Source organism: Metopolophium dirhodum, chromosome 1, assembly GCF_019925205.1.
Source record: "Metopolophium dirhodum isolate CAU chromosome 1, ASM1992520v1, whole genome shotgun sequence".
Taxonomy (NCBI): domain Eukaryota; kingdom Metazoa; phylum Arthropoda; class Insecta; order Hemiptera; family Aphididae; genus Metopolophium; species Metopolophium dirhodum.
Window position 1 is genome coordinate 13,507,676 of NC_083560.1, and position 130,420 is coordinate 13,638,095.

The 130,420-nt window shown below is 37.1% G+C and overlaps 11 protein-coding genes across 11 annotated transcripts; 2 read left to right on the plus strand and 9 right to left on the minus strand.

Annotated features, from left to right (window-relative positions):
- Positions 1-7,456: 7,456 nt before the first annotated feature.
- On the minus strand, positions 7,457-8,161 carry LOC132932509 (ATP-dependent DNA helicase PIF1-like). The gene has a single exon (XM_060998899.1). The coding sequence runs from the start codon at positions 8,159-8,161 to the stop codon at positions 7,457-7,459; it is 705 nt and encodes a 234-aa protein (XP_060854882.1).
- A 136-nt stretch (positions 8,162-8,297) lies between these two features.
- On the minus strand, positions 8,298-15,785 carry LOC132932515 (uncharacterized). The gene is made up of 6 exons (XM_060998905.1): positions 15,384-15,785; positions 14,708-15,321; positions 13,836-14,089; positions 11,559-12,723; positions 8,436-9,596; positions 8,298-8,382 (listed from the first exon to the last, which is right to left on the minus strand). Exons 1-6 carry the CDS (start codon positions 15,783-15,785, stop codon positions 8,298-8,300), a joined length of 3,681 nt encoding a protein of 1,226 aa, XP_060854888.1.
- Positions 15,786-30,410: 14,625 nt separating this feature from the next.
- LOC132932526 (ATP-dependent DNA helicase PIF1-like) lies at positions 30,411-31,229 on the minus strand. Its single transcript, XM_060998916.1, has one exon. It carries the CDS (start codon positions 31,227-31,229, stop codon positions 30,411-30,413), a length of 819 nt encoding a protein of 272 aa, XP_060854899.1.
- Positions 31,230-31,365: 136 nt separating this feature from the next.
- On the minus strand, positions 31,366-38,853 carry LOC132932537 (uncharacterized). The gene is made up of 6 exons (XM_060998926.1): positions 38,452-38,853; positions 37,776-38,389; positions 36,904-37,157; positions 34,627-35,791; positions 31,504-32,664; positions 31,366-31,450 (listed from the first exon to the last, which is right to left on the minus strand). Exons 1-6 carry the CDS (start codon positions 38,851-38,853, stop codon positions 31,366-31,368), a joined length of 3,681 nt encoding a protein of 1,226 aa, XP_060854909.1.
- An 11,685-nt stretch (positions 38,854-50,538) lies between these two features.
- On the minus strand, positions 50,539-57,150 carry LOC132932547 (uncharacterized). Its single transcript, XM_060998937.1, has 6 exons — positions 57,089-57,150; positions 56,849-57,020; positions 54,117-54,428; positions 53,442-54,055; positions 52,584-52,837; positions 50,539-51,707 (listed from the first exon to the last, which is right to left on the minus strand). Exons 1-6 carry the CDS (start codon positions 57,148-57,150, stop codon positions 50,539-50,541), a joined length of 2,583 nt encoding a protein of 860 aa, XP_060854920.1.
- Positions 57,151-60,138: 2,988 nt separating this feature from the next.
- On the minus strand, positions 60,139-61,794 carry LOC132935030 (uncharacterized). The gene is made up of 4 exons (XM_061001464.1): positions 61,068-61,794; positions 60,706-60,828; positions 60,451-60,647; positions 60,139-60,345 (listed from the first exon to the last, which is right to left on the minus strand). Exons 1-4 carry the CDS (start codon positions 61,101-61,103, stop codon positions 60,189-60,191), a joined length of 513 nt encoding a protein of 170 aa, XP_060857447.1. The 5' UTR covers positions 61,104-61,794; the 3' UTR covers positions 60,139-60,188.
- A 3,575-nt stretch (positions 61,795-65,369) lies between these two features.
- LOC132932555 (uncharacterized) lies at positions 65,370-66,377 on the plus strand. Its single transcript, XM_060998944.1, has one exon. It carries the CDS (start codon positions 65,370-65,372, stop codon positions 66,375-66,377), a length of 1,008 nt encoding a protein of 335 aa, XP_060854927.1.
- Positions 66,378-67,067: 690 nt separating this feature from the next.
- Positions 67,068-81,469, plus strand: LOC132932565 (uncharacterized). The gene is made up of 8 exons (XM_060998951.1): positions 67,068-67,341; positions 67,441-68,359; positions 79,699-79,766; positions 79,880-79,960; positions 80,068-80,142; positions 80,498-80,587; positions 80,689-80,727; positions 81,450-81,469. The coding sequence occupies exons 1-8, from the start codon at positions 67,068-67,070 to the stop codon at positions 81,467-81,469; spliced, it is 1,566 nt and encodes a 521-aa protein (XP_060854934.1).
- A 2,385-nt stretch (positions 81,470-83,854) lies between these two features.
- On the minus strand, positions 83,855-84,889 carry LOC132932577 (ATP-dependent DNA helicase PIF1-like). Its single transcript, XM_060998959.1, has one exon. The coding sequence runs from the start codon at positions 84,887-84,889 to the stop codon at positions 83,855-83,857; it is 1,035 nt and encodes a 344-aa protein (XP_060854942.1).
- Positions 84,890-88,065: 3,176 nt separating this feature from the next.
- LOC132933955 (uncharacterized) lies at positions 88,066-88,502 on the minus strand. The gene has a single exon (XM_061000230.1). The coding sequence runs from the start codon at positions 88,417-88,419 to the stop codon at positions 88,066-88,068; it is 354 nt and encodes a 117-aa protein (XP_060856213.1). The 5' UTR covers positions 88,420-88,502.
- Positions 88,503-88,751: 249 nt separating this feature from the next.
- LOC132932586 (uncharacterized) lies at positions 88,752-96,834 on the minus strand. Its single transcript, XM_060998966.1, has 6 exons — positions 96,773-96,834; positions 96,508-96,688; positions 92,442-92,861; positions 91,766-92,379; positions 90,886-91,139; positions 88,752-89,233 (listed from the first exon to the last, which is right to left on the minus strand). The coding sequence occupies exons 1-6, from the start codon at positions 96,832-96,834 to the stop codon at positions 88,752-88,754; spliced, it is 2,013 nt and encodes a 670-aa protein (XP_060854949.1).
- Positions 96,835-130,420: the final 33,586 nt, after the last annotated feature.

Genomic DNA, 130,420 nt, shown 5'->3' on the forward strand with positions numbered 1-130,420 from the left:
CCTATAAACGTAACGGGGAACGCGAATAAGTCGCGAACGGGAGGTGAGACGTTTCCGAAACGGTTAAAACTCGACTTTTCGAAAAAATTATCGAAAAACGCGGGCGACGGCGGCACTCCTATCGCACGTCGTCTCAGCAGCGGCGGGACGTGACGGGATGAAGTACGGCCACGCGCGGCCTCAAAATTTAACGGGGAATGCGAATAAGGTCCGAGCGGGGCCGCCCGGAGACCCCCGGGGGGGTAAAACTCAAAACGTGAAGAAATTTTGAAAATCTTGAAAAAAATCGCGAAAAGTGATAAGGCGGAAGTGATATTGCTCCGCCGCCGCGTCCCGACCGTCCCATTGGCGGGTTCTCTATTTTCCCTCCATTATCCTCTATGCTGGTACGGGAAAACGCCATAGGAGGCGCCACATGGGTCTTCGTTTTATACTATAAGACTAGCTCTTCGAGCGTCGCTGGGCCCAGACCCCCCGGTGTTGGTTAAGAGTGTTTTCGATGTCGGAAGCCGCAGTGGTCTTGTGGTCTGGTCGTCAACCGAAGCCGACGCGGTGTATGGGTGATACAGAGGTCTAGTGATGGGGATCTGTGAAAAAATTAAGAGATAAGGATTTTAGATTTTGATAAGAAAAGTGGATTTGTGATAAGGATGATGGATTTTTAATGAAAATTAGTGATGAGGATTTTGGTTTTATGATAAGGATGGTGGATTAGTGATAAGGATTTTGGATTACTGGTAAGGATAAGGAGCCACCGTCTTTTTTTGAGTGTCTAGCAGGTCAGTCACCTCGAATGAAGTTCGCCGTAGTAATAAGGGTAGGCTATCCGACTTTGTCGGATAGCGGACAATGTGCGACGGGCAGGTCACGTCGTCAGGTATGCAATCCGACTGCGTCGAATCGCGGACAACGTTCATTACTGTCACCGAAAACGGAAAAATTAATTACGTGAAAAAAAATTCAAAACATTTCGGACTTCTATGCAAGTGATATAACCTCTGACTTTTTAGGGTGTCTAGCGACCTGCTGAGTCAACTCAGTGGTCCGAGTAGGCAATCCGACTTCGTCGGATAGCAGACAATATGCGACAGCCGGGTCACGTCGTCAGGTATGCAATCCGACTGCGTCGGATAGCGGACAGCGTTCTTTACTGTGAAAAAAATTTTAAAACATTTCGGGGGTCCATGAAAATCATATAGCTTACGTTTTTTCAAGGGTGTCTAGCAGGTCAGTCACCTCGAATGACGTTCGCTGTAGTAATAAGGATAGGCTATCCGACAATGTGTGACGACTGGGTTACGTCGTCAGGTATGCAATCCGACTGCGTCGAATCGCGGACAGCGTTCATTACTGTCTCCGAAAACGGAAAATTAAGTAATAATGTACGTGAAAAAAAATTCAAAACATTTCGGGCTTCTATGCAAATCATATAGCCACCGTCTTTTAAGGGTGTCTAGCAGGTCAGGCACCTCAGTGGTCCGAGTAGGCAATCCGACTTCGTCGGATAGCAGACAATGTGCGACGGCCGGGTCACGTCGTCAGGTATGCAATCCGACTGCGTCGAATCGCGGACAGCGTTCATAACTGTCGCCGAAAACACGAAATTAAATAATAAATTTCGTGAAAAAAAATTCAAAACATTTCGGGCTTCTATGCAAATCATATAGCCAACATCATTTTTTGAGTGTCTAGGTGGTCAGTCACCTCGAATGACGTTCACCGTAATAATAAGGGTAGGGTGTCTAGCAGGTCAGTCACCTCAGGGGTCCGAGTAGGCAATCCGACTTCGTCGGATAGCAGAAAATATGCGACGGCCGGGTCACGTCGTCAGGTATGCAATCCGACTGCGTCGAATCGCGGACAGCGTTCATTACTGTCGCCGAAAACGCGAAATTAAGTAATAAATTACGTGAAAAAAATTGTAAAACATTTCGGGCGTCCATGCAAGTCATATAGCCGTCGTATTCTTTTGAGTGTCTAGCAGGTCAGTCACCTCGAATGACGTTCGCCGTAGTAATAAGGGTAGGCTATCCGACAATGTGCGACGACTGGGTTACGTCGACAGGTATGCAATCCGACTGCGTCGAATCGCGGACAGCGTTCATTACTGTCTCCGAAAACAGAAAATTAAGTAATAATGTACGTAAAATAAAATTCAAAACATTTCGGGCTTCTATGCAAATCTTATAGTAACCGTCTTTTTAGGGTGTCTAGCAGGTCAGTCACCTCAGTGGTCCGGATAATTATATATATGCAGTATAATGTTATACTATGTATACTATGTATATATGTAAATAAACTTTAGGTATATAATAAGCAAACCCATATAATGTTACAAATTACAATAACCAATACGATCTACAAAAACATTAAAAATTTCCATGCGTAATATATATTGGAAATATTATGTGAATTTCCAGCGGCCACGTTAATAATTTCTGTCGTCATAAGCTTAGTAGTAGAGTAGAGCAATATAGAAGCGAAACTCGATCAGCGGATCAGGGTTCTGTTTCCCATACGAACCTCCGAAAAACACGGAAACGTTTCCGCGCACCAACATGATGTTTGACCCAAGGTCTCCCGTATCGTGTAATGGGGGGATACGTAACGCGGGGTCGGCTTGTTAAAAGTCACGCCTACAACTTACTGTAAGTCATTCGCTGATAGCGAGAGGATCGACGATAAACGGTCGGTGATAAGGCCTACCACTTTGGCGGTATTCTGTCAAAGGCGGGAATGTTTGAAAACCATGTTTGCGTGTGTATTAATGAATTTGAGTGATGATCCTGTGGCATTATTATGACTATATGAAAATTTTTTGCAAAAATGAAAAAAAGAATGATGGTCAAAAGTGTAAGGTGTAATGCTGTGTTCGAATGAATAATAAAAATATAAAATATCGATATAATATGTCAATTCAATAAATCAGCCGTGCGATATCGTCACCCGCATGGGTTACCTGCCTTGACTCTTGTTATTGTCGCCGCTCTAAGACTGCGCCGACGACCCGACGTCCGACTATAACCGTTATTAAACATCCGACAGCCGTGAATAACAGAAAACACGTGAGTATACAATTTAGTATTAATTTAATTTGTTGCTTTTTAAAACGTTGACCGCAGATCGTAGGTATTAATCAATCAATGTAATGTAACACATGCTTTCCGTTCAACGAATTTAATATTTTATCATACCATCGACTTAATAATACCGACAGATCACTTATTGTTTGTTTTACTATACACTTTCTTTATTGCTTTTTATTTGTCAACTTCAGAATGAGTAACAAAGTCTAAAACATTAACGGCAATTGCCAAGCGTACATCAGGGCCTTGTTTTTTTAACACGTTCAACGCGGATCGTATATAATAATTTATTAATTTAAATAATAAAATAATAATATAAATTTGCGAAGAAAATCGAGCCTTAGTTTTGTCTGCAACACATGCTTTCTGTGAAACTAAATATTTTTTCTATTTTTTGTTTTTGTTTTTAACACGGTCACCGCCGATCGTATTTATCAATTAATTCGAACGCTGGCTTAGTTTTAGTGTGCACCATATGCATTTCGTTAGACGAATTGAATATTTTATAATGCCACAAACATAATAATGCAGACCAATCAATTGTTCTTTTCAACTGTCTTATTAAATTTAGAATGAGCGTCGTCAACATAAGTAACAGCTGCACCGTCTATGTCAACCACGGGCAAGACTGCGCTCAGCGTAAGTATAAATTTGTATAAGATCATTGGTTAATATATTATATATTATCTACCCGTTTCAGAATGTTATAACTATTATGTATATTATGTATATAATTGTAATTTATATTGTAGCCAAGCCCAGAGGTGGCCCGTTGAAAGGGGGCGGTGGTGGTGGTGATGGCGATGGCGGTGGCGGTGGAGGTCGCGACCGAAGTAAGCATACATTTGTATAAGATTATTGGTTAATGCTGAGTGTTTACTTTCCATATTCCTTAATAACAGTCTTAATATTATGTATATAATTGTAATTTATAATTTAGCCAAGCCCAGAAGTGGCCCGACTAAAAGAGGCGGTGGTGGTGGTGGTGGTGATAGCGGTGAGGGTCGCCACCGACGTAAGCATAAATTTGTATAAGACTATTGGTTAATATATATATATTGTATACAATTAGAAACGATTAAAATGATATCTACCCGTTTCAGAATGTTATAACTGTGGTAAACAGGGACATTTGTCCCGGGATTGCGGTGAGTGTTTACTTTACATATTCCTTAATAACAGTCTTAATATTACGTATATAATTGTAATTTATATTGTAGCCAAGTCCAGAGGTGGCCCGTCCAAAAGGGGCGGTGGCGGTGGCGATGGCGGTGGCAGGGGTCGTGATGGTGGTAGGCGGAGGGGTGGTGATGGTGGTAGGCGGCGGCCGTCGTCAAGCGTAAGGATATATTAGTATATTTAAAAAGACATTCAAGTTTTCGAAATCAAAAAATCTAATTAAACAAATTTTTCAGGACCGTAGGCAGACGGAAAGTCGGAGGCCGCCGAACGTAATGATATATTAGTATATTTAAAATAATTATCAAGTTTTTGAAATTTATAAATCTAATTAAACAAATTATTTTCAGGAGGCCAGCAGTAGTCGACCAGCAGACGTAAGGATATATTAGTATATTAAAAAAAAGCTATTGAGTTTTTGAAATTTATAAATCTAATTAAACAAATTTTTCAGGACCTCAATCAGACCGCCGAAACTCCGCAGCCGCCAAACGTAAGGATATATCAGTATATATATAATATATTTAAGAAAACTTCAAGTTTTGTCTAATCAAACACATTATTTTCAGGAGCTCTACGTCACTGCAAGGGAGACGCCACCGAGCCCACCGCCAAACGTCGTAAGGATATATTTATATATTTAAGTGTTTGATATTGATAATTTTAATTGAACACATAATTTTCAGGAAATGAGTGATGTCTCCTCCATGGCTGGGGAAGAAGATGTAAGGATATAATATAAATACTTTAGTTTTTGAAATTAATAATTCTAATCAAACATATCATTTTCAGGTACCGATAGCAGACACCCAACGAAGAAGTGAGTTTTTAACAGGAACATTTTTTCTCAACAAAAATTTTTCTATGTTTATTCGTTATGTTTTTTTCAGATGATCAATAAAATAATGACATTTATGACAAAAACATGACTATATCATTTAAAATTATAATTTAATTTCCTTTTCCTCTCCTACTGGATATTTTTAAATTACTATGTGTGTACTTTGGGTACAGTATGAAGGATTTTTTTAAATTTCTATTAGTTACCAAAAACATAATATAGTTCATACTATTACAACACAATAAATTATATGTGTGGTGTGTGGATCAAATAAGAGTTATAAATAGTTATAATGGTTGTCAGGATGTCAGTGAAGTTAATGACATTAGGTAGGTATTGCATGGGATGTCTAAAGATTTGCATGTAACAAAATTAAAGATTTTAGAATCAATATACTACAATGAGTAAAACAAATACAACCTAAATTGTGTAAATATTTCCATTGTTAAAGTAATTTAATTTCATGTATAATAATAATATAAAAATAATTACACAACTATTGAATATTTGTACAATTACATTACTCCAATAAAATAAATAAATTAGCAGTGTACCAAGTCACTATATGTACAACTATTGATTGAATGGTACTTAAAAAAGTTAATAATATAATATGTGTTTTCGTCTCATCCGAGAATTACTTTTCATAGCAATTGATCCAGTGGCAAAATAAATTATATCAATTCACGGTGACCTAGTATGTAGTAGCACACTACATAATATTAAAGTTTTTAGTGAATAAAATAGTATCATCAATGGTGTTTTATTATGTAAAACAAATTATGTAAAAAATAATTAACAGCAATTTGCAGTGTTGTAGCGTGTACAAAATGTTGCATTACACATTATCTTATATAATAAATTATAAATTAAATATTGTTATTAAGATATCCAATTGTGTGTATAGTATCAATGGTTTTTTAAATTGTTATTTTAGTTATATTAGTTAGGTTAGGTTCTACTCATGTACCAAATAGGACAAAACTGTTGTGCTTATTAATTTACTGTATTTTAAAAAAATTGTTATTGAACAAATGGTGTTTAACACAAAACAAATACTCTTTTACTGAGCAAAACAATTAATACAATGTCAATTATATAAATATTGAAATAATTACATTTATATATAGTAAGTAAATAGTAATAAAATCTAATTATATAGAATCTAATAGTAATGAAACCTCAATCATGAGTAAAACAATTAATAAAAATATGTCAATACGTTAATACAATTAAGTAATGTCTCAACCATTAATACAATATAAATCAATCAAGTAGTTCAGCGAAATACAGTGTACAAAATATTAAAAATATTGTGAGTACAGTGAAATTGACTGATTAATGTCAATAGCATATATATGATTACATAAAAACAAAGGAGAACCATTAATACAATATAAATTAATACTACTTAAGAAAGAAATACAACAATAAAATGGTGTAATAAATATTGGGAACATAGTGAAATTAACTTATTAATGTTATTTATACATCATATAATATAGGTACATTAGAATCTTAATGTGTGAAATAAAATACAACATTTAAATTAAATTGTCTGTACTATCTGTACTATATCATACTATTCAATAGGATGTGGTACAATACAAATAACACAGACATTACATACATTGTTTGACATTAGTTACGAATTCACATTATAGTGAATTCGCATCCAGAGAGAACCACGAGGAGGTTGTCAATTTTTCTCTCCGTTTAGCCCGAAGGCAAGGTCCACGAAGTACCTCCACACAGACCACGTAGAACAGCGGTGTAACGTATTATGTTTGAACAATATGTCACACATGTTAGGTTTAAAGTCACCTAGACTATCATCATCATCTTTGAACATCGGGCGCATGTAGAACACAGACCACGTAGAACAGCGGTGTAACGTATTATGTTTGAAAAATATGTCACACATGTTAGGTTTAAAGTCACCTAGACTATCATCATCATCTTTGAACATCGGGCGCATGTAGAACACAGACCACGTAGAACAGCGTTGTAACGTATTATGTTTGAAAAATATGTCACACATGTTAGGTTTAAAGTCACCTAGACTATCATCATCATCTTTGACCATCGGGCGCATGTAGAACACATACCACGTAGAACAGCGGTGTAACGTATTATGTTTGAAAAATATGTTACACGTGTTAGGTTTAAAGTCACCTAGACTATCAGCAGGCGTTACCTAATTATAATATACTTACCATTGTCACCACTCGTTGCATTACAGAACTTCCCTGTACACTATGTTCTTGGTGACGAATCGGCCGCTGTCATCGGCGTAAATGCCGACTCTCACGGACTGTGCGTTTCTCACCCTCGAAAACGCTATGTACAGTTACCCGTGCGTGAACACAGGCGACGTCAGTAACAAACCTACACGGTCGAACGTCTGACCCTCCGACTTGTTGATGGTCATGGCGAACGACAATCTTACCGGGAATTGAAGGCGCCGCAGTAAGATGGGCAGGTCGTCCTCACCGCTGGACGTGAGCGGTATCTTGGGCACGACGATGTCGTCGTCCTGTGCTTCACCGCCCAAAATCCTAGCCTTGAAATTGTGACGCCGCAGTTCGGTGACCACCAACCTCGTCCCGTTGCACAGTCGTCTCCTCGGATCGAGATTTCTGAGCAACATCACGATGCACCCCACCTTCAACGTCAGCCGGTACGGCGGCAGGCCGTCCGGTTCCAAGCTGTTGAGGAACTCCGTGGGAAAATTGGCCACTTCGTCGGGATCGTCCGCCATCATGGTGTCGACGGCGGTGTAGCTCATCTGAGCACCGTCGACGCGCTCCAGCACGTCCCTGTTGACACCTCTACAGTCTTCGTTGGTGGGACACACAACGATTCTCCGAGCGAATTCGTCGACGTTGGCCAACGACATTTGCTGCGGGTACACGAAATCGATCAAATCATCAACGTCGCATACCATTTGCCGCGGGATTTGCACGGTGTTCGGAACGCCGTCGACCGCGGGCAGTCGGCCGTTGCCGAGCTCAAGCAACCAAGTCGCAAAATCCGCATCGTGGTCCGCGCGCATGTTCTGGACCAGATTGAAGCACTCCATGACGCGCCAAAGACCGTTTTCCTTGATCGACGACATGACGATCTCGGCTCTCGTCCCTCTCCGGACCACGGGCAATATCTGCCTGAAGTCACCGGCGAACAGCATGGTTTTACCGCCGAACGGTAATTCCGATGCCATGACGTCCCTGAGCAGGCGGTCCACCACCGTCAGTTGCAGTCCCGGCGACATTGGGGCTTCGTCCCAGACGATGAGCGCCGCGTTGCGTATCTTCTGCGCTCGCTCGGACTGCATGGTGACGCTGGACGTCGAGTCTTCGGTCAGCGTGCCGAAAGGCAGTCCGAACGTCGAGTGTACGGTCATGCCGCCGTCCATGAGCGACGCGGCGATACCGGTGAACGCCACGCTCAACACCTCCCGCTGCGGAGGTCGGTGCCGAAGCGCCCATATCAGGCATCCGTACAGCGTCGTTTTTCCGGTACCCCCGGGTCCGTCGACGAAGAAAGTTTTCGCCACCTCGCGTTGGTCGTCGACGGCCGCCATCACGCGGTCGTACACCGTTCGCTGTTCGGCGTTCAAGGCGTCTACTTGTGGGGCCCACCGTGCCGCCGCGTCTATTGCCCGGAACAGCGCGTCGTCCTGCAGCGGTTCCAGTAGACGGTGGTCGGCGAGGGGCAGACCGTAGTCGCCCGGCGATTTCCGGTGTACACGAAGTAGATCCTCGATGGCCGCCAGACACGCGGCACTCGCGCGGTCGACGTCTTGGAGACGGCGGTTGAAGTCCTCCATCATGTTTGCTTCGTTCGCCTCGTACAACGCCAGCGGGTTTGAGGGCTCGCAGAACACCAGTATAGTGACGAACAGATACCGCAGCTGCCGCGGTGTGTCCAACGTCGCCGATTCCGTCAAGCAATCCCGCCACGCTCGGTCGTCTTCCAATAATCCGAGTGCAACGGCAGCCGCCGTGAATGTTTCGTGAACGACCCCGTCCACCGTCCTTATGTCTTGAAAGGACTTCGGGCCTCTTCGGTTCAGAAGTAGCAATCTCAGGTGGAAACGGTCCCGGTCCAGTGGGTTTACTATGTACATCCGAGCCAACGTAACGTTTGCCATCCGAATCCGCCGCGGCAACCATTGGGTGACATTTCTTACGAGTACGTTTTCTTGATTACGTGGCATCTGCCAGGTGTAATGCGTCGGTATTTCTTGGTACAAGTATTGTCGAGCATTCACGTCTGTTGTGTTGAGCGCGAAGAACTGCGTGAGTTTCGTACTACGCACAGCTTGGTTCTGTAGCCGTTCTTCTGCTTGGCCCGGCGCAAAGTACACGTTCTGACGACCCTCCAGGTGGACAGGAAGTCTGACGACCGTGTGACTTTTGCCGTGCAATTTGTACAAAAACAACCGCCAGATGCCTTCCGGTGGGCTGACATATCTTGAGTTTACGTAACTGAAAATTAATATTGAAAAGATAACTAACAATGGCTCTATAGATGATACCGTCTGGTGTTGTGATTGGTATTATTATTATTATTATTATATAATTCAAGTAAATGTAATTTATTTTTTGTTCTGTAGACACAAAGCATTGCATTACAATGTGCATGTGACGAAGAATCCCTACAACCGTTGAACGATATATTATGATGTTTTAATAAATAAATGTCGTGAAATCAAATTGTTAATGTCAACTCGAGTAGCTAAATATAATCATAGTGGACGTATAGTGAATGTTATGAATTAATTTATATAAGTAAACAATTTAATCTATAATTTACAGAGTTGGTATTAGTATATTAGTAGTATATTAGGTGATCAAGGTGATAACAGTGTACACATAAAATATTCAAAATTTAAATTATTATTATTATTATTATTATATTATATTATATTTTAAAATTTGTATCAGGTGGAATACATTATAACTGTATAATATTATTTAAGAATGGCAAAGCTGTAGGAATGTTAATTTATGCCAACGAAAATAACAATCCATAAAAGCGTGTTTCACATTGCCGAGGTGTTGAAGTTTACAATTTGAGACAGTATATTATGTGATCACGGTTAAACTTAGATCAGGTTATAAACCAAAATTTATATCTATTAGGTATGTTAGTTAATTGGTGTACTTAATGTCATTGATGTTTAGTTCTGTATGCAATGTAATGTGTATAAACAACTTGAATGAAAAAGCATAAAATAACAAATTTAATGTAATAATAATAATACCTAAAGAACACACATTAAATGTTAAGTATATAATATAGCTAGTATACAATAGTAAAAAAAACTAAAAGTTATCGGTAAACGATTACAACTACCCTAAAAACCTAAAAAAATAGTGAGTAAAATAATTCATACACACTGGACACACTGCTAAAAATGACACATGCATAAAATATTGTTATATGCTAATAATGATGGAATGGTAATAATTTTCAATGTAATACCTATAATAAAAATCTATCAATAATAATGTACACCACCTATAGAACTCTCTGTATAGAAGTACATAACATAAGGTACAAACTACATATTAATTAATATATAATTATAAAAATCCTAAGACACTATTAAATCATTTATTAATTAACTATTTATTTAATGTATGTTTAATACTGTATGCAATAGAATGTTTATTGTACACAGCTTGAATGAAGACACATGAAAAAAAGGATTAAATGTAATATAAAATTATAAAATTAATATATAATATTATAAAAATCTGAAGACACTATTAAATCATTTATTAATTAACTATTTATTTAATTTATGTTTAATACTGTATGCAATAGAATGTTTATTATACACAGCTTGAATGAAGACACATGAAAAAAAGGATTAAATGTAATATAAAATTGTAAAAATCTTAGACACTATTGATGGGAATTATTAAAAATTAATAAATGATTTATTAAATTGATGTTTATTACTGTATGCAATAGAATGTTTATTATACACAGTTTGAATGAAAACACATGATATAACGCATTAAATGTAATAATAATAATAATAATAGTTTATAAATGTAGAAGTTCCTAAAGTTTTGCTCAACTGAATATTCTTATTAAAATGTAGAAATGATTTCATAAAAAAGAAAAGTTCTTTAATCATTAAAATTTTAGTTTTTAGCCAATGTCAAACCAAAGTAATTTTATTATTTCAAACTAAAACGTACATATTTAAAATTAAAAACAAAACAAGAGTAATACAAATTTTAAATTTAAGATTTTTATGTGAATTTTAAAAATTGTCCAATTTAATATTTAAAATTCCTGAACATAAAAAAGTAGTAAATAATTCCTACACAAAAAACACACTAAATAAACATATACAATATACTATTGTAATCATTATACCATGTATACATTATATCGTTTATTTAAAATTATAAAATTAAGTTAAGACTCACTTGGCAATCTCATCCTGGTCCTGAACTTCCAACGTCACACGGTCGTGTCCCTTGTATATATACTTGTAGATATACATGACACTCTTTATGGACGTGCATATCTCGACGTTGATGTGCGCGTCATACTTGGCCAGAAGGTAAGGGTTGTATGGCACTACACACTCGTTACCAACCTCACGACCTATCACAAGTACCACCCGGCCGTCATCCGGTCGGCGGTACTTTGGATATCCGCCGTCCGCAACGTACACAGTCTCCTCTGCGTACGCTTTCGGGAAATCTTTGGAGCATTTGTTGTCCACCATGCACGGACACTGTGGATTGACTGTTCCACACGGCCCGTGGATCATGTGAGACTTGACGCAGTCGTGTAGGCGCCTGTCGATTGCGGGGTCCGGCAAGAAGGCGCAAACCACGTCGTCCACGTCCTCGGCCGTGCGGAACTTACAGTCCTCCGCCAGGATTATCAGTATATGCGCATGGGGCAGACCACGTTTCTGAAACTCGATAGTGTACACGTAAGCGCCGACATTACCAAACACACGATTTACAGTTATGTCACCTATTAGCTCCTGTAGCTTCCTGTTGAACACTCTGGCCACCAGGTCCGGCCTGTCGCTTGCCGTGCTGTGGGCAGCCAGGTTTTCAGTGATCTCTGGCCACCTGGGATTGCACGTAAACGTTATGAACAGGTCGGGTTTCCCTTTGGTACGCACTACGGTTATGACGTCTTGATAATTCATCTTGTTGAATCGGTCGCTACCCGTGAACGTCGACGGCAATATGACCCTACGCCCGACCGCCATGGGATCGACGTGGAGCTGTTGGTTCACATGGTCCATGAGCCCTTGATACGCTTCGGCGAGGAGATCCCTCTGGTGCAAACGTATGTAGTTCAGATTATTCGACTCCATTCGAACATACTGGTCGCACACATACATCTGCAACAAGAACCGACCTTGATGTAATAAACTAAACAGTTCATGCCTTTGGTCGTTATTTCCCTGATATCTAACAGCCAAACGGTAGCACGCAAACTCTCTGATACTGTTGCGATTGCGGACATTGTTTCGTCGGTTGCCCTGTTGCAACATCCCGTTATGCCAACCGGCCTCGCCGTACGGGAAAAACAGCGGATACAACATCGGATCCGAGTGACACGACCCTTGTGAAATGTAACGAATGGTATATATTATTTAAAGTGAATTGCTAAATCAACGATTTGTAGTAGCTGGGGGTTAGAGGATGGAGTTGTGATTGTGTTGTGAGTATATAACCGCAAAAGAAAGGTTATTAAAATATTAACTCTGATCTCTTTGTATTCCAAGGATTTATAGTGTATATTTGTAAGTGATGTCTGTTATGAAGTCCAAACAAATCATGAAATTAAGCACCGAATTAATGTGACTATATTATGTTTGATTATTGATAAATTATATAGTACACTACATACAAATCATAACACGACTTATTACTTATAACTTACTTGACACTATATCAATCTATTTTACAATATGGGATAACTATATGGGGTGGTACCTCTGAAAACACACTAAAACCACCAATTGAATTTGATATACATAAATAAACGTGAATCTATAAGATACAACCTAAATATCAATTATTCAAAAAACAGTATTGGTCAGATATTTCTAGACTATTTAGGACCAACTTACTTCAATAATCTAGAAATTAATTTTAAGAGGTATCTAAGGTAACTAATTTGTTATCTCAATTACATAGTTTATAAGTTTCTCATTTTTGTTATAATTGTATCGAGTCTTTTTATAATTATATTATATTATTTTATTATTTTTTTGTTAAAAATTGTTATAATGTTTGATTTAAAACTGTTTGAATAAATAAATAAATAGTAAATTGTATATGCTGTGTAATCTCTCTAGCTAAATAGCTTGTTCAGTATCCTTATATTATTTTATTGATGATACACGTGATAAGTACTATATGTTGATCCCCGCTGTATTTAATGTATAATGATGTAATTTAGTAAAGTATTACTGCACAAGTGAACGGGTTAAGGTCGGTTTTGACCTAACGAATTAGTTATTAAGTAATTATATTTCAAAATAATGTCCAAAATGTAGTGTATACTTAATGTAAATTTAAAATCGCAGTGTCAGCTTTACTGTACAACAAAAACTATGATTATATTTGATGGTGTTGATATTAATGTGCAATAAATATAGTGAATATAAGTGAACAATTTGAGACAGCTGTGTAAAAAATTGTGTTTTTAGTAAATAATTATTAACTAACCCGCTGGTATGGTTTGCATCCTGTGTTGCGGGTTGATTGGATTCGTATCGTAAATGACCAGATTAATGTCTCTTGGCGGACGACCCCCTTCGCCTTCGAACACGGCCGCAACTTCGTTTGCGGTAGGCAGGTTGTTTCGCCCGTCGTCCCGGGCCGCATCTCGGACAAAATGCATCGTCACTGGCCTAGGTCGCACACCTGCGGGATCGGCGTCGGCTAGGTCTCTTTCTGCCAGCCACACCTCACGCATGTTCCTGGAACAAATATAGACATGTATATTTTTATACTAATACAGACTCCATTTAACTGCATTTAACTCTATAATTGTATAATTAACATAATACATAATAATAAATATATATATTATAAATGTGTGTGAAGTGTAGTAAGCTTAGGAGACCACATAGGTTAGGTAATAACAATAAAACCTATACTTCATATAAATCCAAGCATTAAATTAGTAATATATTTTGGTATAATTATGATATAATAATAAAAACGTCCCAGCCCTAAGTTATATTTAATGTTACCTATATCATTCATAAGTATATATAACTCTGTTGGTAGCAGAGTAAAATTATAATAAACACATAAAATACATATAGTATTTAATATAATTTAAGTAATAAAGTAAAATTTTTTGCTTTGTATACTATTTTGAATCAACATTAAGTAATAACTGCAGTATATTGGTAGCTGTGAGTGTCTAATATCAACGTAATATCTAGTTTAACAGTTAACATAGTTAGTTTATTGGTTACAGTTTTTTTGTTTTTTCTGTCTACTTTGAGAAAGGTATCTGTAAAAGAAATTTACTCTAAGGGGCAATTTATATTCCTAATGTTAATAAATACAATAAATTTATATCTTACTTAAAAGCCATTGCGTACGGATTTACGTCTCGCAGAAAACCGTCCAATAGTCCCATCACAACTACGGACAGTTCACGATGATTTCTCTGCAGAGCCATCCCAACGCGGCGGGCGTTGGCCTCTGCGGACTCGAGGAAATACAACTGACAGTAGTTGGAATCTACTCGGTCAACGGCCACGTCATTATTTATCCTCTGATAAGTTTGGCCTTGGATACACATCGTTCGCGGTCCACGCCCTCGCAAACGCCTGTCGTCTGTGCCACAGCTAAACGCAGCGAATGCCAGGGCGTTGTTGTACCGGCGAATGTCGTCTCGGAATCTACGACCATCCTGTGAATCTCCAATCAACAAACTCATTAGTAAAAAAGGGGCGGGCAACAACGCGTGTTGTCCTGCAGCGGTCACTTGACCGTTGTTACAGCAAGTGGAGAAGTGCATATTGGCACCCTGGCCCACAACCTCGCCTTCGAAGTGGCGGGCGTTACACTGTGTGCAGATTCTGTTTAACGCGCCCGCGTTGTGCTGCTCTGGAAGCGGGTGTGTCACGCCTGCCGGCCTGTCAATTATTGGCGCACGCCCTCGGGGTTGTTCACCCACGGCAAGTGGTCGGAACTGTAATTTAAATGATAAGTTTTATCTATGGTTTTTTTTATAAGTAAGACATATTTACTGACCTCTTCGTCGACGTCTGGCTGCAACTCGTCGAGCATGTCCACAAACTCCAGTTCCGCTTGCACTTCGTCCATCTGCACTTCTACCACTTCCACGTCCTCCCCTCCGTCCATCTGGACTTCTACCACTTCCACGTCATCCCCTCCGTCCATCTGGACCTCAACAAATTCCACGTCCTCCACCACTTCCATCTGGACCACCTCGTCCTCCACCACTTCCATCTGGACTTCCTCGTCCTCCACTTCCTCCACACCTTCCATCAGGACCTCGACAAATTCCATGTCCTCCACCACCTCCACTCCTTCCACATCATCTCCTACATCCACTGGGACACCAACGACTTCCACGTACTCCACACCCTCCACTGGGACGCCGACGATCTCCACGTCCTCCCTCTCTTCCATCTCGACGTCCCCAAGCACCTAAAAGTTCGGTTGAGTTTAGAGTAGGTACAATTGTATTGATAATTCTATATAATTATAATAATAACAACAATAATTATTGCTATATATGACAGTAAGCGTAGGTACCTATAATATGCAATAAGTGAATTTATATGAAATAAGGTTTATGTCACACAAATAAAAGCATACATGTTTTGGTTCAAATTTTTTTTTAAATAGTTACAAAATAATGTTTAGCTGAATGTGATCAAGTCACACCTATATACAAGCCCTGCCTAACCTTACCTTAATACAATCTTTTATGATAACATTGCAGTAGGTATATTGAACAGGTAGGTAATAGTAGGTATACTGAATTTTGTTATAGTGAAATAAATAAATTTAAACTTAAAATTAAAACTTTGGTTGAATGAAGTTTAAAAAGTGAGCTGTATATTGAACGCCATAACTATATCAAATATTGGCAATAAGGTTTATAGAATGTTTTTGCTGTTGTCATTTCATACTGGTAGTACAGTGTACCTACACACTTTATTTGAAATAAAATTAGTTATAAAATCATGTGATAATTATAAACCATCAGCACAGCAAGTAGGCTATTGGATTTGGTTTGCAGTCTAGTGAAGTATCAAACTGTAGCCACTGTGAAATACCGCCCACATGGGTAAATTGAAATAATAAACACATTTTAATGCACAAAAGTTGATGTAGTAGGTAACATTTAAAATAAAGTGAGATAATTGTAACTCAAACTACAGGATATTAAACCTAGGTCAGTAATAAGTAGTGAGTAGTAGTAGTAATAATATTAAGAACAGTGTGAGGAAACGTTTAAGTATTTTGTTTATTGGTTGTAAACACCCATAATAAAAGTGAAAATACAGTGAGTTAACTGGAAATTACACTACCCATTGCGTATGAGTAGATAATATACAGTTTAACATGACATTTTGAAATGAAAAAAGTCCAACTGAACAACATTATATAGGTAACCTAACCTAACCTAAACAATAAGATTGACCCAGTGTTTAATATGCAATGAAACAGCAATGTTGTTCGTAATTGTTTAAAGAATAAAAGCAATAACAAAAAAAGATTATAATTTTATACAGAATGCAAGTAGGCTATTGGATTTGGTTTGCAGTCTAGTAAAGTATCAAACTGTAGCCACTGTGAAATACCTACCACATGGGTGTATATAAATAATAAACACATGATAATGCACACCGTAGTAAAAGTTGATGTATTAGGTAATATTTAAAACTAAGTGAGATAATTGTAACTCACACTACCTACAATTGTGTATGAGTGGACAATGACTTACATTTTAAAAATGTATTGTACTCTTTAACAGTAAGTGTCATATGCAATAAGTGCATTTATATTAACTCACATGATAAGTTGAATATAAGGTTTATGTTACACTAATAGAAGCATACATGATATGATTCAAATTATTTTTGAAAGAGTCTTCAATGTGATAAAATTAAGTACACCTATCAAATAATACACAGGGTGCACAGTGTGTCAATATTAAGAAGTGTGTGAAGTATGTTGTTTATTGGTTGTGAATACCCAAAATAAAAGTTGAAATACAGTGAGTTAACTGTAACTTACACTACCCATTGTGTATGAGTAGATAATATACAGTTTAACATGACATTTTGATAGAAAAAAGTCCAATTGAACAACATTATATAATATAATTTAACACAGAATGTTAACCAACAACAATAAATGTACCTATTGTATTTGGTTTGCAGTCTAGTAAAGCATCAAACTGTAGCCGCTGTGAAATAATAAACACATGTGATATTTTAATGCACACCGTAGTAAAAGTTGATGAATTAAATAACGTTTGAAACAAAGTGAGATAATTGTAACTCACACTACCTACAATTGTGTATGAGATGGCAGTTTAACGTGACCTTTTACCACACATTAGTAGTAATATTACACTGTAGTGTATAGGGTGTACAGTGTACATATTTTATTTTAATCAAAGTTAAAGAAAGTATTGAAATAATCTTAACATTGCTAACAGATGTGACACATGTTCTTAAATGATAAAATACATATCCAGTAATGAGTCAAGTAATACTTTGTGTAGTAGTTGTATTAAGAAAATGTAAATTCATGTAAGAAAACGTCAAGCACTCTGTTTAGGTTAAGTCAATATACCCGTAATAATTTTAGTTAATGTATTAAAATAAGCTTTACCCAGTGTTTAATATCCAATTACAATGTTGAACAGCAGTAACGCAATTGAATAACGAAGTATACAAGTAGGTAGTGTTTAAGACACTATCTGAAAAACACTATATAAAGTCAATCCCATATTGTAAATGATCAAAATGTATATCAATGTGATATTATCATGACCTTTGTTACAGAACCGTAGTACATACCTATTTATTATGTTTAGTAGTATACTTGTATGTTGCTACAAAATAGTTGAATGTCATTGAGTTAAGTTATTAAATCAAGTTTGAAATACACAGTAGGTACCTACATTAAACTTATGGGAGTACACGGCAGTAATAGTGACAAAGTGTCGAGGTCCACCATAATAAAATTTATACCAAAGACGGCACTGCTGTGTGCAACAGACGGCGGCGATGTGCATTTCCTACAGGGTAGTCATAACCCGGAATAAAGTGCCTTGAACACACCTTGGAGGTGTGGTTCACAGCAAAACCCTGGGCCACCACAAATGCCACCCACTCAAGACGACGACGCACGTCGGTTGGAAATCTAAAGGTGACATATTATTGATTTTATTACATTGATATTCATTGACGTGTTTTGTGAAATCGTAAATACCCGTGTATTGAAACGCCGTTGATGTCGTCCACGATTCCGCATAGAATGCAGCGTTTGACCATATTGAATAGCCTAAAGACATCACGAACAGGTTATAGTAAATGTATCAGATTTATTTATATAAGTAAAAAGTAAAATATACTAAATAGTAAATAATATGAAAAACTCGTTCAAAAAAAAAAAATCGTTGTTATTGAATATAACGACGGTATCAGTCTGTTATCAGTGTTGATGTATTTTTAGAATTAATAGGTATACACCTTACATTGTAATGTACGTAAGAGAAAATAGGAAAATGTGAAAAATGACATACCCAGCTCGTCGTAGCACACCTAACTGTTTGCGTAAAAATATGCTAAAGCGACTAAAAACATGTCATAAAAAAAAATAGTCACCGCAATGGTAACGCACCGAAACGGCCAACGGGCTTACGTCGATCAGAGCAACTGATAATTGTCAATACGAATGCGGCTATAAAAAAGTTAAAAAGTACAATGAAACTGCGGTGTCAAAAACAAAAAAAGCGACGTGGTCAAAATAACGGAAAACCATGTGTGTGTAGGTAGTTAAACAGCACGCGCTACCGCGAATACACCTGTGTGCGGAAAAGGTAATCTGAATATTATAATGCCTATCTTGACTTGTACTCACCGGTATGAAAAGCGCCCAAAACAAAGCACACCAAAACACAGAGAAAAGCTCTAAACAACAAACTCTATCACTTTATAGTTACTTTTCTGTCTTCGTAAATGTGCGTTGCGAGAGCGCCGGTCACGAGATGACGTTGGATGACACGGACGCGCACCGCGTCGCTAAAGTTGTCCCCCGCACACCACCACACCACCGAGGACGAATGCGTATAATAATAATCTACTGGTCATACTGTAACAACTACGTGGTATTGCAGTGATATATTACACACACACACACACACACATACCCACAAACACACAATATACACATACTTATGCATATTAATTACGCAAAACAACCACAACAAATATTATAGTGTGTATATTCACGGACAACATTGTTGAAAGCACATACTGCTCGTAGGTAGCTATTGAATCAACTCGACCAACTATCTCGCTTTAAGCTGTAATATAAAAAAAAATTGTATTAATGACCTAAGCAATAAATACCGAAAAATACCTACCTATGTGAATTAATAAATCCATACTTCTAAATATATAATAATATAGTCCATCAATTACCAACTGACTTCCCTGTTAATCGATATATATATATATATATGTATAATATGTCATAATATAACGTATAGTCAATTATAATATAATAATAATTGTATATAAAGTCAACAGCACATATTATTGTGTAATAGCTTAAAAATACAAACTACCTACATACTGTATAGGTACATTTATAATATGTTGTCGTATTATACATCTGAGTTAATTTTACACGTAAATACACAGGCACACTAATGATTATCAATTATCATTCTTAATTACTATTCTATAATTACAAATTACCTTTCGTTGAGTGTGATAGCAAAAGGTAAATTACGAAAAAAAATTCCAAATTAACACGGCCGCCGCAAATAATCTTCAATCCAGGCGTCCGGCATCGAAACCACGACCCCCGGGTCATCCGCACCGACGCCTTACCTACCTACCTACCTACTGAGTTGATAACTGGTGTCGAATCTATGACTGTTAAGCCGTTTCAACGTCCCGGCGAATTACGAACGCGGTCCCAGCGTCCGCAGAGGGCTTTTGAGCCAGCGATCCCACCGCTTTGGGCAGCGGACGACCGGCTCCGCCACCCTCGGACGTCGAAATCGAACCCTCCGACGCACGTATTTATGCCTGTATATAGTATTACCCACTCGACGGCGGCGATATGGGCACTCGGCTCTCGGCGTCGTCCCGCGGCCTCGGAACTCGTCCCGGAGGAAGTACGGCCTTGATTTAGCGGGGAACGCGAATAAGGGGCAAACGGGGAGGGCAGACCCCTCGAAAAGGGCTAAAACTCGAATATTTTAAAAAAAACGCAAAAAACGCGCGCAACGGCGGCGGACGTAAAGCGCGTCGTTTCGGCCGCGGAGGGCAAAAAGGTACTCAAAATCTGACGGGGAACACGAATAAGTCATCAACGGGGAGGTCCGACGTCTTCAATAGGCGTAAAACTTGAATTTTGAAAAAAAAACGTAAAATGTTGGTTAAATACGAATATCACGATAAGGCGGAAGCGATAGCAAAAGTTAAATACCGAAAAAAAAAACGCGAAAAAAAGAATTCCGAATTAACACGGCCGCCGCAAATTGTTTTCAATCCCGGAGGCCGGCATCGAAACCACGACCCCCGGGTCATCAGCACCGACGCCTAACCTACCTACCTACCTACTGAGTTGACAACTGGTGTCGAATCTATGACTCTTAAGCCGTTTCAACGTCCCGGCGAATTACGAACGCGGATGCGAAGTCCGCAGAGGGCTTTTGAGCCGGCGATCCCACGGCTTCGGGCAGCGGACGACCGGCACCGCCACCCTCGGACGTCGAAAACGCGATATTCGCGAAAAAAATATAACCCTCCGACGCATGTATTTATGCCTGTATATAGTAATACCTACTCGACGGCGGCGATATCGGCACTCGACTCTCGGCGCCGTCCCGCGGCCCAGGGACTCGTACCGGAGAAAGTACGGTGGCGCGCGGCCTACAAATTTAGCGGGGAACGCGAATAAGGTCCGAACGGGGCCGCACTCGGGGGGTAACACTCGAAAATTTGCAAAAATTTTGAAAAAAATCGCGAAAAGTGATAAGAAGGAGTGATAACCCGTTTTCCCTCCATTATCCTCTAAGAGGGTTCGGAAATTCGCCACAGAACGCGCCCTCAGGTTTCTGTTTTATACTATAAGATTAGCTCTCCGAGCGTCGACCCCCCGGTGTTGGTTATGAGTGTTTTCGATGTCGGAAGCCGCAGTGGTCTTGTGGTCTGGTCGTCAACCGAAGCCGACGTGGTGTATGGGTGATACAGAGGTCTAAATTAAGTGATAAGGATTTTAGATTTTGATAAGAAAAGTGGATTTGTGATAAGGATGATGGATTTTTTATGAAAATTAGTGATAAGGATGGTGGATTAGTGATAAGGATTTTGGATTACTGATAAGGATTCTGGATTAATGATAAGAATAGTGGATTGTGAATGGTGGACAATGTGCAACGGCTGGGTAACTTCGTCAGGTATGCAATCCGACTGCGTCGAATCGCGGACAGCGTTCATTAATGTCACCGAAAATGCAAAATTAAATAATAAATTACGTGAAAAAAAATTCAAAACATTTCGGGCTTCTATGCAAGTCATATAGCCTCCGACTTTTTAGGGTGTCTAGTGACCTGCTGAGTCAACTCAGTGGTCCGAGTAGGCAATCCGACTTCGTCGGATAGCAGACAATATGCGATGGCCGGGTCACGTCGTCAGGTATGCAATCCGACTGCGTCGGATAGCGGACAGCGTTCTTTAGTGTGAAAAAAATTTTAAAACATTTCGGGGGTCCATGAAAATCATATAGCTTACGTTTTTTTAATGGGTGTCTAGCAGGACAGTCAACTCGAATGACGTTCGCTGTAGTAATAAGGGTAGGCTATCTGACAATGTGCGACGACTGGGTTACGTCGTCAAGTATGCAATCCGACTGTGTCGGATAGCGGACAGCGTTTATTACTGTCGCCGAAAACACAAAATTAAGTAATAAATTCAAAACATTTCTGGCGCATATATTCAAGCCTGTATATAGTAATAACGATTTGATGCCGCTAAATTAATTATTGTTGTTTATTTACTAAACGTACCTATACATAAGCAATATCAAACAGTATAGGCATATCATTATACAATTTAACTACCACAATTTAATTAAATACATAATAAGTTATATTTTGTCTATTAATATACATAATTTGACTAACCTAACAACTGAAATATTTTATTATACATTTAATATTTAACCACATAATCGTTTGACATGGGCTCAAAACCTACCCATATAGTATACCTAGTCATATCATAATACATTACCTCAACCAATTAACTCACTTGAACTGTAATATATTAAGCACAATATACTATACGTTTGTTATGTTACTATTGTCTATTCAAGTAATTAATTTATTATGTATTAAATAGTTTATTTCATATTATACTCATAATTAAACCTACCTATATAAGTTGTTTCAAATAGTTTATAGTCATATAATCATACAATTTAATAAAAGCAGTAGCTGTGTATATTTTTTATTTATTAATTTGATTTTATGCTAAAGATTGAAGAATTTCAAGAAATTAATTAAATACATTCATTTTTACTATGTTTATTTATATTGTATTATTTAAAATCTGTAGCATCGTTTGTATTTTACACCAAATTCGACTCACCTAAAAACTGTACATAAAATACATAAAATTGATAATTAGCAAATTATATTACCTCAAAACTGTAATATATTTAGTACTACCTTCATAGTATACATGTAGGTAAATTATATTACTATTGTCTAATTCAAGTATAAAAGAACCGTCCCATATATTCCATAAGTTCTATTTTGTTATTGTATTATTTAGAATCTGTTGCAGTATATTTTGTATGCTACACTAAATTTATTTACATATTTAATATCTAACCACATAATCGAGCCCAATAAATATAGCTCAATAAAATATGTAGTCAATAAAAGCAATAGCTGTGTATATCAATTTGTTATTTACCTTTAAATTAACTGTTTATTAATTTGATTTTGTGCTCTTTACAGGGTAAATAAACTCACTTGAACTGTAATATATTTAGCACAACATAGTATACATGTACATTATTTATGTTACTATTGTCTATTCGAGAAATTAATTTATTATGTATTAAATAGTTGATTTCATATAATTAAACCTACCTATATAAGTTGTTTCAAATAGTATATAGTCATATAATCATACAATTTAATTTCCAGACTTTAATTAAATACATACGTTTTTATTTTCTTTATTAATATTGTATTATTTAAAATCTGTATCTTCATTTGTATGCTACAACAAATTTGACTCACCTAAAATCTGTAATGAATGAAGTGGATACTACATAGTTTACATTTAGTTTAGTTATTATAAGATAATAAAAGCATTAGCTGTGTATATTTGTTATATTTTATTAATTTGATTTTATGCTAATGATTGAACCTATCAAACGATGCATAATAAATGTAGCTAATTATTTATCAAATAGTTTAATTGATCACTTAATACTCATAACTATACCTACATACATAAGTAATATCGAATAGTATAGCCATATCTTTATACAATTTAACTGCCAGAATTTAATTAAATACATTTAGATCTATTAGTTCATAATAATTATTGTATTATATAGTATCTGCAGCAGCTTTGTATCATACATAAAATTTATAATTAACAAACTATATTACCTCAAACAATCAACTGCCCTAAAAATTGTAATATATTTAGTACTACCTTCATAGTATACAATGTAGGTAAATTATATTACTATTGTCCAATTCAAGTATAAAAGAACCGTCCCATATATTCCATAAGTTATATTTTGTTATTGTATTAATATTATTTAGAATCTGTTGCAGTATATTTTGTATGCTACACTAAATTTATGATTACCAAATTTGACTCACCTAAAAACTGTAATATATTAAGTACCAACTGCATAGTATAGGTATTACATATTTAATATTTAACCACATAATCGAGCCCAATAAATATCGCTCAATAAAGGTAGACAATAAAAGCAATAGCTGTGTATATCAATTTGTTATTTACCTTTAAATTAACTGTTTATTAATTTGATTTTATGCTCTTTACTATGTAGTAGGTACATAATATATTGCAGTTTTTAGGTGAGTCAGAAATGGTAATCATTAATTTAAAGTTAAATTGTATAATGAATTGGCTATACTATTTGATATTACTTATGTAGGTAGGTATTGTGTATTTAATCATGAGCATAAAATCAAATTAATAAATAGATAATTAAAAGGTAAATAATAAATTACAGTTTTTACAAAAATTTAGTGTGGCATACAAAATATACCTACCCGTAGTATAGTCATATCGACCAATCGATCAATAATAATATATGTATTGTAATACACTCTGCGTTGAAGTATTCGAACGTTTCCGTCACATCCATCGTCGACTCTAGCTAGGATATTATTATATAATTCAACTAACCCAACCACCGTATCAACTCTTAACATTTAGGCGTTTATTTATTAAGTATACATGTACCTACAGTACCTTCTGTGGCTATATCGTGTATCAAATATATATGTATACCGATATGAGTAGCTCACGGCGTCACCGAGACCGAGTAGGCAAAAGTCTGTAAAACATAAAATCGAACGCTTCGACTCATATATATATTATATGTCTTCGCGAACGAAGTACAGCCGCAGGCGGTCAATACATTTAGCGGAGAACGCGATTAAGTCATCAACGTGGAGGTCCGACGTCTTCAATAGGCGTAGAACTCGAATTTTGAAAAAAAAACGTAAAATGTTGGTTAAATACGAATATCACGATAAGGCGGAAGCGATAGCGAAAGTTAAATACCGAAAAAAAAAAAACGCGAAAAAAACAATTCCGAATTAACACGGCCGCCGCAAATTAATTTCAATCCCGGTGGCCGGCATCGAAACCACGACCCCCGGGGTAATCCACACCGACGCCTTGCCTACCTACCTACCTACTGAGTTCATAACTGGTTTCGAATCTATGACTCTTAAGCCGTTTCAACGTCCTGGCGAATTACGAACGCGGATTCGACGTCCGCAGAGGGCTTTTGACAGGGCAATCCAACCGCTTTGGACAGCGGACGACCGGCTCCGCCACCCTCGGACGTCGAAAACGCGATATTCGCGAAAAAAATATAACCCTCCGACGCATGTTTTTATGCCTGTATATAGTAATACCTACTCGACGGCGGCGATATCGGCACTCGACTCTCGGCGCCGTCCCGCGGCCCCGGGAATCGTACCGGTGAAAGTACGGCCGCGCGCGGCCTACAAATTTAGCGGGGAACGCGAATAAGGGGCAAACGGGAAAGGCGGACGCCTCGAAAAGGGCTAAAACTCGAATTCTTGAAAACAAAGGCAAAAAACGCGCGCGACGGCGGCGGACGGTTTGCACGTAATCGCCACCGCGGCGGGCCCGCCGGGAAAAAAGTACGGCCGCGTGCGGTATGTAAATTTAGCGGGGAACGCGAATAAGGTCCGAACAGGGCCGCCCGGGGACCCCCGGGGGGGTAAAACTCGAAAATCTGCAAAAATGTTGAAAAAAATCGCGAAAAGTGATAAGAAGGAGTGATAACGCAGCGACGGCTCCGCCGCCGCCCGGAGACCCGTTTTCCCACCAAAATTCACTAAGTCAGTTCGGAAATTCGCCACAGGCTGCGCCCTCGGGTTTCTGTTTTATACTATAAGACTAGCTCTCCGAGCGTCGCTGGGGGAGACCCCCAGACCCCCCGTGGTTGGTGAGGAGTGTTGTCGATGTCGGATGCCGCAGTGGTCTTGTGGTCTGGTCGTCAACCGATGTCGGTTATGAGTGTTATGATAAGAACGGTGGATATTGATGAGAAAAGTGGATAAGTGATAAGGATTTTGGATTGCTGATAAGGATGTTGGATTAATGATAAGAATGGTGGATTTGTGAGAAGGATAGTGGAGAGCTAACCTAACCGGAGAGCTGTAAGTTTTTTACTGCCTTCAAAAACGCCAAATCAAGTAATAGAATTCAAATATTTCGGATAATCATATAGCCACCTCGATTTATTTGGGGTCTAGCGGGTCAGTCACCTACCTCGACGTTGGACTTATATGTCTCGGAAACAGGTATGCAACGTTAAAAACGTGAAACGTGAAAAAAATTGTAAAACATTTCGGGGGTCCATGATAATCATATAGCCGCCGTCTTTTTATGGGTGTCTAGCAGGTCAGTCACCTCGAATGACGTTCGCCGTAGTAATAAGGGTAGGCTATCCGACTTCGTCGGATAGCGGACAATGTGCGACGGCCGGTTCACGTCGTCAGGTATGCAATCCGACTGCGTCGAATCGCGGACAACGTTAATTACTGTCACCGAAAACGGAAAATTAAGTAATAAAATTCAAAACATTTCGGGCTTCTATGCAAATCATATAGCCACCGTCTTTTAAGGGTGTCTAGGAGGTCAGTCACCTCAGTGGTCCGAGTAGCAGACAATATGCGACGGCCGGGTCATGTCGTCAGGTATGCAATCCGACTGCGTCGGATATCGGACAGCTTTCTTTACTGTGAAAAAAAAAAGTAAAACATTTCGGGCTTTTATGCAAATCATATAGCCACCGTCTTTTTAGGGTGTCTAGCAGGTCAGTCACCTCAGTGGTGCAGGTAGACAATCCGACTTCGTCGGATAGCGGACAATGTGCAACGGCCGGGTCACGTTGTCAGGTATGCAATCCGACTGCGTCGAATCGCGGACAGCGTTCATTACTGTCACCGAAAACGCAAAATTAAGTAATAATTTACATGAAAAAAATTCAAAATATTTCGGGCGTCCGTGCAAATCATTTAGTCGCCGTATTTTTTTGGGTGTCTAGCAGGTCAGTCACTTCTAATGACGTTCGCCGTAGTAATAAGTAATTGTTGTCGTTATAAGTAATAGTCGGTATTTTGGCGGTATTTTGTCGAAGGCGGGAATTTTTGAAAATCATGTTTGCGTGTGTATCAATCAATATCGATATAATGTCAATTAATCAATTTGTTACCTGCATGGGTTACCTGCGTTGACAATTAACTGCGCCGACGTCCAACAAACCGTTCTTAAACATCCGACTGCCGTCCGACGGACAACACGTGAGTATATTTTGTATTATTAATTTAATTTTTTTTTTTAAAACGTTCACCGCAGATCGCAGGTATTTATCAATCAGTATAATGTAACACATGCTTTCCGTCAGAAAATTAAAATATTTAATGTTTAAACTTAGATTTTTTGTAAGCACCTGTCCACGCTTTCCGGCAACGTTGTTAAATATCTATACTGTGTCTACGTTGCACAGGTCGGGGAGACCAATATAGAAAAAACAAATATATTGCGCTGACATACTGTAAATGTTGCATCTTTTTTCTTTTTAGAATGAATTATATAAAGATTAACTTCAATGCGGTGGTGCGAACACTAAACATGAGCACCGCCGCCCCTGCACCGCCGGCCGAGACCGCCGTCGCCGCGCGCCACCCGCCGGCCGAGACCGCCGTCGCCGCACGCCATCGCCATCAACCGCCGCGAAAGGCACCCCCCAAACGCCGTAAGTACATAGGTGATAGGAAAATTTAAAAGTTTACTATTAATTAACGCCTACATCGTGTTTCAGGATGTTATAGATGCAATAAAATGGGGCACACTGTCCGGCAATGCCTCGGTGAGTGTATATCGCATTTTCATAATAAAATAAAAATTAAATTAATAACGTTTGTTATATTTATAGCCCCACAAACACCTAGGAGAGCACCAGCCACACAACGTGGAGGGTTGAGTTCCGTTAGGATAAGGCCGCCGCGGAGTCTGAGTGCAAGGTCGACACGCACTCAGACTCCCGGTCCCCAACCTATCGGAACATCAATCCCGATGGCATCAACCGTAAGTAATATTTTTAATCCTAATAGTGCTAAATAAATACAAAATTGTAAGATATGAATGCACACATGTGGTATTGGAGAGACCACAGTTAGTTGTGAATTTGAGAATACCTTTTAATGCCATGTTTAATTTGTTTATATAAATTGTAGACGTTGTATGAATCGATGGCTGGTGGCTCGTGTGATTCGGCGTTGCGGCAGCTGGAGGCGCTAATAATTTCAACACCGTAAGTAGTCAATTGGATAATTTTTTTGTAATGCCATTATCCTAACAATATTTTTTCCTCTAATATTTTTCAGATCTCATGAATAAAAACTTTTTTTTTTCACATGTCTTGTTTTTATTTCTTACCTTAATATAATAATCATGGTTAACACATTAGTTAATAGTAGTAATATTAGAGTATAATAATACGAGTAGCCTATGTGTTAGATGTACAATTTCTAGGGGTCTGATGTGATATGTTTACTTGTGTAATTATGTATTTGAATAGTTTGTGCCATTGGTAGATGTGTATCACAAAAATAGGTAGTGTAATACAAAGAACACCAACCAATACTGATGTGTCATTATAATACGGTGACGATACAAATAAAACTTTAGGCTATTAAATATAAGTCATGATTCGCCTTGCAATATTATTTTTATTCTTACATAGACGTTACAAATTATTTACAAATTACCAGTAATTCTAAGTGATGAGAGGTAAAATAGCTTATAGTGTAATAGGTAGGTAATAATAATAATAAGGTAGCTAGTAAAATATTGATGATACAATTAAAACGTTACCTATCACAGTAAAAATAATACAAACATAACAATACAGTCTACTTGAAACTAACTGATATTTGGACTATTATTTAAAATAATTCATACTGATATAAATCACAAAGTTCTTGACATAGGCGTTTAAATGTATTATATTATACAAACATTGTAATGACAATTGGTGGTCAAACACCAATAAAATATTGAATATAATTAACTATACATTACAAAGTAAAAACATATGTAAAAAGTTACTTAATATATTAATATATGTACAACAAATCAATAACAGATATTTAGATTGTTATTAAAAGTTATTCATACAGACATGAATAGCAAAGTTATAGAGAGCTAAATATAAAGCTAGAGTACTATAATAACAATTAGTGGTTGAATACCAAATTATCTTATATGGTACATTGGTACAAAGTAAAAAACAAATGTAAAAAGTTTCATAATAGCATAGTATAACAAATATAAATACAATCACAGTATAGGATTGTGAATGCAATTTCAACTATAATAATATTATATTAACAGATATTTAGATTAATATAAAAAGTTATTGCAAATTGTGTTTAAAATTTAATATTATATAAGTAAAAGTAAAAATTATATAAGTAAAAGTAAAAACAAATTTAAAAAGTTACTCATACAGACATCAATATCAAATCCATTGTATGATATTAATACTAACAAAACATATAAAAAGGTCAAATAATTTAAACTAACGTTAGAAAGTTACATAATATTATTTAAATGTTTTTTTACATTTCATTACATTGACCATGTATTTTGAAGTAGGTATAAATAAATAATTATTGATATAGCGTAAATTAATTATTGACAAATGTATGTGTGACTGTACAATATTATAAAATCCTAACAAACCGTTTGACATTAGTTACGAATACACCTTTGAGTATTCGCATCCAGAGAGACCACGTGGAGGTTGTCAAACTTTCTCTCCACATCACCTAGACTTGAACATCTGGTGTGACGCTAGACTTGATCATTGAGCGTCACCTAGACTTGATAATCTAGCGTCACCTAGACTTGATAATCTAGCATCACTCAGATTTGAACATCGAGCGTCACCTAGACTTGATCATCGAGCGTCACCTAGACTTGAACATCTGGTGTGACGCTAGACTTGATCATTGAGCGTCACCTAGACTTGATCATCGAGCGTCACCTAGACTTGATAATCTAGCGTCACCTAGACTTGATAATCTAGCATCACTCAGATTTGAACATCGAGCGTCACCTAGACTTGATCATCGAGCGTCACCTAGACTTGAACATCGAGTGTCACCTAGACTTTATCATTGAGCGTCACCTAGACTTACACTTACCATTGTCAACACATATTGCATTACAGAACTTCCCTGTACACAATGTTCTTTGTGACGAATCGGCCGCTATCATCGGCGTACATGCCAACTCTCACGGACTGTGCGTTTCTCACCCTCGAAAACGCTACGTACAGCTGCCCGTGCGTGAACACAGGCGACGTCAGTAGCAAACCTACCCTGTCGAACGTCTGACCCTGCGACTTGTTGATAGTCATAGCGAACGACAATCTCACCGGGAATTGAAGGCGCCGCAGTAAGATGGGCAGGTCGTCCTCACCGCTGGACGTGAGCGGTATCTTGGGCACGACGATGTCGTCGTCCTGTGCTTCACCGCCCAAAATCCTAGCCTTGAAATTGTGACGCCGCAGTTCGGTGACCACCAACCTCGTCCCGTTGCACAGTCGTCTCCTCGGATCGAGATTTCTGAGCAACATCACGATGCACCCCACCTTCAACGTCAGCCGGTACGGCGGCAGGCCGTCCGGTTCCAAGCTGTTGAGGAACTCCGTGGGAAAATTGGCCACTTCGTCGGGATCGTCCGCCATCATGGTGTCGACGGCGGTGTAGCTCATCTGAGCACCGTCGACGCGCTCCAGCACGTCCCTGTTGACACCTCTACAGTCTTCGTTGGTGGGACACACAACGATTCTCCGAGCGAATTCGTCGACGTTGGCCAACGACATTTGCTGCGGGTACACGAAATCGATCAAATCATCAACGTCGCATACCATTTGCCGCGGGATTTGCACGGTGTTCGGAACGCCGTCGACCGCGGGCAGTCGGCCGTTGCCGAGCTCAAGCAACCAAGTCGCAAAGTCCGCGTCGTGGTCCGCGCGCATGTTCTGGACCAGATTGAAGCACTCCATGACGCGCCAAAGACCGTTTTCCTTGATCGACGACATGACGATCTCGGCTCTCGTCCCTCTCCGGACCACGGGCAATATCTGCCTGAAGTCACCGGCGAACAGCATGGTTTTACCGCCGAACGGTAATTCCGATGCCATGACGTCCCTGAGCAGGCGGTCCACCACCGTCAGTTGCAGTCCCGGCGACATTGGGGCTTCGTCCCAGACGATGAGCGCCGCGTTGCGTATCTTCTGCGCTCGCTCGGACTGCATGGTGACGCTGGACGTCGAGTCTTCGGTCAGCGTGCCGAAAGGCAGTCCGAACGTCGAGTGTACGGTCATGCCGCCGTCCATGAGCGACGCGGCGATACCGGTGAACGCCACGCTCAACACCTCCCGCTGCGGAGGTCGGTGCCGAAGCGCCCATATCAGGCATCCGTACAGCGTCGTTTTTCCGGTACCCCCGGGTCCGTCGACGAAGAAAGTTTTCGCCACCTCGCGTTGGTCGTCGACGGCCGCCATCACGCGGTCGTACACCGTTCGCTGTTCGGCGTTCAAGGCGTCTACTTGTGGGGCCCACCGTGCCGCCGCGTCTATTGCCCGGAACAGCGCGTCGTCCTGCAGCGGTTCCAGTAGACGGTGGTCGGCGAGGGGCAGACCGTAGTCGCCCGGCGATTTCCGGTGTACACGAAGTAGATCCTCGATGGCCGCCAGACACGCGGCACTCGCGCGGTCGACGTCTTGGAGACGGCGGTTGAAGTCCTCCATCATGTTTGCTTCGTTCGCCTCGTACAACGCCAGCGGGTTTGAGGGCTCGCAGAACACCAGTATAGTGACGAACAGATACCGCAGCTGCCGCGGTGTGTCCAACGTCGCCGATTCCGTCAAGCAATCCCGCCACGCTCGGTCGTCTTCCAATAATCCGAGTGCAACGGCAGCCGCCGTGAATGTTTCGTGAACGACCCCGTCCACCGTCCTTATGTCTTGAAAGGACTTCGGGCCTCTTCGGTTCAGAAGTAGCAATCTCAGGTGGAAACGGTCCCGGTCCAGTGGGTTTACTATGTACATCCGAGCCAACGTAACGTTTGCCATCCGAATCCGCCGCGGCAACCATTGGGTGACATTTCTTACGAGTACGTTTTCTTGATTACGTGGCATCTGCCAGGTGTAATGCGTCGGTATTTCTTGGTACAAGTATTGTCGAGCATTCACGTCTGTTGTGTTGAGCGCGAAGAACTGCGTGAGTTTCGTACTACGCACAGCTTGGTTCTGTAGCCGTTCTTCTGCTTGGCCCGGCGCAAAGTACACGTTCTGACGACCCTCCAGGTGGACAGGAAGTCTGACGACCGTGTGACTTTTGCCGTGCAATTTGTACAAAAACAACCGCCAGATGCCTTCCGGTGGGCTGACATATCTTGAGTTTACGTAACTGAAAATTAATATTGAAAAGATAACTAACAATGGCTCTATAGATGATACCGTCTGGTGTTGTGATTGGTATTATTATTATTATTATTATATAATTCAAGTAAATGTAATTTATTTTTTGTTCTGTAGACACAAAGCATTGCATTACAATGTGCATGTGACGAAGAATCCCTACAACCGTTGAACGATATATTATGATGTTTTAATAAATAAATGTCGTGAAATCAAATTGTTAATGTCAACTCGAGTAGCTAAATATAATCATAGTGGACGTATAGTGAATGTTATGAATTAATTTATATAAGTAAACAATTTAATCTATAATTTACAGAGTTGGTATTAGTATATTAGTAGTATATTAGGTGATCAAGGTGATAACAGTGTACACATAAAATATTCAAAATTTAAATTATTATTATTATTATTATTATATTATATTATATTTTAAAATTTGTATCAGGTGGAATACATTATAACTGTATAATATTATTTAAGAATGGCAAAGCTGTAGGAATGTTAATTTATGCCAACGAAAATAACAATCCATAAAAGCGTGTTTCACATTGCCGAGGTGTTGAAGTTTACAATTTGAGACAGTATATTATGTGATCATGGTTAAACTTAGATCAGGTTATAAACCAAAATTTATATCTATTAGGTATGTTAGTTAATTGGTGTACTTAATGTCATTGATGTTTAGTTCTGTATGCAATGTAATGTGTATAAACAACTTGAATGAAAAAGCATAAAATAACAAATTTAATGTAATAATAATAATACCTAAAGAACACACATTAAATGTTAAGTATATAATATAGCTAGTATACAATAGTAAAAAAAACTAAAAGTTATCGGTAAACGATTACAACTACCCTAAAAACCTAAAAAAATAGTGAGTAAAATAATTCATACACACTGGACACACTGCTAAAAATGACACATGCATAAAATATTGTTATATGCTAATAATGATGGAATGGTAATAATTTTCAATGTAATACCTATAATAAAAATCTATCAATAATAATGTACACCACCTATAGAACTCTCTGTATAGAAGTACATAACATAAGGTACAAACTACATATTAATTAATATATAATTATAAAAATCCTAAGACACTATTAAATCATTTATTAATTAACTATTTATTTAATGTATGTTTAATACTGTATGCAATAGAATGTTTATTGTACACAGCTTGAATGAAGACACATGAAAAAAAGGATTAAATGTAATATAAAATTATAAAATTAATATATAATATTATAAAAATCTGAAGACACTATTAAATCATTTATTAATTAACTATTTATTTAATTTATGTTTAATACTGTATGCAATAGAATGTTTATTATACACAGCTTGAATGAAGACACATGAAAAAAAGGATTAAATGTAATATAAAATTGTAAAAATCTTAGACACTATTGATGGGAATTATTAAAAATTAATAAATGATTTATTAAATTGATGTTTATTACTGTATGCAATAGAATGTTTATTATACACAGTTTGAATGAAAACACATGATATAACGCATTAAATGTAATAATAATAATAATAATAGTTTATAAATGTAGAAGTTCCTAAAGTTTTGCTCAACTGAATATTCTTATTAAAATGTAGAAATGATTTCATAAAAAAGAAAAGTTCTTTAATCATTAAAATTTTAGTTTTTAGCCAATGTCAAACCAAAGTAATTTTATTATTTCAAACTAAAACGTACATATTTAAAATTAAAAACAAAACAAGAGTAATACAAATTTTAAATTTAAGATTTTTATGTGAATTTTAAAAATTGTCCAATTTAATATTTAAAATTCCTGAACATAAAAAAGTAGTAAATAATTCCTACACAAAAAACACACTAAATAAACATATACAATATACTATTGTAATCATTATACCATGTATACATTATATCGTTTATTTAAAATTATAAAATTAAGTTAAGACTCACTTGGCAATCTCATCCTGGTCCTGAACTTCCAACGTCACACGGTCGTGTCCCTTGTATATATACTTGTAGATATACATGACACTCTTTATGGACGTGCATATCTCGACGTTGATGTGCGCGTCATACTTGGCCAGAAGGTAAGGGTTGTATGGCACTACACACTCGTTACCAACCTCACGACCTATCACAAGTACCACCCGGCCGTCATCCGGTCGGCGGTACTTTGGATATCCGCCGTCCGCAACGTACACAGTCTCCTCTGCGTACGCTTTCGGGAAATCTTTGGAGCATTTGTTGTCCACCATGCACGGACACTGTGGATTGACTGTTCCACACGGCCCGTGGATCATGTGAGACTTGACGCAGTCGTGTAGGCGCCTGTCGATTGCGGGGTCCGGCAAGAAGGCGCAAACCACGTCGTCCACGTCCTCGGCCGTGCGGAACTTACAGTCCTCCGCCAGGATTATCAGTATATGCGCATGGGGCAGACCACGTTTCTGAAACTCGATAGTGTACACGTAAGCGCCGACATTACCAAACACACGATTTACAGTTATGTCACCTATTAGCTCCTGTAGCTTCCTGTTGAACACTCTGGCCACCAGGTCCGGCCTGTCGCTTGCCGTGCTGTGGGCAGCCAGGTTTTCAGTGATCTCTGGCCACCTGGGATTGCACGTAAACGTTATGAACAGGTCGGGTTTCCCTTTGGTACGCACTACGGTTATGACGTCTTGATAATTCATCTTGTTGAATCGGTCGCTACCCGTGAACGTCGACGGCAATATGACCCTACGCCCGACCGCCATGGGATCGACGTGGAGCTGTTGGTTCACATGGTCCATGAGCCCTTGATACGCTTCGGCGAGGAGATCCCTCTGGTGCAAACGTATGTAGTTCAGATTATTCGACTCCATTCGAACATACTGGTCGCACACATACATCTGCAACAAGAACCGACCTTGATGTAATAAACTAAACAGTTCATGCCTTTGGTCGTTATTTCCCTGATATCTAACAGCCAAACGGTAGCACGCAAACTCTCTGATACTGTTGCGATTGCGGACATTGTTTCGTCGGTTGCCCTGTTGCAACATCCCGTTATGCCAACCGGCCTCGCCGTACGGGAAAAACAGCGGATACAACATCGGATCCGAGTGACACGACCCTTGTGAAATGTAACGAATGGTATATATTATTTAAAGTGAATTGCTAAATCAACGATTTGTAGTAGCTGGGGGTTAGAGGATGGAGTTGTGATTGTGTTGTGAGTATATAACCGCAAAAGAAAGGTTATTAAAATATTAACTCTGATCTCTTTGTATTCCAAGGATTTATAGTGTATATTTGTAAGTGATGTCTGTTATGAAGTCCAAACAAATCATGAAATTAAGCACCGAATTAATGTGACTATATTATGTTTGATTATTGATAAATTATATAGTACACTACATACAAATCATAACACGACTTATTACTTATAACTTACTTGACACTATATCAATCTATTTTACAATATGGGATAACTATATGGGGTGGTACCTCTGAAAACACACTAAAACCACCAATTGAATTTGATATACATAAATAAACGTGAATCTATAAGATACAACCTAAATATCAATTATTCAAAAAACAGTATTGGTCAGATATTTCTAGACTATTTAGGACCAACTTACTTCAATAATCTAGAAATTAATTTTAAGAGGTATCTAAGGTAACTAATTTGTTATCTCAATTACATAGTTTATAAGTTTCTCATTTTTGTTATAATTGTATCGAGTCTTTTTATAATTATATTATATTATTTTATTATTTTTTTGTTAAAAATTGTTATAATGTTTGATTTAAAACTGTTTGAATAAATAAATAAATAGTAAATTGTATATGCTGTGTAATCTCTCTAGCTAAATAGCTTGTTCAGTATCCTTATATTATTTTATTGATGATACACGTGATAAGTACTATATGTTGATCCCCGCTGTATTTAATGTATAATGATGTAATTTAGTAAAGTATTACTGCACAAGTGAACGGGTTAAGGTCGGTTTTGACCTAACGAATTAGTTATTAAGTAATTATATTTCAAAATAATGTCCAAAATGTAGTGTATACTTAATGTAAATTTAAAATCGCAGTGTCAGCTTTACTGTACAACAAAAACTATGATTATATTTGATGGTGTTGATATTAATGTGCAATAAATATAGTGAATATAAGTGAACAATTTGAGACAGCTGTGTAAAAAATTGTGTTTTTAGTAAATAATTATTAACTAACCCGCTGGTATGGTTTGCATCCTGTGTTGCGGGTTGATTGGATTCGTATCGTAAATGACCAGATTAATGTCTCTTGGCGGACGACCCCCTTCGCCTTCGAACACGGCCGCAACTTCGTTTGCGGTAGGCAGGTTGTTTCGCCCGTCGTCCCGGGCCGCATCTCGGACAAAATGCATCGTCACTGGCCTAGGTCGCACACCTGCGGGATCGGCGTCGGCTAGGTCTCTTTCTGCCAGCCACACCTCACGCATGTTCCTGGAACAAATATAGACATGTATATTTTTATACTAATACAGACTCCATTTAACTGCATTTAACTCTATAATTGTATAATTAACATAATACATAATAATAAATATATATATTATAAATGTGTGTGAAGTGTAGTAAGCTTAGGAGACCACATAGGTTAGGTAATAACAATAAAACCTATACTTCATATAAATCCAAGCATTAAATTAGTAATATATTTTGGTATAATTATGATATAATAATAAAAACGTCCCAGCCCTAAGTTATATTTAATGTTACCTATATCATTCATAAGTATATATAACTCTGTTGGTAGCAGAGTAAAATTATAATAAACACATAAAATACATATAGTATTTAATATAATTTAAGTAATAAAGTAAAATTTTTTGCTTTGTATACTATTTTGAATCAACATTAAGTAATAACTGCAGTATATTGGTAGCTGTGAGTGTCTAATATCAACGTAATATCTAGTTTAACAGTTAACATAGTTAGTTTATTGGTTACAGTTTTTTTGTTTTTTCTGTCTACTTTGAGAAAGGTATCTGTAAAAGAAATTTACTCTAAGGGGCAATTTATATTCCTAATGTTAATAAATACAATAAATTTATATCTTACTTAAAAGCCATTGCGTACGGATTTACGTCTCGCAGAAAACCGTCCAATAGTCCCATCACAACTACGGACAGTTCACGATGATTTCTCTGCAGAGCCATCCCAACGCGGCGGGCGTTGGCCTCTGCGGACTCGAGGAAATACAACTGACAGTAGTTGGAATCTACTCGGTCAACGGCCACGTCATTATTTATCCTCTGATAAGTTTGGCCTTGGATACACATCGTTCGCGGTCCACGCCCTCGCAAACGCCTGTCGTCTGTGCCACAGCTAAACGCAGCGAATGCCAGGGCGTTGTTGTACCGGCGAATGTCGTCTCGGAATCTACGACCATCCTGTGAATCTCCAATCAACAAACTCATTAGTAAAAAAGGGGCGGGCAACAACGCGTGTTGTCCTGCAGCGGTCACTTGACCGTTGTTACAGCAAGTGGAGAAGTGCATATTGGCACCCTGGCCCACAACCTCGCCTTCGAAGTGGCGGGCGTTACACTGTGTGCAGATTCTGTTTAACGCGCCCGCGTTGTGCTGCTCTGGAAGCGGGTGTGTCACGCCTGCCGGCCTGTCAATTATTGGCGCACGCCCTCGGGGTTGTTCACCCACGGCAAGTGGTCGGAACTGTAATTTAAATGATAAGTTTTATCTATGGTTTTTTTTATAAGTAAGACATATTTACTGACCTCTTCGTCGACGTCTGGCTGCAACTCGTCGAGCATGTCCACAAACTCCAGTTCCGCTTGCACTTCGTCCATCTGCACTTCTACCACTTCCACGTCCTCCCCTCCGTCCATCTGGACTTCTACCACTTCCACGTCATCCCCTCCGTCCATCTGGACCTCAACAAATTCCACGTCCTCCACCACTTCCATCTGGACCACCTCGTCCTCCACCACTTCCATCTGGACTTCCTCGTCCTCCACTTCCTCCACACCTTCCATCAGGACCTCGACAAATTCCATGTCCTCCACCACCTCCACTCCTTCCACATCATCTCCTACATCCACTGGGACACCAACGACTTCCACGTACTCCACACCCTCCACTGGGACGCCGACGATCTCCACGTCCTCCCTCTCTTCCATCTCGACGTCCCCAAGCACCTAAAAGTTCGGTTGAGTTTAGAGTAGGTACAATTGTATTGATAATTCTATATAATTATAATAATAACAACAATAATTATTGCTATATATGACAGTAAGCGTAGGTACCTATAATATGCAATAAGTGAATTTATATGAAATAAGGTTTATGTCACACAAATAAAAGCATACATGTTTTGGTTCAAATTTTTTTTTAAATAGTTACAAAATAATGTTTAGCTGAATGTGATCAAGTCACACCTATATACAAGCCCTGCCTAACCTTACCTTAATACAATCTTTTATGATAACATTGCAGTAGGTATATTGAACAGGTAGGTAATAGTAGGTATACTGAATTTTGTTATAGTGAAATAAATAAATTTAAACTTAAAATTAAAACTTTGGTTGAATGAAGTTTAAAAAGTGAGCTGTATATTGAACGCCATAACTATATCAAATATTGGCAATAAGGTTTATAGAATGTTTTTGCTGTTGTCATTTCATACTGGTAGTACAGTGTACCTACACACTTTATTTGAAATAAAATTAGTTATAAAATCATGTGATAATTATAAACCATCAGCACAGCAAGTAGGCTATTGGATTTGGTTTGCAGTCTAGTGAAGTATCAAACTGTAGCCACTGTGAAATACCGCCCACATGGGTAAATTGAAATAATAAACACATTTTAATGCACAAAAGTTGATGTAGTAGGTAACATTTAAAATAAAGTGAGATAATTGTAACTCAAACTACAGGATATTAAACCTAGGTCAGTAATAAGTAGTGAGTAGTAGTAGTAATAATATTAAGAACAGTGTGAGGAAACGTTTAAGTATTTTGTTTATTGGTTGTAAACACCCATAATAAAAGTGAAAATACAGTGAGTTAACTGGAAATTACACTACCCATTGCGTATGAGTAGATAATATACAGTTTAACATGACATTTTGAAATGAAAAAAGTCCAACTGAACAACATTATATAGGTAACCTAACCTAACCTAAACAATAAGATTGACCCAGTGTTTAATATGCAATGAAACAGCAATGTTGTTCGTAATTGTTTAAAGAATAAAAGCAATAACAAAAAAAGATTATAATTTTATACAGAATGCAAGTAGGCTATTGGATTTGGTTTGCAGTCTAGTAAAGTATCAAACTGTAGCCACTGTGAAATACCTACCACATGGGTGTATATAAATAATAAACACATGATAATGCACACCGTAGTAAAAGTTGATGTATTAGGTAATATTTAAAACTAAGTGAGATAATTGTAACTCACACTACCTACAATTGTGTATGAGTGGACAATGACTTACATTTTAAAAATGTATTGTACTCTTTAACAGTAAGTGTCATATGCAATAAGTGCATTTATATTAACTCACATGATAAGTTGAATATAAGGTTTATGTTACACTAATAGAAGCATACATGATATGATTCAAATTATTTTTGAAAGAGTCTTCAATGTGATAAAATTAAGTACACCTATCAAATAATACACAGGGTGCACAGTGTGTCAATATTAAGAAGTGTGTGAAGTATGTTGTTTATTGGTTGTGAATACCCAAAATAAAAGTTGAAATACAGTGAGTTAACTGTAACTTACACTACCCATTGTGTATGAGTAGATAATATACAGTTTAACATGACATTTTGATAGAAAAAAGTCCAATTGAACAACATTATATAATATAATTTAACACAGAATGTTAACCAACAACAATAAATGTACCTATTGTATTTGGTTTGCAGTCTAGTAAAGCATCAAACTGTAGCCGCTGTGAAATAATAAACACATGTGATATTTTAATGCACACCGTAGTAAAAGTTGATGAATTAAATAACGTTTGAAACAAAGTGAGATAATTGTAACTCACACTACCTACAATTGTGTATGAGATGGCAGTTTAACGTGACCTTTTACCACACATTAGTAGTAATATTACACTGTAGTGTATAGGGTGTACAGTGTACATATTTTATTTTAATCAAAGTTAAAGAAAGTATTGAAATAATCTTAACATTGCTAACAGATGTGACACATGTTCTTAAATGATAAAATACATATCCAGTAATGAGTCAAGTAATACTTTGTGTAGTAGTTGTATTAAGAAAATGTAAATTCATGTAAGAAAACGTCAAGCACTCTGTTTAGGTTAAGTCAATATACCCGTAATAATTTTAGTTAATGTATTAAAATAAGCTTTACCCAGTGTTTAATATCCAATTACAATGTTGAACAGCAGTAACGCAATTGAATAACGAAGTATACAAGTAGGTAGTGTTTAAGACACTATCTGAAAAACACTATATAAAGTCAATCCCATATTGTAAATGATCAAAATGTATATCAATGTGATATTATCATGACCTTTGTTACAGAACCGTAGTACATACCTATTTATTATGTTTAGTAGTATACTTGTATGTTGCTACAAAATAGTTGAATGTCATTGAGTTAAGTTATTAAATCAAGTTTGAAATACACAGTAGGTACCTACATTAAACTTATGGGAGTACACGGCAGTAATAGTGACAAAGTGTCGAGGTCCACCATAATAAAATTTATACCAAAGACGGCACTGCTGTGTGCAACAGACGGCGGCGATGTGCATTTCCTACAGGGTAGTCATAACCCGGAATAAAGTGCCTTGAACACACCTTGGAGGTGTGGTTCACAGCAAAACCCTGGGCCACCACAAATGCCACCCACTCAAGACGACGACGCACGTCGGTTGGAAATCTAAAGGTGACATATTATTGATTTTATTACATTGATATTCATTGACGTGTTTTGTGAAATCGTAAATACCCGTGTATTGAAACGCCGTTGATGTCGTCCACGATTCCGCATAGAATGCAGCGTTTGACCATATTGAATAGCCTAAAGACATCACGAACAGGTTATAGTAAATGTATCAGATTTATTTATATAAGTAAAAAGTAAAATATACTAAATAGTAAATAATATGAAAAACTCGTTCAAAAAAAAAAAATCGTTGTTATTGAATATAACGACGGTATCAGTCTGTTATCAGTGTTGATGTATTTTTAGAATTAATAGGTATACACCTTACATTGTAATGTACGTAAGAGAAAATAGGAAAATGTGAAAAATGACATACCCAGCTCGTCGTAGCACACCTAACTGTTTGCGTAAAAATATGCTAAAGCGACTAAAAACATGTCATAAAAAAAAATAGTCACCGCAATGGTAACGCACCGAAACGGCCAACGGGCTTACGTCGATCAGAGCAACTGATAATTGTCAATACGAATGCGGCTATAAAAAAGTTAAAAAGTACAATGAAACTGCGGTGTCAAAAACAAAAAAAGCGACGTGGTCAAAATAACGGAAAACCATGTGTGTGTAGGTAGTTAAACAGCACGCGCTACCGCGAATACACCTGTGTGCGGAAAAGGTAATCTGAATATTATAATGCCTATCTTGACTTGTACTCACCGGTATGAAAAGCGCCCAAAACAAAGCACACCAAAACACAGAGAAAAGCTCTAAACAACAAACTCTATCACTTTATAGTTACTTTTCTGTCTTCGTAAATGTGCGTTGCGAGAGCGCCGGTCACGAGATGACGTTGGATGACACGGACGCGCACCGCGTCGCTAAAGTTGTCCCCCGCACACCACCACACCACCGAGGACGAATGCGTATAATAATAATCTACTGGTCATACTGTAACAACTACGTGGTATTGCAGTGATATATTACACACACACACACACACACATACCCACAAACACACAATATACACATACTTATGCATATTAATTACGCAAAACAACCACAACAAATATTATAGTGTGTATATTCACGGACAACATTGTTGAAAGCACATACTGCTCGTAGGTAGCTATTGAATCAACTCGACCAACTATCTCGCTTTAAGCTGTAATATAAAAAAAAATTGTATTAATGACCTAAGCAATAAATACCGAAAAATACCTACCTATGTGAATTAATAAATCCATACTTCTAAATATATAATAATATAGTCCATCAATTACCAACTGACTTCCCTGTTAATCGATATATATATATATATATGTATAATATGTCATAATATAACGTATAGTCAATTATAATATAATAATAATTGTATATAAAGTCAACAGCACATATTATTGTGTAATAGCTTAAAAATACAAACTACCTACATACTGTATAGGTACATTTATAATATGTTGTCGTATTATACATCTGAGTTAATTTTACACGTAAATACACAGGCACACTAATGATTATCAATTATCATTCTTAATTACTATTCTATAATTACAAATTACCTTTCGTTGAGTGTGATAGCAAAAGGTAAATTACGAAAAAAAATTCCAAATTAACACGGCCGCCGCAAATAATCTTCAATCCAGGCGTCCGGCATCGAAACCACGACCCCCGGGTCATCCGCACCGACGCCTTACCTACCTACCTACCTACTGAGTTGATAACTGGTGTCGAATCTATGACTGTTAAGCCGTTTCAACGTCCCGGCGAATTACGAACGCGGTCCCAGCGTCCGCAGAGGGCTTTTGAGCCAGCGATCCCACCGCTTTGGGCAGCGGACGACCGGCTCCGCCACCCTCGGACGTCGAAATCGAACCCTCCGACGCACGTATTTATGCCTGTATATAGTATTACCCACTCGACGGCGGCGATATGGGCACTCGGCTCTCGGCGTCGTCCCGCGGCCTCGGAACTCGTCCCGGAGGAAGTACGGCCTTGATTTAGCGGGGAACGCGAATAAGGGGCAAACGGGGAGGGCAGACCCCTCGAAAAGGGCTAAAACTCGAATATTTTAAAAAAAACGCAAAAAACGCGCGCAACGGCGGCGGACGTAAAGCGCGTCGTTTCGGCCGCGGAGGGCAAAAAGGTACTCAAAATCTGACGGGGAACACGAATAAGTCATCAACGGGGAGGTCCGACGTCTTCAATAGGCGTAAAACTTGAATTTTGAAAAAAAAACGTAAAATGTTGGTTAAATACGAATATCACGATAAGGCGGAAGCGATAGCAAAAGTTAAATACCGAAAAAAAAAACGCGAAAAAAAGAATTCCGAATTAACACGGCCGCCGCAAATTGTTTTCAATCCCGGAGGCCGGCATCGAAACCACGACCCCCGGGTCATCAGCACCGACGCCTAACCTACCTACCTACCTACTGAGTTGACAACTGGTGTCGAATCTATGACTCTTAAGCCGTTTCAACGTCCCGGCGAATTACGAACGCGGATGCGAAGTCCGCAGAGGGCTTTTGAGCCGGCGATCCCACGGCTTCGGGCAGCGGACGACCGGCACCGCCACCCTCGGACGTCGAAAACGCGATATTCGCGAAAAAAATATAACCCTCCGACGCATGTATTTATGCCTGTATATAGTAATACCTACTCGACGGCGGCGATATCGGCACTCGACTCTCGGCGCCGTCCCGCGGCCCAGGGACTCGTACCGGAGAAAGTACGGTGGCGCGCGGCCTACAAATTTAGCGGGGAACGCGAATAAGGTCCGAACGGGGCCGCACTCGGGGGGTAACACTCGAAAATTTGCAAAAATTTTGAAAAAAATCGCGAAAAGTGATAAGAAGGAGTGATAACCCGTTTTCCCTCCATTATCCTCTAAGAGGGTTCGGAAATTCGCCACAGAACGCGCCCTCAGGTTTCTGTTTTATACTATAAGATTAGCTCTCCGAGCGTCGACCCCCCGGTGTTGGTTATGAGTGTTTTCGATGTCGGAAGCCGCAGTGGTCTTGTGGTCTGGTCGTCAACCGAAGCCGACGTGGTGTATGGGTGATACAGAGGTCTAAATTAAGTGATAAGGATTTTAGATTTTGATAAGAAAAGTGGATTTGTGATAAGGATGATGGATTTTTTATGAAAATTAGTGATAAGGATGGTGGATTAGTGATAAGGATTTTGGATTACTGATAAGGATTCTGGATTAATGATAAGAATAGTGGATTGTGAATGGTGGACAATGTGCAACGGCTGGGTAACTTCGTCAGGTATGCAATCCGACTGCGTCGAATCGCGGACAGCGTTCATTAATGTCACCGAAAATGCAAAATTAAATAATAAATTACGTGAAAAAAAATTCAAAACATTTCGGGCTTCTATGCAAGTCATATAGCCTCCGACTTTTTAGGGTGTCTAGTGACCTGCTGAGTCAACTCAGTGGTCCGAGTAGGCAATCCGACTTCGTCGGATAGCAGACAATATGCGATGGCCGGGTCACGTCGTCAGGTATGCAATCCGACTGCGTCGGATAGCGGACAGCGTTCTTTAGTGTGAAAAAAATTTTAAAACATTTCGGGGGTCCATGAAAATCATATAGCTTACGTTTTTTTAATGGGTGTCTAGCAGGACAGTCAACTCGAATGACGTTCGCTGTAGTAATAAGGGTAGGCTATCTGACAATGTGCGACGACTGGGTTACGTCGTCAAGTATGCAATCCGACTGTGTCGGATAGCGGACAGCGTTTATTACTGTCGCCGAAAACACAAAATTAAGTAATAAATTCAAAACATTTCTGGCGCATATATTCAAGCCTGTATATAGTAATAACGATTTGATGCCGCTAAATTAATTATTGTTGTTTATTTACTAAACGTACCTATACATAAGCAATATCAAACAGTATAGGCATATCATTATACAATTTAACTACCACAATTTAATTAAATACATAATAAGTTATATTTTGTCTATTAATATACATAATTTGACTAACCTAACAACTGAAATATTTTATTATACATTTAATATTTAACCACATAATCGTTTGACATGGGCTCAAAACCTACCCATATAGTATACCTAGTCATATCATAATACATTACCTCAACCAATTAACTCACTTGAACTGTAATATATTAAGCACAATATACTATACGTTTGTTATGTTACTATTGTCTATTCAAGTAATTAATTTATTATGTATTAAATAGTTTATTTCATATTATACTCATAATTAAACCTACCTATATAAGTTGTTTCAAATAGTTTATAGTCATATAATCATACAATTTAATAAAAGCAGTAGCTGTGTATATTTTTTATTTATTAATTTGATTTTATGCTAAAGATTGAAGAATTTCAAGAAATTAATTAAATACATTCATTTTTACTATGTTTATTTATATTGTATTATTTAAAATCTGTAGCATCGTTTGTATTTTACACCAAATTCGACTCACCTAAAAACTGTACATAAAATACATAAAATTGATAATTAGCAAATTATATTACCTCAAAACTGTAATATATTTAGTACTACCTTCATAGTATACATGTAGGTAAATTATATTACTATTGTCTAATTCAAGTATAAAAGAACCGTCCCATATATTCCATAAGTTCTATTTTGTTATTGTATTATTTAGAATCTGTTGCAGTATATTTTGTATGCTACACTAAATTTATTTACATATTTAATATCTAACCACATAATCGAGCCCAATAAATATAGCTCAATAAAATATGTAGTCAATAAAAGCAATAGCTGTGTATATCAATTTGTTATTTACCTTTAAATTAACTGTTTATTAATTTGATTTTGTGCTCTTTACAGGGTAAATAAACTCACTTGAACTGTAATATATTTAGCACAACATAGTATACATGTACATTATTTATGTTACTATTGTCTATTCGAGAAATTAATTTATTATGTATTAAATAGTTGATTTCATATAATTAAACCTACCTATATAAGTTGTTTCAAATAGTATATAGTCATATAATCATACAATTTAATTTCCAGACTTTAATTAAATACATACGTTTTTATTTTCTTTATTAATATTGTATTATTTAAAATCTGTATCTTCATTTGTATGCTACAACAAATTTGACTCACCTAAAATCTGTAATGAATGAAGTGGATACTACATAGTTTACATTTAGTTTAGTTATTATAAGATAATAAAAGCATTAGCTGTGTATATTTGTTATATTTTATTAATTTGATTTTATGCTAATGATTGAACCTATCAAACGATGCATAATAAATGTAGCTAATTATTTATCAAATAGTTTAATTGATCACTTAATACTCATAACTATACCTACATACATAAGTAATATCGAATAGTATAGCCATATCTTTATACAATTTAACTGCCAGAATTTAATTAAATACATTTAGATCTATTAGTTCATAATAATTATTGTATTATATAGTATCTGCAGCAGCTTTGTATCATACATAAAATTTATAATTAACAAACTATATTACCTCAAACAATCAACTGCCCTAAAAATTGTAATATATTTAGTACTACCTTCATAGTATACAATGTAGGTAAATTATATTACTATTGTCCAATTCAAGTATAAAAGAACCGTCCCATATATTCCATAAGTTATATTTTGTTATTGTATTAATATTATTTAGAATCTGTTGCAGTATATTTTGTATGCTACACTAAATTTATGATTACCAAATTTGACTCACCTAAAAACTGTAATATATTAAGTACCAACTGCATAGTATAGGTATTACATATTTAATATTTAACCACATAATCGAGCCCAATAAATATCGCTCAATAAAGGTAGACAATAAAAGCAATAGCTGTGTATATCAATTTGTTATTTACCTTTAAATTAACTGTTTATTAATTTGATTTTATGCTCTTTACTATGTAGTAGGTACATAATATATTGCAGTTTTTAGGTGAGTCAGAAATGGTAATCATTAATTTAAAGTTAAATTGTATAATGAATTGGCTATACTATTTGATATTACTTATGTAGGTAGGTATTGTGTATTTAATCATGAGCATAAAATCAAATTAATAAATAGATAATTAAAAGGTAAATAATAAATTACAGTTTTTACAAAAATTTAGTGTGGCATACAAAATATACCTACCCGTAGTATAGTCATATCGACCAATCGATCAATAATAATATATGTATTGTAATACACTCTGCGTTGAAGTATTCGAACGTTTCCGTCACATCCATCGTCGACTCTAGCTAGGATATTATTATATAATTCAACTAACCCAACCACCGTATCAACTCTTAACATTTAGGCGTTTATTTATTAAGTATACATGTACCTACAGTACCTTCTGTGGCTATATCGTGTATCAAATATATATGTATACCGATATGAGTAGCTCACGGCGTCACCGAGACCGAGTAGGCAAAAGTCTGTAAAACATAAAATCGAACGCTTCGACTCATATATATATTATATGCCTTCGCGAACGAAGTACAGCCGCAGGCGGTCAATACATTTAGCGGAGAACGCGATTAAGTCATCAACGTGGAGGTCCGACGTCTTCAATAGGCGTAGAACTCGAATTTTGAAAAAAAAACGTAAAATGTTGGTTAAATACGAATATCACGATAAGGCGGAAGCGATAGCGAAAGTTAAATACCGAAAAAAAAAAAACGCGAAAAAAACAATTCCGAATTAACACGGCCGCCGCAAATTAATTTCAATCCCGGTGGCCGGCATCGAAACCACGACCCCCGGGGTAATCCACACCGACGCCTTGCCTACCTACCTACCTACTGAGTTCATAACTGGTTTCGAATCTATGACTCTTAAGCCGTTTCAACGTCCTGGCGAATTACGAACGCGGATTCGACGTCCGCAGAGGGCTTTTGACAGGGCAATCCAACCGCTTTGGACAGCGGACGACCGGCTCCGCCACCCTCGGACGTCGAAAACGCGATATTCGCGAAAAAAATATAACCCTCCGACGCATGTTTTTATGCCTGTATATAGTAATACCTACTCGACGGCGGCGATATCGGCACTCGACTCTCGGCGCCGTCCCGCGGCCCCGGGAATCGTACCGGTGAAAGTACGGCCGCGCGCGGCCTACAAATTTAGCGGGGAACGCGAATAAGGGGCAAACGGGAAAGGCGGACGCCTCGAAAAGGGCTAAAACTCGAATTCTTGAAAACAAAGGCAAAAAACGCGCGCGACGGCGGCGGACGGTTTGCACGTAATCGCCACCGCGGCGGGCCCGCCGGGAAAAAAGTACGGCCGCGTGCAGTATGTAAATTTAGCGGGGAACGCGAATAAGGTCCGAACAGGGCCGCCCGGGGACCCCCGGGGGGGTAAAACTCGAAAATCTGCAAAAATGTTGAAAAAAAATCGCGAAAAGTGATAAGAAGGAGTGATAACGCAGCGACGGCTCCGCCGCCGCCCGGAGACCCGTTTTCCCACCAAAATTCACTAAGTCAGTTCGGAAATTCGCCACAGGCTGCGCCCTCGGGTTTCTGTTTTATACTATAAGACTAGCTCTCCGAGCGTCGCTGGGGGAGACCCCCAGACCCCCCGTGGTTGGTGAGGAGTGTTGTCGATGTCGGATGCCGCAGTGGTCTTGTGGTCTGGTCGTCAACCGATGTCGGTTATGAGTGTTATGATAAGAACGGTGGATATTGATGAGAAAAGTGGATAAGTGATAAGGATTTTGGATTGCTGATAAGGATGTTGGATTAATGATAAGAATGGTGGATTTGTGAGAAGGATAGTGGAGAGCTAACCTAACCGGAGAGCTGTAAGTTTTTTACTGCCTTCAAAAACGCCAAATCAAGTAATAGAATTCAAATATTTCGGATAATCATATAGCCACCTCGATTTATTTGGGGTCTAGCGGGTCAGTCACCTACCTCGACGTTGGACTTATATGTCTCGGAAACAGGTATGCAACGTTAAAAACGTGAAACGTGAAAAAAATTGTAAAACATTTCGGGGGTCCATGATAATCATATAGCCGCCGTCTTTTTATGGGTGTCTAGCAGGTCAGTCACCTCGAATGACGTTCGCCGTAGTAATAAGGGTAGGCTATCCGACTTCGTCGGATAGCGGACAATGTGCGACGGCCGGTTCACGTCGTCAGGTATGCAATCCGACTGCGTCGAATCGCGGACAACGTTAATTACTGTCACCGAAAACGGAAAATTAAGTAATAAAATTCAAAACATTTCGGGCTTCTATGCAAATCATATAGCCACCGTCTTTTAAGGGTGTCTAGGAGGTCAGTCACCTCAGTGGTCCGAGTAGCAGACAATATGCGACGGCCGGGTCATGTCGTCAGGTATGCAATCCGACTGCGTCGAATCGCGGACAGCGTTCATTACTGTCACCGAAAACGCAAAATTAAGTAATAATTTACATGAAAAAAATTCAAAATATTTCGGGCGTCCGTGCAAATCATTTAGTCGCCGTATTTTTTTGGGTGTCTAGCAGGTCAGTCACTTCTAATGACGTTCGCCGTAGTAATAAGTAATTGTTGTCGTTATAAGTAATAGTCGGTATTTTGGCGGTATTTTGTCGAAGGCGGGAATTTTTGAAAATCATGTTTGCGTGTGTATCAATCAATATCGATATAATGTCAATTAATCAATTTGTTACCTGCATGGGTTACCTGCGTTGACAATTAACTGCGCCGACGTCCAACAAACCGTTCTTAAACATCCGACTGCCGTCCGACGGACAACACGTGAGTATATTTTGTATTATTAATTTAATTTAATTAATTTATTATTAATTTAAATTCCTGAACATAAAAAAGTAGTAAATAATTCCTACACAAAAAACACACTAAATAAACATATACAATATACTATTGTAATCATTATACCATGTATACATTATATCGTTTATTTAAAATTATAAAATTAAGTTAAGACTCACTTGGCAATCTCATCCTGGTCCTGAACTTCCAACGTCACACGGTCGTGTCCCTTGTATATATACTTGTAGATATACATGACACTCTTTATGGACGTGCATATCTCGACGTTGATGTGCGCGTCATACTTGGCCAGAAGGTAAGGGTTGTATGGCACTACACACTCGTTACCAACCTCACGACCTATCACAAGTACCACCCGGCCGTCATCCGGTCGGCGGTACTTTGGATATCCGCCGTCCGCAACGTACACAGTCTCCTCTGCGTACGCTTTCGGGAAATCTTTGGAGCATTTGTTGTCCACCATGCACGGACACTGTGGATTGACTGTTCCACACGGCCCGTGGATCATGTGAGACTTGACGCAGTCGTGTAGGCGCCTGTCGATTGCGGGGTCCGGCAAGAAGGCGCAAACCACGTCGTCCACGTCCTCGGCCGTGCGGAACTTACAGTCCTCCGCCAGGATTATCAGTATATGCGCATGGGGCAGACCACGTTTCTGAAACTCGATAGTGTACACGTAAGCGCCGACATTACCAAACACACGATTTACAGTTATGTCACCTATTAGCTCCTGTAGCTTCCTGTTGAACACTCTGGCCACCAGGTCCGGCCTGTCGCTTGCCGTGCTGTGGGCAGCCAGGTTTTCAGTGATCTCTGGCCACCTGGGATTGCACGTAAACGTTATGAACAGGTCGGGTTTCCCTTTGGTACGCACTACGGTGATGGCGTCTTGATAATTCATCTTGTTGAATCGGTCGCTACCCGTGAACGTCGACGGCAATATGATCCTACGCCCGACCGCCATGGGATCGATGCGGAGCTGTTGGTTCACATGGTCCATGAGCCCTTGATACGCTTCGGCGAGGAGATCCCTCTGGTGCAAACGTATGTAGTTCAGATTGTTCGACTCCATTCGAACATACTGGTCGCACACATACATCTGCAACAAGAACCGATCTTGATGTAATAAACTAAACAGTTCATGCCTTTGGTCGTTATTTCCCTGATATCTAACAGCCAAACGGTAGCACGCAAACTCTCTGATACTGTTGCGATTGCGGACATTGTTTCGTCGGTTGCCCTGTTGCAACATCCCGTTATGCCAACCGGCCTCGCCGTACGGGAAAAACAGCGGATACAACATCGGATCCGAGTGACACGACCCTTGTGAAATGTAACGAATGGTATATATTATTTAAAGTGAATTGCTAAATCAACGATTTGTAGTAGCTGGGGGTTAGAGGATGGAGTTGTGATTGTGTTGTGAGTATAGCAAGTACATAACCGCAAAAAAAAGGTTATTAAAATATAAACTCTGATCTCTTTGTATTCCAAGGATTTATAGTGTATATTTGTAAGTGATGTCTGTTATGAAGTCCAAACAAATCATGAAATTAAGCACCGAAGTAATGTGACTATATTATGTTTGATTATTGATAAATGATATAGTACACTACATACAAATCATAAGACGGCTTATTGTCATACTATCACTACAAGATGAATATAATTTATAATGAATATGGTTGTAAGGAATTTAACATTGTTAATTTAACTTTATCTAATATTTTATGTATACATAGCTCGAATAGCAATACCTGATCTATTATGATTAAATTATGTCCTGAATAGAATTCCTGGCCTGTCTATCTAACATTCTAATCACTGATAAATCTTTGAACGACACTTATTGTCGGAGATGCGAACAATAATATAATTATCCTTCATAGTCTTTCATCTGTTTATTTCGCCAAAAAAAAAATAGGAGACTGTTGCAGGATTTGTCAAAATATCAGTAAAGCTTATTAAAATAATTGTACCTCAGATTGTTAAAGTAATAGAATTTAATAGATTCATTCAAAAGAATGTCCAAAATGTAGTGTATACTTAATTTAAATTTAAAATCGCAGTGTCAGCTTTACTGTACAACAAAAACTATGATTATATTTGATGGTGTTGATATTAATGTGCAATAAATATAGTGAATATAAGTGAACAATTTGAAACAGCTGTGTTTATAGGAAATAATTATTAACTAACCCGCTGGTATGGTTTGCATCCTGTGTTGCGGGTTGATTGGATTCGTATCGTAGATGACCAGATTAATGTCTCTTGGCGGACGACCCCCTTCGCCAACGAACACGGCCGCAACTTCGTTTGCGGTAGGCAGGTTGTTTCGCCCGTCGTCCCGGGCTGCATCTCGGACAAAATGCATCGTCACTGGCCTAGGTCGCACACCTGCGGGATCGGCGTCGGCTAGGTCTCTTTCTGCCAGCCACACCTCACGCATGTTCCTGGAACAAATATAGACATGACGTATATTTTTATACTTAGACAGACTCCATGTAGAAATCATAAATAAATCATTCAGTGCATTTAACTCTATAATTGTATAATCAACATAATACATAATAATAAATATATATATTATAAATGTGTGTGAAGTGTAGTAAGCTTAGGAGACCACATAGGTTAGGTAATAACAATAAAACCTATACTTCGTATAAAATATAAAAATGTCCCAGCCCTAAGTTATATTTAATGTTACCTGTATCATTCATAAGTACATATAACTCTGTTGTTAGCAGAGTAAAATTATAATAAACACATAAAATACATTTAATATTTAATATAATTTAAGTAATAAAGTAAAATTTTTTGCTTTGTATACTATTTTGAATCAACATTAAGTAATAACTGCAGTATATTGGTAGCTGTGAGTGTCTAATATCAACGTAATATCTAGTTCAACAGTTAACATAGTTAGTTTATTGGTTACAGTGTGTAATTTTTTTTGTTTTTTCTGTCTACTTTGAGAAAGGTATCTGTAAAAGAAATTTACTGTAAGGGGCAATTTATATTCCTATTGTTAATAAATACAATAAATTTATATCTTACTTAAAAGCCATTGCGTACGGATTTACGTCTCGCAGAAAACCGTCCAATAGTCCCATCACAACTACGGACAGTTCACGATGATTTCTCTGCAGAGCCATCCCAACGCGGCGGGCGTTGGCCTCTGCGGACTCGAGGAAATACAACTGACAGTAGTTGGCATCTACTCGGTCAACGGCCACGTCATTATTTATCCTCTGATAAGTTTGGCCTTGGATACACATCGTTCGCGGTCCACGCCCTCGCAATCGCCTGTCGTCTGTGCCACAGCTAAACGCAGCGAATGCCAGGGCGTTGTTGTACCGGCGAATGTCGTCTCGGAATCTACGACCATCCTGTGAATCTCCAATCAACAAACTCATTAGTAAAAAAGGGGCGGGCAACAACGCGTGTTGTCCTGCAGCGGTCACTTGACCGTTGTTACAGCAAGTGGAGAAGTGCATATTGGCACCCTGGCCCACAACCTCGCCTTCGAAGAGGCGGGCGTTACACTGTGTGCAGATTCTGTTTAACGCGCCCGCGTTGTGCTGCTCTGGAAGCGGGTGTGTCACGCCTGCCGGCCTGTCAATTATTGGCGCACGCCCTCGGGGTTGTTCACCCACGGCAAGTGGTCGGAACTGCAATTTAAATGATAAGTTTTATTTATGGTTTTTTTATAAGTAAGACATATTTACTGACCTCTTCGTCGACGTCTGGCTGCAACTCGTCGAGCATGTCCACAAACTCCAGTTCCGCTTGCACTTCGTCCATCTGCACTTCTACCACTTCCACGTCATCCCCTCCATCCATCTGGATTTTTACCACTTCCACGTCATCACCTCCGTCCATCTGGACCTCAAAAAATTCCACGTCCTCCACCACCTCCACTCCTTCCACATCATCCCCTATATCCACTGGGACGCCAACGACTTCCACGTACTCCACACCCTCCACTGGGATGCCGACGACCTCCACGTCTTCCCTTTCTTCCATCTCGACATCCCCAAGCACCTAAAAGTTAGGTTGAGTTTAGAGTAGGTACAATTGTATTGATAATTCTATATAATTATAATAATAACAACAATAGTTATTGCTATCTATGACAGTAAGCGTAGGTACCTATAATATGCAATAAGTGAATATTTATATGAAATAAGGTTTATGTCACACAAATAAAAGCATACATGTTGTAGTTAGAGTGAGTCTAAGTCTAAGAGTATCACATGTGAAATGATAAAATACCTATCTAGTGCCCAACTTACAAATGAAGGAGAGTAAACCTGGGTCAGTAGTAAATAGTGATGTGGTGGGGGTAATATTAAGAAGTGTGCGAGAAAAGTATTTTGTTTATTGGTAGTAGAATGTATATTATTACTTTCACTCAACTGTATAAACACAATATTAAGTATACAATATCAGATATGTGAACATATTGCATGGTTATTGTAATCATTGTTACGAATGTATACAATATATAGTTTGTGGATAATGTAGCAAAGTAAATAAGCACACATGTATGTTAATATGAATGTTTTTTTTTTAACTGTGTAAGAAAACATTCCAAATGCCTATAATAATATAATAACTAACTGTAACCGTAGAACATGTATAATACTACTAAATGCCATTGAAGGTGTGTAAAACATCAATACAACAATATAGATAGTATAAGATAAATGTTGTTAAGAGATTTTCAAGAGAAAAAGGTCTACCTAAATAACATCGGTACAATGCTCTAGGTTAAGATATCTGTTGTATTTACAAGTACCAATCATAGAACAAAGAAATCTACAGAAGAATATTTAAGTTGTTTCATACATACAAATAATCTTTCTAACAACAATAACTTTGAAAAGTTGTAAAACTGTATTGCACTGTATAAAAATATAAAAGTATACATGTTGTAGTCCAGATCATTTTTCAAAGAGTTGTACAAAATAATGTGTGCGACTACGCCTAAATCTAAGCTCTGTCCATCCTAACATCAGTACAATGTTGTATTAAGTATTAAAATAAAATACTAATAAAATACTTATCTAGTACACAACTTACAAATGGCCTAGGTCAGTAGTAAGTAGTAGTAGTAGTAGTAGTAATAGTAGAAAAAAAAATGTGTTATTTTATACAGAACTTTAACTTACAACAATAAACAGAAAACATTTTAATGATTGTGTGTTCAATCTTATGTTGGTTAGGTATTACTGTAACAACAACAATAACGACTTACATTTAAAAAATGTATTGCACTCTATAACAGTAAGTGTAGGTACTCGTATGCAATAAGTGCATTTATATGAAATTATTAAATGATAAGTTGAATGTAAGGTTGAATATTATAAAATCATATATGTGGTGTTATTTTTTAAAGAGTCTTCAATGTGATAAAATCAAGCACACCTATATTTATCACCACTAAGTATTGATATAACACACATCAGTAGTAAATATGTTACACCGTAGTACAAACAAAGTTAGTTGTATAAATAAAGGAAAGAAAGTATTAAAATAATCTTAACATTGCTAACAGTACGGCAATATGTGAAATTATAAAACACTTATCCAGTACACAGTTCACAAAAAAAGGAGAGGTTAGTTAGGAGTCTCTAGTAATACCTACTTTGTGTAGTAGTAACATTAAGAAAATGTAAATTTATGTGAGAAAACCTTAAGTGTTCTGTTTAGGTCAATAAACCTATAGTAAAAGTTGATATATTAGTATAGTTATGAGTTACTCTAGGTAAAATAAGCTTGACCCAGTGTTTGATAAGCAAAGTGTTTGAAATCTGAAACAGCAGTAACACAATTGAATGTCGTTCAAGTTATTCTACAATTTAATTATAACATAATAAGTTGAATGAAAGTTTTATGATAAAATAGACATTTAGTTTTCAAGAATGTTGTACCGAGCCAGTATAGTATGGTAGTATAGTAGAGTACAGAAACAATGATATGCATCTAAGAGCACAGTGAATAATTAAGCATGTAAGGAATTTTAACCGTAGGTTGGGTATTACTCATTGGCTTAACTTTAAAAATTACATACTATGGAATAAACGTAAACAAATGAAATGAAATTAGCACTGCAGAAATTGTAAATGTTGTGAAAATTGATCAAACTTGAAATAATGAAGATATGTGATCCAAATGAGTGTAATAATATCATGAATTTTGTTATAATATGTCATTCACTTGATATTGTGTATTAAACCGTATTTATAAGGTCTAGAAGTATACTTTTGTGAGGTCATATGTATTATGTTACAACAAAAAGCTTGAATGCCATTGAGTTAAGTTATGAAATTAAGTTAGGTTTGAAATACACAGTAGGTACATCAAACTCACGAGAGTATACAACAGTATTAGAAGTCCAGTCAGACGGGCATACAGTCATGGTGTACTGCAATGAAATGATATTTATTGAACACACTCACCAAAGAAGGCACTGCCGTGGGCCACAGACGGCGGCGCAGCGCGTTTCCCACAGCGTAGTCGACACCGGGGACGAAATGCCTCGAACACAGCTGAGATGTTTGGTTCACGGGAAAACCATGGTCCACCACAAATGCCACCCACTCAATACGACGATGTACGGCAGTTGGAAATCTAAGAGGCGACACATTATTTATTATAATATTATATATCGATATGTATCAACGTGTTGTGTGAAATACCTGTGTACGGAAACGTCATCGATGTTGTCCACAACTCCGCATAAAGCACAGCGTTTGACCATTTTGAATAGCCTAAAAACATCATCACGAACGAACAAATAATAATAGGAATAATAATAAGTGAAAAGTAAATACTGAATATTATGAAAAACTCGTGGTAAAAAAAAAACGACTGATACAGTTTGTTATCAGCGGTGATGTATGAATATCGTGTGTTATTTTTAGAATTAATAGGTACACACCGGCTTACATGATGTACATAAAAAATAGAAAAATACGAAAAATTACATACCCAGCTCGCAGTAGCATAATATTATGAATTAACCGTAAAACACGTGTCCGCAATGGCAACGCGCCGAAACGGCCAACGGACTTACACGTCTAATACGTATTCAGCTAATACGAATGCGGTTTAATTAACGTTGTAGGTATTCAAAGTGTACGAAAAAAACTCGAAATGCGCCGTGAGCAGCGGAGAACGATGTCTGTAGGCGGTGAAAATATGTTCGTTGGCGATACGCGCCGCCACGAATACACCTGTAGTTTATCTATCTAAATAGTATAATATAGTAGTAGTAGATATAAAAGTTTACTCACCGGTTTGTGAAAAGCGCCCAATGCAGAACAACAAAACTCAAAGAAAAGCACTGAATATTAAATAATACAACGTATTAGGCTTTTCGGTGAGATTTGATGTACGTTGCAAGAGCGCCGGTCACGAGATGAGGCAGGTTGACACGGGCGCGTTTCGCGTCGCCAAAGTTGTCCCCCCACGGCTCCACTCCACCCCACTCAAAGCGTATAATGTTGCGTATAGTAACGGTCGTACTGTATTATCGCGCGTAGTATTGTGCACTGTATAATATTGATGGTCCACTTTTAATATTTCTCACGCATGCATAAACACTTATACCTATTATTGTATTGTGGGTATGTACGCACACAATAATAATAAGAAAAAACAACCACCTAACCTAACGTACTTATATTTACCTACGTCAGTAGTATATATTTGTATGTTCACAGCCAGCTTTTCCACGGTAAAAATTTTTTTTCAAGGGGGAATGTCCCCCTTGGAGCACTCAGATTTACCGTGTAACACATTTCACACTGATTGTTAGTAAATTTTACCTCAAAAAAATGTACTGTATTTCATTTTTACTCATGTTGGTTACACTGATTTTTTTAATAATGATAAAAACATTATTTATTATTTACAATAATTTTAAGCTGATTGCTGATTATTTTTTTCATATTCAGTTACTAATGATCCATCGTTCACTCAAGTCGTGTCTCATTTTTCTTTATTTTCTCAAAGTTTTATTAAATTGTATAAGTTATTTAATTTCTTCAAAAATGAATTTTCAAAAATGCGCAAACGATGTCCAGTCATTGGTCGATCAAATACGATTCAATTCAACGCCAGTGTATCCAGAGTTCTCTGCATTTGTATCTAGGTTACGATCTTTTAAAAGTTTTCCTCCAAATACCGGTCAGAATAAGTACAAGCTCTCAGAATGTGGATTTTACTATATCAATCTCGATGACGCAGTTCAATGTCATTGGTGTGGAGTAATTCTACATAGTTTTGAAATCGATGATAATTGTTTTATAGAACATACCCGATTCTCACCAAAATGTTTATATGTATTATTAATGAAAGGTAATCAGTTTGTTCAAAAAGTCTTAAGTAAATATTGTAAAACCGAAGTTATTTGTAATTGTGAAACCGGTTCGTACGACACCATTTGTTAAATCATGGTTTTTTTATATAATATACTGTTTATAATATTTGCTCTATTGAATAAAAAAAAAAAATAAAAAAAAAATTGAATGTTTTATCTTAAATGTTTTATTATTCGGTTTAATATCTTGTGGACGTATAGCCTAGCGGGTTAGTGCGTATATAATAATTTAAAATGTTTTTCAGGTATCAGGTTAGTAAGTATATGTAAATTCCCTCTCTAGTATGCACTAATTCGCTAACTGTACGTTCACATTTTTTGCATTTTTTTTTTATCCGAGTTTTTAGTATATAATATGACTGCAAAGGAAAAAACTAACAGTCCAATGTATAACTCCTAACAGTTATATCCTACTTTTTATTGTGTACTTTTTTAGCAAAAAAAAAACTTCATTATGAGTCCACCAATAATTGTCTGTAAGTCTACATTCGACATCCGAGCTTTTAACAAGAAAAGTATTACAGTTGGATTACTAATTAATAAGCAGATTTCAATTATTTTATTATTAGAATGTAAACTTTCAAAGAAAATTATTACATTAAGTTTAGAAGAATGGTTCACACTGATGTCTGAATCTAATTACAATTCAATTATTAATAACCTAAATACCAGGGTGAGGCGTGTAAAGATTACCGATTCCTTTTCATATTCAATTAATGTTAAACAGAGTTCAATTACCCTACATCTAAACGAGGAATATATTACCTTGACACACGTAGATTTGTACCGGCTTCGTCAATTACAGAATTTGATTGATTTGTATGTGGTAGACAAGCAAAAACGTTTAGCAAATTATCAAATTACTTTCAACACTGCATATGACCTAATTAAAAATGATGTCCGTGGTCTGCCATCCACTTGCCAAAGGAACGAATTTACCAACCAATATATTCAAAACTATGATTTTAATTATTATAATCATTTACAGAACGATGACACATCATTTTTATATGAAATATTACAATTTCATTTTAACACATTGTCCGATATGATTTTACAAGATCTAATAATATAAAATATATAAATATGTTTAATAATTATTTATTTAAAAAATAAAAACTTTTTTATTCAATAATAAACTTGCTTTTTTTTCTTAAATTACATGTCACCTTTAATCATAAAGAATAGTTTTAATGCGTTTTAGTTTCAAATTTTATGTTTTCAGTAAATAAGTAGATTAAATTTTGATAGTACAGAATTGATAGCAATGTTTCAATTAGAAATTTTTTTCTCAGACATACTATATAGTTTATAGGTTTATGTTTTCCAAGACCTTTGAGTATTGAACAAATAAAAAAAAACATGTATAATAATATTTTGTTTTATTAAATGAAACTCATTTTTCCGTATAATAATCAAACAACCGTCTTGCTTTTAATAGTTTGACGCTTTGGATCGGTTAGTAATTTATCAAATATAATTTGCATTGTCTCATTAAGACCAGTATGAAGTGTTTGATCTTTTGATTCGTCGGTCGTGTACAATCTAACAGTAGCTTCACTGAACTTCCATCTATTACAACAAATTATTTTATTTAAAAACAAAAGAAGTAAATAAAATCAGTAAAAAAAAAAACAGATTCAGCAATAGTTATTAAATTTAAACCAATGTATTTACCTGTCCTTTACTGGTACATTCTCGATGTTAGTAACCTTATAATGACTTAGCACCCAAAGATCCTTTCCTTTTTCTTCAAAAGGCGTCTTTATTGTCACAACGCCATCTCCTTGTCTGAATGTTAGCGAATTAAATACTTCAACATCAAAATCTTCTGATCTCAAGCGTTCGCTGATATTATCTCTGTATGATGCATTCTATAAAAAAAAATAAATTATTTATGCTATCATTAGGAAAAAATATTATTTTTATTACCATTTTATTCTGCTTCTTTTTCATAGGTTTTTTAACACTTGTTTTTTCTGCAGAACGTTTTAATCCAGGTTTTGTTTTTGAAAAAGACGGTCTTATATCAATTGATTCGCTAAAATGTTCATTCTGTGAAACATAAAACATAGTATATTATTTTTTACTGTTTTTTTTTCCATTATATATTTTTTCTATGTCCCAAGAATTATACCCAAAGCGTTGAGTAATGTTACGACGCACTTCCAATATACTATGTTATAATCAGTCATTTAATATTATTTTAAGAATTATAACCATAGCGTTGAGTGGTGTTACGACCGGCCTCCAATTTTCTATGGTTATAAGATATTTACTAAGTAGTTACTAACCTCTGAATCAGTTGAAGCAATTGTACGGTACGACATTTTATTTTGGTAGTATTTCTGTTGAACTGAGCTTCTTGTCCTGGGATGAAATCTTGAAGACTGGTGAATATTAGAGAATTCCCTCTGTCTTTTATACACAGATTTTTACCACTACTTCAATAATTAAGTATACAAATGGTCATAGCCTTACATTATAGAAACCTGCTAAAACATGAACATACAGGTACAACAGCAAAATCACATTACATGACTTTAAATTGACGCTAACATAACCTATCCCAGCCAAATGTTTATGACATTCACCTTTTACCATGGTCAATACCCTCCTTGAATAAATTTCTACAATAACCTTACCTTAGATGGGTGCTGAAACATGTTCATATACAACAGCAAATTACATTACATGAATTTAAATTATTACAAACAGGATTTAAAATAAATTAGAATGTATACATTCATTCTCAAAAACCAATTACATTATATGAATTTTAATTGTTGCTAACATAACCTGTCCAGCCAAATGTTTTCACATTTACTAAATGTCAATGCTTAGAATGTATACATTCATTCTCAAAAACCAATTATATTATATGAATCTAAATTGCTGCTAATATAACCTGCTCAGTCAAATGTTTTCACATTTACTTAATGTCAATGCCATTATAATATTAAAACAGGATGTAAAATAAGTTGAAATGTTTAAATCCATCACAAAAAATTCTAATGACAGAAGAGAGGGTTATTTTCGGGTATAAAACCCAGAATTTCTTAGCTTATCGTCATCAGTTCAAGCAACAGCAGTTCCAAGAGCAGCCAGCAGCAGAACAGTCTTCTTCGCCAAAACAACAGCCAGCCAGCAGTTTACCAAACATCTTCAACGGCCAGTCAAAAGATTGTCAAAACAACTCTAACAAATAAACCAGCCATCATACTTAGAAAAAGTACCTCAATTTCTACAAGCTATGTAAGTACTATTTTTTTTTTTATTGTTATTATTTAATTTAACATCATACTTCTTTTTTTTTTAAAAATAAAATAGAATAATAACAATTTATTGTTGTAATGATAATACAGTTTTATAATATTACTATGGGTATTGAGTGTTTAGACTTAAAGATTTTTTTCATAGATTATTTAAAATAAAAACATTAAAATAGAAGTAGTTGAAAGACGGTTTCTCAACTCTCACTTTTAGTCACTACTATAATATAAGCTGTTTTCTTTTTTTTTTGTTAAGTTATGATCAAGTAACAATAATACGTTATAATTACACCATAGAGTAATAATACTAAAATGAATTACACCACGTACACAGTATAGAAGATGACTGATGTACCATACTATCATAGATTTACATAGATAAGATAGAACATCGGGCTTATCATTCATCAATAATATTGATAATTATTACCTAACCTCAAAAATCTTTAATAGTCAATCTCTTTCATGATAATAACTATAGATACCGTTATCTAGTAGTTGTTGCACGATACCTTGTTTTTATCAATGTTAAAATACTATAGCTGATTATAAATATTTATTATAGATAACGTGATTGTTGTATTACACGTGTAATATTATCTTACGTAAAATGTTTTAATATAAAAAATTTTTTTTATTATATTAAAATATTCAATAATGTTTAATGACTGTATAAAATATATCCTAAAACGTATATTATACACATATATAAATTTAAATTATTTTTTCTATAATGTTTTTTTTATTGCTTTTACGTTAAGATTATTCGAAAGCTGCTGTCGCACGTTGATAGTAAACACGTAGTTGCTTTCGTGACAACGTAATGTTACCGTACGAACTTTACGATAGTTACAATCGCCCTATCTACTATTAACTAACATATAAACTATCACGTTTTTTTTCTATTATCGTGTGACGTAGTTTCACTAGCAACTAAAATTTTATTTTTTATGATATAAATGCTATATTGTCTAATTTTTAAAGGTTTTTTTATTTAGCTTTGAATAATATAATTAGTTATTATTATATATACGTATATACGTACATTCGTTGTTTTATAAATAATCGCTTTAAATAATTAGATTTATATAATATTTTATATTTTATACTAATGTATTTAGTCAAAAATTACAGATAATGAATTTTTGGTATTCATATGATTTTTGTAATGAACAAATTCAATATTATGGACAACAAATTGTAACCTTAACGAAGATGATTGATGAAAATAAGATTAAAGAAAGATATGAATATAAAGATCTCAAAAAAAAAATTAAAAACCTGAAATTCATTATTTATTTAAGTAGAACAAACTCTAACCCAAATTTTTCTTATATAAAAGATTTAAACGCAAAATTAGTTTTATTAAGAGAAGAAAAAATGGATATATGTAAAAAATATAGTGATTTATATGTTACAAATTTTCGTAAGCGAGAACACTGTTTCGGTAAAAGGTTAGATTTTATTACAACAGCAGAATCTAAGCGCGAAAGATTTAGATCAGGTTAAAATTTTTTTTTTTAAATTTGTTATGAATAATTAGTAATAATATTATAAGTTTATATTTATGTATATAGGTATTCAATGTAATTTTCTTTTTTGTAGTTTATAATATAGTATTGTTTTTTTCATTTACGTTATTATTAAATTATTCGTTAGTTTCTGCAAACTAAATATAATCATTGAAAACTATAATTTATACACGATCTACCATCATAGTTAATTTTTATTTTGATATAAATGCTTATATTATACTTGGTTTCATAAAATAATATAAGCATTTATATGTGAACTAACCTAATAAAGAAACATTTATATAAATATATATATATATATATATATATAGGTCAGTCAGAGTGATTAATCATTACGCCAGAAAAATCGTAATAGCTGATGAGGCCTGTGACAACGAACAAATATATGAATGTGTATACAAACTTTCGAAACTACCGATGACTATAGAACTTTTAGAAGCCACTGGAATTGATCTAGTGGTCAACAAATTAAGAAGTAGAGGCGGAGTCGTAGGGAAATTAGCAGAAAGAGTAGTCCTTACTTGGAAATATGTTGTAAAAACAGAAATATTATTATTTTCCCAAGGAGAACCATAGCTTTTAAGTGTTAAACATGTTAGTAAATTATGATTAACACAATTTTTTCTTATATAAAAGAGTTAAATATAAAATAAAATAATAAATTATTATTATTATTGTACATTATTTTATTTCTATTCAATTTTTCTAGAATAAAAAAAAAACAAAAAAACAAAAAAAAAAAAAATGGAGTCGTCACTTATCTTAGAAAAAATCAACTCCATATTACAACAACGTGACGAAAACAACCTCGGCATGGATCAAAGTCACTTTCAGAAAAAACTTGAGAGAAATAAATATAAAGATTCTGAAAGCGAGATTGAAAACGACAAGAGCAATATTAGAAGAAGAAAAACAAACGATGATAAATAATTATAAAAATTCAAATTATATAGCGTTTCTTTGTGAAAAAAATATACAGAAAGGTCTTAGTGAGTTGTATGAACAATTAGACAAATATTGATAATATTCAGTTTTTCCAAAAAATAAAATTTGTTTTTACAAATAAATTATTTTGTTATTATTTATTATTTTATATTATAAAAATATATCGAATGATATTGTCATAAATTATAAAATATATCATCCCTGTGTATATAATATCTGTTGAAGAATAATAAATGTTTTATATCATCAATTCTGGATAAGTTTGATAATCGTTCAAATAAAACTAATGCAATAAAAATGTTAGGAAAAGTGGTTTAGATTTAAAAAAACGTATCAATTAACAGTTAGTTTTGAAATTCTATGTAATTTTCAGAATCATGAACTCAGAAATAAACGTAGTTAAAAGCAGAATTCTAAAAGTAGAACAGCAGGTGCGTGACAATAAACGCTATTGTATCGAGAAACGGAAAGCATTTCAAAAAGTATTTACAAAAATTAATGATTGTATTAAGAAAAAAACAGTTTTTAAAAATAAATTGATAAATGAACATAATAGTTTCGAAAAATATTCAAGTGAATGTAAAGCAGATCTTCAGTGCCGGTTAACAGAACTAAACAATCGGTTAAGAGAATTAGAATCTGAGTAATTTCTTATTATATTAACCAATTCTTTTTTTCTTTGTAATAATTTAGAATTAATACTTTTATTATATTTTGAAAACAATATTCTGAATTGCTTGCATAAGATTTAAAAAAAAAGAAGTTGATGTTATAATAAATTTACAATATTATGATTGCTTTTACCTATGTTTTTTTTTATTTAATCTATTTTTTCAGTTTCATAATGAAAAGAAAAACGGTTACAAAACACGAGCGGATGTCATCTTCTGACGAAGGTTTATTTGAAATCGAGAGATTTAAGAAATGTTCAAAAACATTTTTGATTAAGAATACTTTAAATTTTATAGACTACACGCTTTTTTTTAACCATGTTAGAGATAAATTAATTTTAAAGTTAAAAGAATCATGTTTACAATCATCTATAAAATTTAATTTACATGTGGATAGCGTATACGAAAGAATACTCACTCAAGAAGTTCGGGACATAGCTTTCAAAACTTCTAATACACTTGCATGTAATTCATCCAATTTCAATAAATTACTAAATGGAATGTTCAATAAATTATTATCTGAACAAGACCAGTTTTTAGCGAAAGGATCTGGGTGGTCCCTTAAAACTATAGATGTATTACAATTGAGAATTAATACAGTGAATCCTCTCAGAGGAGGAACGTATCTAGATCTACCTGAATATATAAAAGATAAAAGAGCAATTATAAATGTAAAAAATAACGATGCTAAATGTTTTAAATATTCAATACTATCTAAGTTTGATAATCGATCGAATAAAACTTATTTGAATAAGAAATATTTTAAAATGTTAGAAACAAAAAGTGGTTTAGATTTTAAATGTATTGATTTTCCAACACCAATCAGTCAGATGAAAAAATTTGAACGTACAAACGATGTATCAATTAATATTTATAGTTTAAATGATAAAAAACATATTTTTCCTTTGTATATTTGTAATACTGAAAGAAAAAAACATTTCGATCTTTTTCTGTTCAATAATGATGAAACATCACATTACTGTTATATAAAAAATTTTTCAAGATTCGTTAGAAGTCAGAAAACTAAAAATTGTACTAAGCTAATTATATGTAAAAGATGTTTTACTACTTTTGGGAACAAACCGTGTAAAAGCAAACTTTGGGGTATGAAAGGATTGATTGAACATCAACATAATTGTAGAAAGAACCAATTAGGGAAACCTATAATGTTTGAAGAGTGAGATGATGATTTTATTTATTTTAAAAGTTATAAAAAAACTCAAAGGATACCAATTGTTATTTATGCAGACTGCGAATGTATTTTAACTCCTAAAAAACCTGATGAATTCATTCAGAGTTGTAAAAAAAAAAAAACATATATTACACATTTACATGAAATTATGAGTTATGGGTTTTATGTAAAAGTCGACTATGATATTATACCAAAAGAGTTAGTAAAATAGTTGAAGATTCCTAGAAAGGTGGTTATTTATAGAGGTGAAAATGCAGCAAAAAAATTTATGGAAAATATGATTGATATCGGAAATAATATCAAAACAATTAACGAAACTGCTACACCAATGGGTAAATTAACTGAAAAAGAAGAAAAACGTTTTCAAAGAATTAAAAGATATGAAAAATGTTCAAAACATTTAAAAAAAAATAATTTAATTAAAGTTCGAGATCACTGTCATTTTACTGGTAAATATAGACAATGTCTTTGTCTCGAATGTAATTTTCAAATAACTAATCCATCATTCATTCCAATTTTCTTTCATAATTTATCGTACGATAGCCATTTCATAATTCGAGAGCTCGGTTGCGATGATCAAAATATTCACGTTATTCCTAATTCATCAGAAAAATATATATCCTTCAGCAAGGAAATCGCACCTAAATTTAGTATAAAATTTGTTGATACATTCCGTTTTATGAGCGAGTCATTAAGTAAACTTGCGGAAAATTTATCTGAAGATAAGTCGAGATTTAGAGAAACTCTTAAAATATTTTCTGCGGAAGCACTAGATTTAGTTACACGAAAAGGAGTCTTCCCTTATGAATATGTCGATAATTGGAGTAAATTAGATGATACTTTTCTACCATCAAAGCTAGAATTTTATAACTCTTTAACAGACGAGAAAATTAGTGATGAAGATTATATACATGCTAAAAATGTATGGCATACATTTGATATAAAGACTTTAGGTGAATATAGCGATCTTTTTTATTAAAAAACTGATGTTAGCATACTAGCCGATGTGTTCGAAAATTTTAGAGACTTATGTTTATCTACGCTCGAACTAGATCCTGCTCATTATATGACTGCTCCCGGGTTTGCTTTTGACTGTATGCTGAAGTATACCAAGGTCAAATTATCAAGGTTAAAGGAGTATAACATGTTGCTTTTCTTCGAAAAATCAATTAGAGGCGGGATATGCCAATCAACCAAAAGATATGTTAAGGCAAACATACCAAATATCGAAGGATTGGACTATAATGCAAATGAACCGATCACATGGATTACATATCTCGATTGTGTGAATTTGTATGGGAAGTCTATGTTAACAGAATTACCTTTTAAAGATTTTGAATGGGTTGACGATCTCAACATAGATGTAACTAAAATCGCTGATGATTCAGAAGTCGGATATATATTAGAAGTTGATATTGAGTATCCTAAACATCTACATAAATATCATAATGATTTCCCATTTTTACCGTTTAACGAATGTCCACCAAATTCGAAAGTTGAGAAATTGTTAACTACTTTATCACCGAAAAAAAACTATATTGTACATTACAAAAATTTAAAACAAGCAATTTCTCACGGTCTTAAAGTAGTAAAAATTCATCGAGCTATCCGTTTTTCCCAAAGTAAATGGATGGCATCATACATAAAATTATGTACATCTATGAGAGTACAAGCTAAAAACGAGTTTGAGAAGGATTTCTGGAAGTTGCTAATTAATAGCGTTTTTGGTAAATGTATGGAGAATGTTCGAGCAAGAACTTCTATAAAACTGGTTTCTTCAGAACAAAAAGCAAGGAAATTAATGGCGAAAACTAGTTTTAAAGACAGAACTATATATTCTAAGAATCTCATGGCCATTCATCAGCATAAGGAAACAATTAAATTCGACAAGGCAATTTATGTAGGATTTGCAATTTTAGACGTTTCGAAAACATTTATGTATGACTTCCATTATAATGTAATGAAGAAAAGGTATGGTACTAAAATTAGTTCTTTATATTCGGATACTGATTCCCTGATATATGCTATCCAAACAACAAATTTTTTTGACGATTTAAAAAATAGTTTATTACCATATTTTGACACATCTAATTATTCTAAAGACCATTGTTGTTTTAGTGAAATTCATAAAAATCAACCAGGGTTCTTTAAAGATGAAATGAAAGGAATTATAATTAAAGAATTCGTTTCATTAAGACCGAAATTATATGCTTATAAAACTATAAATGGCGCTGAGAAAAAAAAAGCAAAAGGCGTAAAGAAATATATAATTAAAAATCACATGCAATTTAACAATTATATGAATATACTAAACGCTTTTATAAACCATAAAACTCTCAAGGATGAACAAACTCATAGAAAAATGAATTTTATCCAATCAAATAAACATGTTGTTCATTCGAAAACAATGAGCAAACTTGTTCTAAGTGCAAACGATGATAAACGTTATATAATGGATGACGGGATAAATACTTTAGCTTATGGTCACTATAAACTTAATGACTCAGTTTAAAAGCGTTATCTAGCGGAACAAAATACAGCAGTATTATTATTTTCATTGATTTATTTACCACTAGATGACGCTTTTTGTTTTTATCGATTGTATATATTTATATATAGTTTTCAAAACAGACTAATGAGGATCAGGAGATCATGTGAAATAATTAATTCGACTTAATAAAAAAAACTGATATTTTATTTTATTAAAAAAATAAATAAATAAATAAATAAATAAATATTATACATAAAAAAACATTATTTTAAAATATCTGATGATGTTATCCATGAATTTTGACTTGAATCAAAACCTAACCATTTAACAAACATTTTATTCCCAACTTTTTTTACAATACGTTCAATGAGAAAGGTGTTTGGAAAATCAGTTAATTTAATTTCCTGTTCATAAAAACCACCTAAAATTATACTGCCTGATTCATCCTTTAGTTGATAAGTTACTGGATTTGTCTGTAAAACTTTTGAAACTGTAAATATTTCCGTTGTCCAATTTTGTGTATATCCTTTAGTAAATATATGTTTATACTTAGATATTCGTACTTTATCGTTAACTTTAAATTTTGGTTTATACAATGTTTCAGAATTTATATATGTGTTAAATTTAATTCTGTTTGTACCCATTCGAACTTCACTAGGTGTACATTTGATTGTTCTGTGTTTTGTGTTATTATAGTTATGTATAATTTTTGATATTGTATTGTGCCAATTCCATGTGCCTGTTGCAGTAAAATGTCTATATATATTATTTTTAAGAGTTCGAATCACACGTTCCGCGATTGAACATTTGATAACACTGTATGAACTGTAATGTTTAATTTTATATTTTTTCATTAAATCTTGGAATTGGACATTGTAAAATTCTGTACCATTATCTGTCTGTAAAAATTTTGGTTTAGCTTTTTTCAATATATTAAACATTCCTTTTGTACATTCTTTACCTGATTTATTTTTCAGCGGTTCCACAAATACATATTTGCTATATGTGTCTATAACAATTAATATGAATTTAAAACCATAATTTTTTTTAGAATGAGATTGCATATCCATTAAATCAGCTTGCCAGAGGTCGTCAATAAACCGTGTTACCACACTACGTCTAGGAAATATTTTTCTCGCTGGTCGATGTAGCTCATTAGCTATACTCTCTAAGGTTGTCATTATACTATAATATTTCTCTCACGCAGTTCTTCTAAAATAGATATAATTTCATTATTGACACCAGTATTACCAACACTTTGTGATGATGTCAGAAGATTTAATCTAGTTACTAGCTCATTCGGATCGTCATAATAAACTAATTGTGTTTGAGGTAATACATCTTTATATAAACCTCTGCCTGTCTTAGGATCAGGTGATGAAGTAAAATTAATCATATCTCTAGACATGTGATCTGCAGGTGAAAAACTGCTTGCTGATTGATTAAAATCAAATGGTTCAATTTCTTGTGTTATTTTTCTACGTTTAGCGTTAAATAACCCAAAAGGAGTAGAAGGTAAAGTATTGTTAAATGATTTTAAGCTAATTCGAGGAGTTGTATTCTCATTAATTTTAGCTATCTCTTCGTTAGACTGTTTTTCCTCCATTTTCATTCGATCATACAACGGTTTTACAACAGTCATCCATTTATGGTACCTCGAGGTTCTAGGTTTTCCATCTGCTTTTAAATGGACTCCAGAAGTTTTCAAAATATTGTAATAAGATTCTATATCTTCTATAGTTGTTTTTTTTGGTTCCTTCTCACATAATAAAGACCATAGTCCTGGTGTAAATTTATAATATTTATTAAGCAGCAATAATTTACCGTGACTAAAAGTTGCAGAGTGTTTTCCTATTTTATACGAATCACTATCTTTATCATAATGCAAACCATAGGATTTATCATAACGTGTTGATTTAGGACGGTTATTTAAAAAATTTTCAAATGGTGAATTTAATTCGTTATCATCATCATCTTCACTAGTACATGAGGTTTCTGATTTATTTTCTAGCTCAGTTGACTGTGTGTTCCATATTTCATTTTGTTTTGTATGTGTACTCAATGGTTCAATTATTGGCTTAAATGCTTCACGGAAATAGTTTTCAGAATCTATAACACCGCGTTTCATTTCCATTATTTTTCGTTTAATATTTTTTTTTGATGTTATTAAATTTTCCAACAAGACTTTTTCTTTGTTCATTGTAAATAATAAATGTAATATACCTGTATCGTGTGACTACCGATAACACTATGCAGATAATTACTTTGTGACGGTATATTTATATATGAGTATAAGCATATAAAATTATCTTATTTTAATGAACGTATGAAAACCACATCTATACCTTCCTTCATTCATTTCCCGAGTTTTATCGATGACCATAAACCCATAATCACTATGATTCCAACATAAATGAGAAATTTTGCGAAATTCTGAGAAATCCATATCTGTAGATGAATGATCGTTGAATATATGTCGTAAATTTGTATCATCTTGTTTCAGTATTATTAAGAAGTTTGCGTTATCTCTTACTAGCTGTTTGGTTATTTTAGAATATGTCTGTGCTAAATAAAATACAGAGCTAGCACCCGAATGTCTACCCATACTAAAGTATTCTCTAATTACGGACTGTGGACCACATATCACATCGTCAAAAATGATGATGGAATTTTTTTTGGTTAAGTTTGGTTTTATAACCTTATCAGCGCTTGTAAATATGAAAAAATTAGCACCCTTTATATCATCTATTATTTTTTTCAATAAAACATATTTTTCCTGATTAGAGGTTTTTGAGTATAAATAAATATTTTCAAATCTTAACCCGTTTGCATGTGTGATCAGATTATACATTATATTTGTTTTTCCTGAACCACTGGGGCCAACTAGTATAGCACGTATAGTATCGGGTAATAACGAACCATGTCTTGATGGTTTTTTTATTACCTGAACATCTACATTTATAACATCTAATTTATCTTTCTGCTCAATCAAATTCATATTATTTTCATATAAATACTCTAGATTTTTTAAATTTATAGCCAGTTATAGATGGCGTGTTCAACTCGCAAGTATAAGTCAGACAAGACTGGAAAAGGATTAGTAAACTCTCTTATAAATAGTCTCCCGTTCGGAGCCCATGTTTCAGGCTATCAGTATTGCGGCCCTGGTACAAAATTAAAAAAGAGACTAGATCGTGGTGATAAAGGAATAAACCCATTGGATGCTGCTTGTCGTGATCACGATATTGTGTATGCAACGAGTAAAAATTTAGACGATAGACATAAAGCTGATAAAGTGCTAGAAAATCGTGCTTGGGAGAGATTTAAAGCAAAAGATACACCTAGAAAAGAGAAATTAGTTGCGTACGCAGTAACAAACGCAATGAAAGCTAAAAGAAAAATAGGTATGGGTTGCAAACGGAAACGTGCTATAAAAACAAATTGTATACTAGCAGCGAAAAAAAAAAGAATCTCAAAAAAAAAGAATGGTGGTAAAAGGTTGATTTTAGTACCGAGACAATCAGGAGGTGCAATTCCCTTAATACCTATATTTGCAGGATTGTCAGCACTTGGTAGTTTGATGTCTGGAGGTGCTAGTGTGTATAATGCGGTTCAAAATTCAAAAAGAAAAAAAGGCAGTGGTTTGAAATCAAACAAGAATAGGTTAAGGAAAAAAAACTGATGATCACGCTACCTGATAGACCGCTTTCGTCTCAAGATATTATAAAATATATCGGAAAGTTGAAAATCAATCATTTCCGTGGTGTCTCTTCACGTGATAACTTACCTAAAAAACCACATACGATTGAATGTGGTATATTAAACTTGGATACATCTTCAGGCGACGGAAGCCATTGGGTAGCGTTTTATAAAAATAAGGACAAAGTTGTATATTTTGATAGCTTTGGTGATTTACCACCACCAATTGAATTACAACATTATTTCAGACAGTTCAAAATAGTATACAACTATTCCAACTATCAAGACTTCAATACATTTAACTGTGGTCATTTATGTCTTGAATTCTTGCAATGCATGAATCTATTACATTAAATCTAACTGGAAATTCAACTGTATTGTCGGTAAATTATTTTCCATCTCTAAACGTTTACGAGGATTCAGAAATAGCTTTGTTATCTTTGCAAACGTGCAATTCATTTCCAAATATTATAAATCCAACTAATAACCGGCTGAGAATAAAATCAATTCCTCCAGATAGAATAGCAAAAATTCAATTTTTTGTACCAGTCGAATGCCGTGACATAGAAGATATTAACAAATATATGGTAGAAGAGTTATCTCAAGTTAATAAAGTCTACGGAACAAAGCTGACATTCAGTGTACGTATTGATCCTGTCGATTTTAGAACGTATATAAAATGTAATGGAATACTAAACTTTGAGCATCCGTATAGTATAGCACCTGTTTTTGGGTATAGAAAGAAAGTTTGTGGACCGTTTCATGAAGAACATCGATCGGATAAAGCTGCAAATTTAAACACAATTAATTCTATAAAAGTAATGTGTAATATAGCACATGGGTCATTCAACAACCAACTTCAAAGCCATTCGATATATGAGTTTTTCCCAAGTGGGAGAAGAGGAACAAAGGTTGTTCAATCTCCGGTAAACCTTATATATTACAGATTAAACAAAACAGATATTAATTCAATTACTGTTCAGTAAGTTGACCAAAACAATAATCCAATTGACAATTTTAACGAAACGTTAACAGTTGTTCTGCATATTAAACGTCACGGATCTCATCATTAAATTTATATCTTAGATTTTGTAATGTATGAGTCAGTTACTTTAAGTTTAACTGGGAATGCTACCATATTATCTGTAAATTATTTTCCGTCTATAAACCTTTACGAGGACTCAGAAATAGCTTTGTTATGTTTACAGTCATTTAATTCGTTTCCAAATATTAATGATAATAATAATAAATTTTCTATACAAGTAGCTGTGAATGAAAACAATAATGATCCTATGATATGTTTTATTACATTGGAAGAGGGTTGTTATGAAATTGAAGATATTAAGCAACGAGTTAAGAAGCAAATAGATGACTATAATAGTAAAAACTTAACCAATTTAACATTCGACATTACAGTTGATCCTAACGATTTCAGATCGTATATAAAATGTAATGGGATACTACACTTTGAGCATCCGTATAGTATAGCACCTGTATTTGGTTTTGAAAAACGAGTATATAAGCCACACAATGAAATTCTTCGATCGGAAAAAGCTGTAAATTTAAACACAATTAATTCTATATAAGTAATGTGTAATATAGCTCAAGGATCATTCAACAACCATCTTCAGAGTCATTCAAATTATGAGTTTTTCCCAAGTGAAAGGACAGGGTTGAAAGTAATTCAGTCACCACCAAATTTAATATATTATAAATTGAATAAAACAAATATTGATTCGATAACCGTTCAGTTAGTTGATCAAGATCATAATCCGATTGATAATTTTGGTGAGGCATTGACAATTGTGTTACATATTAAACGTTACGGATCTTGAGATGGGTTTAAAATTCAATATAAACCCACTACTTCGGATCAGTACAACTAGTCATAAGACTAAAGTGCTACCAGCAACATCAAATCAAATAAAAAAATTGACGGTGAAGAATAAAAAAATTTTACAAGCTTTGGGTTATCAATTAAAGCAGAATGCCTGAAAGTGATATTTTGGATATAACTTCACAGTACGAAACGGATTCTAAAATTACAAAAATTGAATATCATTCATACGCACCGTATACAACATCATTTAATAATAATGATGAAATACGTATATCGATCCAGCAAACGGATGTCTATCCATATCTACACGAAAGCTTTATTTTTTTGGAAGGAATAATTACTGATGCTACCAAAGTGAAACTAACTAATAACGGTTACTCTTACCTTTTTGAGCAAATACGGTTTGGAAATCAATGGGATAGAAGTAGATAGCACGCGTGTTCTTGGAATCACTAGCTCGTTGAAAGGTTACTTATCCGGTACGCCAGACAACTACAATTGCTATGAAAATGCTGGCTGGAATTTTAAAAACGCAACGCAATCAGAAAATGATAAAGGTGAATTTAGTGCTTGCATTCCATTGAAATATTGGTTAGGTTTGTTTGAAGATTATAAAAGAATATTAGTGAATTCTAGATTGGAATTAATATTAACTCGAAGTCATAGCGATTTAAATGCTTTAAGTTTAAAAACTGGTGTAACTGCTTCTGAAGGTAAAGTCGTTTTAAATAAAATAGCCTGGATGGTTCCACATATAACTGTTGACGATGAAGAAAGGTTAAAATTATTGAAACTTATAGAAAAAGAAAAAAGTTTGTTTATTCCTTTTAGATCTTTTGAGACTTTTGAATATCCTGAACTCGGAACCGCTAAAAAAGTTGTATGGAATTTGAAAACTGCTTCAAAATTAGAAAAACCACGATTTATCATAATTGGATTGCAAAAAGGACGCAAAAATATGTTATCGAAAGATTGTAGTATATTTGACCATTGTAATTTAACAAACGTTAAAGTATTTCTGAACTCGATAGCTTATCCATACAATAATTTGAATTTAGATTTTACTAAAAATAATTTCACTTTATTATATAATATGTATACATCGTTTCAAGAATCGTACTATGAAAAAAGTATTCGTAACCCGATATTGAGTCCTTCTACTTTTCTGACAAACGCTCCAATTATAGTCATCGATACTTCGAAACAGAACGATTCAGCTACTGCCTCGGCAGTGGATGTTCAATTGGAAATTGAAGCTTCAGAATCGCTTGCAGGTGTAACTGCATACTGTTTATTAATTCATGATCGTATTGTAGAATATGTACCTTTTACTAGAGAAGTAAGGAAACTTGTGTAAATATAATTAAGAATTAATTTTTAACAATAAAAACTATTATTTAATAATTTGTGTTCTTTACTTGAAATAATTATTTTAGTTTTAAGATTTGCTAAAAAATTTGCTACACGAAGACAAAATTTGGTAGAAAATCTCTGTTTTGTGTTACACGGTAAATCTGAGTGCTCCAAGGCGGACATTCCCCCTTGAAAAAAAATTTTTACCGTGGAAAAGCTGGCTGTGAACATACAAATATATACTACTTACGTCATTAGTGTACAATTGAACGCAAATAGGTATACCTACACTTGAAGTAATAGTTATTATAATAATTATTATGTGTCAAGACATTCGGTACCGACCCAACGAAAACATCGTGACCGTTATGTTTATATATTTATTATGTAGGTACATGATATAATATTATTAAGTTACCATACGATATACGTGTTTAGTATATTGGTGTCTTTTATCAGATACACGTGTAGGATAATAAGAACCTATACGACCTACATAAACATTAAGCATGATGTATATGATATGTATATCTATATACATATATTTGAAAAATCGCGTGAAAAAAATGCTCTTCGTCGCATATATTCAAGCCTAATTCATTTATTTTCATGCGCTCACCGCGACGTCAATCGGTCAGAATTATAAAAGGCGAAAAAAGAGGTCCGTTATTACACGAGCGCCACAAATTAACTTCAATCCCGGCGGCCGGCATCGAAACCACGACACCGGGTCATCTGCACTATAACGCCTTACCTACCTACCTACCTACTGAGTAGGAGACTGGTGCCCCGGGACTCGTACAGGAGAAAGTACGGTGGCGCGCGGTCTATAAATTTAGCGGGGAACGCGAATAAGGGGCAAACGGGGAGGTCCGACGTCTTCGATAGGCGTAAAACTCGAATTTTGAAAAAAAAAAACGTAAAATGCTGGTTAAATACGAATATCACGATAAGGCGGAAGCGATAGCGAAAGTTAAATACCGAAAAAAAAAACGCGAAAAAAAAATTCCGAATTAACACACCGCGCTTTCCGCTATCGTTCTCTACGCCGCGGCGCTCGAAAATATTCGAGTACGGCCGCGCGCGACCTATAAACGTAACGGGGAACGCGAATAAGGGGCAAACGGGAAAGGCGGACGCCTCGAAAAGGGCTAAAACTCGAATTCTTGAAAACAAAGGCAAAAAACGCGGGCGACGGCGGCGGACGTAAAGCGCGTCTTCTCGGCCGCGGAAGGCCCGTCGGGAAAAAATCGCGGCCGCGCGCGGTACGTAAATTTAGCGGGGAACGCGAATAAGGTCCGAACGGGGCCGCCCGGTGACCCCCGGGGGGGTAAAACTCGAAAATCTGCAAAAATTTTGAAATAAATCGCGAAAAGTGATAAGAAGGAGTGATAACGCCGGGAACCCGTTTTCCCACCAAAATTCACTAAGTCAGTTCGGAAATTCGCCACAGGCCGCGCCACACGGGTCTTCGTTTTATACTATAAGACGAGCGTCACTGGGGGAGACCCCCAGACCCCCCGTGGTTGGTGAGGAGTGTTGTCGATGTCGGATGCCGCAGTGGTCTTGTGGTCTGGTCGTCAACCGAAGCCGACGCGGTGTATGGGTGATATGATAAGAACGGTGGATATTGATAAGAAAATTGGATAAGTGATAAGGATTTTGGATTGCTGATAAGGATGTTGGATTAATGATAAGAATGGTGGATTTGTGATAAGGATAGTGGATTAGTTAACCGGAGAGCTGTAAGTTTTTTACTGCCTTCAAAAACGCCAAATCAAGTAATAGAATTCAAATATTTCGGATAATCATATAGCCACCTCGATTTATTTGGGGTCTAGCTGGTCAGTCACCTACCTCGATGTTGGACTTGTATGTCTCGGCAACAGGTATGCAACGTGAAACCTGAAAAAAATTGTAAAACATTTCGGGGGTCCATGAAAATCATATAGCCGCCGCCTTTTTATGGGTGTCTAGCAGGTCAGTCACCTCGAATGACGTTCGCCGTAGTTATAAGGGTAGGCTATCCGACTTCGTCAGATAGCGGACAATGTGCGACGGCCGGGTCATGTCGTCAGGTATGCAAACGTAACTGCGTCGAATCGCGGACAGCGTTCATTACTGTCGCCGAAAACACGAAATTAAGTAATAAATTTCGGGAAAAAAAATTCAAAACATTTCGGGCCTCTATGCAAATCATATAGCCAACATCATTTTTTGAGTGTCTAGGTGGTCAGTCACCTCGAATGACGTTCACCGTAATAATAAGGGTAGGGTGTCTAGCAGGTCAGTCACCTCAGGGGTCCGAGTAGGCAATCCGACTTCGTCGGATAGCAGACAATATGTGACGGCCAGGTCTCCTTAACTGTCTCCGTAACTGTCTCCGAAAACAGAAAATTAAGTAATAATGTACGTGAAAAAAAATTCAAAACATTTCGGGCTTCTATGCAAATCTTATAGTAACCGTCTTTTTAGGGTGTCTAGCAGGTCAGTCACCTCAGTGGTCCGGATAATTATATATATGCAGTATAATGTTATACTATGTATACTATGTATATATGTAAATAAACTTTAGGTATATAATAAGCAAACCCATATAATGTTACAAATTACAATAACCAATACGATCTACAAAAACATTAAACATTTCCATGCGTAATATATATTGGAAATATTATGTGAATTTCCAGCGGCCACGTTAATAATTTCTGTCGTCATAAGCTTAGTAGTAGAGTAGAGCAATATAGAAGCGAAACTCGATCAGCGGATCGGGGTTCTGTTTCCCATACGAACCTCCGAAAAACACGGAAACGTTTCCGCGCACCAACATGATGTTTGACCCAAGGTCTCCCGTATCGTGTAATCGGGGGATACGTAACGCGGGGTCGGCTTGTTAAAAGTCGCGCCTACAACTTACTGTAAGTCATTCGCTGATAGCGAGAGGATCGACGATAAACGGTCGGTGATAAGGCCTACCACTTTGGCGGTATTCTGTCAAAGGCGGGAATGTTTGAAAACCATGTTTGCGTGTGTATTAATGAATTTGAGTGATGATCCTGTGGCATTATTATGACTATATGAAAATTTTTTGCAAAAATGAAAAAAAGAATGATGGTCAAAAGTGTAAGGTGTAATGCTGTGTTCGAATGAATAATAAAAATATAAAATATCGATATAATATGTCAATTCAATAAATCAGCCGTGCGATATCGTCACCCGCATGGGTTACCTGCCTTGACTCTTGTTATTGTCGCCGCTCTAAGACTGCGCCGACGACCCGACGTCCGACTATAACCGTTATTAAACATCCGACAGCCGTGAATAACAGAAAACACGTGAGTATACAATTTAGTATTAATTTAATTTGTTGCTTTTTAAAACGTTGACCGCAGATCGTAGGTATTAATCAATCAATGTAATGTAACACATGCTTTCCGTTCAACGAATTTAATATTTTATCATACCATCGACTTAATAATACCGACAGATCACTTATTGTTTGTTTTACTATACACTTTCTTTATTGCTTTTTATTTGTCAACTTCAGAATGAGTAACAAAGTCTAAAACATTAACGGCAATTGCCAAGCGTACATCAGGGCCTTGTTTTTTTAACACGTTCAACGCGGATCGTATATAATAATTTATTAATTTAAATAATAAAATAATAATATAAATTTGCGAAGAAAATCGAGCCTTAGTTTTGTCTGCAACACATGCTTTCTGTGAAACTAAATATTTTTTCTATTTTTTGTTTTTGTTTTTAACACGGTCACCGCCGATCGTATTTATCAATTAATTCGAACGCTGGCTTAGTTTTAGTGTGCACCATATGCATTTCGTTAGACGAATTGAATATTTTATAATGCCACAAACATAATAATGCAGACCAATCAATTGTTCTTTTCAACTGTCTTATTAAATTTAGAATGAGCGTCGTCAACATAAGTAACAGCTGCACCGTCTATGTCAACCACGGGCAAGACTGCGCTCAGCGTAAGTATAAATTTGTATAAGATCATTGGTTAATATATTATATATTATCTACCCGTTTCAGAATGTTATAACTATTATGTATATTATGTATATAATTGTAATTTATATTGTAGCCAAGCCCAGAGGTGGCCCGTTGAAAGGGGGCGGTGGTGGTGGTGATGGCGATGGCGGTGGCGGTGGAGGTCGCGACCGAAGTAAGCATACATTTGTATAAGATTATTGGTTAATGCTGAGTGTTTACTTTCCATATTCCTTAATAACAGTCTTAATATTATGTATATAATTGTAATTTATAATTTAGCCAAGCCCAGAAGTGGCCCGACTAAAAGAGGCGGTGGTGGTGGTGGTGGTGATAGCGGTGAGGGTCGCCACCGACGTAAGCATAAATTTGTATAAGACTATTGGTTAATATATATATATTGTATACAATTAGAAACGATTAAAATGATATCTACCCGTTTCAGAATGCTATAACTGTGGTAAACAGGGACATTTGTCCCGGGATTGCGGTGAGTGTTTACTTTACATATTCCTTAATAACAGTCTTAATATTATGTATCACAGGGTGTTACCACTGGGTATCTTCCCTAATCTAACCACTCATACCATATTTTACCTTTCATATATCAAACCTACTTATTATACAAAAAGCATGTATAGATTGTAGATTTCTTCAAATAAATAAAAAAAAAAAAAAAATATTATGTATATAATTGTAATTTATATTGTAGCCAAGTCCAGAGGTGGCCCGTCCAAAAGGGGCGGTGGCGGTGGCGGTGGCAGGGGTCGTGATGGTGGTAGGCGGAGGGGTGGTGATGGTGGTAGGCGGCGGCCGTCGTCAAGCGTAAGGATATATTAGTATATTTAAAAAGACATTCAAGTTTTCGAAATCAAAAAATCTAATTAAACAAATTATTTTCAGGACGGTCTACTGAAAACGGCCTCGCCGCGGCCGAAGAAGGTAAGGATATATATTTAGTATAATTAAAAAAAGCGTTCAAGTTTTCGAAATTGATAAATCTAATTAAACAAATTTTTCAGGACCGTAGGCAGACGGAAAGTCGGAGGCCGCCGAACGTAATGATATATTAGTATATTTAAAATAATTATCAAGTTTTTGAAATTTATAAATCTAATTAAACAAATTATTTTCAGGAGGCCAGCAGTAGTCGACCAGCAGACGTAAGGATATATTAGTATATTAAAAAAAAGCTATTGAGTTTTTGAAATTCATAAATCTAATTAAACCAATTATTTTCAGGAGGCCAGCAGTAGTCGACCAGCAGACGTAAGGATATATTAGTATATTAAAAAAAAGCTATTGAGTTTTTGAAATTTATAAATCTAATTAAACAAATTATTTTCAGGAGGCCAGCAGTAGTCGACCAGCAGACGTAAGGATATATTAGTATATTAAAAAAAAGCTATTGAGTTTTTGAAATTTATAAATCTAATTAAACAAATTATTTTCAGGAGGCCAGCAGTAGTCGACCAGCAGACGTAAGGATATATTAGTATATTAAAAAAAAGCTATTGAGTTTTTGAAATTTATAAATCTAATTAAACAAAATATTTTCAGGAGGCCAGCAGTAGTCGACCAGCAGACGTAAGAATATATTAGTATATTAAAAAAAAGCTATTGAGTTTTTGAAATTTATAAATCTAATTAAACAAATTTTTCAGGACCTCAATCAGACCGCTGAAACTGCGCAGCCGCCAAACGTAAGGATATATTAGTATATAATATATTTAAGAAAACTTCAAGTTTTGTCTAATCAAACACATTATTTTCAGGAGCTCTACGTCACAGCAAGGGAGACGCCACCGAGCCCACCGCCAAACGTCGTAAGGATATAATATAAATACTTTAGTTTTTGAAATTAATAATTCTAATCAAACATATCATTTTCAGGTACCGATAGCAGACACCCAATAAGTGAGTTTTTAACAGGAACATTTTTTCTCAACAAAAATTTTTCTATGTTTATTTGTTATGTTTTTTTCAGATGATCAATAAAATAATGACATTTATGACAAAAACATGACTATATCATTTAAAATTATATTTTATTTTCCTTTTCCTCTCCTACTGGATATTTTTAAATTACTATGTGTGTACTTTGGGTACAGTATGAAGGATTTTTTTAAATTTCTATTAGTTACCAAAAACATAATATAGTTCATACTATTACAATTATGTGTGGTGTGTGGATCAAATAAGAGTTATAAATAGTTATAATGGTTGTCAGGATGTCAGTGAAGTTAATGACATTAGGTAGGTATTGCATGGGATGTCTAAAGATTTGCATGTAACAAAATTAAAGATTTTAGAATCAATATACTACAATGAGTAAAACAAATACAACCTAAATTGTATAAATATTTCCATTGTTAAAGTAATTTAATTTCATGTGTAATAATAATATAAAACTAATAAAAACTAATAAAAAAGTAAATAATATAATATGTGTTTCCGTCTCATCCGAGAGTTACTTTTCATAGCAATTGATCCAGTGGCAAAATAAATTATATCAATTCACGGTGACCTAGTATGTAGTAGCACACTACATAATATTAAAGTTTTTAGTGAATAAAATAGTATCATCAATGGTGTTTTATTATGTAAAACAAATTATGTAAAAAATAATCAACAGCAATTTGCAGTGTTGTAGCGTGTACAAAATGTTGCATTACACATTATCTTATATGATAAATTATAAATTAAATATCGTTATTAAGATATCCAATTGTGTGTATAGTATCAATGGTTTTTTAAATTGTTATTTTAGTTATATTAGTTAGGTTAGGTTCTACTCATGTACCAAATAGGACAAAACTGTTGTGCTTATTAATTTACTGTATTTTAAAAAAATTGTTATTGAACAAATGGTGTTTAACACAAAACAAATACTCTTTTACTGAGCAAAACAATTAATACAATGTCAATTATATAAATATTGAAATAATTACATTTATATATAGTAAGTAAATAGTAATAAAATCTAATTATATAGAATCTAATAGTAATGAAACCTCAATCATGAGTAAAACAATTAATAAAAATATGTCAATACGTTAATACAATTAAGTAATGTCTCAACCATTAATACAATATAAATCAATCAAGTAGTTCAGCGAAATACAGTGTACAAAATATTAAAAATATTGTGAGTACAGTGAAATTGACTGATTAATGTCAATAGCATATATATGATTACATAAAAACAAAGGATAACCATTAATACAATATAAATTAATACTACTTAAGAAAGAAATACAACAATAAAATGGTGTAATAAATATTGGGAACATAGTGAAATTAACTTATTAATGTTATTTATACATCATATAATATAGGTACATTAGAATCTTAATGTGTGAAATAAAATACAAAATTTAAATTAAATTGTCTGTACTATCTGTACTATATCATACTATTCAATAGGATGTGGTACAATACAAATAACACAGACATTACATACATTGTTTGACATTAGTTACGAATTCACATTATAGTGAATTCGCATCCAGAGAGAACCACGAGGAGGTTGTCAAACTTTCTCTCCGTTTAGCCTGAAGGCAAGGTCCACGAAGTACCTCCACACAGACCACGTAGAACAGCGGTGTAACGTATTATGTTTGAAAAATATGTCACACGTGTTAGGTTTAAAGTCACCTAGACTATCATCATCATCTTTGAACATCGGGCGCATGTAGAACACAGACCACGTAGAACAGCGGTGTAACGTATTATGTTTGAAAAATATGTCACACATGTTAGGTTTAAAGTCACCTAGACTATCATCATCATCTTTGACCACCGGGCGCATGTAGAACACATACCACGTAGAACAGCGGTGTAACGTATTATGTTTGAAAAATATGTCACACATGTTAGGTTTAAAGTCACCTAGACTATCATCATCATCTTTGACCACCGGGCGCATGTAGAACACATACCACGTAGAACAGCGGTGTAACGTATTATGTTTGAAAAATATGTTACACGTGTTAGGTTTAAAGTCACCTAGACTATCAGCAGGCGTCACCTAATTATAATATACTTACCATTGTCACCACTCGTTGCATTACAGAACTTCCCTGTACACTATGTTCTTGGTGACGAATCGGCCGCTGTCATCGGCGTACATGCCGACTCTCACGGACTGTGCGTTTCTCACCCTCGAAAACGCTACGTACAGTTGCCCGTGCGTGAACACAGGCGACGTCAGTAACAAACCTACACGGTCGAACGTCTGACCCTGCGACTTGTTGATGGTCATGGCGAACGACAATCTCACCGGGAATTGAAGGCGCCGCAGTAAGATGGGCAGGTCGTCCTCGCCGCTGGACGTGAGCGGTATCTTGGGCACGACGATGTCGTCGTCCTGTGCTTCACCGCCCAAAATCCTAGCCTTGAAATTGTGACGCCGCAGTTCGGTGACCACCAACCTCGTACCGTTGCACAGTCGTCTCCTCGGATCGAGATTTCTGAGCAACATCACGATGCACCCCACCTTCAACGTCAGCCGGTACGGCGGCAGGCCGTCCGGTTCCAAGCTGTTGAGGAACTCCGTGGGAAAATTGGCCACTTCGTCGGGATCGTCCGCCATCATGGTGTCGACGGCGGTGTAGCTCATCTGAGCACCGTCGACGCGCTCCAGCACGTCCCTGTTGACACCTCTACAGTCTTCGTTGGTGGGACACACAACGATTCTCCGAGCGAATTCGTCGACGTTGGCCAACGACATTTGCTGCGGGTACACGAAATCGATCAAATCATCAACGTCGCATACCATTTGCCGCGGGATTTGCACGGTGTTCGGAACGCCGTCGACCGCGGGCAGTCGGCCGTTGCCGAGCTCAAGCAACCAAGTCGCAAAGTCCGCGTCGTGGTCCGCGCGCATGTTCTGGACCAGATTGAAGCGCTCCATGACGCGCCAAAGACCGTTTTCCTTGATCGACGACATGACGATCTCGGCTCTCGTCCCTCTCCGGACCACGGGCAATATCTGCCTGAAGTCGCCGGCGAACAGCATGGTTTTACCGCCGAACGGTAATTCCGATGCCATGACGTCCCTGAGCAGGCGGTCCACCACCGTCAGTTGCAGTCCCGGCGACATTGGGGCTTCGTCCCAGACGATGAGCGCCGCGTTGCGTATCTTTTGCGCTCGCTCGGACTGCATGGTGACGCTGGACGTCGAGTCTTCGGTCAGCGTGCCGAAAGGCAGTCCGAACGTCGAGTGTACGGTCATGCCGCCGTCCATGAGCGACGCGGCGATACCGGTGAACGCCACGCACAACACCTCCCGCTGCGGAGGTCGGTGCCGAAGCGCACATATCAGGCATCCGTACAGCGTCGTTTTTCCGGTACCCCCGGGTCCGTCGACGAAGAAAGTTTTCGCCACCTCCCGTTGGTCATCGACGGCCGCCATCACGCGGTCGTACACCGTTCGCTGTTCGGCGTTCAAGGCGTCTACTTGTGGGGCCCACCGTGCCGCCGCGTCTATTGCCCGGAACAGCGCGTCGTCCTGCAGCGGTTCCAGTAGACGGGGGTCGGCGAGGGGCAGACCGTAGTCGCCCGGCGATTTTCGGTGTACACGAAGTAGATCCTCGATGGCCGCCAGACACGCGGCCCTCGCGCGGTCGACGTCTTGGAGACGGCGGTTGAAGTCCTCCATCATGTTTGCTTCGTTCGCCTCGTACAACGCCAGCGGGTTTGAGGGCTCGCAGAACACCAGTATAGTGACGAACAGATACCGCAGCTGCCGCGGTGTGTCCAACGTCGCCGATTCCGTCAAGCAATCCCGCCACGCTCGGTCGTCTTCCAATAATCCGAGTGCAACGGCAGCCGCCGTGAATGTTTCGTGAACGACCCCGTCCACCGTCCTTATGTCTTGAAAGGACTTCGGGCCTCTTCGGTTCAGAAGTAGCAATCTCAGGTGGAAACGGTCCCGGTCCAGTGGGTTTACTATGTACATCCGAGCCAACGTAACGTTTGCCATCCGAATCCGCCGCGGCAACCATTGGGTGACATTTCTTACGAGTACGTTTTCTTGATTACGTGGCATCTGCCAGGTGTAATGCGTCGGTATTTCTTGGTACAAGTATTGTCGAGCATTCACGTCTGTTGTGTTGAGCGCGAAGAACTGCGTGAGTTTCGTACTACGCACAGCTTGGTTCTGTAGCCGTTCTTCTGCTTGGCCCGGCGCAAAGTACACGTTCTGACGACCCTCCAGGTGGACAGGAAGTCTGACGACCGTGTGACTTTTGCCGTGCAATTTGTACGAAAACAACCGCCAGATGCCTTCCGGTGGGCTGACATATCTTGAGTTTACGTAACTGAAAATTAATATTGAAAAGATAACTAACAATGGCTCTATAGATGATACCGTCTGGTGTTGTGATTGGTATTATTATTATTATTATTATATAATTCAAGTAAATGTAATTTATTTTTTGTTCTGTAGACACAAAGCATTGCATTACAATGTGCATGTGACGAAGAATCCCTACAACCGTTGAACGATATATTATGATGTTTTAATAAATAAATGTCGTGAAATCAAATTGTTAATGTCAACTCGAGTAGCTAAATATAATCATAGTGGACGTATAGTGAATGTTATGAATTAATTTATATAAGTAAACAATTTAATCTATAATTTACAGAGTTGGTATTAGTATATTAGTAGTATATTAGGTGATCAAGGTGATAACAGTGTACACATAAAATATTCAAAATTTAAATTATTATTATTATTATTATTATATTATATTATATTTTAAATTTGTATCAGGTGGAATACATTATAACTGTATAATATTATTTAAGAATGGCAAAGCTGTAGGAATGTTAATTTATGCCAACGAAAATAACAATCCATAAAAGCGTGTTTCACATTGCCGAGGTGTTGAAGTTTACAATTTGAGACAGTATATTATGTGATCACGGTTAAACTTAGATCAGGTTATAAACCAAAATTTATATCTATTAGGTATGTTAGTTAATTGGTGTACTTAATGTCATTGATGTTTAGTTCTGTATGCAATGTAATGTGTATAAACAACTTGAATGAAAAAGCATAAAATAACAAATTTAATGTAATAATAATAATACCTAAAGAACACACATTAAATGTTAAGTATATAATATAGCTAGTATACAATAGTAAAAAAAACTAAAAGTTATCGGTAAACGATTACAACTACCCTAAAAACCTAAAAAAATAGTGAGTAAAATAATTCATACACACTGGACACACTGCTAAAAATGACACATGCATAAAATATTGTTATATGCTAATAATGATGGAATGGTAATAATTTTCAATGTAATACCTATAATAAAAATCTATCAATAATAATGTACACCACATATAGAACTCTCTGTATAGAAGTACATAACATAAGGTACAAACTACATATTAATTAATATATAATTATAAAAATCCTAAGACACTATTAAATCATTTATTAATTAACTATTTATTTAATGTATGTTTAATACTGTATGCAATAGAATGTTTATTGTACACAGCTTGAATGAAGACACATGAAAAAAAGGATTAAATGTAATATAAAATTATAAAATTAATATATAATATTATAAAAATCTGAAGACACTATTAAATCATTTATTAATTAACTATTTATTTAATTTATGTTTAATACTGTATGCAATAGAATGTTTATTATACACAGCTTGAATGAAGACACATGAAAAAAAGGATTAAATGTAATATAAAATTGTAAAAATCTTAGACACTATTGATGGGAATTATTAAAAATTAATAAATGATTTATTAAATTGATGTTTATTACTGTATGCAATAGAATGTTTATTATACACAGTTTGAATGAAAACACATGATATAACGCATTAAATGTAATAATAATAATAATAATAGTTTATAAATGTAGAAGTTCCTAAAGTTTTGCTCAACTGAATATTCTTATTAAAATGTAGAAATGATTTCATAAAAAAGAAAAGTTCTTTAATCATTAAAATTTTAGTTTTTAGCCAATGTCAAACCAAAGTAATTTTATTATTTCAAACTAAAACGTACATATTTAAAATTAAAAACAAAACAAGAGTAATACAAATTTTAAATTTAAGATTTTTATGTGAATTTTAAAAATTGTCCAATTTAATATTTAAAATTCCTGAACATAAAAAAGTAGTAAATAATTCCTACACAAAAAACACACTAAATAAACATATACAATATACTATTGTAATCATTATACCATGTATACATTATATCGTTTATTTAAAATTATAAAATTAAGTTAAGACTCACTTGGCAATCTCATCCTGGTCCTGAACTTCCAACGTCACACGGTCGTGTCCCTTGTATATATACTTGTAGATATACATGACACTCTTTATGGACGTGCATATCTCGACGTTGATGTGCGCGTCATACTTGGCCAGAAGGTAAGGGTTGTACGGCACTACACACTCGTTACCAACCTCACGACCTCTCACAAGTACCACCCGGCCGTCATCCGGTCGGCGGTACTTTGGATATCCGCCGTCCGCAACGTACACAGTCTCCTCTGCGTACGCTTTCGGGAAATCTTTGGAGCATTTGTTGTCCACCATGCACGGACACTGTGGATTGACTGTTCCACACGGCCCGTGGATCATGTGAGACTTGACGCAGTCGTGTAAGCGCCTGTCGATTGCGGGGTCCGGCAAGAAGGCGCAAACCACGTCGTCCACGTCCTCGGCCGTGCGGAACTTACAGTCCTCCGCCAGGATTATCAGTATATGCGCATGGGGCAGACCACGTTTCTGAAACTCGATAGTGTACACGTAAGCGCTGACATTACCAAACACACGATGTACAGTTATGTCACCTATTAGCTCCTGTAGCTTACTGTTGAACACTCTGGCCACCAGGTCCGGCCTGTCGCTTGCCGTGCTGTGGGCAGCCAGGTTTTCAGTGATCTCTGGCCACCTGGGATTGCACGTAAACGTTATGAACAGGTCGGGTTTCCCTTTGGTAGCACTATGGTGATGGCGTCTTGATAATTCATCTTGTTGAATCGGTCGCTACCCGTGAACGTCGACGGCAATATGACCCTACGCCCGACCGCCATGGGATCGACGTGGAGCTGTTGGTTCACATGGTCCATGAGCCCTTGATACGCTTCGGCGAGGAGATCCCTCTGGTGCAAACGTATGTAGTTCAGATTGTTCGACTCCATTCGAACATACTGGTCGCACACATACATCTGCAACAAGAACCGACCTTGATGTAATAAACTAAACAGTTCATGCCTTTGGTCGTTATTTCCCTGATATCTAACAGCCAAACGGTAGCACGCAAACTCTCTGATACTGTTGCGATTGCGGACATTGTTTCGTCGGTTGCCCGCTTGCAACATCCCGTTATGCCAACCGGCCTCGCCGTACGGGAAAAACAGCGGATACAACATCGGATCCGAGTGACACGACCCTTGTGAAATGTAACGAATGGTATATATTATTTAAAGTGAATTGCTAAATCAACGATTTGTAGTAGCTGGGGGTTAGAGGATGGAGTATAGCAAGTACATAACCGCAAAAGAAAGGTTATTAAAATATTAACTCTGATCTCTTTGTATTCCAAGGATTTATAGTGTATATTTGTAAGTGATGTCTGTTATGAAGTCCAAACAAATCATGAAATTAAGCACCGAATTAATGTGACTATATTATGTTTGATTATTGATAAATTATATAGTACACTACATACAAATCATAACACGACTTATTGTCATACTATCACTACAAGATGAATATAATTTATAATGAATATGGTTTGAATTTAATATTGTTAATTTAACTTTATCTAATATTTTATGTATACATAGGTCCCCTAGCTCGAATAGCAATACCTGATCTATTATGATTAAATTATGTCCTGAATAGAATTCCTGGCCTGTCTATTTAACATTCTAATCACTGATAAATCTTTGAACGACACTTATTATCGGAGATGCGAACAATAATATAATTATCCTTCAGTCTTTCAAAAAAAAAATAGGAGAACGCTGCAGGATTTGTCAAAATATAAATAAAGCTTATTAAAATAATTTAAAAAGTAATAGAATTTAATAGATTCATTCAGAACTTTAATTTAAAAAAGTAAAAACTAAGTAAAATGTACTATTAATTCTGAAAAAAACTGTTTTTGTTGCGTTTTCTATTTATAATTGTACTCAGTTTTTTAAGCACAAACTAATAATATAAAATGATAGTCATAAAACTGACAGTGCATATTATTTTAAAGTTAAAAGATAAAAGTCAGATAATTAGGTTTAATATTAAGACTGCAATTTGAGATGGAACATATTAATATGCGCTTACAAACTATTATTACTTGACACTATATCAATCTATTTTACAATATGGGATAACTATATGGGGTGGTACCTCTGAAAACACACTAAAACCACCAATATAATTTGATATACATAAATAAACGTGAATCTATAAGATACAACCTAAATATCAATTATTCAAAAAACAGTATTGGTCAGATATTTCTAGACTATTTAGGACCAACTTATTTCAATAATCTAGAAATTAATTTTAAGAGGTATCTAAGGTAACTAATTTGTTATCTCAATTACATAGTTTATAAGTTTCTCATTTTTGTTATAATTGTATCGAGTCTTTTTATAATGTTTGATTTAAAACTGTTTGAATAAATAAATAAATAGTAAATTGTATATGCTGTGTAATCTCTCTAGCTAAATAGCTTGTTCAGTATCCTTATATTATTTTATTGATGATACACATGATAAGTACTATATGTTGATCCCCGCTGTATTTAATGTATAATGATGTAATTTAGTAAAGTATTACTGCACAAGTGAACGGGTTAAGGTCGGTTTTGACCTAACGAATTAGTTATTAAGTAATTATATTTCAAAATAATGTCCAAAATGTAGTGTATACTTAATGTAAATTTAAAATCGCTGTGTCAGCTTTACTGTACAACAAAAACTATGATTCTATTTGATGGTGTTGATATTAATGTGCAATAAATATAGTGAATATAAGTGAACAATTTGAGACAGCTGTGTAAAAAATTGTGTTTTTAGTAAATAATTATTAACTAACCCGCTGGTATGGTTTGCATCCTGTGTTGCGGGTTGATTGGATTCGTATCGTAGATGACCAGATTAATGTCTCTTGGCGGACGACCCCCTTCACCTACGAACACGGCCGCAACTTCGTTTGCGGTAGGCAGGTTGTTTCGCCCGTCGTCCCGGGCCGCATCTCGGACAAAATGCATCGTCACTGGCCTAGGTCGCACACCTGCGGGATCGGCGTCGGCTAGGTCTCTTTCTGCCAGCCACACCTCACGCATGTTCCTGGAACAAATATAGACATGTATATTTTTATACTTAGACAGACTCCATTTAACTGCATTTAACTCTATAATTGTATAATTAACATAATACATAATAATAAATATATATATTATAAATGTGTGTGAAGTGTAGTAAGCTTAGGAGACCACATAGGTTGGGTAATAACAATAAAACCTATACTTCATATAAATCCAAGCATTAAATCAGTAATATATTTTGGTATAATTATGATATAATAATAAAAACGTCCCAGCCCTAAGTTATATTTAATGTTACCTATATCATTCATAAGTACATATAACTCTGTTGGTAGCAGAGTAAAATTATAATAAACACATAAAATACATATAATATTTAATATAATTTAAGTAATAAAGTAAAATTTTTTGCTTTGTATACTATTTTGAATCAACATTAAGTAATAACTGCAGTATATTGGTAGCTGTGAGTGTCTAATATCAACGTAATATCTAGTTCAACAGTTAACATAGTTAGTTTATTGGTTACAGTGTGTAATTTTTTTTGTTTTTTCTGTCTACTTTGAGAAAGGTATCTGTAAAAGAAATTTACTCTAAGGGGCAATTTATATTCCTAATGTTAATAAATACAATAAATTTATATCTTACTTAAAAGCCATTGCGTACGGATTTACGTCTCGCAGAAAACCGTCCAATAGTCCCATCACAACTACGGACAGTTCACGATGATTTCTCTGCAGAGCCATCCCAACGCGGCGGGCGTTGGCCTCTGCGGACTCGAGGAAATACAACTGACAGTAGTTGGCATCTACTCGGTCAACGGCCACGTCATTATTTATCCTCTGATAAGTTTGGCCTTGGATACACATCGTTCGCGGTCCACGCCCTCGCAATCGCCTGTCGTCTGTGCCACAGCTAAACGCAGCGAATGCCAGGGCGTTGTTGTACCGGCGAATGTCGTCTCGGAATCTACGACCATCCTGTGAATCTCCAATCAACAAACTCATTAGTAAAAAAGGGGCGGGCAACAACGCGTGTTGTCCTGCAGCGGTCACTTGACCGTTGTTACAGCAAGTGGAGAAGTGCATATTGGCACCCTGGCCCACAACCTCGCCTTCGAAGTGGCGGGCGTTACACTGTGTGCAGATTCTGTTTAACGCGCCCGCGTTGTGCTGCTCTGGAAGCGGGTGTGTCACGCTTGCCGGCCTGTCAATTATTGGCGCACGCCCTCGGGGTTGTTCACCCACGGCAAGTGGTCGGAACTGCAATTTAAATGATAAGTTTTATCTATGGTTTTTTTTATAAGTAAGACATATTTACTGACCTCTTCGTCGACGTCTGGCTGCAACTCGTCGAGCATGTCCACAAACTCCAGTTCCGCTTGCACTTCGTCCATCTGCACTTCTACCACTTCCACGTCCTCCCCTCCGTCCATCTGGACTTCTACCACTTCCACGTCATCCCCTCCGTCCATCTGAACCTCAACAAATTCCACGTCCTCCACCACTTCCATCTGGACCACCTCGTCCTCCACCACTTCCATCTGGACTATCTCGTCCTCCACTTCCTCCACACCTTCCATCAGGACCTCGACAAATTCCATGTCCTCCACCACCTCCACTCCTTCCACATCATCCCCTACATCCACTGGGACACCAACGACTTCCACGTACTCCACACCCTCCACTGGGACGCCGACGATCTCCACGTCCTCTCTCTCTTCCATCTCGACGTCCCCAAGCACCTAAAAGTTAGGTTGAGTTTAGAGTAGGTACAATTGTATTGATAATTCTATATAATTATAATAATAACAACAATAATTGACAGTAAGCGTAGGTACCTATAATATGCAATAAGTGAATTTATATGAAATAAGGTTTATGTCACACAAATAAAAGCATACATGTTATGGTTCAAATTTTTTTTTAAATAGTTACAAAATAATGTTTAGCTGAATGTGATCAAGTCACACCTATATACAAGCCCTGCCTAACCTAACCTTAATACAATCTTTTATGATAACATTGCAGTAGGTATACTGAATTTTGTTACAGTGAAATAAATAAATTTAAACTTTAAATTAAAACTTTGGTTGAATGAAGTTTAAAAAGTGAGCTGTATATTGAACGCCATAACTATATCAAATATTGGCAATAAGGTTTATAGAATGTTTTTGCTGTTGTCATTTCGTACTGGTAGTACAGTGTACCTACACACTTTATTTGAAATAAAATTAGTTATAAAATCATGTGATAATTATAAACCATCAGCACAGCAAGTAGGCTATTGGATTTGGTTTGCAGTCTAGTGAAGTATCAAACTGTAGCCACTGTGAAATACCGCCCACATGGGTAAATTGAAATAATAAACACATTTTAATGCACAAAAGTTGATGTAGTAGGTAACATTTAAAATAAAGTGAGATAATTGTAACTCAAACTACAGGAGATTAAACCTAGGTCAGTAATAAGTAGTGAGTAGTAGTAGTAATAATATTAAGAACAGTGTGAGGAAACGTTTAAGTATTTTGTTTATTGGTTGTAAACACCCATAATAAAAGTGAAAATACAGTGAGTTAACTGGAAATTACACTACCCATTGCGTATGAGTAGATAATATACAGTTTAACATGACATTTTGAAATGAAAAAAGTCCAACTGAACAACATTATATAGGTAACCTAACCTAACCTAAACAATAAGATTGACCCAGTGTTTAATATGCAATGAAACAGCAATGTTGTTCGTAATTGTTTAAAGAATAAAAGCAATAACAAAAAAAAGATTATAATTTTATACAGAATGCAAGTAGGCTATTGGATTTGGTTTGCAGTCTAGTAAAGTATCAAACTGTAGCCACTGTGAAATACCTACCACATGAGTGTATATAAATAATAAACACATGATAATGCACACCGTAGTAAAAGTTGATGTATTAGGTAATATTTAAAACTAAGTGAGATAATTGTAACTCACACTACCTACAATTGTGTATGAGTGGACAATGACTTACATTTTAAAAATGTATTATACTCTTTAACAGTAAGTGTCATATGCAATAAGTGCATTTATATTAACTCACATGATAAGTTGAATATAAGGTTTATGTTACACTAATAGAAGCATACATGATATGATTCAAATTATTTTTTAAAGAGTCTTCAATGTGATAAAATTAAGTACACCTATCAAATAATACACAGGGTGCACAGTGTACATATTTTATTTTAAACAAAGTTAGTCATACAAATAAAGTCAAGAAAGTATTGAAATAATCTTACTGTATAACAGTAAGTGTTAAAGTGAAATTGCATGATAATTTAAGGTTTATGATACACCCATTGTAAACACCCATAATAAAAGTGAAAATACAGTGAGTTAACTGGAAATTACACTACCCATTGCGTATGAGTAGATAATATACAGTTTAACATGACATTTTGAAGTGAAAAAAGTCCAACTGAACAACATTAACAAAATAATTATTTGTTTTAGTTAATGAATCACAATAAGCTTGACCCAGTGTTTAATATGCAATGAAACAGCAATGTTGTTTAAAGAATAAAAGCAATAACAAAATAAGAGTATAATTTAACACAGAATGTTAACCAACAACAATAACTTAATGCAAGTACCTATTGTAAATGGTTTGCAGTCTGGTAAAGCATTAAACAGTACCTAGCCGCTATGAAATACCTGGCACATGGGTTTATTGAAATAATAAACACATGTGATATTTTAATAACGTTTGAAACAAAGTGAGATAATTGTAACTCACACTACCTACAATCGTGTATGAGTGGACAGATGGCAGTTTTACATGACCTTTTACCACACATTAGTAGTAATATTACACTGTAGTGTATAGGGTAAACAGTGTACATATTTTATTTTAATCAAAGTTATTAGTTGTATAAATAAAGTGAAGAAAGTATTGAAATAATCTTAACATTGCTAACATATGTGACAAATGTTGTTAAATGATAAAATACTTATCCAGTAAAGAGTCTATTTTGTGTAGTAGTAATATTAAGAAAATGTAAATTCATGTAAGAAAACGTCAAATGTTTTGTATGTGTTATGGTGAAATTACATGATAATTTAAGGTTTATAAAAGTATACATGTTGTAGTTAGAGTAAGTCTAAGTCTAAGAGTATCACATGTGAAATGATAAAATACCTATCTAGTACCCAACTTACAAATGAGGGTAAACCTAGGTCAGTAGTAAATAGTGAATAGTAGTAGTAGTAGTGGTGGGGGTAATATTAAGAAGTGTGTGAGAAAAGTATTTTGTTTATTGGTAGTAGAATGTATATTATTACTTTCACTCAACTGTATAAACACAATATTAAGTATACAATATCATATATGTAAACATGTATTGCATGGTTACTGTAATCATTGTTATGAATGTATACAATACAATATATAGTTTGTGGATAATGTAGCAAAGTAAATAAGCACACACGTATGTTAATATAAATGTTTTTTTTTTTTAGCTGTGTAAGAAAACATTCCAAATGCCTATAATAATATAATAACTAACTGTAACCGTAGAACATGTATAATACTACTAAATGCCATTGAAGGTGTGTGAGCACTGAAAAAAATCTACCTAAATAACATCAGTACAATGCTATTGGTTAAGATAAATGTTGTATTAAAAATTAACAAGTACCAATCATAGAACAAAGAAATCCACAGAAGAATGTTTAAGTGGTTTCATACATATTAATAACTTTGAAGCATTGTAAAACTGTATTGCACTGTATAACAGTAAGTGTTATAGTAAAATCATATGATAATAATTTAAGATTTATGATATACCAACAATAAAAGTATACATGTTATAGTTAATTTTTCAGAGCTGTACAAAATAAGTAAGTAAGTAAGTAAGCTCTATCTAACAATCTATTGTTTGTATTAAGTATTGAAATAGTATAAACATTTCTAAGAGTACCACATGTGAAATGATAAAATACTTATCTAGTACACAACTTACAAATAAAGAAGAGTAGACCTAGGTCTGTAGTAAGTAGTAGTTGTAGTAGTAGTACCTAATATTAAGAACTGTAAGAAAACGTTTGAGTATTTTGTTTAATGGTTGTAAATACCCATAATAAATGTCACAATAAGCTATAAAAGCAATAAAAAAGAGTATAATTTAATACAGAATGTTAACCAACAACAATAACTTAATGCAAGTACCTATAGAATAGTATCAAAATGGGTATATTGAAATAATAAACCCATATGTGATATTTTAATGCACACTGTATTAGTGAGTATAGTAATGTAATGATCAAGCGAGTGAATCTTATACGGTACGTGCAGCCCGACACTATTTGTTTAATACAGTGATCAAAGGTTGTATGTTGGTTGTCACTCACTACTGACGGCACTGCTCCAACAGTTAGTCGACGGCGATGTACGGCTCCTCCGTAGTAATCACGACCGGCAACAAAATGCCTTGAACAGAGCTTGGAGTGAGCCAATATCTGTCGAGCATTGACACCATTGTCCTCGGCGAACATCACCCATTGACGCTTCCGATCGACATTTGCTGGAAAACTAATACAATCATCGTATCATGAATAGTTGTGTTATAATATGTCAAAAGTAATCGTAATAAGTACGTATACATTATATAAATACCCATGCACTGAAACGCCATCCACGCCTTCGACGTTGCCACAAATCATACAATGTTTGACCATTGTTATATTTGTCTGAAAAGATATATAATAACATTTTTAAAAGGTAATGGCCAAACATTTAGTATATTTATTATTATTATTATTATTATTATTATATTATATATTATATTTTAATAATAATGTAATATAAGCAAAACTCCGTGTTCGTATAATGGAATTATCTTATCAGTACCTATGTTATCAGTTAATAATCCGGTGTTGTGTGTTTATTTTTAGAAATGCAGTAAATATTATTTGTTCACGGTAGGTATAAAATATTATTACGTGTACATAGAGTATTGAGTATGAACTAAAAAAAGTGACGTAGGGTGACGTCCGCACACACAATATGGTCTTGGAAATCGTAACTGCAAAAAGCGTCGTTTAAAGATTTTTGTGCACGTAGGCGTTTAAGTCTATGTCCGGATATGAACACGGAAGTACAAATGTCGTATTAACATTGAATACGAAACGCGAAAAGGTGGAAATAGCGTGTATATAGTAATACACAATATCGTGAATACGGAAACGCATCGTACACGAATGAAAGAAGATGAATCCACCTCGCGTACGTACAATGTCATGAATAAACCAGTAGGTACGCGGGCTGTACAAACGTTCTACTATTAATTATTATTATTATTATGTATTTCAAAATTGTACTCACCGGTTTTGAAAAGCGCCCAACGCAGAACACAATACGCTAATGAAAGCTAAGAAAGCTAAAAGCCTAATAATAATAAATTATAAAAATATGTTTTTCTGTGCGATTGGGTTGTGTGTTGCATGGGCGTTCGTCACAAGATGACGTTAGATAACACGGGCGCGTTGCGCGTCGCTAAAGTTGTCCCCCGCACGCCACCACTCCACCGACAAACCCGTATCAATTAATAATGGCCATACTGTAGCATTGCGTGTAACGTTTATTATATTTTATTTATTATTATTATTAACCGTCCGACACGCATTCGATACGTCGTCCCTAGTGTTATTTGTCCAAAGCCCTAACCTACCTACCTACGAATTGAATTGTAAATGTTGTTCAAATGTATAACACTTAAACTTTATCTACACTGCGACGAAATATCGTACGAATCGTGTGTAATAAAAACTCAAATCGCATATTCTCACGTATCCGGTGTGTAGGTATATACCGTGTCTCCCGTCAATAATTATATATATATATATATATATATATATGAATACTACTGTGGTGATCTGAGCATTAATATTGAATATTATATAATTTATATAAAGTGTATCACAGACATGCCAATATCATACTAAATAACAACACATTGGAATTTGTATATAGGTATATGTTAATATGTATAATAGCTTCTTAATAAATATTAGATAATAAAATCCAGTATTAAACATTATGCGTTTAGTATCATCGCAACAACAAAATTAGTTGTGTACATATATTATCAATTAATCTTTGTTATTTATCATTTATCTATTAATTTTATTGAATAAATAATTAAATTATACAAAAAATGTATCTATATTTTGAGTAATATCAAATTATGTCATATCATTATACAACTTAACTGCCAGAATTTAAATACATAAAGTTATATTTTGTTTATTAATATTGTATTATTATTTATAATCTGTAGCAGTGTTTTAAACTGTAATATATCAAGTACCTACTACATAGTATATTAGATATTTAACCACATAATCGAGCCCATGTCAAACGATTTAGGTGTGTTGCTTAATAAATGTAGATAAAAGCAATAGCATCGAAGTAGTATGTCCAATCGATCAATATACACTCTTCGTTGGTTTCAACAAGGCCGAACGGAGTCCGTTAGGGCGGTAAAACTCGAATTTTGAGAAAATCATAACATTGTCCTTATAAATATGATAAAGCGGAAGTAATAGCGAAAGGTAAATAACGAATAAAAATTTCAGAAATTACACGGCCGCCGCAAATGAACTTCAATCCCGGCTGCCGGCATCGAAACCACTACCCCGGGTCATCCGCACCAACGCCTTACCTACCTACCTACCTACTGAGTTGAAAACTGATGTCAAATCTATGACTCTTAAGCCGATTTCGACGTCCTTCAATGGGCGTCGTAAAAGGCGACCCCACCGCTTTGGGCAGCGAACGACCGGCTCCGTCACCCTCGGACGTCGAAACGGCGATATTCGCAAAAAAAATCGAACCCTCCGACGCACGTATTTATGCCTGTATATAGTAATACCCACATGACGGCGGCGCTCTCCGCAATCGGCTCTCGGCGTCGTCCCGCGGCCTCGGGACTCGTCCCGGAGGAAGTACGACCGCAGGCGGCTTAGAAATTTAACAAGAAATGCGAATAAGTCTTCGACGGGTAGGGCAGACGTGTCGAAAAGGTCTAAATTTTGAATTTTTGAAAAAAACGGCAAAAAACGCGCGCGACGGCGGCGGACGTAAAGCACGTCGTCTCGGCCACGGAGGGCCCGCCGGGAAAAAAGTACGGTCACGCGCGGCCTCAAAATCTGACGGGGAACGCGAATAAGTCATCAACGGGGAGGTCCGACGTCTCCAATAGGAGTAAAACTCGAATTTTGAAAAAAAAGGTAAAATTTTCGTTCAATACGAATAATAATATGATAAGGCAAAAATGATAGCGAAAGGAAAATGACAAAAAAAAAAATGTGAAAAAAAAATCCGAATTATCACGGCCGCCGCAAATTATCTCCAATCCCGGCGGACGGCATCGAAACCACGACCCCCGGGTCATCCGCTCCGACGCCTTACCTACCTACCTACCTACTGAGTTGAAAACTTGAGTCGAATCTATGACTCTTAAGCGGTTTCGCCGTCCCGTCGAATCGCGAACGCTTTCCCGGCGTCCGCAGAGGGCTATTGAGCCGGCGATCCCACCGCTTCGGGCGGCGGACGACCGGCTCCGCCACCCTCGGACGTCGAAAACGCGATATTCGCGAAAAATATCGGACCCTCCGACGCACGTATTTATGCCTGTATATAGTAATACCCACTGGACGGCGGCGATATGGGCATTCTGCTCTCGGCGTCGTCCCAAGGCCTCGGGACTCGTCCCAGAGGAAGTACGGCCGCCGGCAGCCTATAAATTTAGCGGGGAACGTGAATAAGTCTTCGATGGGGAGGTCCGACGTCTTCAAAAGGGGTGAAACTCGAATTTAAAAAAAAAAAACGTAAAATTTTCGTCAAATCCGTATATCCCGATAAGGCGAAAGTGATGGCGAAAGGAAAATGACGAAAAAAAAAACGCGAAAAAAAAAAAATTCCAAATTATCACGGCCGCCGCAAATTATCGACATTCCCGGCGACGGCATCGAAATCACGACCCCCGGGTCATCCACACCGACGCCTTACCTACCTACCTACCTACTGAGTTGAAAACTTGAGTCGAATCTATGACTCTTAAGCGGTTTCACCGTCCCGTCGAATCGCGAACGCTTTCCCGGCGACGGCAGAGGGCTATCGAGCCGGCGATCCCACCGCTTCGGGCGGCGGACGACCGGCTCTGCCACCCTCGGACGTCGAAAACGCGATATTCGCGAAAAAAAATCGGACCCTCCGACGCACGTATTTATGCCTGTATATAGTAATACCTACTCGACGGCAGCGATATCGGCGCTCCGCTCTCGGCGTCGTCCCGCGGCCCCGGGACTCGTCCCGGACGAAGTCCGTCCGCCCGCGGCCTAGAAATTTAGCGGGGAACGCGAATAAGAGTCGAACGGGGAGGGCGGACGCCTCGAAGAGGGCTAAAACTCGACTTTTCGAAAAAATTATCGAAAAACGCGGGCGACGGCGGCCATCCTATCGCACGTCGTCTCGGCCGCGGCGGGCCCGCCGGAAAAAAATTACGGCCGCGCGCGGTACGTAAATTTACCGGGGAACGCGAATAAGGTCCGAGCGGGGCCGCCCGGGGACCCCAGGGGGGGGGGTAAAACTCGAAATGTGAAGAAATTTTGAAAATATCGAAAGAAATCGCGAAAAGTGATAAGAAGGAGTGATGAAGCGGCGACGGCTCCGCCGCCGCCGGGAGACCGCCCGTCGAATTTTTTCATTGGTAGTCTCTTACGCTGGTACGAAAAATCGACACAGGCTGCGCCCTCGGGTTTCTGTTTTATACTATAAGACTAGCTCTCCGAGCGTCGCTGGGGGAGACCCCCAGACCCCCCGGTGTCGGTTATGAGTGTTTTCGATGTCGGAAGCCGCAGTGGTCTTGTGGTCTGGTCGTCGGTCTCGAGCTACACGGTGTAAGGGTGATACGGAGGGCTGGTGATAAGGATCTGTGAAAAAATTTAGTGATAAGGATGATGGATTTTTTATGAAAATTAGTGATAAGGATTTTGGATTTATGATAAGAACGGTGGATTTTGATAAGAAAAGTGGATTAGTGATAAGGATGGTGTATTAGTGATAAGGATTTTGGATTACTGATAAGGATTCTGGATTAATGATAAGAATAGTGGATTTGTGATAAGAATGGTGGATTAGTTAATCGGATAGCTGTAAGTTTTTTACTGCCGTCAAAAACGCCAAATCAAGTAATAAAATTCAAATATTTCAGACGGTCCAACTAATCATATAGCCACCTCGCTTTATTTGGGGTCTAGCAGGTCAGTCACCTAACCTCGACGTTGGACTTATATGTCTCGGCAACAGGTATGGAACGTTTATTACTGCTGCAGAAACAGCAAATTAAGTTTATTCCGTTAAAAAAATTGAAAAACATTTCGGGCATCCATGCAAATCATATAGCCACCGTCTTTTTTTGAGTGTCTAGCAGGTCAGTCACCTCGAATGAAGTTCGCCGTAGTAATACGGGTAGGCTATCCGACAAAGACCCCCAGACCCCCCGGTGTCGGTTATGAGTGTTATGATAAGAACGGTGGATATTGATTAGAAAAGTGGATAAGTGATAAGGATTTTGGATCGCTGATAAGGATGTTGGATTAATGATAAGAATGGTGGATTTGTGATAAGGATAGTGGATTAGTTAACCGGAGAGCTGTAAGTTTTTTACTGCCTTCAAAAACACCAAATCAAGTAATAGAATTCAAATATTTCGGATAATCATATAGCCACCTCAATTTATTTGGGGTCTAGCTGGTCAGTCACCTACCTCGATGTTGGACTTATATGTCTCGGCAACAGGTATGCAACGTTCAAAACGTGAAAACGTGAAACGTGAAAAAAATTGTAAAACATTTCGGGGGTCCATGAAAATCATATAGCCGCCGTCTTTTTATGGGTGTCTAGCAGGTCAGTCTCCTCAGTGGTGCGGGTAGGCAATCCGACTGCGTCGAATCGCGGACAACGTTCATAACTGTCACCGAAAACGGAAAATTAAGTAATAAAATTCAAAACATTTCGGGCTTCTATGCAAATCATATAGCCACCGTCTTTTTAGGGTGTCTAGCGACCTGCTGAGTCAACTCGGTGGTCCGGGTAGGCAATCCGACTTCGTCGGATAGCAGATAATATGCGACGGCCGGGTCACGTCGTCAGGTATGCAATCCGACTGCGTCGGATAGCGGACAGCGTTCTTTACCGTGAAAAAAATTTTAAAACATTTCGGGGGTCCATGAAAATCATATAGCCTCCGTCTTTTTATGGGTGTCTAGCAGGTCAGTCACCTCGAATGACGTTCACTGTAGTAATAAGGGCAGGCATCCGACAATGTGCGACGGCTGGGTTACGTCGTCAGGTATGTAATCCGACTGCGTCGAATCGCGGACAACGTTCATTACTGCCACCGAAAACGGAAAAAAAAATTCAAAACATTTCGAGCTTCTATGCAAATCATGTTGTAACCGTCTTTTTAGGGTGTCTAGCAGGTCAGTCACCTTAGTGGTCCGAGTAGGCAATCCGACTTCGTCGGATAGCAGACAATATGCGACGGCCAGATCACGTCGTCAGGTATGCAATCCGACTGCGTCGGATAGCGGACAGCGTTCTTTCCTGTGAAAAAATTTTAAAACATTTCGGGGGTCCATGAAAATCATATAGCCTCCGTCTTTTTATGGGTGTCTAGCAGGTCAGTCACCTCGAATGACGTTCACTGTAGTAATAAGGGCAGGCATCCGACAATGTGCGACGGCTGGGTTACGTCGTCAGGTATGTAATCCAACTGCGTCGAATCGCGGACAACGTTCATTACTGCCACCGAAAACGGAAAAAAAAATTCAAAACATTTCGAGCTTCTATGCAAATCATGTTGTAACCGTCTTTTTAGGGTGTCTAGCAGGTCAGTCACCTTAGTGGTCCGAGTAGGCAATCCGACTTCGTCGGATAGCAGACAATATGCGACGGCCAGATCACGTCGTCAGGTATGCAATCCGACTGCGTCGGATAGCGGACAGCGTTCTTTACTGTGAAAAAATTTTAAAACATTTCGGGGGTCCATGAAAATCATATAGCCTCCGTCTTTTTATGGGTGTCTAGCAGGTCAGTCACCTCGAATGACGTTCGCCGTAATAATAAGGGTAGGCAATCCGACTTCGTCGGATAGCGGACAATGTGCGACGGCTGGGTAACTTCGTCAGGTATGCAATCCGACTGCGTCGAATCGCGGACAACGTTCATTACTGTCACCGAAAACGGAAAAATTAATTACGTGAAAAAAAATTCAAAATATTTCGGGCTTCTATGCAAATCATATAGCAATCGTCTTTTAAGGGTGTCTAGCAGGTCAGTCACCTCAGTGATCCGAGTAGGCAATCCGACTTCGTCGCATAGCAGACAATATGCGACGGCCGGGTCACGTCGTCAGGTATGCAATCCGACTGTGTCGGATAGCGGACAGCGTTCATTACTGTCGCCGAAAACACAAAATTAAGTAATAAATTCAAAACATTTCGGTCGCATATATTCAAGCCTGTATAAGATAGTAATAGCGACACGACGGCGGAGCTCTCCGCGATGTCAATCGGCCCCCGGAACTCGTCGCGAACGAAGCGCGGCCGCGAGCAGCCTATACATCTAGGAGGGAACGCGAATAAGGTTTCAACGGAACTGTATGGAGTTCGAAAAGGAGGTAAAACTCGAATTTCGAAAAAAATATTGAAATTTTCGTTAATTACGAATAATATAGGCGGAAGTGATAACAAAAGTAAATAACGGAAAAAAAAATTCGGATTATCACGGCCGCCGCAAATTAACGACAATCCCGGCGGCCGGCATCGAAACCACGACCCGCAAGTCATCCGCACATACGCCTAAACCTACCTACCTACCTATCGAGTTGAAATGTCAAATCTATGACTCTTAAACCATAATGCTCAAAAGAATCTAACCCTCCGACGCATATATGCAAGCCTGTATATAGTAATAACGATTTGATGCCGCTAAATTAATTATTGTTGTTTATTTACTAAACGTACCTATACATAAGCAATATCAAACAGTATAGGCATATCATTATACAATTTAACTACCAGAAATATATGAAGATCTATTTGTTTATTAATATTGTATTACATGGTATCTGCAGCATTATAATTTTTAATTTCCTCAACCAATCAAGTCACCTAAAAACTGTAATGAATTAAGTGGGTACTATATAGTTATATTGTACTATTGTCTATTCAAGTAAAGAACCATATAATGCAGCCCTTGTTAAATAATATAGGCGGGTCGCTCAATAAATGTGTAGATAATAAAATAGTATTAATTAAATATTAATTATTAAATAGTTTAATAGTATAGTCATATCATAATACAATTTAACTGCCACAATTTAATTAAATACATAATAAGATATATTTTGTCTATTAATATACATAATTTGACTAACCTAACAACTGAAATATTTTATTATACATTTAATATTTAACCACATAATCGTTTGACATGGGCTCAAAACCTACCCATATATTATAGTCATATCATAATACATTACCTCAACCAATTAACTCACTTGAACTGTAATATATTAAGCACAACATACTATACGTTTGTTATGTTACTATTGTCTATTCAAGTACCTAATTAATTTATTATGTATTAAATAGTTTATTTCATATTATACTCATAATTAAACCTACCTTTATAAGTTGTTTCAAATAGTTTATAGTCATATAATCATACAATTTAATAAAAGCAGTAGCTATGTATATTTTTTATTTATTAATTTGATTTTATGCTAAAGATTGAAGAATTTCAAGAAATTAATTAAATACATTCATTTTTACTATGTTTATTTATATTGTATTATTTAAATTTATTATTTACATATTTAATATTTAACCACATAATCGAGCCCAATAAATATTGCTCAATAAAATATGTACCTAGTCAATAAAAGCCATAGCTGTGTATATCAATTTGTTATTTACCTTTAAATTAACTGTTTATTAATTTGATTTTGTGCTCTTTACGGGGTAAATAAACTCATTTGAACTGTAATATATTTAGCACAACATAGTATACATGTACATTAGTTATGTTACTATTGTCTATTCGAGTAATTAATTTATTATGTATTAAATAGTTGATTTCATATAATACTCATAATTAAACCTACCTATATAAGTTGTTTCAAATAGTATATAGTCATATAATCATACAATTTAATTTCCAGACTTTAATTAAATACATACATTTTTATTTTTTCTTTATTAATATTGTATTATTTAAAATCTGTATCATCATTTGTATGCTACAACAAATTTGACTCACCAAAAATCTGTAATGAATGAAGTGGGTACTACATAGTTAACATTTAGTTTAGTTATTATAAGATAATAAAAGCATTAGCTGTGTATATTTGTTATATTTTATTAATTTGATTTTATGCTAATGATTGAACCAATCAAACAATGCTTAATAAATGTAGCTAATTATTTATCAAATAGTCTAATTGATCACTTAATACTCATAACTAAACCTACCTACATAAGTAATATCAAATAGTATAGCCATATCTTTATACAATTTAACTGCCAGAATTTAATTAAATACATTAAGATCTATAAGTTCATAATAATTATTGTATTATATAGTATCTGCAGCAGCTTTTTATCATACATAAAATTTATAATTAGCAAATTATATTACCTCAAACAATCAACTGCCCTAAAAACTGTAATATATTTAGTACTACCTACATAGTATACAATGTAGGTAAATTATATTACTATTGTCTAATTCAAGTATAAAAGAACCGTGCCATATATTCCATAAGTTCTATTTTGTTATTGTATTAATATTATTTAGAATCTGTTGCAGTATATTTTGTATGCTACACTAAATTTATGATTACCAAATTTGAGTCACCTAAAAACTGTAATATACTAAGTACCTACTGCATAGTATAGGTATTACATATTTAATATTTAACCACATAATCGAGCCCAATAAATATCGCTCAATAAAGGTAGACAATAAAAGCAATAGCTGTGTATATCAATTTGTTATTTACCTTTAAATTAACTGTTTATTAATTTGATTTTATGCTCTTTACTATGTAGTAGGTACATAATATATTGCAGTTTTTAGGTGAGTCAGAAATGGTAATCATTAATTTAAAGTTAAATTGTATAATGAATTGGCTATAATATTTGATATTACATATGAAGGTAGGTATTGTGTATTTAATCATGAGCATAAAATCAAATTAATAAATAGATAATTAAAAGGTAAATAATAAATTACAGTTTTTAGGTGAGTCAAATTTGGTAAACAAAAATTTAGTGTGGCATACAAAATATACCTACCCGTAGTATAGTCATATCGACCAATCGATCAATAATAATATATGTATTGTAATACACTCTGCGTTGAAGTATTCGAACGTTTCCGTCACATCCATCGTCGACTCGAGCTAGGATATTATTATATAATTCAACTAACCCAACCACCGTATCAACTCTTAACATTCATTTCATATATCACGGCGTCACCGAGACCGAGTAGGCAAAAGTCTGTAAAATATAAAATCGAACGCTTCGACGCATATATATATGCCTGTACTTAATATAACGACGCCGTCCGATATCGCTGTTCGCGAACGAAGTACAGCCGCAGGCGGTCAATAAATTTAGCGCAATAACCTACCTACCTACTGAGTTCATAACTGGTGTCGAATCTATGACTCTTAAGCCGTTTCAACGTCCCGGCGAATTACGAACGCGGATTCGACGTCCGCAGAGGGCTTTTGAGCCGACGATCCGACGGCTTCGGGCAGCGGACGACCGGCTCCGCCACCCTCGGACGTCGAAAACGCGATATTCGCGAAAAAAATATAACCCTCCGACGCACGTATTTATGCCTGTATATAGTAATACCTACTCGACGGCGGCGATATCGGCACTCGACTCTCGGCGCCGTCCCGCGGCCCCGGGAATCGTACAGGTGAAAGTACGGCCGCGCGCGACCTATAAATGTAACGGGTAACGCGAATAAGGGGCAAACGGGAAAGGCTGACGCCTCGAAAAGGGCTAAAACTCGAATTCTTGAAAACAAAGGTAAAAAACGCGCGCGACGGCGGCGGACGGTTTGCACGTAATCGCCACCGCGGCGGGCCCGCTGGGAAAAAAGTACGGCCGCGCGCGGTATGTAAATTTAGCGGGGAACGCGAATAAGGTCCGAACGGGGCCGCCCGGGGGGGTAAAACTCGAAAATCTGCAAAAATGTTGAAAAAAATCGCGAAAAGTGATAAGAAGGAGTGATAACGCCGGGAACCCGTTTTCCCACCAAAATTCACTAAGTCAGTACGGAAAATCGCCACAGGCTGCGCCCTCGGGTTAAGGTAATCTGAATATTATAGTGCCTATCTTGACTTGTACTCACCGGTATGAAAAGCGCCCAAAACAAAGCACACCAAAACACAGAGAAAAGCTCTAAACAACAAACTTTATCACTTTATAGATTTTTCTGTGTTCGTAGACGTGCGTTGCGAGAGCGCCGGTCACAAGATGACGTTGGATGACACGGACGCGCACCGCGTCGCTAAAGTTGTCCCCCGCACACCGCCACACCACCGAGGACGAATGCGTATAATCATAATCTACTGGTCATACTGTAACAACTACGTGGTATTGCAGTGATATATTGCACACCCACACACACACACACATACCCACAAACACACAATATACACATACTTATGTATATTAATTACGCAAAACAACCACAACAAATATTATAGTGTGGATATTCACGGACAACATTGTCGAAAGCACATACTGCTCGTGGTGTGAGCTAGGTAGGCTCATAGGTAGCTATTGAATCAACTCGACCAAATATCTCGCTTTAAGGTGTAATATAAAAATTGTATTAATGACTAATGAATAATATATTTTAACCTAAGCAATAAATACCGAAAAATACCTACCTATGTGAATTAATAAATCCACACATCTAAATTTACCAACTGACTTCCCTGTTAATCGATATGTATAGATATATGTATAATATGTCATAATATAACGTAGTCAAATATAATTGTATATAAAGTCAACAGCACTGTACAAACTCTATAAATATGCGAAAAAAAATCGAACGCTTCGACGCATATATTTATGCCTGTATACCTATGGTTATAAGTAATAACGAAGCGACGGCGGCGATCTCGGCCGTCCGCTCTTAACGTCTTCGCTCCGGCGGGGGTAAATTTAGAGGGGAACGCGAATATCGCGCCGTCAGGGAGGTGAGACTTTAGAGGGAGGGGGTAAAACGCGACTCCCGACGAAAAACAAAAACGCATAAAAAAAATATACCAAGTAGGTATATAATATACCTCCAAGTAAATATATTAATCAATTTAGCGAGGAACGCGAATAAGTGGGCGAACGGGGACGCGGACCCGGTAAAATAAATATTTAAACAAATTTAAACTTTTGAGAGAGCGGTGAGACGGGACTTTAGTCGAAAAAGTCGGAAAAATCGGTAAAACGGCGACGACGCCGCGCTTTCCGCTATCGTTTTCTACGCCTATAAATGTAACGGGGAACGCGAATAAGTCACGAACGGGAGGTGAGACGTTTCCAAAACGGTTAAAACTCGACTTTTCGAAAAAATAAGGTCCGAACGGGGCCGTCCGAGGTGCGCGAAGGCGTTAAAACACGAATTTTGAAGAAATTTTGAAAAAAATCGTCAAAAGTGATGAGGCGGAAGTGATAGCGAAAGGTAAATAACGAAAAAAAAAAAACGTGAAAAAAAAAATTCTGAATTAACACAGCCGCCGCAAATTATGTCCATTCCCGGCGGCCGGCATCGAAACCACGACCCCGGGTCATCCGCACAGACGCCTTACCTACCTACCTACCTACTGAGTTGAAAACTGGAGTCGAATCTATGACTCTTAAGCCGTTTCGCCATCCCGTCGAATCGCGAACGCTTTCCCGGCGTCCGCAGAGGGCTATTGAGCCGGCGATCCCACCGCTTCGGGCGGCGGACGACCGGCTCCGCCACCCTCGGACGTCGAAAACGCGATATTCGCGAAAAATATCGGACCCTCCGACGCACGTATTTATGCCTGTATATAGTAATACCCTCTGGACGGCGGCGATATGGGCATTCTGCTCTCGGCGTCGTCCCGCGGCCTCGGGACTCGTCCCAGAGGAAGTACGGCCGCCGGCGGCCTATAAATTTAGCGGGGAATGGGAATAAGTCTTCGACGGGGAGGTCCGACGTCTTCAAAAGGGGTGAAACTCGAATTTAAAAAAAAAAACGTAAAATTTTCGTCAAATCCGTATATCCCGATAAGGCAGCTATCGCAGCTATCGACAGCTCCGCCGCCGCGTCCCGACCGTCCCATTGGCGGGTTCTCTGTTTTCCCTCCATTATCCTCTATGCTGGTACGGGAAAAAGCCATAGGGGGCACCCTCGGGTTTCTGTTTTATACTATAAGACTAGCTCTCCGAGCGTCGCTGGGGGAGACCCCCAGACCCCCTGGTGTCGGTTATGAGTGTTGTCGATGTCGGATGCCGCAGTGGTCTTGTGGTCTGGTCGTCAACCGATGTCGGTTATGAGTGTTATGATAAGAACGGTGGATATTGATAAGAAAAGTGGATAAGTGATAAGGATTTTGGATTGCTGATAAGGATGTTGGATTAATGAAAAGAATGGTGGATTTGTGAGAAGGATAGTGGATTAGTTAGCCGGAGGGCTGTAAGTTTTTTACTGCCTTCAAAAACGCAAAATCAAGTAATAGAATTCAAATATTTCGGATAATCATATAGCCACCTCGATTTATTTGGGGTCTAGCGGGTCAGTCACCTACCTCGACGTTGGACTTATATGTCTCGGCAACAGGTATGCAACGTTCAAAACGTGAAACGTGAAACGTGAAAAAAATTGTAAGACATTTCGGGGGTCCATGTAAATCATATAGCCGCCGTCTTTTTATGGGTGTCTAGCAGGTCAGTCACCTCGAATGACGTTCGCCGTAGTAATAAGGGTAGGCAATCCGACTTCGTCGGATAGCGGACAATGTGCGACGGCCGGGTCACGTCGTCAGGTATGCAATCCGACTGCGTCGAATCGCGGACAACGTTCATTACTGTCACCGAAAACGGAAAATTAAGTAATAAAATTCAAAACATTTCGGGCTTCTATGCAAATCATATAGTCACCGTCTTTTTAGGGTGTCTAGCGACCTGCCGAGTCAACTCGGTGGTCCGAGTAGGCAATCTGACTTCGTCGGATAGCAGATAATATGCGACGGTCGGGTCACGTCGTCAGGTATGCAATCCGACTGCGTCAGATAGCGGACAGCGTTCTTTACCGTGAAAAAAATTTTAAACCATTTCGGGGGTCCATGAAAATCATATAGTCTCCGTCTTTTTATGGGTGTCTAGCAGGTCAGTCACCTCGAATGACGTTCACTGTAGTAATAAGGGTAGGCATCCGACAATGTGCGACGGCTGTGTTACGTCGTCAGGTATGCAATCCGACTGCGTCGAATCGCGGACAACGTTCATTACTGCCACCGAAAACGGAAAAAAAAATTCAAAACATTTCGGGATTCTATACAAATCATATAGCCATCGTCTTTTTAGGGTGTCTAGTAGCAGGTCAGTCACCTTTGTGGTCCGAGTAGGCAATCCGACTTCGTCGGATAGCAGACAATATGCGACGGCCAGGTCACGTCGTCAGGTATGCAATCCGACTGCGTCGGATAGCGGACAGCGTTCTTTACTGTGAAAAAAATTTTAAAACATTCGGGGGTCCATGAAAATCATATAGCCTCCGTCTTTTTATGGGTGTCTAGCAGGTCAAACCTCGAATGACGTTCGCCGTAGTAATAAGGGTAGGCAATCCGACTTCGTCGGATAGCGGACAATGTGCGACGGCCGGGTCACGTCGTCAGGTATGCAATCCGACTGCGTCGAATCGCGGACAGCGTTCATTACTGTCGCCGAAAATGCAAAATTAAGTAATAAATTACGTAAAAAAAAATTCAAAACATTTCGGCTTCTATGCAAATCATATAGTAACCGTCTTTTTAGGGTGTCTAGCAGGTCAGTCACCTCAGTGGTGCGGGTAGGCAATCTGACTTCGTCGGATAGCGGACAATGTGCGACGGCTGTGTAACTTCGTCAGGTATGCAATCCGACTGCGTCGAATCGCGGACAACGTTCATTACTGTCACCGAAAATGGGAAAAAAATTACGTGAAAAAAAATTCAAAAACATTTTGGGATTCTATGCAAATCATATAGCCATCGTCTTTTTAGGGTGTCTAGCAGGTCAGTCAACTCAGTGGTCCGAGTAGGCAATCCGACTTCGTCGGATAGCAGACAATATGCGACGGCCGGGTCACGTCGTCAGGTATGCAATCCGACTGTGTCGGATAGCGGACAACGTTCATTACTGTCGCCGAAAACACAAAATTAAGTAATAAATTCAAAACATTTCGGGCGCATATATTCAAAGCCTGTATAAGATAGTAATAGCGACACGACGGCGGGGCTCTCCGCGATGGCAATCGGCCCCCGGGACTCGTCGCGAACGAAGCGCGGCCGCGAGCAGCCTATACATCTAGGAGGGAACGCGAATAAGGTTTCAACGGAACTGTATGGAGTTTGAAAAGGAGGTAAAATTCGAATTTCGAAAAAAATATTGAAATTTTCGTTAATTACGAATAATATAGGCGGAAGTGATAGCAAAAGTAAATAACGGAAAAAAAAATACGGATTATCACGGCCGCCGCAAAATATCTTCAATCCCGGCTGCCGGCATCGAAACCACGACCCCGGGTCATCCGCACCTACGCCTTACCTACTGAGATGAAAACTGGTGTCGAATCTATGACTCTTAAGCCGTTTGGCCGTGCCGGCGAATTACGAACGTGGTTTCGACGTCCTTCAAAGGGCGCGTAAAGGGGGGACGCGATCGCGTCGGGAAGCGGACGACGTGCTCCGCTGTCTTCGGACGTCGAAACGGCGAGATTCGCGAAAAAATCGAACCTTCCGACGCACGTATTTATGCCTGTATATAGTAATACCCACTCGACGGCGGCGGCGATATGGGCACTTTGCTCTCGGCGTCGTCCTGCGGCCTGTAAATTTAGCTGGGAAACGCGAATATCGCGTCGACGGGGAGGTGAGACGTTTCCAAAACGGTTAAAACTCGTCTTTTCGAAAAAATTATCGAAAAACGCGGGCGACGGCGGAACTCCTATCGCACGTCGTCTTGCTCAAAATTTAACGGGGAACGCGAATAAGGTCCGAACGGGGCCGTCCGAGGTGCACGAAGGCGTTAAACCACGAATTTTGAAGAAATTTTGAAAAAATTCGTCAAAAAGTGATAAGGCGGAAGTGATAGCGAAAGGGAAAATAACGAAAAAAAAAACGCGAGAAAAAAATTCCGAATTAACACGGCCGCCGCAAATTATCTTCAATCCCGGCGGCCGGCATCGAAACCACGACCCCGGGTCATCCGCACATACGCCTAAACCTACCTACCTACCTATCGAGTTGAAAACTGAAGTCAAATCTATGACTCTTAAACCGTAATGCGCAAAAAAATATATCCCTCCGACGCATATATTAAAGCCTGTATATAGTAATAACGACTTTACGCCGCTAAATTAATTAATTGTTGTTAATCAATTACTTATTTAAAAACAATATTTACTTAAACGTATCTATACATAAGCAATATCAAACAGTATAGGCATATCATTATACAATTTAACATACCAGATTTTACTGAAATATATGAAAATCTATTTGTTTATTAATATTGTATTATATGGTATCTGCAGCATTATTATTTTTTAATTTCCCCTCAACCAATCAAGTCACCTAAAAACTGTAATGAATTAAGTGGGTACTATATAGTTATATTGTACTATTGTCTATTCAAGTAAAGAACCATATAATGCAGCCCTTGTTAAATAATATAGGGGGGTCACTCAATAAAATGTGTAGATAATAAAATAGTATTAATTAAATATTAATTATTAAATAGTTTAATGGTATAGTCATATCATAATACAATTTAACTGCCAGAATTTAATTAAATACATAATATGTTATTTTTTGTCTATTAATATACATAATTTGACTCACCTAAAAACTGAAATATTTTATTATATATTTAATATTTAACCACATAATCGTTTGACATGGGCTCAAAACCAATCCATATAGTATAGTCATATCATAATACATTACCTCAACCAATTAACTCACTTGAACTGTAATATATTGAGCACAACATACTATACGTTAGTTATGTTACTATTGTCTATTCAAGTAATTAATTTATTATGTATTAAATAGTTTTTCATATAATATTCATAATTAAACCTACCTATTTAAGTTGTTTCAAATAGTATATAGTCATATAATCATACAATTTAATTTCCAGACCTTAATTAAATACATACATTTTTACTTCCTATGTTTATTTATATTGTATTATTTAAAATCTGTAGCATCGTTAGTATTTTACACCAAATTTGACTCACCTAAAAACTGTAGTACCCACTACATAGTATATTATATTTTTAATATTTAGTATTCGAGCCCATGTCAAACGATATGGGAGTGTTGCTTTATAAACGTAGATAATAAAAGCAATAGCTGTGTATATTTGTTTTTTATTAATTTGATTTTATGCTAAAGATTGAACCTATCAAACGATGCTTAATAAATGTAGCTCACAATTTATCAAATAGTTTAATTGATCACTTAATACTCATAACTAAACCTACCTACATAAGTAATATCGAATAGTATAGCCATATCATTATACAATTTAACTGCCAGAATTTAATTAAATACATGTAGATCTATTAGTTTATAATAATTATATTTAATCATATTACCTCATAGTATCAACTGCCCTAAAAATTGTAATATATTTAGTACTACCTTCATAGTATACATGTAGGTAAATTATATTACTATTGTCTAATTCAAGTATAAAAGAACCGTCCCATATATTCCATAAGTTCTATTTTGTTATTGTATTATTTAGAATCTGTTGCAGTAAATTTATGATTACCAAATTTGACTCACCTAAAAACTGTAATATATTAAGTACCTACTGCATAGTATAGGTATTACATATTTAATATTTAACCACATAATCGAGTCCAATAAATATTGCTCAATAAAGGTAGACAATAAAAGCAATAGCTGTGTATATCAATTTGTTATTTACCTTTAAATTAACTGTTTATTAATTTGATTTTATGCTCTTTACGGGGTAAATAAACTCACTTGAACTGTAATATATTTAGCACAACATAGTATACATGTACATTAGTTATGTTACTATTGTCTATTCGAGTAATTAATTTATTATGTATTAAATAGTTGATTTCATATAATACTCATAATTAAACCTACCTATATAAGTTGTTTCAAATAGTATATAGTCATATAATCATACAATTTAATTTCCAGACTTTAATTAAATACATACATTTTTATTTTCTTTATTAATATTGTATTATTTAAAATCTGTATCATCATTTGAATGCTACAACAAATTTGACTCACCAAAAATCTGTAATGAATGAAGTGGGTACTACATAGTTAACATTTAGTTTAGTTATTATAAGATAATAAAAGCATTAGCTGTGTATATTTGTTATATTTTATTAATTTGATTTTATGCTAATGATTGAACCAATCAAACAATGCTTAATAAATGTAGCTAATTATTTATCAAATAGTCTAATTGATCACTTAATACTCATAACTAAACCTACCTACATAAGTAATATCAAATAGTATAGCCATATCTTTATACAATTTAACTGCCAGAATTTAATTAAATACATTAAGATCTATAAGTTCATAATAATAATTGTATTATATAGTATCTGCAGCAGCTTTGTATCATACATAAAATTTATAATTAGCAAATTATATTACCTCAAACAATCAACTGCCCTAAAAACTGTAATATATTTAGTACTACCTACATATTATACAATGTAGGTAAATTATATTACTATTGTCTAATTCAAGTATAAAAGAACCGTCCCATATATTCCATAAGTTATATTTTGTTATTGTATTAATATTATTAAGAATCTGTTGCAATTCGTTATTATCAATTTGTTATTTACCTTTAAATTAACTGTTTATTAATTTGATTTTATGCTCTTTACGGGGTAAATAAACTCACTTGAACTGTAATATATTTAGCACAACATAGTATACATGTACATTAGTTATGTTACTATTGTCTATTCGAGTAATTAATTTATTATGTATTAAATAGTTGATTTCATATAATACTCATAATTAAACCTACTTATATAAGTTGTTTCAAATAGTATATAGTCATATAATCATACAATTTAATTTCCAGACTTTAATTAAATACATACATTTTTATTTTCTTTATTAATATTGTATTATTTAAAATCTGTATCATCATTTGTATGCTACAACAAATTTGACTCACCAAAAATCTGTAATGAATGAAGTGGGTACTACATAGTTAACATTTAGTTTAGTTATTATAAGATAATAAAAGCATTAGCTGTGTATATTTGTTATATTTTATTAATTTGATATTATGCTAATGATTGAACCAATCAAACAATGCTTAATAAATGTAGCTAAACCTACCTACATAAGTAATATCAAATAGTATAGCCATATCTTTATACAATTTAACTGCCAGAATTTAATTAAATACATTAAGATCTATAAGTTCATAATAATTATTGTATTATATAGTATCTGCAGCAGCTTTGTATCATACATAAAATTTATAATTAGCAAATTATATTACCTCAAACAATCAACTGCCCTAAAAACTGTAATATATTTAGTACTACCTACATATTATACAATGTAGGTAAATTATATTACTATTGTCTAATTCAAGTATAAAAGAACCGTCCCATATATTCCATAAGTTATATTTTGTTATTGTATTAATATTATTTAGAATCTGTTGCAATTCGTTATTATCAATTTGTTATTTACCTTTAAATTAACTGTTTATTAATTTGATTTTATGCTCTTTACCATGTAGTAGGTACATACTATATTGCAGTTTTTAGGTGAGTCAGAACTGGTAATCATTAATATAAAGTTAAATTGTATAATGATATGGCTATACTATTTGATATTACTTATGTAGGTAGGTATTGTGTATTTAATCATGAGCATAAAATCAAATTAATAAATAGATAATCAAAAGGTAAATAATAAATTACAGTTTTTAGGTGAGTCAAATTTGGTAAACAAAAATTTAGTGTGGCATACAAAATATACCTACCCGTAGTATAGTCATATCGACCAATCGATCAATAATAATATATGTATTCGAACGTTTCCGTCACATCCATCGTCGACTCGAGCTAGGATATTATTATATAATTCAACTAACCCAACCACCGTATCAACTCTTAACATTTAGGCGTTTATTTATTAAGTATACATGTACCTACAGTACCTTCTGTGGCTATATCGTGTATCAAATATATATGTATACCGATATGAGTAGCTCACGGCGTCACCGAGACCGAGTAGGCAAAAGTCTGTAAAATATAAAATCGAACGCTTCGACGCATATATATATATAATATATGCCTGTACATAATAATAACGACGCCGTCCGATCTCGCTGTTCACGAAAGAAGTACAGCCGCAGGCGGTCAATACATTTAGCGGAGAACGCGATTAAGTCATCAAGGGGGAGGTCCGACGTCTTCGAAAGGGGTAAAACTCGAATTTTGAAAAAAAAGGTAAAATTTTCGTTCAATACGAATATATAATATGATAAGGCAAAAATGATAGCGAAAGGAAAATGACAAAAAAAAAAAATGTGGAAAAAAAAAATTCCGATTTAACACGGCCGCCACAAATTAACTCCCGGCGGCCGGCATCGAAACCACGATCCCAGGTCTTCCGTACCGACGCCTTACCTACCTACCTACCTACTGAGTTGATAACTGGCGTCGAATCTATGACTCTTAAGCCGTTTCAACGTCCCGGCGAATTACGAACGCGGTCCCAGCGTCCGCAGAGGGCTTTTGAGCCAGCGATCCCACCGCTTTGGGCAGCAGACGACCGGCTCCGCCACCCTCGGACGTCGAAATCGAACCCTCCGACGCACGTATTTATGCCTGTATTTAGTATTACCCACTCGACGGCGGCGATATGGGCACTCGGCTCTCGGCGTCGTCCCGGAGGAAGTACGGCCTATAGATTTAGCGGGGAACGCGAATAAGGGGCAAACGGGGAGGGCAGACCCCTCGAAAAGGGCTAAAACTCGAATATTTTAAAAAAAAGGCAAAAAACGCACGCAACGGTGGCGGACGTAAAGCGCGTCGTCTCGGCCGCGGAGGGCAAAAAGGTACTCAAAATCTGACGGGGAACGCGAATAAGTCATCAACGGGGAGGTCCGACGTCTTCAATAGGCGTAAAACTCGGATTGAAAAAAAAAACGTAAAATGTTGGTTAAATACGAATATCACGATAAGGCGGAAGCGCTAGCGAAAGTTAAATACCGAAAAAAAAAAAACGCGAAAAAAATTTCCGAATTAACACGGCCGCCGCAAATTATTTTCAATCACGGCGGCCGGCATCGAAACCACGACCCCCGTGTCATCCGCACCGACGCCTTACCAACCTACCTACCTACTGGGTTAATAACTGGCGTCGAATCTATGACTCTTGAGCCGTTTCAACGTCCCGGCGAATTACGAATGCAGTCCCAGCGTCCGCAGAGGGCTTTTGAGCCGGCGATCCCACGGCTTCGGGCAGCGGACGACCGGCTCCGCCCCTCCCGGACGTCAAAAACGCGATATTCGTGAAAAAAATCAAACCTTCTGACGCACGTATTTATGCCTGTATATAGTAATACCCACTCGACGGCGCCGCTCTCCGCACTCGGCTCTCGGCGTCATCCCGCGGCCTCGGGACCCGTCCCGGAGGAAGTACGGCCGCAGGCGGCCTATAAATTTAGCTGGGAACGCGAATATCGCGTCGACGGGGAGGTGAGACTTTTGAGAGAGCGGCGAGACGCGACTTTAGTCGAAAAAGTCGGAAAAATCGGTAAGACGCCGCGGCGCTCTAAAATATTCAAGTACGGCCTCGCGCGGCCTATAAATGTAACGGGGAACGCGAATAAGTCGCGAACGGGAGGTGAGACGTTTCCAAAACGGTTAAAACTCGACTATTCGAAAAAATTATCGAAAAACGCGGGCGACGGCGGCACTCCTATCGCACGTCGTCTCGGCCTCGGCGGGACGGGACGGGACAAAGTACGGCCGCGCGCGGCCTCACAATTTAACGGGGAACGCGAATAAGGTCCGAACGGGGCCGTCCGAGGTGCGCGAAGGCGTTAAAACACGAATTTTGAAGAAATTTTGAAAATTTGTCAAAAGTGATAAGGCGAAAGTGATGGCGAAAGGAAAATGACAAAAAAAAAAACGCGAAAAAAAAAATTCCGAAATATTACAGCCGCCGCAAATTAACGACATTCCCGGCGGCCGGCATCGAAACCACGACCCCCGGGTCATCCGTACCGACGCCTTACCTACCTACCTACCTACTGAGTTGAAAACCGGTGTCGAATCTATGACTCTTAAGCGGTTTCGCCGTCCCGGCGAATCACGAACGCTCTCCCGGCGTTTGCAGAGGGCTTTTGAGCCGGCGATCCCACGGCTTCGGGCAGCGGACGACCGGCTCCGCCACTCCCGGACGTCAAAAACGCGATATTCGTGAAAAAAATCGAACCTTCCGACGCACGTATTTATGCCTGTATATAGTAATACCTACTCGACGGCGGCGATATCGGCGCTCCGCTCTCGGCGTCGTCCCGCGGCCCCGGGACTCGTCTCGGACGAAGTACGGCCGCGCGCGGCCTATAAATTTAGCTGGGAACGCGAATATCGCGTCGATGGGGAGGTGAGACTTTCGAGAGAGCGGCGAGACGCGACTTTAGTCGAAAAAGTCGGAAAAATCGGTAAGACGGCGACGACGCCGCGCTTTCCGCTATCGTTCTCTACGCCGCGGCGCACTAAAATATTCGAGTACGGCCGCGCGCGACCTATAAACGTAACGGGGAACGCGAATGAGTCGCGAACGGGGAGGGCGGACGCCTCGAAGAGGGCTAAAACTCGAATTCTCGAAAAAAAAAGGCAAAAAAACGCCCGCGACGGCGGCGCTCGGTTTTCACGTAACGGCCTACGCGGCGGGCCCGCCGGGAAAAAATTACGGCCGCGCGCGGTACGTAAATTTACCGGGGAACGCGAATAAGGTCCGAGCGGGGCCGCCCGGGGACCCCAGGGGGGGGTAAAACTCGAAATGTGAAGAAATTTTGAAAATATCGAAAGAAATCGCGAAAAGTGATAAGAAGGAGTGATAACGCGGCGACGGCTCCGCCGCCGCCGGGAGACCGCCCGTCGAATTTTTTCATTGGTAGTCTCTTACGCTGGTTCGGAAATTCGCCACAGGCGGCGCCCTCGGGTTTCTGTTTTATACTATAAGACTAGCTCTCCGAGCGTCGCAGACCCCCCGTGGTTGGTGAGGAGTGTTGTCGATGTCGGATGCCGCAGTAGTCTTGTGGTCTGGTCGTCAACCGATGTCGGTTATGAGTGTTATGATAAGAACGGTGGATATTGATAAGAAAAGTGGATAAGTGATAAGGATTTTGGATTGCTGATAAGGATGTTGGATTAATGAAAAGAATGGTGGATTTGTGAGAAGGATAGTGGATTAGTTAACCGGAGAGCTGTAAGTTTTTTACTGCCTTCAAAAATGCCAAATCAAGTAATAGAATTCAAATATTTCGGATAATCATATAGCCACCTCGATTTATTTGGGGTCTAGCGGGTCAGTCACCTACCTCGACGTTGGACTTATATGTCTCGGCAACAGGTATGCAACGTTCAAAACGTGAAACGTGAAACGTGAAAAAAATTGTAAGACATTTCGGGGGTCCATGAAAATCATATAGCCGCCGTCTTTTTATGGGTGTCTAGCAGGTCAGTCACCTCGAATGACGTTCACCGTAGTAATAAGGGTAGGCAATCCGACTGCGTTGAATCGCGGACAACGTTCATAACTGCCACCGAAAACAGAAAAAAAAATTCAAAACATTTCGGGATTCTATGCAAATCATATAGTAACCGTCTTTTTAGGGTGTCTAGCAGGTCAGTCACCTCAGTGGTGCGGGTAGGCAATCCGACTTCGTCGGATAGCGGACAATGTGCGACGGCCGGGTCACGTCGTCAGGTATGCAATCCGACTGCGTCGAATCGCGGACAACGTTCATTACTGTCACCGAAAACGGAAAATTAAGTAATAAAATTCAAAACATTTCGGGCTTCTATGCAAATCATATAGTCACCGTCTTTTTAGGGTGTCTAGCGACCTGCCGAGTCAACTCGGTGGTCCGAGTAGGCAATCTGAATTCGTCGGATAGCAGATAATATGCGACGGTCGGATCACGTCGTCAGGTATGCAATCCGACTGCGTCGGATAGCGGACAGCGTTCTTTACCGTGAAAAAAATTTTTAACGATTTCGGGGGTCCATGAAAATCATATAGTCTCCGTCTTTTTATGGGTGTCTAGCAGGTCAGTCACCTCGAATGACGTTCACTGTAGTAATAAGGGTAGGCATCCGACAATGTGCGACGGCTGGGTTACGTCGTCAGGTATGCAATCCGACTGCGTAGAATCGCGGACAACGTTCATTACTGCCACCGAAAACGGAAAAAAAAATTCAAAACATTTCGGGATTCTATACAAATCATATAGCTATCGTCTTTTTAGGGTGTCTAGCAGGTCAGTCACCTTCGTGGTCCGAGTAGGCAATCCGACTTCGTCGGATTGCAGACAATATGCGACGGCCAGGTCACGTCGTCAGGTATGCAATCCGACTGCGTCGGATAGCGGACAGCGTTCTTTACTGTGAAAAAAATTTTAAAACATTTCGGGGGTCCATGAAAATCATATAGCCTCCGTCTTTTTATGGGTGTCTAGCAGGTCAAACCTCGAATGACGTTCGCCGTAGTAATAAGGGTAGGCAATCCGACTTCGTCAGATAGCGGACAATGTGCGACGGCTGGGTTACGTCGTCAGGTATGCAATCCGACTGCGTCGAATCGCGGACAGCGTTCATTACTGCCACCGAAAACGGAAAAAAAAATTCAAAACATTTCGGGATTCTATGCAAATCATATAGCCATCGTCTTTTTAGGGTGTCTAGCAGGTCAGTCACCTCAGTGGTGCGGGTAGGCAATCCGACTTCGTCGGATAGCGGACAATGTGCGACGGCTGCGTAACTTCGTCAGGTATGCAATCCGACTGCGTCGAATCGCGGACAACGTTCATTACTGTCACCGAAAATGGAAAAAATAATTACGTGAAAAAAAATTCAAAACATTTTGGGATTCTATGCAAATCATATAGCCATCGTCTTTTTAGGGTGTCTAGCAGGTCAGTCAACTCAGTGGTCCGAGTAGGCAATCCGACTTCGTCGGATAGCGGACAATGTGCGACGGCTGCGTAACTTCGTCAGGTATGCAATCCGACTGCGTCGAATCGCGGACAACGTTCATTACTGTCACCGAAAATGGAAAAAATAATTACGTGAAAAAAAATTCAAAACATTTTGGGATTCTATGCAAATCATATAGCAGACAATATGCGACGGCCGGGTCACGTCGTCAGGTATGCAATCCGACTGTGTCGGATAGCGGACAACGTTCTTTACTGTTGCCGAAAACACAAAATTAAGTAATAAATTCAAAACATTTCGGGCGCATATATTCAAGCCTGTATAAGATAGTAATAGCGACACGACGGCGGAGCTCTCCGCGATGTCAATCGGCCCCCGGGACTCGTCGCGAACGAAGCGCGGCCGCGAGCAGCCTATTCATCTAGGAGGGAACGCGAATAAGGTTTCAACGGAACTGTATGGAGTTCGAAAAGGAGGTAAAACTTGAATTTCGAAAAAAAATATTGAAATTTTCGTTAATTACGAATAATATAGGCGGAAGTGATAGCAAAAGTAAATAACGGAAAAAAAAATACGGATTATCACGGCCGCCGCAAAATATCTTCAATCCCGGCTGCCGGCATCGAAACCACGACCCCGGGTCATCCGCACCTACGCCTTACCTACTGAGATGAAAACTGGTGTCGAATCTATGACTCTTAAGCCGTTTCGACGTCCTTCAAAGGGCGCGTAAAGGGGGACGCGATCGCGTCGGGAAGCGGACGACGTGCTCCGCTGTCTTCGGACGTCGAAACGGCGAGATTCGCGAAAAAAATCGAACCTTCTGACGCACGTATTTATGCCTGTATATAGTAATACCCACTCGACGGCGGCGTCCTGCGGCCTGTAAATTTAGCTGGGAACGCGAATATCGCGTCGACGGGGAGGTGAGACGTTTCCAAAACGGTTAAAACTCGACTTTTCGAAAAAATTATCGAAAAACGCGGGCGACGGCGGAACTCCTATCGCACGTCGTCTTGCTCAAAATTTAACGGGGAACGCGAATAAGGTCCGAACGGGGCCGTCCGAGGTGCACGAAGGCGTTAAAACACGAATTTTGAAGAAATTTTGAAAAAATTCGTGAAAAGTGATAATAGTCGGAAGTGATAGCGAAAGGTAAATAACGAAAAAAAAACGCAAGAAAAAAATTCCGAATTAACACGGCCGCCGCAAATTATCTTCAATCCCGGCGGCCGGCATCGAAACCACGACCCTGGGTCATCAGCACATACGCCTAAACCTACCTACCTACCTATCGAGTTGAAAACTGAAGTCAAATCTATGACTCTTAAACCGTAATGCGCAAAAAAATATATCCCTCCGACGCATATATTAAAGCCTGTATATAGTAATAACGACTTGACGCCGCTAAATTAATTATTGTTGTTAATCAATTACTTATTTAAAAACAATATTTACTAAACGTATCTATACATAAGCAATATCAAACAGTATAGGCATATCATTATACAATTTAACTACCAGATTTTACTGAAATATATGAAGATCTATTTGTTTATTAATATTGTATTATATGGTATCTGCAGCATTATAATTTTTAATTTCCTCAACCAATCAAGTCACCTAAAAACTGTAATGAATTAAGTGGGTACTATATAGTTATATTGTACTATTGTCTATTCAAGTAAAGAACCATATAATGCAGCCCTTGTTAAATAATATAGGGGGGGTCGCTCAATAAATGTGTAGATAATAAAATAGTATTAATTAAATATTAATTATTAAATAGTTTAATGGTATAGTCATATCATAATACAATTTAACTGCCAGAATTTAATTAAATACATAATATGTTATTTTTTGTCTATTAATATACATAATTTGACTCACCTAAAAACTGAAATATTTTATTATATATTTAATATTTAACCACATAATCGTTTGACATGGGCTCAAAACCTATCCATATAGTATAGTCATATCATAATACATTACCTCAACCAATTAACTCACTTGAACTGTAATATATTGAGCACAACATACTATACGTTAGTTATGTTACTATTGTCTATTCAAGTAATTAATTTATTATGTATTAAATAGTTTTTCATATAATATTCATAATTAAACCTACCTATTTAAGTTGTTTCAAATAGTATATAGTCATATAATCATACAATTTAATTTCCAGACCTTAATTAAATACATACATTTTTACTTCCTATGTTTATTTATATTGTATTATTTAAAATCTGTAGCATCGTTAGTATTTTACACCAAATTTGACTCACCTAAAAACTGTAGTACCAACTACATAGTATATTATATTTTTAATATTTAATATTCGAGCCCATGTCAAACGATATGGGAGTGTTGCTTTATAAACGTAGATAATAAAAGCAATAGCTGTGTATATTTGTTTTTTATTAATTTGATTTTATGCTAAAGATTGAACCTATCAAACGATGCTTAATAAATGTAGCTCACAATTTATCAAATAGTTTAATTGATCACTTGCTACTCATAACTAAACCTACCTACATAAGTAATATCGAATAGTATAGCCATATCATTATACAATTTAACTGCCAGAATTTAATTAAATACATGTAGATCTATTAGTTTATAATAATTATTATTGTATTATATAGTATATAATATGCAGCAGCTATGCATCATACATAAAATTTATAATTAGCAAATCATATTACCTCAAAGAATCAACTGCCATAAAAATTTTAATATATTTAGTACTACCTTCATAGTATACATGTAGGTAAATTATATTACTATTGTCTAATTAAAGTATAAAAGAACCGTCCCATAAGTTCTATTTTGTTATTGTATTATTTAGAATCTGTTGCAGTATATTTTGTATGCTACACTAAATTTATTTACATATTTAATATTTAACCACATAATCGAGCCCAATAAATATTGCTCAATAAAATATGTAGTCAATAAAAACTATAGCTGTGTATATCAATTTGTTATTTACCTTTAAATTGACTGTTTATTAATTTGATTTTGTGCTCTTTACGGGGTAAATAAACTCACTTGAACTGTAATATATTTAGCACAACATAGTATACATGTACATTAGTTATGTTACTATTGTCTATTCGAGTAATTAATTTATTATGTATTAAATAGTTGATTTCATATAATACTCATAATTAAACCTACCTATATAAGTTGTTTCAAATAGTATATAGTCATATAATCATACAATTTAATTTCCAGACTTTAATTAAATACATACATTTTTATTTTCTTTATTAATATTGTATTATTTAAAATCTGTATCATCATTTGTATGCTACAACAAATTTGACTCACCAAAAATCTGTAATGAATGAAGTGGGTACTACATAGTTAACATTTAGTTTAGTTATTATAAGATAATAAAAGCATTAGCTGTGTATATTTGTTATATTTTATTAATTTGATTTTATGCTAATGATTGAACCAATCAAACAATGCTTAATAAATGTAGCTAATTATTTATCAAATAGTCCAATTGATCACTTAATACTCATAACTAAACCTACCTACATAAGTAATATCAAATAGTATAGCCATATCTTTATACAATTTAACTGCCAGAATTTAATTAAATACATTAAGATCTATAAGTCCATAATAATTATTGTATTATATAGTATCTGCAGCAGCTTTGTATCATACATAAAATTTATAATTAGCAAATTATATTACCTCAAACAATCAACTGCCCTAAAAACTGTAATATATTTAGTACTACCTACATATTATACAATGTAGGTAAATTATATTACTATTGTCTAATTCAAGTATAAAAGAACCGTCCCATATATTCCATAAGTTATATTTTGTTATTGTATTAATATTATTTGGAATCTGTTGCAATTCGTTATTATCAATTTGTTATTTACCTTTAAATTAACTGTTTATTAGTTTGATTTTATGCTCTTTACTATGTAGTAGGTACATACTATATTGCAGTTTTTAGGTGAGTCAGAACTGGTAATCATTAATATAATGTTAAATTGTATAATGATATGGCTATACTATTTGATATTACTTATGTAGGTAGGTATTGTGTATTTAATCATGAGCATAAAATCAAATTAATAAATAGATAATCAAAAGGTAAATAATAAATTACAGTTTTTAGGTGAGTCAAATTTGGTAAACAAAAATTTAGTGTGGCATACAAAATATACCTACCCGTAGTATAGTCATATCGACCAATCGATCAATAATAATATATGTATTGTAATACACTCTGCGTTGAAGTATTCGAACGTTTCCGTCACATCCATCGTCGACTCGAGCTAGGATATTATTATATAATTCAACTAACCCAACCACCGTATCGACTCTTAACATTTAGGCGTTTATTTATTAAGTATACATGTACCTACAGTACCTTCTGTGGCTATATCGTGTATCAAATATATATGTATACCGATATGAGTAGCTCACGGCGTCACCGAGACCGAGTAGGCAAAAGTCTGTAAAATATAAAATCGAACGCTTCGACGCATATATATATATATGCCTGTACATAATAATAACGACGCCGTCCGATCTCGCTGTTCGCGAACGAAGTACAGCCGCAGGCGGTCAATACATTTAGCGGAGAACGCGATTAAGTCATCAAGGGGGAGGTCCGACGTCTTCGAAAGGGGTACAACTCGAATTTTGAAAAAAAAGGTAAAATTTTCGTTCAATACGAATATATAATATGATAAGGCGAAAATGATAGCGAAAGGAAAATGACAAAAAAAAAAATGTGGAAAAAAAAAATTCCGATTTAATACGGCCGCCGCAAATTAAACTCCCGGCGGCCGGCATCGAAACCACGACCCCCGTGTCATCCGCACCGACACCTTACCTACCTACCTACCTACTGAGTTGATAACTGGCGTCGAATCTATGACTCTTAAGCCGTTTCAACGTCCCGGCGAATTACGAATGCAGTCCCAGCGTCCGCAGAGGGCTTTTGAGCCGGCGATCCCACGGCTTCGGGCAGCGGACGACCGGCTCCGCCACCCTCGGACGTCGAAAACGCGATATTCGCGAAAAAAATATAACCCTCCGACGCATGTATTTATGCCCGTATATAGTAATACCTACTCGACGGCGGCGATATCGGCACTCGACACTCGGCGCCGTACCGCGGCCCCGGGAATCGTACCGGACGAAGTACGGCCGCGTGCAACCTGTAAATTTAGCGGGGAACGCGAATATCGCGTCGACGGGGAGGTGAGACTTTCGAGAGAGCGGTGAGACGCGACTTTAGTCGAAAAAGTCGGAAAAATCGGTAAGACGGCGACGACGCCGCGCTTTCCGCTATCGTTCTCTACGCCGCGGCGCTCGAAAATATTCGAGTACGGCCGCGCGCGACCTATAAACGTAACGGGGAACGCGAATAAGGGGCAAACGGGAAAGGCGGACGCCTCGAAAAGGGCTAAAACTCAAATTCTTGAAAACAAAGGCAAAAAACGCGGGCGACGGCGGCGGACGTAAAGCGCGTCTTCTCGGCCACGGAGGGCCCGTCGGGAAAAAATCGCGGCCGCGCGCGGTACGTAAATTTAGCGGGGAACGCGAATAAGGTCCGAACGGGGCCGCCCGGTGACCCCCGGGGGGTAAAACTCGAAAATTTGCAAAAATTTTGAAATAAATCGCGAAAAGTGATAAGAAGGATTGATAACGCAGCGACGGCTCCGCCGCCGCCGGGAGACCCGTTTTCCCTCCATTATCCTCTAAGAGGGTTCGGAAATTCGCCATAGGCGGCGCCACACGGGTCTTCGTTTTATACTATAAGACTAGCTCTCCGAGCGTCGCTGGGGGAGACCCCCAGACCCCCCGTGGTTGGTGAGGAGTGTTGTCGATGTCGGATGCCGCAGTGGTCTTGTGGTCTGGTCGTCAACCGAAGCCGACGCGGTGTATGGGTGATACAGAGGTCTAGTGATAGGGATCTGTGAAAAAATTAAGTGATAAGGATTTTAGATTTTGATAAGAAAAGTGGATTTATGATAAGGATGGTGGATTAGTGATAAGGATTTTGGATTTCTGATAAGGATTCTGGGTTAATGATAAGAATAGTGGATTGTGAATGGTGGACAATGTGCGACAACTGGGTAACTTCGTCAGGTATGCAATCCGACTGCGTCGAATCGCGGACAGCGTTCATTACTGTCACCGAGAACAAAAAAATTAATTACTTGAAAAAAAATTCAAAACATTTCGGGCTTCTATGCAAATCATATAGCAATCGTCTTTTAAGGGTGTCTAGCAGGTCATTCACCTCAGTGGTCCGAGTAGGCAATCCGACTTCGTCGGATAGCAGACAATATGCGACGGCCGGGTCACGTCGTCAGGTATGCAATCCGACTGCGTCGAATCGCGGACAGCGTTCATTACTGTCGCCGAAAACGCGAAATTAGGTAATAAGTTTCGTGAAAAAAATTGTAAAACATTTCGGGCGTCCATGCAAGTCATATAGCCGTCGTATATCTTTGAGTGTCTAGGTGGTCAGTCACCTCAAATGACGTTCACCGTAATAATAAGGGTAGGGTGTCTAGCAGGTCAGTCACCTCAGGGGTCCGAGTAGGCAATCCGAATTCGACGGATAGCAGACAATATGCGACGGCCGGGTCACGTCGTCAGGTATGCAATCCGACTGCGTCGAATCGCGGACAGCGTTCATTACTGTCGCCGAAAACGCGAAATTAGGTAATAAGTTTCGTGAAAAAAATTGTAAAACATTTCGGGCGTCCATGCAAGTCATATAGCCGTCGTATATCTTTGAGTGTCTAGGTGGTCAGTCACCTCAAATGACGTTCACCGTAATAATAAGGGTAGGGTGTCTAGCAGGTCAGTCACCTCAGGGGTCCGAGTAGGCAATCCGAATTCGACGGATAGCAGACAATATGCGACGGCCGGGTCACGTCGTCAGGTATGCAATCCGACTGCGTCGAATCGCGGACAGCGTCCATTACTGTCGCCGAAAACGCGAAATTAGGTAATAAGTTTCGTGAAAAAAATTCAAAACATTTCGGGCTTCTATGCAAATCATATAGCAATCGTCTTTTAAGGGTGTCTAGCAGGTCAGTCACCTCAGTGGTGTGGGTAGGCAATCCGACTTCGTCGGATAGCAGACAATATGCGTCGGCCGGTCGTCAGGTATGCAATCCGACTGCGTCGAATCGCGGACAGCGTTCATTACTGTCGCCGAAAACGCGAAATTAGGTAATAAGTTTCGTGAAAAAAATTGTAAAACATTTCGGGCGTCCATGCAAGTCATATAGCCGTCGTATATCTTTGAGTGTCTAGGTGGTCAGTCACCTCAAATGACGTTCACCGTAATAATAAGGGTAGGGTGTCTAGCAGGTCAGTCACCTCAGGGGTCCGAGTAGGCAATCCGAATTCGTCGGAAAGCAGACAATATGCGACGGCCGGGTCACGTCATCAGGTATGCAATCCGACTGCGTCGAATAGCGGACAGCGTTCATAACTGTCGCCAAAAATGCAAAATTAAGTAATAAATTACGTGAAAAAAAATTATGCAAAATTCAAAACATTTCAGGCTTCTATGCAAATCATATAGTAACTGTCTTTTTAGGGTGTCTAGCAGGTCAGTCACCTCGGTGGTCCGAGTAGGCAATCCGACTTCGTCGGATAGCGGACAATGTGCGACGGCTGAGTAACTTCGTCAGGTATGCAATCCGACTGCGTCGAATCGCGGACAACGTTCATTACTGTCACCGAAAACGGAAAAATTAATTACGTGAAAAAAAATTCAAAACATTTCGGGCTTCTATGCAAATCATATAGCAATCGTCTTTTAAGGGTGTCTAGCAGGTCAGTCACCTCAGAGGTCCGAGTAGGCAATCCGACTTCGTCGGATAGCGGACAATGTGCGACGGCTGAGTAACTTCGTCAGGTATGCAATCCGACTGCGTCGAATCGCGGACAACGTTCATTACTGTCACCGAAAACGGAAAAATTAATTACGTGAAAAAAAATTCAAAACATTTCGGGCTTCTATGCAAATCATATAGCAATCGTCTTTTAAGGGTGTCTAGCAGGTCAGTCACCTCAGAGGTCCGAATGGCAATCCGACTTCGTCGGATAGCGGACAATGTGCGACGGCTGGGTAACTTCGTCAGGTATGCAATCCGACTGCGTCGAATCGCGGACAACGTTCATTACTGTCACCAAAAACGGAAAAATTAATTACGTGAAAAAAAATTCAAAACATTTCGGGCTTCTATGCAAATTATATAGCAATCGTCTTTTAAGGGTGTCTAGCAGGTCAGTCACCTCAGAGGTCCGAGTAGGCAATCCGACTTCGTCGGATAGCAGACAATATGCGACGGCCGGGTCACGTCGTCAGGTATGCAATCCGACTGCGTCGAATCGCGGACAGCGTTCATTACTGTCGCCGAAAACGCGAAATTAGGTAATAAGTTTCGTGAAAAAAATTGTAAAACATTTCGGGCGTCCATGCAAGTCATATAGCCGTCGTATATCTTTGAGTGTCTAGGTGGTCAGTCACCTCAAATGACGTTCACCGTAATAATAAGGGTAGGGTGTCTAGCAGGTCAGTCACCTCAGGGGTCCGAGTAGGCAATCCGAATTCGACGGATAGCAGACAATATGCGACGGCCGGGTCACGTCGTCAGGTATGCAATCCGACTGCGTCGAATCGCGGACAGCGTCCATTACTGT

What these genes read in the sequence shown, in the direction of transcription:
- LOC132932509 (XM_060998899.1), bottom strand. Translation starts at nt 8,161, where the DNA reads ATGCGCGCGGACCACGATGCGGATTTTGCGACTTGGTTGCTTGAGCTC.
- LOC132932515 (XM_060998905.1), bottom strand. Translation starts at nt 15,785, where the DNA reads ATGGAAGAGAGGGAGGACGTGGAGATCGTCGGCGTCCCAGTGGAGGGT. An exon ending in CCGTACGCAATGGCTTTTAA is followed by an intron (nt 14,090 to 14,707) that starts GTAAGATATAAA and finishes TATTTGTTCCAG; the next exon opens with GAACATGCGTGAGGTGTGGC. An exon ending in GACCAGGATGAGATTGCCAA is followed by an intron (nt 9,597 to 11,558) that starts GTGAGTCTTAAC and finishes ATTAATTTTCAG; the next exon opens with TTACGTAAACTCAAGATATG.
- LOC132932526 (XM_060998916.1), bottom strand. Translation starts at nt 31,229, where the DNA reads ATGCGCGCGGACCACGACGCGGACTTTGCGACTTGGTTGCTTGAGCTC.
- LOC132932537 (XM_060998926.1), bottom strand. Translation starts at nt 38,853, where the DNA reads ATGGAAGAGAGGGAGGACGTGGAGATCGTCGGCGTCCCAGTGGAGGGT. An exon ending in AGCCAGACGTCGACGAAGAG is followed by an intron (nt 38,390 to 38,451) that starts GTCAGTAAATAT and finishes TTTAAATTACAG; the next exon opens with TTCCGACCACTTGCCGTGGG. An exon ending in GACCAGGATGAGATTGCCAA is followed by an intron (nt 32,665 to 34,626) that starts GTGAGTCTTAAC and finishes ATTAATTTTCAG; the next exon opens with TTACGTAAACTCAAGATATG.
- LOC132932547 (XM_060998937.1), bottom strand. Translation starts at nt 57,150, where the DNA reads ATGGTCAAACGCTGTGCTTTATGCGGAGTTGTGGACAACATCGATGAC. An exon ending in CCACGGCAGTGCCTTCTTTG is followed by an intron (nt 54,429 to 56,848) that starts GTGAGTGTGTTC and finishes CCTAACTTTTAG; the next exon opens with GTGCTTGGGGATGTCGAGAT. An exon ending in CCGTACGCAATGGCTTTTAA is followed by an intron (nt 52,838 to 53,441) that starts GTAAGATATAAA and finishes TATTTGTTCCAG; the next exon opens with GAACATGCGTGAGGTGTGGC.
- LOC132935030 (XM_061001464.1), bottom strand. Translation starts at nt 61,103, where the DNA reads ATGTCGTACCGTACAATTGCTTCAACTGATTCAGAG. An exon ending in AAAAGAAGCAGAATAAAATG is followed by an intron (nt 60,648 to 60,705) that starts GTAATAAAAATA and finishes TTTTTTTTATAG; the next exon opens with AATGCATCATACAGAGATAA. An exon ending in AATGTACCAGTAAAGGACAG is followed by an intron (nt 60,346 to 60,450) that starts GTAAATACATTG and finishes TTGTTGTAATAG; the next exon opens with ATGGAAGTTCAGTGAAGCTA.
- LOC132932555 (XM_060998944.1), top strand. Translation starts at nt 65,370, where the DNA reads ATGAAAAGAAAAACGGTTACAAAACACGAGCGGATGTCATCTTCTGAC.
- LOC132932565 (XM_060998951.1), top strand. Translation starts at nt 67,068, where the DNA reads ATGAGCGAGTCATTAAGTAAACTTGCGGAAAATTTATCTGAAGATAAG. An exon ending in CGGTGGAGGTCGCGACCGAA is followed by an intron (nt 79,961 to 80,067) that starts GTAAGCATACAT and finishes TTTATAATTTAG; the next exon opens with CCAAGCCCAGAAGTGGCCCG. An exon ending in GCGGAGGGGTGGTGATGGTG is followed by an intron (nt 80,588 to 80,688) that starts GTAGGCGGCGGC and finishes AATTATTTTCAG; the next exon opens with GACGGTCTACTGAAAACGGC.
- LOC132932577 (XM_060998959.1), bottom strand. Translation starts at nt 84,889, where the DNA reads ATGTCGCCGGGACTGCAACTGACGGTGGTGGACCGCCTGCTCAGGGAC.
- LOC132933955 (XM_061000230.1), bottom strand. Translation starts at nt 88,419, where the DNA reads ATGATCCACGGGCCGTGTGGAACAGTCAATCCACAGTGTCCGTGCATG.
- LOC132932586 (XM_060998966.1), bottom strand. Translation starts at nt 96,834, where the DNA reads ATGGTCAAACATTGTATGATTTGTGGCAACGTCGAAGGCGTGGATGGC. An exon ending in TTGGAGCAGTGCCGTCAGTA is followed by an intron (nt 92,862 to 96,507) that starts GTGAGTGACAAC and finishes CCTAACTTTTAG; the next exon opens with GTGCTTGGGGACGTCGAGAT. An exon ending in CCGTACGCAATGGCTTTTAA is followed by an intron (nt 91,140 to 91,765) that starts GTAAGATATAAA and finishes TATTTGTTCCAG; the next exon opens with GAACATGCGTGAGGTGTGGC.